Below are 144,179 nucleotides of genomic sequence, written 5' to 3'. Positions count from 1 at the left end.
CAGAACTGTACTGGAACACATTGAAACGTCCTTGAATGTACTAAAACGCACATGTCCCTAACTACATTGAATACAAAGAAAATAGAAAAAAATAAGTGGAAGGGATACAAAAATGCAATGTAAACATGTCCAAAACGCATCCAAAATGTACTGGAACACACTAAACATGCATGCCAAAAGGGCATGAAAAAAACCCATCAGGAACACATCTAGACTGTTTCTATAGTGTGAACCAGCCCTTAGGACTTGTTCACACCATTGGTGGTGCAGAAACGCATGCAAGAACACACATTTTCCAGCACAGCAAAGAAATGCAATGCCCTATGTAGATGTGCGCAGGTACCATGATGAAAACGTTGTTGCACCTACACACGTCTATTAAAAACAGCCCCATTCACAGCCACAAATACGCATGGCACCACACTATTGTGCGGTTAGGTGCGACACACTTGGAAAATAACATAAAAATAAGCCAACATGGCTAAAACATATCTTGAAAATATGGGGACTCTGATATCCGGCGACAGTCCGTTCACGAACGAGAAGCAATTCTGCACCCCTAAAACCAACATAGAGGAAAGGGATGGTCAAATTGCTGTGCTGCTTCCAAACCACCTCTGGCATGCCAGGGTCATTATGCAGGTCCTCGATGCCAGTTCTTGCCTGCGGCCACAAAATATCCACTGGCCACAAGTGAAGGTGAGTGGAGGACGTGAAGGTGGATTTCTACCAGCTTCAACCGCAAGCAGTACCACTCCTGAAAAATGAGAGCAAATAATCATTGACACGTCATCATGACAGTCAATTCTCAGTGCAGGCTATCTAGAGTGTCTTTCCTTTTTAACCATTTCAAGAGTTCAAGGAAACATTCTTGGAGCATCTACTGTGTTTGGAAAGGCCAAAGGTCCCCCCCTCCCCCAGGCACACTAATGCTTATGCAGGCCATAGACGGGGAGAAAAACGGCCGATTTTTCTTTTAAAAAATGAAAAATTGGTTGTTCAAGCGGCCGACGTTACCAGCAATGGTAAAAAAAAAATCGGCCGATTTTCATCCCGTCTACAGCCGGCAAAAAGTGTCTCTGCAGAGAGCTCCGCTATTTTTTTTACAGTTCCTTGACATTTACAGCGGTTGCAACAATGTATCTATTTGTATCCATTTAGGATACAGATGTTTTTATTCGGAAACAAATAGATACAATGTTGCAACCGCTGTAAATGTCAAGGAACTGTCAAAGAAATAGCGGAGCTCTCTGCAGGGACACTTTTTGCCATACTGGAATTCCTCTCATTTTTCATCCTTCTTCTTCTTCTTCTTCTTCTTCATCATCATCCTCTTTTTCTTCTTCATCATCATCCTCTTCTTCTTCATCATCATCCTCTTCTTCTTCATCCTCTTCTTCATCATCTTCATCCTCTTCTTCTTCATCCTCTTCTTCATCATCTTCATCCTCTTCTTCTTCATCATCTTCATCATCATCATCCTCTTCTTCTTCTTCTTCATCATCATCCTCCTCTTCTTCTTCTTCATCATCATCCTCTTATTCTTCTTCATCATCATCCTCTTATTCTTCTTCTTCATCATCTTCATCATCATCATCATCCTCTTCATCATCCTCTTCATCATCATCCTCTTCTTCATCATCTTCTTCATCATCATCATCATCCTCTTCATCATCATCTTCTTCTTCATCATCATCCTCCTCTTCATCATCATCATCCTCTTCTTCTTCATCATCATCCTCTTCTTCTTCTTCTTCATCATCCTCTTCTTCTTCATCATCATCATCCTCTTCTTCTTCATCATCTTCTTCTTCTTCATCATCTTCTTCATCATCATCATCCTCTTCATCATCATCCTCTTCTTCTTCTTCTTCATCATCATCATCCTCTTCTTCTTCTTCTTCTTCATCATCCTCTTCTTCTTCATCCTCTTCTTCATCATCTTCATCCTCTTCTTCTTCATCATCATCATCCTCTTCTTCTTCATCATCATCCTCTTCTTCATCCTCTTCTTCTTTTTCTTCTTTTTGTCTTCCTCTTGCAGGTCACTGCTCATGTGCAGATTTTTTATCAGTAAAAAATCGGCCAATTTGCCCATCATTGCCGCAAAAATCGGCCGATCGGCAAATTCGGCCGGTTTTTTTTCCAACTTTACCGAAAAAAAAAATCTGCCAAAATACCGAAAAACGGCCGAACAAATAGCCCACTAACGATCCGAAAATCGGCCGATTTTATTTTCGGCCAAAAAATCGGCCAATTTTCGACCCATCTATGGCCTGCATAAGATATGGTGTGGCCCTAGGGTCAATGTGTGTTTAGAATACTTCCAAAATGCACATACAAAAACACTACATCCAAATGCATGTTCCATGTCTATAGCATGTTAAACAGAAGAAAAATGCACTTACATAATGTTAACATGCGCAAGTAAAAGTAGACAAAATCCACATCCTTTTATTCTGGCTTCACATACATGCATTGTGGTCTAACACCGCACTCCTGGGCAAATCACATGCAATTTGTGTGCGTTGCAATTAGAGACAAACATTTTGCACACCTCAAATTGCACCGCATCCGGGCCAAAAATGTGCAGGACCCTTTTTCAGGGTATGCACATGTATTGTACTGTCCAAGGCATTGCACACTAACGCATTGCACACTAAAAATGTCAAATGCTTTAGTGTGTACAGTGCATGAGTGTAAAATGCTTTAGTGTGTACAGTGCATGAGTGTAAAATGCTTTAGTGCACACTGCAGTGTACAACGCATTGCACACTGTAATACACTGTAATACCGTGTACACCCACACATTGTAGACTGTAATGCACTGTACACTGTCATGCAGGATGGAGCAACGCATTGCACACTGTGATACCGTGTACACCCACACATTGTAGACTGTAATGCACTGTACTCTGTCATGCAGGATGGAGCAACGCATTGCACACTGTGATACCGTGTACACCCACACATTGTAGACTGTAATGCACTGTACACTGTCATACAGGATGGAGCTATGCATTGCACACTGTGATACGCTGTCCACTGTCATGCAGAATCCAGCAACGCATTGCACACTGTAATACCATGTACACCAACACATTGTAGAATGTAATGCATTATACGCAGTATACATGTCCAGATATTCAAAGATTAGCCATGAAGGCCTAGCTGGTTACCTATTTGGCGACCGCAGATAGCCGAATAACGCTACACTGCATCCAGGCAGCTCTGGGAGGGTGTCATATGACATCCTGGCAGAACGCGCTCTCCGTGATTGCTGTGTCCTAAGGACACAGCTGATCACGTGATGTGGTAAAGGCCAATCACAGCGGCTTTTTACCATGTGATCAGCCATGTCCAATGACACGCTGATCACCGGGAAATGCATTTGCCGGGTCTTGGCTGCACTTTCATCACGCTATCAGAATGTGTGGAAAGTACTGCCGAGAACCAGCAGTTATCAAAGCAGGGGTCGGCCCCGATGATCAGTGCCCACCAGTGCCACCCAACAGTTCTGCCCACCTGTGGCCAGCAGTGCCACCCACCAGTGCTGCCTCATCAACGCACATCAGTGTTGCTAAATTACCAGTTTACCAAATGTTATAATATAAACAGACTTTTATTCATTATGAGCTATTTTGTGGTTTATCGAGCAAAAAGTAAAACACACAGCAGCAAGTCAATACCACCCAAAGAAAGCTCTATTTGTCTAAAAAAACTGATATAAATTTAAGATGGGTACAATGTGGCATGACCGCACAATTGTCATTCAAAGGGTAACAGTGCAGAAAGATGAAAATTGGCCAGGACAGGAAGGGGGTATGAGTACCCAGTAGGCAAGTGGTTAATATCATTGACCCATCAATACCCAGGAGCTAATGTACAGATAAGTAGCATGTGCACCAAGTGAGATTCTGCTAGGCCCCACCCACAAAATTGCAATTACCTGTCCCTCACATGTTATAAACATGTTTGCAATGGCCACACTTACTGTACATATAAGGATCATCTCCTCAGTTGATAACTGTGCTCTCGCCATGTCCAAATGCCAATAAAGTTATCAAAATTTTCAACCAACACAAAACCTCCAACCACTTGTCATCCACTTACACTCCCCACAACCACTTCCGGGTGCGCACGCACGTGATGACGGACTTCCGGGATAGCCGTTCATGCGCCATGCGGACACCTGTTTGGTGCTTATTTGTTTGCAATCGCGCATTTTTATGTGCGGCTATGATAGCTTTCGCAAATGTGTGTTTCTTATTGATTTGTTTTTTTTAACCTTGGGTAATATTTGTTGCCAAAGGCCAAAAATCAACAAAGTGTGGACTATTTTATTACTGTAAATCGAATTGTAGAAAACCTGTAGCTGGCTGCACAGTGAATGTGACATTCATTAGTACATAATATTGTGGTGCAAGTGGGTTTTTTTGTTTGGTTTTGAAAAAGCCAGTTTGCACCCACTTGCATATTCACGCTCTTACAAGCTACATTTGAGCAGATTATATAAGTATACAAAGTAACTATTAAGGTTGTTCATATATTGAACATAAAATAAACACAAAAACATCGGTGAAACATTTATTGATCAAATATATCGTCATTTATTTGGTCAGCAGGAACAAGTAGGTACAGTCAATATCTTGGTGAGTCACAAAAATAGGATTGATGTGGCAAAAATAAAACACTCCTGCTCATAAGAGCTTACAATCTAAAGATACTTCTAATGAACTGTGTGTGCTCAGGTTATAGCAGGAAACAAAGGGGAAGATGAATCAAGTAACATTTTCATGCACATAGGATTTACTTACACAATCACTTAGTATGAAGATCCATTCACAAAAAAAAGTCTTCAGATCAAAATATTAAGAAAACAAAGCATGTGAAAAAAAACCCTCCCACCTCTACAAATCCCCTCCCACCTCTACAAATCCCCTACACATACATTTGTCAGCAGGTTTGTCAGAAAAATGCATTGGAGTCTAAATAAGCAAGCAAAATTAAAACAAGAGCAGATTTTAAACAAAACGATTGACATGTGTGAGGCTTTCAATGCAAAGAGAAAACACAATCATTGTGCAATAACACACAAACACTTTACAAGGCCAAAAATATGCAAACATTTCCAGCCCACTTCCAAACACAGCCTGGGTGGTGTCTGGGGCAATTCAGCACAAAATCTCTTCTTCCCCCCAACCACTACAAGCAAGGACTTAGTCACAAACCACCCGGCCTAGTAACAGGCCAAATCACTCCCTACTGCACATCTTTATATAAGCTAGGTTGTATTTGGAGCACGCCAAACAAGGCCCCACACCCAATGAAGCGACACCCACCACTGACCTTAATTTGGTCAGTGAAAGTGTTTTCACCTGATGAATCCGCTTCCTACCTGCATTAACCCTTGGTATACAGGCCCCACAAATCAGAAAGATATATACAGTGAAATGTACGTGTGCAGCATACAACAGAACATTGAGCAGGGATGTGAAAGGGAACCCCAATTGGAACCGTTATTGCTACTATGGTCACAATTCCCTCCAGATTCTCACATGAGTTAAGACAGTCACATGACCACATCTTGTATGCAATACTGAAAATGACAAATCGATTTGACTAGTATGGTGAATTTCCCATCAATTGGCAAAACACTCCAGAAATCAAACATCACCAAACATTACACTCTGGGCAAAGCTGATTTACAAATCCTGCGACTTACAGTAAAGTTGACCATTTTAATGCAATTTTCAAGACATCTGACACAGATCTCTATGCAAATTGCCACTAAAGTAGTACATGTACTACTATAGAAATCAGTGTTTGAAACGCACCCATGTGGTCACTCTAATAGCAGACAATAGGGTGCGACTTTGCAGACGATTTACAACTTGCATGTTGTGCAAATCACATGCCAAGTCCCACTCAATGTGCACGCTATTGGAGCGTTCATATTGTTGTGGTTCAAACTTGGTCGGAGCCGCAAGTAATAATAGAGTAATGAATACACTACTTTTCATGCAATTTGCTGAGAGATCGGTGTCGATTGTCTTGCAAATTGCACTTGAAATCACCATGTACCCTAACTTTGAAATCATGCAACTTCTATGCAAGTCACATGATGTGACTGTGGTGTCAATAACACCACTTAGAAATCTGCTTTAATGTGACCGGGTAGCCCCCAGTAACATTGTTTGCGATTGCCATGCAATTGGCATTACAGGCGACTTGCAAATCGTAGACCAAGTCAAACCCTATTGGCCACTGTAGGCTCTGTTCACATCCAATTGGATTGTGAACTCGTGCAACTTCACTGTAAGTTGGGCAATTGCCGCATCGGATTAGATGTGACAGTGGTGTTAGCCCCCAGTAACATTGGGTGCAATTTGCCATGCAAAGGGCAAGTTGCTGGCCATGCCAATCGCATGACAAGTCGCATCCAGGGTGTGCAATTTCAGGTGCGATTTGTGAATTGACATGGTACCTGATATTGGATATAATGAATGTGAATGTGAGTGTATTAACGTACGCCATTTGTTGCAGCGAGAGTTCAAAGGTATTTGAAGATTTTGGCCATTTATTAGCAATTTAACATCTAGACTCAAATAGAAATCGCAATGCTACACACAATTGAAAACACAACTAGTTAGTAATTCTCTAGAAAACACAGTAAAATTGGCAACTTAAACAGTAATTTTCATTTGCATATAGTGTGAACGAAGCAGGAGAATTAACAAAGGAAATAAATCTTTGAAGGCGTGCGGTCTGCTTTGCATTTGGTGGAAAAATCCATACCAGTATTTGTGACAAGTTTGATGTGTGGATTCACCAACCAAGTCTTTTCTCTCTCGCTCACTCTTCTTTGTCTCACTGGCTCGCTCTTCTCTCTCGCTCACTCTTCTGTATGTCTCTCTTTATCACTCTTCAGTATGTTTTTCTCGCTCACTCTTCTTCATCTCACTGGCTCGCTCTTCTCTCTCTCTGTCAGCTCTTTGCTTGCCAAATCCTTCACAAAAGTGGGTTGAGTGTAAACCATCATTATCAAATCTATTAGTGCTCCAGGCTCTTATCTTACCCCATTGTATGACATTCACATAAGGTGCAGCTTTGAAGGTGTTTCAACAGACAAGGCCTCATTCTAATTCACATTTTAGGGATCACTTAGACAGAAAGCAAAGATGTTGCCAGAACATCTATTTGAAGACAGCCACACACGGAGATCATACTACTTCCTTGCCGTGGTTGGGATTCAAACCGACAACCCTAGAGTTGTGAGGCAGTAGTGCTAACCACTAACCCACGGAGCTACATTGCTAATCCAGCCTGTATTTCTGTGCTGTGAATCAATCTTAGGTCCCTGGGCAAGTTCAGTGTAACTACCAGATATCTCCAATGTGACACAAATGTTGTGCTATGTTGCCAATTCACATGTATGATGGTTCTATGTATCCCAATACAAAGGATTGCAATACTAATACAGGCGTACCTCGGTTTACCAACGCCTCAGGGAACGTTATATTTGGGGTACAAATTCCAAACCATTTCAGTTAATTGGTCTGTTTACAAATGTTTGAATAATTTGGTATGGGCATGTGGCCTGGTATGGTTCAGGAGGGGGGGAGGCGCTCGCTTGTCCCCCCCCTTTCCTGACCTGCTGGGCTGCATGCTCAGATAAGTATCTGTTATGGATTTTGGGGGGTACCCCATGCTGTTTTTTATTTAATTTCAGCGTGGAGTTACCCCTTAACATCCATACGAGACCCGAAGGGCTTAGTATGGATGGGAGGGGGGACCCCACGCCGGGTTTTTTACAAATTGTTTATAATTCCCTGCAATACTTTTACATCAACTGTCAGTGGGGAACTCCGCCGACAGCTGAAACATGAGCGCTGCATTGGTTTTCGCTACTAAAATGCTGCATGAGTTGATAACATAACTCATGCGGGATTGTAGGAGCGACAGCCATGTGTTAATGTTTCAGCTGTCAGCGGGGTTCCCCACTGACAGCTGAATGTAAAAAAAAAAAAAAAAAGCGTGGAGTCCCCCCTCCCATCCATACCAAGCCCTTCGGATCTGGTATGGATATTAAGGGGGAACTCCACGCTGAAATAAAAAAAAACAGCTTGGGGATCCCCCCAAAATCCATACCAGACCCTTATCCGAGCATGCAGCCCGGCAGGTCAGGAAAGGGGGGGGGACGAGCGAGCGCCCCCCCTCCTGAACTATACCAGGCCACCTGCCCTCAACATGGGGGGGTGCTTTGGGGAAGGGGGGCTCCCCCCCAAAGCACCTTGTCCCCATGTTAATGGGGACAAGGGCCTCTTCCGTTATTGGGATAATTGGTCAGCCATTTTTTGGGATTTTAGCATATTTTGTTTACCAGTAAAGTTGAAAATTTTTTGTTCCAAATTTACTGATAAAAAAAATGTGCCAAAATCCCGAAAAACAGCTGACCAATTAACCCACTAACGGCCCGAAAATCGTTCGATTTTCTTTTCGGCAGAAAAATCGGCCGATTTTAGACCCATCTATGGCCTGCTTTACATGGGTCTAAAATCGTCCGCAAAAAAAATCGGCTGATTTTCAGCCCGTTAGTGGGTTAATTGGTCAGCCATTTTTGGGGATTTTGCAACTTTTTTTAATTGGTAAATTTGGATAAAAATTGGCCGATTTTGCAGATCGGCCGATATTAGCTGCAATGATCGGCAAATTGGCTGATCTTTTAACAGATAAATAATCTGCACATGAGCCATGACCTGCAAGAAAAAGAATAAAAAAAAAGAATAAGAAAAAGAAAAATGCAGGCCTTAGATGGGGCGAAAACTGACCGTTTTTAAAAAAAAAAAATCGGTTGTTCAATGGGCCGACGTTACCACCAATGGCAAAAAAATTGTTCGATTTTTGCCCCATCTACGGCCTGCAAATATAATAGCGAAGTAATTACTTCTGTCCCTGCAGAGAGCTGCGCTATTATATTTGACATTAAAAAGTATAAAGGTTGCAACATTGTATCTATTTGTATCCGAATAAAAACATCTATATCCGCTATGGATACAAATGGATACAATGTTGCAGTCTCTATACTTTTTAATGTCAAATATAATAGCGGAGCTCTCTGCAGGGACAGAAGGAATGTTTCAGCTGTCATCGGGGTTTCCCACTGACAGCTGAATTTTAAATTATTTCCGTGAATTAAATAAATAATAAAAAAAACAGCGTGGGTCCCCCCTCTCATCCTTACCAAGCCCTTCAGGTCTGGTATGGGTATTAAGGGGGAACTCCACGCTGAAATTTAAAAAAAAAACAGCGTGGGTCCCCCTCAATATCCATACCAGACCCTTATCCGAGCATGCAGCCCGGCAGGTCAGGAAAGGGGGGGGACGAGCGAGCGCCCCCCCCCTCCTGAACCATACCAGGCCACATGCCCTCAACATGGGGGGGTGCTTTGAGGCAGGGGGGGCTCCCCCCCCCAAAGCACCTTGTCCCCATGTTGATGAGGACAAGGGCCTCTTCCCCACAACCCTGGCCGGTGGTTGTGGGGGTCTGCGGGCGGGGGGCTTATCAGAATCTGGAAGCCCCCTTTAACAAGGGGGCCCCCAGATCCCGCCCCCCCCCTACGTGAACGAGTCTGCGGTACATGGTCCCGCAGACTCCTTCACAAAAAAACTAAGTGTGGTGTAAAAAAAACACAGTACAGGGTCTTTGACAAGTCCTTTATTAAAACAATGTCCCCCGAAGTAGATCCAACGTCAATCACGGCGGCGGCGACCCGAAAAAAGGAAAAAAAAAAAGGTTCCACTCCCGTCGGAGGCTCCCAGCCTTGTGAAGAAGAGGCTAGCTGACAGTTCTTATATAGGTATGGGGCGGGGCCAGCCGGGCACATCATCCCCGCCCCTTACCTATTTGAGAAATGTCACCCTGTCTCTCCACTGAGGCTAACTAGCTGAATGCAGGAGACAGTCTGACATTTCTTATATAGCTATGGGGCGGGGCCAGCCGGGAACAGCAAGCATGTGACATGGGGCGGGTCACTCGGATGATGTCCCCGGCTGGCCCCGCCCCATAGCTATATAAGAAATGTCAGACTGTCTCCTGCATTCAGCTAGTTAGCCTCAGTGGAGAGACAGGGTGACATTTCTCAAATAGGTAAGGGGCGGGGATAATGTGCCCGGCTGGCCCCGCCCCATACCTATATAAGAACTGTCAGCTAGCCTCTTCTTCACATGGCTGGAAGCCTCCGACGGGAGCGGAACCTTTTTTTTTTTTTCTTTTTTCGGGTCCCTGCCGCCGCCGCCGTGATTGACGTTGGATCTACTTCGGGGGACATTGTTTTAATAAAGGACTTGTCAAAGACCCTGTACTGTGTTTTTTTTACACCACACTTTTTTTTTTTGTGAAGGAGTCTGCGGGAGCATCTACCGCAGACTCGTTCACGTAGGGGGGGGGCCGGGATCTGGGGGCCCCCTTGTTAAAGGGGGCTTCCAGATTCTGATAAGCCCCCCGCCCGCAGACCCCCACAACCACCGGCCAGGGTTGTGGGGAAGAGGCCCTTGTCCTCATCAACATGGGGACAAGGTGCTTTGGGGGGGGGAGCCCCCCTGCCTCAAAGCACCCCCCCATGTTGAGGGCATGTGGCCTGGTATGGTTCAGGAGGGGGGGGGGCGCTCGCTCGTCCCCCCCCTTTCCTGACCTGCCGGGCTGCATGCTCGGATAAGGGTCTGGTATGGATATTGAGGGGGACCCACGCTGTTTTTTTTTTTAAATTTCAGCGTGGAGTTCCCCCTTAATATCCATACCAGACCTGAAGGGCTTGGTATGGATGAGAGGGGGGACCCACGCTGTTTTTTTTTTTTTTTTTTTATTGTGGACCTTTATTTTTACATTCAGCTGTCAAAATAAATATTATCTAGACCTTTGAAATAAGTAAAATCATTACAGAAATAATTATAAAGGATAAGAAACAAAAATAGAATCACTAGAACTAAGGAAATCTAGTTAGATTACATGAAGATATGCCGAGTGCTGTTTATTAAACACAATAGTCGCGAGCGAGTGCCGGCTCTCAGAGGAATCCACAATCAGATTCACTATTAGTCAGTGGCTAAAAAGCAAACGCCCATGGCAGAAGTCTAAAATGTGTTCTGCACATGCTCAGTTGTATCTGCCAAAGACACTGCACGGGCTTCTAGATTTTTACTGTGTCGATTTCCTTGAAAAAAACGATTTTTAACACATTTTTAATTTTTTTGGAAATAGCAGATATTGTTTAAAGTGAACTCCTGATATTTGGCAAAGCAAATTTCTAAGTGAACATGTCTCTGCAGTGATTTTTCATGGTTTTAGACTTGCTTCTTAGCAAGTCTGTTTTGTGAGTCTGATTCCGGGCGTGTGTCTTTTTGTGAATTAGATTGGGCGTCTGCTTATGGGCTCTGCTCAATAGTGAATTAGGTTGCAGGGTAAAAAATGACGGACGCCCATGAAAATTGGGCTTAAGCCCATAAATATGCGCCCACGCCCAATAGTGAATCAGGGCCAAAGTGTCACATAATTGTGAAGTGGAAGGAAAATTATAAATGTTTTTTTTTTTACAAATAAATATGTGAAAAGTGTGGCGTGAGCCCCCGGAGTCAATACTTCGTAGAACCACCTTTTGCTGCAATTACAGCTGCAAGTCTTTTTGGGTATGTCTCTACCAGCTTTGCACATCTAGAGAGTGAAGCTCTGTCAGATTGGATGGAGAGTGTCTGTGAATAGCAATTTTCAAGTCTTGCCACAGATTCTCAATTGGATTTAGGTCTGGACTTTGACTGGGCCATTCTGACACATGAATATGCTTTGATCTAAACCATTCCGTTGTAGCTCTGGCTGTATGTTTAGGGTCGTTGTCCTGCTGGAAGGTGAACCTCTGTCCCAGTCTCAAGTCTTTTGCAGACTCTAACAGGTTTTCTTCTAAGATTTCCCTGTATTTGGCTCCATCCATCTTCCTATCAAACTTGGACCAGCTTCCCTGTCCTTGCTGAAGAGAAGCATCCCCACACATGATGCTGCCGCCACCATGTTTCATGGTGGGGATGGTGTGTTCAGGGTGATGTGCAGTGTTAGTTTTCTGTCACACATTGTATTTTGCTTTTAGGCCAAAAAGTTCAATTTTGGTCTCATCTGACCAGAGCACGTTTTTCCACATATTTGCTGTGTCCCCCACATGGCTTCTCGCAAATTGCAAATGGGACTTCTTTTGACTTTCTTCTTGCCACTCTTCCATAAAGTCCAGATTTGTAGAGTGCATGACTAATAGTTGTCCTGTGGAGAGATTCTCCCACCTGAGCTGTGGATCTTTGCAGCTCCTCCAGAGTTACCATGGGCCTCTTGGCTGCTTCTCTGATTAATGTTTTCCTTGCCCGGCCTGTCAGTTCAGTTGAAACCATGTCTTGGTAGGTTTGCAGTGGTGCCATACTCTTTCCATTTTCAGATGATGGATTGAACAGTGCTCCGTGAGATATTGAAAGCTTGGGATATTTTTCTATAACCTAACCCTGCTTTAAACTTCTCCACAACTTTATCCCTGACCTGTCTGGAGTGTTCCTTGATCTTCATGATGCTGTTTGCTCACTAATGTTCTTTAACAAACCTCTGAGAGCTTCACAGAACAGCTGTATTTTTACTGAGATTAAATTACACACAGGTGGACTCTATTTACTAATAAGGTGACTTCTGAAGGCAGTTGGTTTAAATAGATTTTAGCTAGGGGCATCAGAGTAAAGGGGGCTAAATACAAATGCATGCCACACTTTTCAGATATTTATTTGTAAAAAAAATGTTGAAAACCATTTATCCTTTTACTTCCACTTCACAAATACGTGCCACTTTGTATTAGTCTATTCCATTAATATTCATTTATGTTTTTGGTTTTAACATGACAAAATGTGGAAAATTTCAAGGGGTAGGAATAAAAGCTAAAAAATGGAAGTATCCTCCTGCGCCTATTATGAATTAAATCCCTATACTAACAGCTGCTGTCACTCTGCCTTAACCATTAAGTCATATAATAACACACCTTTAAAATAGTGAAGCGCTAAAAATAATATCTCTGTATATGTATTAAAGTACCATCAAAAGTAAAAAATCCAAAGCCTTAATCTATCAGTGAAATATCATAAATAATAAATATGATAAAAAGTGACATTCATAACTCATAATAGTATAAATCCGTGATCAAAAATAATTTGTGACAAACTTATATTCCCCTAATTATTTCATCCATCAAATTAATCTGTGATAATTAATCAGAATCAGTGATTATGATATTCAATAAAAAAACTATATATCCGTGATAAATATGTGACAAACTTATATAATCATAATTGTTTCATCTATAAAAATAAAAAAACAGTGATTATTGATCAAAATCAGTGATTATTAATTTCTGTGAGAAACCATACATCCAAATATTTCATAAAAATATTTAGTCCACTGCTCCTTGTGATTTATACACATAAACCAACACTGTGCATCAAATAGTCCATGCAATAATGTAAAAAAGACACTCAGTGATCTTCACTTCTAGTGCTCAAAAGGAATCCTCCAATGGCAGCAATGCCTGCTCACCTCCCCACCTTGACCCACACAGGGCCCCAAGGCTATAGCTCTCCTCAAAGGCAATCCTTTAATCCAGGCAGCTCAGCAAGGGATCACAGGACTTCCACTCCACGTCCACCTCCACTCAAACATCATATAGGACACAAACAGAACTTCCCATAGTGTAATATTGTTTAATTAGGCACTTTGTACATCATATTGTTTCCAGTCACATTTGTTTCCTGTTACAAATCGCTTTCCACCTCATTCCATGGGTGTATTCACATGCAGGAAGGGAAACCAATATGGCCGCTGCATCTGGACATGCGTCCCAACGTGACCGGAAGTGACGTATTTCTAAACCGGAAATGGCGTACCGACGCGTTGCGCCGTGACTTCATCAAGGTAGGAATACTTTTTCAAGGCACAGTCGATGATTTTACCTAGGAGAGCAGTCATAAGCACAAGGGACACTTCTTATCTAATGTAAATACTGTCCCCTGTGCTGATTATATAAAAAAAAAACTTTAGCTTTAATATGTTTCAGTTTACCAGTCCTTAGATGTAGTGACTATTAATTTTCAATTTTCAGGCTAAGAACATGTGTATCAATCTTTCTAGAAATGCAGCTCAAAGGAAAGCACAAACAAACTTATCTTAATGGAGTAAACATCTAACCCCATCAATTTACCATGTAAAAAAAATGAACAAAGGCAGATATGTTGGAAATCTAATTTATGAGCTCTGATGGATAAGGAAAGGATCTTATGCGCTGCCTCAGAAAAAAACACAACTAAAATACAGCTGCAAACACCAAAAGTTTTCCACCTCTCAAAAGAAAATCAAAACAAATAAATGGTGTTGCGCTATAGGTCCAAGATAAAGTGCAAAGGGATCCCTGAAGAAGTCACATGATAGGTGACGCAATGCATTGGACGGAAGCGTGATGACATCATTTCTGGTGCAGCGACGGCCGCCACCATCTTTGATACTCCCTTTTTGACATGTTGTAAGAGGGTTTTGCCCTTCTCATATATGTGAGTGCAGTTTTTATGCTATAATACAATTTATTTATTTAAACTGGTTGCACTAGAAGCCCCCTTCTTCTTTCTTTCTGAGTACACCCCCAAGCTGGAGATCGGTTGGAGTGGAATTCCATCAGCCCTGACATGTGGAGGAATTTTACTCATTTGGAAACTTGGGCACTGCCCGAGGGCCCGGGGTCAATAGGGGGCCCCATGAGATGCCCCTGGTACCTTTATCATAGACTTTTTTGAGTTTGGGCAAGGACAGAGGGGCCCCATGATCCCCTATTGCCCGGGGGGCCCATGAGTTGTCAGTCTGCCCCTGCTCATAGGTCAATACCTGGAGGTGAGTGTGCATGCTGGGTGATGGTGGACTAAGGGGAAGATCATTTTGGATATTCTGTCCTTGGGACTTTTTAATTATCACTGTGGACTGCCATTTAGCATTTAATATTTATTTATTAATATTTATGATTGTATCACTGTTATGATTCACTTTTTTATTTCTATATGAAATACACTTTTTTTGTGCTATAATAATCACTTTGTACATGAATTGTACTATATGGTCGGCCAGGTGTTTACTGGCAAAATATTTTTTCATATTGTGTCACATCTCTTTTCACTACGTTTATTTTACACCTGGGTAGCTTTATTGTTTTTTTTTTGTATTGAATATGTACTTAATGTGTGGGAGTAGCACCATTTAGCACATGGTCCCTGTCGGGTGTTTACTTTATCAATTCAATAATCAATCTGAAAGATATTTATGTTAATATATATTTATTTATTGTTTATTTTGTAAAATTGTGATTTAGGTGGGTGATATTTTGCACTTTATGTTGGACCTATAGGGCAACACCATTTATTGGTTTTAATTTGTGAACTTTGCTGCCTCTCTGAACAAAAAAGTGCCTCTGCGATCTCTTTGTCAGGTAATCACTGCTCTTCTGTCAGGCGATTCTCTCCTTGTCACAGTTGTGTACTCTCTGGCAAGCAGCAGTGAGGAGTCCCTGCACTGTGATCCTGCACTCACTCCAGGATTAAAGGATAAGTTCACCTTTATGGAAAAAATAATAAACTCACATACTTTTGCAGAAAGGAAAAAATTTGCATTTATTATTTTTTCCTGCAGTAGCCTATAAAGCACTGCACCTGAGATTAGTGGATCGTGGGTGCAATTAGTGATCCTGCGACATAGTTACATAATTAGTCTGGCTGAAGAAAGACACAAGTCCATCCAGTTCAACCAATAATTGAAAAAAAAAAAAAAAAGGTTATAATCCTACACCCACAGTTGATCCTGAGGAAGGCAGACAAACCCAGTAAAGCATGATCCAATTTGCTCCTGCAGGGAAAAAATTCCTTCCTGATCCCCTGAGAGGCAATCGGATATTCCCTGGATCATCTTTACCTATAAATGTTAGTATCCAGTTATATTCTGTGTATCTAAGAAAGAATCCAGGACTTTTTTAAGGCAATCCACTGAGCTGGCCAGAACCAACTCTTGAGGGAGTCTATTCCACATTGTTAGAACAGTCTGGATAAAGGCGCACATATGTGTCCTAAAGGAAATAAGTGGTATCAGTGGTGTATTTAGGTTTCGTGCTGCCCTAGGCAACACAAAAATCGTCTCCCCCACCCATGGAGAGATCCTGACACTGACCAACCCTAGCCTCACCCTACAGAGCCTTCCACTACCACCGCCCCTTAAACACTGGCAACCCCCACCCCCCCACCCCACTTTGGTGACAGAGAATACACTCACCTTCACAGCTCTGGACTTTCCTGGGAACAAGAGTCAGGCTTTGTATACACCATCAAGCAGCCTGCAGACTCTCTCAGATCCCACTTGGTTACCATGCTGCGTGTCCTTTCTTCCATCCCTTCTTTCAGGGGGCAGTGATGCCCCCCTGAAAAGTGCTGCTGCCCCCCCTGAAAAAATGCCGCCCTAGGCAAATGCCTTGTTTGCCTTGTGGTAAATACACCCCTGAATTGTATATGTCAACTGTGATTAGTGGGGAAAAAACTCACTGCTGCCATGGCAAAAACACATTGGTTTATGGAAAGTATGAACAGGAGCCAGGCGCTGTGCAGTTTTGTGATAAAAGTAATACACCTTATATGGAGGTGTGCCTTTAATAATTCATATGGTTAAAAATAGATAACCAGCCCGTGGCTTTAAGAAGCCAGGTTCCAAGATAGACGTCCCATGGACGTCTCAGAGGGAAGCAGTGGAAAGTGGAATGCCTGCCAGTGCAGGGACCACGTGTATCTGACGTCCCAGGGTCCCGGGTGACATCACCACGATGTGGAGAGATGGAGGGGAGGAGCCAGGGGCAGACTGACCATTCGAGCACTCAGTCAGTAAGGGGCCCCATGAAATGCCCCTGGTACCGTTTTATAGGCTTTTTTGGGTGTGCCTTGAGTGTGGGCAAGGACACAGGGGCACCATGATCCTCTATTGCCTGGGGGCCCCATGAGTTGTCAGTCCGCCCCTGAGAGGAACTCTTGCTGGAGCCGCAGCTTTAGAAGGAAGATGCTGGTTGCTGGGACAACATGTTCCTCCCCTCTGTCTCTCCACATCGTGGTGATGGCACCCGGGACACTGGGACGTCAGACACACGTGGTCCCTGCACTGACAGGCATCCCACATCAGGCAGACTAGACGCAACCCTGAAGTCCAGTCTGTGTTGAAAACCCTGGCTGCCTCTATAGATACAAAGGAGAAATTAGGGTAGACATGAAGGGACAGGAAGTACTGTATGTTATTTGCAGGGTCCCTTTAAGCTGAATTCCAGGAATTTAGCTCCTTTGTAAAAAAAAAGCACACAATGAGTTAAACCCAGTGAGGTGAATGAGCCCTCCTGGGCTTGGCTCTATTTAAATATGACAGCTTTTTTAGTACTCCTAGAAGACAGCTATTGTGCTGTAACTCGGGAACAGCATAGAATCTGCCCGTTTTTGTTTTGTTTTGTCTTTGTGTGCAGTTTTTTTTTTGGGGGGGGGGTCGGGTTGTTTTTGTTCATTTATTTATTTATCAATGTATTTTCTTTGTTAACTTTTTTGTCTGAGTATAGGCCTATGCTTGTCCCAAGCATGTTTGAAGCTATTTACTGTTGAATGGCTCACTACCTCTGCTGGGAGTGTATTCCAATCATCAACTACTCTTTCAGTAAAATAATAATTTCTGAGATCAGTTTTGAATTTTCCTCCAGTTAGTTTATGGTTCTTGATTTTGGTTTTGTGTTGAAAATACTGCCCTCCTGAACCTTATTCACCCCCTTGATTTATTTAAAGATTTCAATCATGTCTCCCCTTTCCCTTCTTTCCTCCAGACTGTACATATTAAGTTCCTGAAGTCGGTCTTGATATGCTTTATCCCCCAGACCTTTCACCATTTTTATTACCTGTCTCTGGACTTGTTCTATCTTATCAATATCTTTTTGTAAGTGAGTTCTCCAGAACTGGACACAGTATTCTAAATTAGGTCTAACTAAAGATCTATATAGAGGAATCAGGACCTCCTTCCTCCTGCTGGTGACCCCTCTAGTGATGCATCCTAGAATTCTATTCGCTTTCCCCACTGCCTGGCCACACTGTTGGCTCATTTTGCAATCATTTGAAATAAGTGCCCCCAAGTCCTTTTCTTCTGTAGTGCTGGCCAGTAATGTACCCCCAATGTTGTACTTTCTCAAGGGATTATTTTTCCCTAGGTGCATTATTTTACATTTAAAAACATTGAACTGCAATTTCCACCTTTTTGCCCAATCTTCCAGCAATGCCAAATCATGTTCCAGACATATCCAGGGATATCAACCCTATTGCACACCTTTGTGTCATCAGCAAAAAGACATTCCTTACCCAACAAACCTTTAGTTATATCACTTACATATAGATTAAATAGAACAGGACCTAGTACAGAGCCTTGTGTTACACTACTAGTGACTGGTCTCTGTTTCAAGTGAACCCCGTTTACAACCACACTCTGATATCTATCTTTTAGCCAGCTGCATATCCACTGAACCACCCAAGGGCTAAGTCCTAGCTTGTACAACTTTTGTATTACAGCTTGTACAACTTTTGCATTAGAATATAAATATTTTGTATTAGCAGCACGGATCATTCTGAGATCTGCATCTTGAACAGGAGAGTCGCAGATGCTATGCCTGCTCCTCCCCACCTAATGGCCAATCACAGAAGCCTTGGTATTATATGAACATATTCACAAAATACAAAGTCTTCTGTGAATGGGCAGCAGAAAAATTGGGTAAAGTTGCTCTGTGTGCTTTTCTCTACTCCGTTCCTGGAGTGTCTCTCTGCCAGATCAGTAAACCTGTCAAATGTAAATAATGGAGATAAGCCTAGGAGATGTCAGACAGCTTCTTAGACTTAACTCGTAGTGTGCCTTCACTTTTACAAAGTATTTTCCTGGAATTGAGCTTTATAGAAAATAAGCGGAGAAAAGCTTCCATTCATTTTTTGTTTTGGGGTTTAGATATGATTAAAGTCAGCTATTCTTAAATGTCAATTCCAACCGAAACATGCATTTCATTTTGCGTGCTTCTGGCAAAACAGATCATATAATGTTTTTCTCATCCTTTTGGGAATTTTGGTGGCATGATCACAATTTTCAGTGCTTTTTAAATGCTTCTGCTATTTCAAAGAATACCTGCAGACAGGATTCCTTCTCTGGAGTCCTACTTCTCCTGCTGCAGCTAAAAGTTTATAAAATTTAATACATTTTAATAAATCTCCTATTACATTCTTTGTAAATATAAAAAAAATTACATGAATGTTTAAAAACATAAAGTGAGATACCTTTGTGGTGGCTGTTGCAATCGCATGGTAAAAAAAATCTTGACTTTGAAGTCTGATACATGTTTTAGGAGCTGATGGGCCTTTCGGGAGCTGACCAGTCCTTCAGTCCACATGCATTTTTGTTTAGGTTGACCTGGCCCCTTAGGCTGCATTCACACATAGGCATTTTGAATCGAGGGCAGAATCACCGCTATTCTGCCCACTCTGCTAAAATGACAAATCGCAAAACTGTGCATTCAGATGCCATTCAGTTTACTGATAAATTGTACTGTAATCGTGACAAACCACATTGCGCAAAGCGTGTCACCGAAAATACGTTTGGGCAGAACTGCAGTGATTCTACTCGGGATTCACAACGCCCATGTGCTAATGCATGTGAATGTGAAAAAACAAAAAAGTGAAAAAGTTGTAAGAGAAGAGAATGTATATTTACTTTTGATGGTGCCCATTCATAGAATGTTCACTCACTGTTGTACAGCAAAGCCACGCAAAGAGTCTTCATATCCAACACATCTCTGTGATCCCTCCTGCCAGCCTCTACACCACTACCGGACACAGGATGCTTTGAAGGAACCTGTAGTGTATCTATATATATATATATATATATATATATATATATAAAAATACATATTATCAATTGTTATAGAAAGTAACATACATTTCTATATCCTTTTACATGGAACTATCATGCGGTTCCCTATACTGTACATAAACTAGGCTTAGTTTACACTTGTGGCAATTCTTGTTGCCTCTCTGCTCCATGGTGGATTTCTTTTCAGAGGGATTTGACAGGAGGCTGGGAGGCGATATGTTGCCTCCACAGCACCTATTTTAACCATCTGAAGACTGCACCACCATGCCACAACTACAAGCAATGTACGCAGTTGCAGGGAGGTTGCAGGTGCGCCCTCATTCACTTGAATCTGTCACATCTGGCTGTGGTACTGCCTGCTGAACACAACTGGAAATATATGTTTTGCCATGGCCATGAAGCAAAGCATTGTGCCCGTGGCATTAGTAAAACCTCCCCCAGCTGCCTTTGAAGTTTAAAAGGAGTGTTGAAGGGCAGTAAAACTGCAACTCAATATCCCCCAACTGCAAGTATACATGAGCTTTTACTGTGTTGCATATGCTATACAAATATTTTTTATTTTTCAAATAATCAGTTAAATCTGAAAAACTGCTTAAATAGAGTCGTATATTCTAACTTGAATCTTGGTATCCCGTGGCATTGCTAGCATTAGGCACCCAAGGCACATGCCCCTCATCTCCTGTGCTCTGCCCTAGGTCCCTGAAACCATGATCCCCAGCATGAAAAAGAGGGGGGAATATTCCCTTGTGAGCTACTGTAGATCTGATGGACTCCCACCCGATACCACTCTCTTCTTTGAAGCGGCTTCCCCCTATTCATCGCCCTTCACCTCTTAGTCCGACGTTTAACGTACACGCTTCGATTTTGGGATTCTATTAAATATTCAGCTTGCCTCATTTCCACCCTTGTGCCTTTGCTGCGTTTGCTCCATAATCCATTATTTTCCCCGGGCCGTGACAATCCCGGACAGTTTGCATGGTGGCTAGTCCATGGCTTCCACGTCGTACATTCTTTGCACTCTCCCACTCGGATACTCACCTTTGAGACTCTGCGTTCTCTTTATGATATCCCATTGTGGGAGCACTTTGGCTACCTTCAACTCCGCCACTTTATCAATACATTAATACAGGTGCATTTGGGACCCTACAGGTTAACCCCCTTTGAAAGTCTGTGCAGACATAGACCCCATGCTTCGGGCTGTTATTTCTTATAGAACGCCCCCGATTCGTTCTTATCATCAGCATTTGCAGTCGGAACTCAGGGGAAGTCTGGATCATCAAGAGTGGAGGATCATGACCCAAGCATTGTCTAAATGTTCAAGCAATGTTATTTTAGAAAATACCTATAAGGTACTTTATAGATGGTATTACAGGCCTGCCCGTCTGGCTCGTTTTATCCCCGCATACTCCCCGACTTGCTTTTGGGGTTTTCAACAAACAGGCATCATGGCCCATATTTGGTGGACTTGCCCCAAGGTTTGCAGACTGTCAAATGTACATGTGCATACAGCGAGGCTCCGTGTTCTATGTTTCCTGCCTTCTGTATGCAGATTTTGTGATAATCTTTGATCTTAGTTTATTAATTCATTGGTCTCTAATTGTCTGCCATTTTTGCAACTTATTATGTTTTATTTTCCCTCTTCACATACTGCCCTTGTGTACTCAGCTTGTCTCCTTGTCTATTTATTAGTGCATTTATTGTATTATTCATCAGAAAACTTGTACATTTTATTTTTGTTGGTCAGTGCTTCTGTTTATGACTGTTTCTCTGATGTTATCTATTCTACAATAAAATTCATTGTAAAAGAAAAAGAGGGGGGGGGGGGTGGTAAGTAAGATTGGTGCTGGAGATGAGAAGATTGGTGCTATCAGGGGGAATTTAGAGAGGATCAGTGAGAGGATCAGTGCTGGAGAGGTGGAATTTAGGGGTGGGAGGATTTGTCATGGAGAGGTGGGATTTGTACTAAGATGGGGGTTTTGAGGGAGAGAAGAAGATTTGTGCTAGAAGAGTGAAGTTTTTTGGGGGGGATATTTGTGCTCGGAGGGAGGATTGAGAGGGAGGGAATAGTGCTGGCAGGGGGATTTAAAGGGGAGGATTTGTGCTATGAGGGTGAATTTTGGGGAAAAATACTTGCAAGTAGGTGAGATTTGGGGTAGGGAAAGGGATTTGGAAGCAATGACTAGTGGTGGGAAGGGGCGAGGGTTTAGTGGGTAAAGGAGTTGTACTGGGAGGGGGAGAGAAGATTTCTGTTTGGAGAAGGAAAGAGAGGATTGAAGCTAGGATAGTTGGTGCTGGAGAAGTGGAAATGGGGGGGTGGGAAATTTGACCCCTGAATTCTGCACATTATACCTGGCATTTTGTGCATTGTGATTTATGCACCCTGTACTGCGCATGTTATGTACTCCTATACCCAACACTGATTACAGCACAGTGTGTGTTTACTGTGTATGGCCAGCTTAACAGAATTCTGCACTATATAGACTATATTGTACATTAACCACTTCATGCCCATGCCAATTTTTAGCTTCCAGCACTGTCAAAATTTAAATGACAATTACGCAGTCATGCAACATTGTTCCCAGATGAAATTTTTATCATTTTTTTCACACAAATAGAGCTTTCTTTTGGTGGTGGGTGTTTTTTTTTTTGTACTATAAATGAAAAAATAGTGAAATCTTGAAAAAAAAAGGTTTTCTTTGTTTCTATTATAAGGTTTTGCAAGCAGGTAATTTTTATCATTCACTGATGTGCGTTGATGAGGCTGCACTGATATGCAGCACTGATGGGCACTGATAGGCGGCACTGATGGGCATTGATTAGGAGGGACTGATATGCGGTACTGATGGGCACTGATAGGTGGCAATGATGGGCACTGATAGGCAACACTAGGCACTGATGGGCATTGATTAGGAGGGACTGATATGCGGTACTGATGGGCACTGATAGGTGGCAATGATGGGCACTGATAGGCAACACTAAAGGACACTAATAGGTAGCACTGAAGGGCACTGACTGGTGGCACTGGCTGGCAACATTGACTGAAGGCACTGACTGGTGGCACTGATAGGCAGCACAGATTGGCAGCACTGCTGGGCCGCACTGTTGGAAACTGACGGGCAGCACTGTTGGGCACTGATGGGAATCACTGCTGGGCAGCACTGTATGGCACTGATAGGCAGCACTGTTGGGCACTTTTGGGGCTGCACTGATTATCAATGCAGATGTCTGCTTTGACAGTTGCCAGTTACTGGCATCACTTTCCTCACGCTGTGACAGCATGTGGAAAGAACTGCCAATAACCGGCAAGTGTATTTACATAGTGGTCAGCTGTGATTGCACACAGCTGATCACATGGCAAAAGCCTGCTGTGATTGGCCTTTTACCATGTCATGTGATCAGCTGTGTGCAATGGACACAGCAATCACAGACAGCGCCGGGTGCACACCTCTGGGGAAGCGTTCTGGGAGGGTGTCATATGACATCCTCCCAGAACTGGACAACTGTGCTATAGGCATCATTCCACTATAGCGTGGTAGTAAAGTGGTTAAAGACTCCTGTTCTATTTACACTACATTGTACATTACAGATTCCTGCACTAAATACACAATATTGTACATTACACATTCCTGCACTATGTACATAATATTGTACAATAAATACTTCATTGTTCCTGTTGCCCATCAGCAGTGCACCTGTCACCCATCAGTGCCCATCAGCAGTGCACCTATCACCCATCAGTGCCTATCAGCAGTGCACCTGTCACCCATCAGTGCCCACCAGCAGTGTACATGTCGGACATCGCCCATCAGTGCCACCATCAGCAGTGCACCCGTCACACAGCCGCTCATCAGCAGAGTACCGTCGGATTTCGTTTCTGCATACAAACCCATTGAAAGTAATGGGTCAGAGACCGAATCAGAAAAGAAAAAGAAAGGACCCTTCCTAAAATAGGCACTCTGAAAACCAGGCAGCCACCAGCCAACCACTCACCATTAAAATGGAGCTTACAAAAAAAAAAGAAGGATATGCTTACTGGTCCACCCACCCCATCCACCACGTGCCCATTTATTCTGCTGTAATGCCCATGTCATGCTATGAGATGATCATGCGCTGCTTCCATTTCACTGAGAATACCCAATACCCTCCCTCAGATTATCCCTTGTCCACTTAGCTGAGAATCGAACAGTACATTTCAAGCAAAAGGGCTATATAAGGAATAAACCTCTACAAGTTTTGTGAAAGAGCCATGGGATATTTGTATGCGTTCTGCATGTACAAAAATTGTCAGATGATTAGCACACACTAGGGCCTCCAATTTTCAGCTTTCAGGGCTGTCACACTTTGAATGACAATTGCATGGTCATGTAACACTGTAACCATATGAAATTTTTATCATTTTTTGAGACAAAAAGAGCTTTCTTTAAGTGGTATTTAATCACCACTGGGATTTTTATTTTTTGCTAAACAAATAAAAAAGTCTGAAATTTATGTTTCCTTCTTTTCTGTGAAATTTTGCAAATAAGTAATTTTTCTCCTTTACTGATGTGTGCTGATAGACTGCACTTTTGGGCACTGATGAGGCAACACTGATGGGCACTGATGAGGTGGCACTAATGGGCACTGATAAGGAGGCACTGATGGGCACTGACGAGGTGACAGGGGCACTGATAGGGGCACTGATGGGCAACACTGATGGGCATTGATGGGGAGCACTGATGAGCGCTGATGAGGCTGCACTGATAATGAGGGCACTGATAATCAATACCCTGATTATTTGTGCACATGCCCTGTGACACTTGCTGATTGTTGGCTCTGCTCTCCTCACATTGTGATAGCGCTTGAGGAAAGTACTGCTGATAACACAGGGCACAGCGGATCACATGGTAAAGGGGTGCTGTGATTGGCCCTTTACTGTGAAATGTGGTTAGCTGTGTCCAAAGGACACAGTGATCACAGAGCGTGCTGGAAGAGCGCCATAGGTGGCGTGCGGAAAGGGGGGCATGGTTTTGGGAGGACATCCGTGGATGCCCTCCTGTAACAACAGAGCCATGTTGTAGCTGTATTTCAGCTATAGCAAGGAAAAGAAGTGCAGCTTGGAACCATTTCTGGGATTGGGCATGCACCAATACTCGTAGACATACACAGATGCACTGATGTATAAGTGCACGCTGGATACTAGCCAAAACTCTGTACGCTGGCACATTTTCTGGAGCATTAGCTGCACAAAATGATCATTAGCTGTATTCATTTCCTCACAGCCATTCATTTGACTGCCTGAGGAATGCATTATGTGTACAACCCCCTGTGATCACTGCATTGGGTTAAGTGGTTAAGGGGAGTGGTGGGGGGTGCTAAAAGCACACCTCAATTGCTCATGGGGGCAGTGCGGGGACCAGTGCCCAAGAGGCTAATGAGAAGGGAAACATGCCTGGTCTCAAGGGCTGGGAATTAGCTTGGCTCCCAGTAAAACTGTGACCTTGATCCATTACACTGCAGGATGGCTTAGGAAGAGGTGTCTGGAATCAAGAATGATTAGGAGTAAGGTAAGTGATGCACAATATACTATTTACATTTTAAATCTGATGGGCTTTAAATCTGGTGGCTGCATTTGTTTTCCTTTTTAAGTTGTATTTCCTTTATTTTCACCTGGCAGTCCGACCAGCAATCTTCACTCTGAGTAAAGCAGCAATGGAGACACCTTTGGACAGCAGTATTGTTAGTCTGGAAAGAGAGTAGTGTTGAATAAACAAGATTTGATTGGACTGATTGGATACTGATTCTAAATGGGAGGGTCTGGTTTATTATAATCAGCCGATGTACTGTCAGTGTTCTAATGAGAAAAACTTCAGGGTCTGCACCTCTTTACACGTATTTAAAGCCAAAATTCCTATTGTAAGATGATGAATAAAATTTGAGTAGTGCAGAATTTTGGTAAAATCACTGAGTCAATTATACAAGGAGGAAATTACATTTATGGCCGTATTGCATTTAATTTTGCAGAAGATTACAAAGTTTGCAGATTGAAAGGGAAAAGCAATTTTTAATAACATTAAATCACATCATGGTTTGTGTAACAACTGTTATATTATTTATTATATTATTGTCATTGATATATTTATACATTTTTTATAACTGGTTTATTCAGTTTGTATGTGCTATATTTTATTCCATGAAAGTGGAGTTACCCTTTAAATCAAGACTTCCTGTAAAAGATTAGCTAGATTTCAGCCCCATCCAATGTCCAAGCTTATGATAATTACAGTACAGTATATATGATGGACAGCCTCAATGTCCAAATGAGAGGCTTGGAAGGTGGGAGGAGGTGAAGCCCAGATAGACTTCATAATCTGACTGCAAAATCTAGATTTCTCAACAATCATTGACTGACACAGCTCTTCTGATTGTTGACCATTGGGTTATAGCTAGTGGTGCACTGAAATTAAAATTCTGGTGCCGAAACCAAAAATTCAGGATGCACTTGGCCGAAAACCGAAACCAATATGGACAGTTTTTAAAAATTAATATATTTTTCAAACACAATTTTTTGGGGAAAAAAATACACTTTAATAACACAATAAATCACAATATATACCCCAATTTTTTGGGAAAATATGAAAGATGATGTTACACCAATTAAATAGATATCCAACATGTCCTGCTTTAGAATTGCAAGCGCTCATGGAATGGTGTCAAACTACGGTACTTAAAAATCTCCATGGGTGAAGCTTTAAAATTTCTACAGGTTACCAGTTTAAAGTTACAGAGGAGGTCTAGTGCTAGAATTATTGCTCTTGCTCTGACGTTCATGGTGATACCTGACATGTGTGGTTGGAACACCATTTACATATGTGGGCATGGCCTACGTATGCATTCACCAGTACACACGAGCACGGGGGAATGTGAGCACTTTAAACTTTTTTTTTATATATTTAATTTATTTAAAAAATTTTTTATACTATCCTTTTAAAAAAAAAAATTAATCACTTTTATTCCTATCACAAGAAATGCATGTATCCCTTGTCATAGAAATACGCAGTGACAGGTCCTCTTTATGGAAAGATATAGGGTCAATAAGACCCCACATCTCTCCTCTACAAAACAAAGCATTGATCTAGTGCTTACAAAAAAAAAAAAAAAGACCTTGTTTACAAGGCACCAGAACCGGAAGTGACACATCGACATTGCTCCAGTCCTCTAAGGGCTTAGAGATGAGTGGAGGCCATCTTTCCTTCACTTATCTCTATGCCCAGCGCTGGGATCATTTGATGGGTTCTCAGGTAAGTGGCAGCGGGTGGGCGGTGATGAGGGGCGGCTGTGGAGGGTGGCGAGGGGCGGGGTTATTTTCGGCACCTGTATCGATGCTTATTTTCATATCGGTCAAAGGCCGATAGGGGTGCTTTCGGCTGATTCATTTCGGCCACCAAAATTTCGGTGCATCCCCAGTTATAGCGCCACCTACAGTAGTAGGACACTAGGCAGAAAAAGAACACAGCGCTGCCTAATGGGCAGTCTTGCTAGGACAGTGTTTCTCAACTCCAGTCCTCATGGACCCCCAACAGGTCATGTTTTCAGGATTTCCCTCAGATGAAACAGCTGTGGTAATTACTAAGGCAGTGAAACTGATCAAATCACCTGTGCAAAATAATGGAAATCATGAAAACATGACCTGTTGGGGGTCCATGCGGACTGGAATTGAGAAACACTGTGCTAGGATAAGCTCTATCTCTGCTAAAGCTAGGTCAGTTGATGTTTTAGGAGTGAGGACCTAGTTCCCTGCTGGGACTTTAGATTCCACAAGCTTTTTTGCTTTTTCTTCTTTGTTTTTGGTTTTCCCACCTCTTCATGAAACACTGCTTTGGGATGTACCTATGTCGAAGAATCAGAGGAGTCGTGTCCCTCAATGAACGGAAGAGAAAAACTGTATTTTTTTTATTACTGTAAAATCCAATCTGAGCTCATTGACGTACACAGCTCCCTCCCTTAATTTTATTTTGGAAGTTTCTACATCTGATGCTGCTTTGTGACTAAATGACTTGCCCAAAGCAGAGAGGGGGTTTTTCCCAGCAAGGACTGCCCATAGGTGGTGCTGTGTTCCTTTTCTGCCTAGTGTTCTACCCCTGTAGGGGGTGCTGTAGCCCTATGGTCTAGAATCAGAATAGCTGTGTGTGTGTCAATGAACTCAGAGAAAGGGATTTTATGGTGAGAATAAAACTCAGTTGCCTTCATCATTTCTTCTTTAGTTGTCTAAAATATATTTCAGCCCTGCCAAAATAACCTCTGTCAAGATTAGCAGTCAATGCTAGAAAATGTGGTTGTTTAAGCATGCGCGACACAAGCCGAACTTCAGGATGACATGCCCCTTTCAGATTAGAAAGCAATGCTCCCAGAACTCGCAGTATTACAAGCTGTATTTGGTTTTGGTGTCAGTGCATTTTATGTCCGTAATTAAAAAGAATAGCACAGAGCTGTCATCATATTTTAAACAAGCCTGTAAAATTGTCTGCATGAAAATACTGCTTAAGTCGATGTAAATAATAGTCTACGAAGATATTCCTTTAGTGATGGTTCCGTCTTTTTTTCACCAGGGAGCACTGTTCCTCCACCAAACTCCTTGCAGTGCAAGTCTTCCATTCCTTAATTAACGCTTCGGATTCTGACCATTGTTCTCTGGCTTCTATAGATCTAATGCCCACAGTTAGCCATATCTATTTCCTGTTTAAAGCATCTTGATTTTAGAAATTATATAGATTGGCTCATTTCCTTGCCATATACCTTGGACAGGGCACACAACAATACCACACAAAAGAATTCAAATGGATTTTGTCGAAAGAACTCCAAGATGATATTTGCAATTTATAGCACTCCTCCAAGTTGTCTGGAAGATCATGAGAGGAATGTAAAAATAGAGATATGTCCCTGGTACTCAACAGTATATCAGAATAGACAGCTGCAGAGAAAGGGAGAGAGAAAGAGAGAGTGAGGGGGAAAAATGTAGCCGGTAGATGAAAACTAAAATGGGGACGAGGATATAGTGACATGATTTATTAACCATCACATATCTGATTAATATGTCTTTGTGTTTGGTTGGCTTGATGTGTTTTGCTTTTCCATATATATATATATATATATATATATACACACACTATCTTGCCAAAAGTATTGGGACACTGCTCCAAATCATTGGATTCAGGTGTTACAACACGGCTACGGGCATATAAAATCAAGCATCTAGGCATGCAGACTGCTTCTATAAACATTTGTGAAAGAATGGGTCACTCTCAGGAGTTCAGTGAATCCAAGCGTGGTACCATGATAGGTTGCCACCTGTGGAATAAGTCCATCCGTGAAGTTTGCTTGCTACTAAATATTCCACAGTCAACTGTTAGTGGCATTATAACAAAATGGAAGCAACTAGGAACAACAACTCAGCCACAAAGTGGTAAGCCACGTAAAATGACAGAGCGCATGCTGAAGCGCAAAGTGAGCAGAAGTCATCAACTGTCTGCAGAGTCAATAGCTAAAGACCTCCAAACATTGTGTGGCCTTCAGATTAGCACAACAACAATGTGTAGAGAGCTTCATGGAATGGGTTTCCATGGCCGAGCGACTGCATCTAAGCCTTACATCACCAAGTGCAATGCAAAGCGTCAGATACAGTGGTATAAAGCACACCACCACTGGACTCTAGAGCAGTGGAGATGTGTTCTCTGGAGTGACGAATCACACTTCTCCGTCTGGCAATCCAATGGATGTGTCTGGGTTTGGTGGTTTCCAGGAGAAGGGTACTTTCCTGACTGCATTGTTCCAAGTGTAAAGTTTGGTGGAGGGGGGATTATGGTGTGGGGTTGTTTTTCAGGGGTTGGTCTCTTAGTTCCAGTGAAGGGAACTCTTAAGGTGTCAGCATACCAAGACATTTTGGACAATTTCATACTCCAAAATTTGTGGGAACAGTTTGGGGCTGGCCCCTTCCTGTTCCAAAATGACTGTACACCAGTGCACAAAGCAAGGACCATGAAGACATGGATGAGCGAGTTTGGGGTGGAGGAACTTGACTGGCTTGTACAGAGTCTCGACCTCAACCCGACAGAAAACCTTTGGGATGAATTAGAGCGGAGACTGTGAGCCAGGCCTTCTCATACAACATTAGTGCCTGACCTCACAAACAAGCTTCTAGAAGAATGATCAAACCTTCCCATAGACACACTCCTAAACCTTGTGAACAGCCTTCCCAGAAGAGTTGAAGCTGTTATAGCTGCAAAGGGCGGGGCCAACTCAATATTGAACCCTACGGACTAAGACTGGGATGCCATTAAAAATCATGTACATGTAAAGGCAGGAGTCCCAATACTTTTGGCAATATAGTGTGTGTGTGTGTGTGTATATATATATATATATATATATATATAGTTTTGGCCATATCAAATAAAGGATGTATGAAAATCCACTCTTTTTAACCTGAACCTAATCTATACATTTTAACCTCTACCATAAAGTTGAATTCTAGGATTCACACTGCAAAGGTTAATTGGTTATTAAGTCTAGGGGTAGAGTAATAACGTATAATACTTTATTCTACGCTCTGGCAACTTCCCCTATCTGTCATTCCAGGTTGTGGGCAAGTCACATGCAATGCAAGACTATTTGCCCAGCTTTGTACTTGATGACGTCAGTGTGGGAGTACTGGCTGGAGCGTCTTAGAGAAGAAGCTCTGTGGGGGCCGGTCACACAGATGGAGGGAGCCTGCCAAATCAAGAAATAATGTATATATTACACCCTATTCCTCTACACTTAGACTTAGCCCCCATTCACATGTGAGCAAAGAATATATAAGCAATATTATGAGCAGGGGGTGGGGTATTGCATGAATTTGCATATTTTTCCCATGTGTTTTGTCACGTGAAATAAATAAATAAATAAAGCCTTGCAGTGTGGAGGAAGGGGGCCCTCACTTCAAAGCTATTTTTTATTTTTCTGCCTGGAATAGGCCCTTAAATGAACCCTGTAAATTAACACAAGATGTAAACCCGACGTTTCATATTCCTGATATGTTCCTGCTGTACCAAGTACTTGTATGAAAAAGTATCCTGTTCTTTTTGTATTGCTTTCTTTTTGTGAAATCCCAGGTGTTCCTGCCAGTCCCTCTGTTTCCTATTAAAAACTGACAACCAGGGGCGGACTGAAAACTCATGGGGCCCCCAGGCAATAGGGGATCATGGGGCCCCTGTGTCCTTGCCCACACTCAAACCACACCCAAAAACGCCTATAAAAAGGTACCAGGGGCATCTCATGGGGCCCCCTACTGACCCCAGGCCCTTGGGCAGTGCCCGAGTGCTCGAATGGTCAGTCCGCCCCTGCTGATCACACTAGGCAGTTCTCTAGCTGTGCTCTCCTCTAATGATCAGACTTGCACAGCCGGCTACTGGGAAGTTTAGTTTGCTGCTGTTTCTCCTCCCCCAGCTCTTGTGCAGCTAAGAACAGAGGGTATGTTTATAAAGCGTTTATAATGCTTTTTTAATATCTATACACAAATATTTTATACTGAACGGGTTGTTTGACAAAGTGAGGGTTTACATATACTTTAAGCAGCATGTACAGTATACTCTTATGGCTGGCATTAAACACTAATCCGTTGCATTAGTGGAGAAAAAATACTATTATTTTGTGTGATGAAAACTTTAGTGGTGGTTTTGATGATGTTCATTAGAGGAGGTAGAAGGTGCAGCAGATTTGGACATAACAGAAGTGAGTTTGAACCAGAAGATGATTTGAACCTTACCAACCAGTGGAGGTGTAGCAATATGTTATAATGTAGCTCCACCCTCTTAGGTTGCAAGATCTTATGAGCATTACCATCTTAACCCTCTTGTATTTATTGACTGTATTGTCTTCCTTTACATTGTAAAGTACTGCGCAAACTGATGGTGCTAGATAAATAATGAATAATAACAGAAGTGTCTTACTACTGTGATTCCAGGGTTGTATGTGAACTTGTTGGTTCCCTGTTTATTGTGAGCTACACACAATGTGGAGATATTCTGTACATTATAAAAACACTTAGGGGTGTTTTGGCATAGCTTATCATCTATTGAAACTGCATGTAAAACTGTCCTGTTAGAATGGGGCAAATGGGGGAAAATACCACATTATGGCCACTAGATAGTGCTGGTGAGCATATCTATTTCCAATGATAGTGCCATCTAGTGACCATAATTCAATGTTGCTTTTGCCCCATTCACACAGAACAAATGTACTATATATATATATATATATATATATATATATATATATATATATATATGTATTTATTTTTTAATAAATACTCCATGTGTGTCAGCAATCATAAGGAAGAGTAATTATTTAAACATGATTGTTTATACAGGACAATTAGGGGCTAGCTGAAATCACTGAGAGGGACAACAAAGCCTGCCATTGAAAACAATCCTGCAGTCACTGTTAAAGTGTTACTAAACCCAGGACCCTGCATTCACTCTATCTAGTCTCCCACAGTACATACAACATGGAAGTGCAATTAGTTTAGTAAATATAAACTGCTAAATACCTTTTCTCATTAGCAGTTAGAGCAGTCTTGTGACTTCAGCAGAGCACTGGTTAAAGCTTGTAGGAGGAGTTTTCTTTCTGCTCTAGGAGGATGCAGAACCCCTGACCTCTGTCTGGACAGTACTAATTGGCCCTGTGCTGATCACATGCACTCTCCCAAGTAAAAAAAACCTCTCTAGCAATACACGCCAAAGTAAGCATATGCAGAGTGTCTCCACACGATAGGCCTTATCAGTAGATAGGAGGGGGACACTGGAAGAAGAGGAGGATCATAGAAGTCAGGATCAAACAGCATTATTACACAATGCAGAGGATTAACCCCTTAGGTTCCACAGTGAGCACATCAAGCATGTTTTACTGTATATAGACTGATTTTACTGTTGTGGGTTTAGTAACACTTTAAGTAAAGTATCACTGTGCATATAAAATAGCACAGTGGACTGGAACCCCCTGGGAGACTAGATTTGACTTCTTCTAATTTGTCTCGAATGTGGAAGCACTTGAATTTTTTCTTTCCAGAAACTGGGGTGACTGTGGACAGCTATGGCACAGGTTTAAAATAGCTAGCAGCAAGCTGTGAGTTTGGAGATATCAGAGACTCCCTCATAAGAGACGGAATAGTGTGTGGAATCCAAAAGTGAGACTACTAAGTGAGGAGGATCTGGGTCTAGAGTAATATATTCAGATATGCAGAGTCTCCTAACTGACACAAGAGAGCCTATGGATACTTGAAGATTCAAATGATTACAATGTGCATACGATATCTGTTAAAGGGCACATACAACAAATGTTTTGTGCAACTTCAATACAATATACATTTTAGAGAGACAAAGAGAAATGCCAGAAATGGTCAGATATGCAGAACTTGTGGCAAGAGGGTTCACTTTGAATCTAATTGTAGACAAAAAAAAATAAAACAGCAGCAAAGACAAGCAAACAGAGTGACAGAAAAAGCTCTAAGAGTGCGGAAGAGTGCGATTTTCTGGTAAATTAAATGAACTTGTCAGTTCCTACCTTTAAAAATACCTACACCTAATTCAGGCAAGCCTTTGAAAACATTTTTAGTAACAACCCTGACACATGCAACACATTCAGGTAGTAATTACCATCACCAGTTTAAGAACTTGTCTTTATGGCTGCAACAGATTTTTAACCTGCAAAGGATGTACACTGATCATGTAGTGTTTTCTTGGCCTGGTTGCATGACCTATAGTAGAGTAGACCTTCACATTCTGATGTCAGATGTTTCTTTTTGTGTTCAAACATGAGGCATGCGGCATGGCACTGCACAAGTTAATGCATGGCCTCTGTCTGTAGTCTAAGAGTTGACATTCCTGTATTAGTCTAAAAAAATGATCCTGTGAAGAAACCACATATCCCACAACAGTGGCAAGGAAAAGGGACCCACTGTGTCCTGACACACACTGCCCACATGTATTAAAAAAAATAAATAAATCCACATCCAACTGATAAGCCCAAAGTGGGTAAGGTACTGTTTATAGGCATCAGGAGCTTTTGAACTTTTTTATCCATCTTACTCGTAGGCAGCCGCAGCAGTCAGCCACAATTGCCGATGCTATGATTATAGTTTCCGCCATCACTGCCCACAGCCACTGTCTGTAAACGGTGTGATACCTGACTTGTGAGAGCTGGAGCCAAACGAGAAGTAGCATCAGGTGGTGGCAGCCAGGGCAGGGACAACAGGGAGGGTGATGCTCGAGAGGGGATAGCCCACTGGTAATGTGGCCACTCATCTTGCTCCTCATCTTGCTCCTCACTGACAGAAGTGATTGTCACTCCTGTCACAAGGAGCAGCAGCCATTAGATGCAGCTGGAGAGAGGATTCGGCTTTCTCTACCCTCCAGCCTGCAGGTGACAATAGAGACTGAGAACTCTCCTCAGTCTCAGCACTGTGCTACTTTGGAGTGAGGGCAGACTGCCATTTTTTCTCTCCCCTTGTCAGGTGACATGTCACACGACTGGAGAGAGGAAGCAGAAGCTGCCTCACACTGTGATCTGTGAATACAAGGGGGAAGGGGGGGGGGGTGGACAACTAAGCTCCAAACCTCCTCTCTCCTCCTCAGACCCTTCTTTCTTCTCATCAGACCTCCCCTATCCTCCTCAGACCCCACCCCCCTCTCCTCAATTCTCCCAGGCCTCCCTTTCCTCCTCAGACCCCCCTCTCCTCTTCAGGTTCCCCGCCCTCCTCCTCGGGTCCCCCCAAGACCCCCTTTCCTCCTCAGACCCCCTATCCTCCTCAGGTCTTCTCTCTCCTCCTCAAACCCCTCTCTTCTTCTCAGACCGCCCCTCCTCCTCAGGTCCCCCAGACCTTCCTCTCATCCTCAGATCCCCCTCTCCTGATCAGACCCCCCCAAACTACCCCCTCTACTCTTCAGACCCCTCCTCTCTTCCTCAGACCCTCCCTCTCCTCCTCCGACCCCTCCTCTCAGACCCTCCAGAACACCTTTCTGTACTCCTCAGACCTCCCTGCCCTCTTTCCTCCTCAAGACCCCCAGGTATCACCTTTCTACTCCACAGATAGCCCCCACCCCCTCCATCTCAGACCCTCCTCTGCTCTTCAGATTCCCTCAGACTCCCCTCTCCTCCTCAGACCCTCCTATAAATCTCCTTTCTTCCTTAGACCACCTCTGGCCTTCTTAAGGCCCCTTTCCCACTGGAAGCTAATGGAGGGCATTCTGTACTTTTTAGCTTCAAGGGAGGGCATGTGAGACATCAGGGGTCTTAAAGACTCCCAATTTCTCATTAATGAGAAACTTTCATAACAACATCATATCACACGGGGGATTTTAGTGAAAAATAAAAAAGGGTCAAAACATAGTTACATGCAAGCACTTTGCAACCCCACAAAATATGTTGAACCCCCCCTCCCCACCTAAGGAAACCAAATGTAAATAAGTAAATACACACATTGGGGGCACCTACATATGGAAATGTAATTTGTATTACATATGTTACATATTGCAGCAAAGTCAGGAATATTAGCAATAATTCTAGGCCTATTATTCACAATTCACTCTAAGCTGATGGCCTATAGGGCCACACCTAATATTTAGCACCAATTAAACCACACTTACTGTTCGCTGCGATTTCCCATTTATATATAGGGCCCAACTTATGATTCTGCACACAGGCACACTGATTTCTTGTTCAAACTTTTTATTAATTTCAGTAACATAAAAAAGAAACAGGGGTAGGAGAGTCCAATAACATGTGCAGACATAAATAAATACAAAAAAAATCATGGTATCCTACAGAGAAGGAGAATTATTGCTCCTAGATTGTAAGCTCGAAAGAGCAGGGCCCTCGAACCCCTCATATACTGTTTTGTTACTGTATTGTCTCATGTACTGTCCCCCACTACTCTGTACAGCGCTGAGCAAACTTTTTGGCGCTATATAAATACTGTATAATAATAATAAAATAAAAAACTTATTCCGAGGAACCATAGGGTAACATAAAGGGGCATAGTGGTACAAGGGAAGATGGGACCTTAAGAAACAACTGAGAAGGAACACTGTTCCCAATGACCATTGGGGGATTGTGTATGAGGCATGAGGAGGGAGACAAAAGTCAGCAGAAAGAAGAAAAAGAAGAAAGAAAAAAGAGAGGAGGGGGAAAGATTAGGAGAGAATGATGAAGAGAGTGGGAGAGAGAGGGAAAGGGCGTGTGACTTCCAGAAGAGAATAGAAAATTTGGGACCAGTTCAATGCAAGATGCAGCTCTGAGGACTATCATGATGCAGGATTAGAGGACATCGAGGAAGGAGCAGCGAGTCACTGAAGTTTGGTGGGAGGAAATGATCCACCCATGGGGTCCAGGTTGACAGCAACTTAGGGACCAAATCTAAAATGGTAGCCTCAATTTTGGCGTGGATCATTGCTTGTGTGACATTGTTTTGAACTTCTTATACACAGAGACGGCGACTTCCACGGTTTGGCCATGATCTGTTTAGCTGAGGTGGTGATTTGTAGGAGAAGTTTAAATTGGGATTTGGAAATAGAAGTGGGGTGCAAATTTAACAGCGCCACAGTTGGGTCTGGGGGTAATGATTTTGCAAAAAGCTTGGATAGGCCCACTGATTTCACAAAATGCCCCTGTCCCACAATTCCTGGGTCTCTAAGTCTTGTGTTCTGTAGGTGAGAGCTGAACAATAATTAGATTTGACACAGACAAAAATAGGCAACACGATCAACAAGATACAAATAGGCAATGCAATCAACAGAGAGATCACAATGCATCACTTTAGCACTTCCATATTTCCACATTTGTGATGCAACAGAGAGGAAACCATAATGTATGCAATGGATGCTGGGAACAAGTTGCCTCTCCTTAAGGGCAAGCAAGCTGAATGAATACAAGCACATAGGGGATTCGATCAACCATGACACTACAAACTACAGCCACAAACACAAACACGTGAGCCCATCATTATGAGGTAAGGCACAAAAACAACACAGGGAATATAACTACACTAATACCTAGCTAAAACAACAAAAACACTTGAAACTGTACAATGTCTTAAAGATAGAAGTAGCAATTCAGACTTAAAATCAAATTCTCGTGACATACACGAAAAAATACTCTGAAACCTTTTGGGTACATGCAGACTGAAATTGAAAACCCTTGTAATAATGTTATAGACTTGAATTTACTATAGTAAACAGTGGCAATCATATTCCACTTGGACATGATAAAGGTCTCACAACATTTTGATGTTAACTTCTCCCAGAGAACTAAAACTAAAAAGGCAGATGGCATAGGATTTGCAAACTCTACAAGCACATTATGCAGACCTCTATGAAGGTGATTGGTGCATCGAGGGTGTACACAGATTTGAAATTGATTCAACAAGAGCCCACTAGATTCCCAAAAAGAAGAGTGCTTGTATTCTGAATGCAACCACTAAAGGATGAATGAATGGATCTACAGGCCAGATGTACAGGTGAAACTCAAAAAATTAGAATATCATGCAAAAGTTCATTTATTTCAGTAATGCAACTTAAAAGGTGAAACTAATATATGAGATAGACGCATTACATGCAAAGCAAGATAGTTCAAGCCGTGATTTGGCATAATTGTGATGATTATGGCTTACAGCTCATGAAAACCCCAAATCCACAATCTCAGAAAATTAGAATATTGTGAAAAGGTGCAATATTCTCGGCTCAAAGTGTCCCACTCTAATCAGCTAATTAAGCCATAACACCTGCAAAGGGTTCCTGAGCCTTTAAATGGTCTCTGTCTGGTTCAGTAGGAATCACAATCATGGGAAAGACTGCTGACCTGACAGTTGTGCAGAAAACCATCATTGACACCCTCCATAAGAAGGGAAAGCCTCAAAAGGTAATTACAAAAGAAGTTGGATGTTCCCAAAGTGCTGTATCAAAGCACATTAATAGAAAGTTATGTGGAAGGGAAAAGTGTGGAAGTAAAAGGTGCAGAAGCAGCAGGGATGACCGCAGCCTGGAGAGGATTGTCAGGAAAAGGCCATTCAAAAGTGTTGGGGACTTTCAAAAGGAGTGGACTGAGGCTGGAGTCAGTGCATCAAGAGCCACCACACACAGGCGGATCCTGGACATGGGCTTCAAATGTCATATTCCTCTTGTCAAGCCGCTCCTGAACAATAAACAACGTCAGAAGTGTCTTACCTGGGCTAAAGAAAAACAGACCTGGTCTGTTGCTCAGCGGTCCAAAGTCCTCTTTTCTGATGAGAGCAACTTTTGCATCACATTTGGAAACCAAGGACCCAGAGTATGGAGGAAGAATGGAGAGGCACACACTGCAAGATGCCTGAAGTCCAGTGTGAAGTTTCCACAGTCTGCGTTGATTTGGGGAGCCATGTCATCTGCTGGTGTTGGTCCACTGTGCTTCATTAAGTCCAGGGTCAATGCAGCCGTCTACCAGGAGATTTTGGAGCACTTCATGCTTCCTTCCGCAGACTAGCTTTATGGGGATGCTGACTTCATTTTCCAGCAGGACTTGGCACCTGCCCACACTGCCAAAACCACCAAAACCTGGTTCAATGACCGTGGGATTACTGTGCTTGATTGGCCAGCAAACTCGCCTGACCTGAACCCCATAGAGAATCTATGGGGTATTGCCAAGAGAAAGATGAGAGACATGAGACAGAACAATGCAGAAGAGCTGAAGGCCGCTTTTGAAGCATCCTGGTTTTCCATAACACCTCAGCAGTGCCACATGCTGATAGCTTCCATGCCATGCCACATTGAGGCAGTAATTGCTGCAAAAGGGGCCCAAACCAAGTACTGAGTACATATGCATGCTTATACTTTTCAGAGGTCTGATATTGTTCTATGTACAATCCTTGTTTTATTGTTTGCATGTAATATTCAAATTTTCTGAGATTGTGGATTTGGGGTTTTCATGAGCTGTAAGCCATAATCATCACAATTGTGACAAATCACGGCTTGAACAATCTTGCTTTGCATGTAATGAGTCTCATATATTAGTTTCACCTTTTAAGTTGCATTACTGAAATAAATGAACTTTTGCACGATATTCTAATTTTTTGAGTTTCACCTGTATTATAGCACCAGAACAAACACCAAATGCAAAGAATAGACAAGCAGTCTGGTGATAGTAAACAATAAGCAAGCTAAGAATTTGCATTGATCCCAAACCACTGAAAAAATCCCTGATAAGGAACCATTATTCTATGTCTCCAACAGAAATTGTTTTGCCATATTCATCAAAATCTAAAAATTATTTTGCCAGTTTTATCAAAAGCTAGAATCTTTTCAGTATATGATGTTAAAGATGGATTCTGTGTGTAAAACTAGATGAGCAACGAAGCGAATTGGCAACATTTTGGCCTCTATTTGGAAGATATTGAGGTGGATTTACTAAAGCTGGAGAGTGCAAAAACTAGTGCAGCTTTGCATAAAAACACAACCAAACCTGCTTCTGTTTTTTTTTCTTTATTATTGTCAAACCTTAATTGAACAAGCTGAAGTTAGAAGTAGAGATGTGCACCACAGAAACATTCATTTCATTTTGAATTTGATTGTTAAGTTGATAATTTCACTTTGATCATATTCGTTATGTTAGATTGATTCGTTTTCGGATTTCTTTTGGTATATTCGGATTTGTTTCGTACATTTGTTTTTTTCAAATTGATTTGAAATTCGAATTTGAAATTGACTACTTTATTCTTCTATTCTATTCTCTTTTTCTATTCTATTCTGTTCCTTTCTATTCTAATTGATTCTATTCTTTTCTATTCTATTCAAATCTATTCTATTCTTTTCTGTTCAATTCTATTCTATTATACTGTATTATATTCTATTATTTAATTTTATATTATACTTTGTTTTATTATATTCTATTCCTTTAGATTCTATTCTATTATATCCTGTTCTATTCTCTTCTTTTCTATTCTATTCTATTCATTTTCTATTTTATTCTGTTTTATTCTATTCTATTTTGTCTTATTCTTTTTTATGCTGTTTTATTCTGTTCTATTTTGTCTTATTCTATTCTATTCATTTTCTATTCTATTCTGTGTTATTCAATGTTTTTCTATTCTATTCTATAAAGCAGCCTAAGTAGAAATCCTTATCTTATTTCAATTTTATACCTTTCAATATTTTTTGCAGTATTTCCATTTTGAATTCAAATTCAGTTTCGAATTTGAATTTGGAAAATTTGTTTTGTTACCATTTATTTTGGATTTGTTGAAATTTGCTACTATTGTGATTTGGAAATTCGGATACATCCAAATCTCCGCATAACAAAAATGTTGTCTAAATTTCAATTCGTAATAAAATAAATCACACATGTCTAGTTAGCAACTGATTGGCTACCATGCATAGCTGCACCAGATCTTGCACGCTCCAGTTTTAGTAAATCAATTTAATTGACTTAGGCTTCCCAAGGGAGCATGCTCTGCTCCAGAAGTTTGAAAACAAAAGCTAAATCATGCCCAGGGGCGGACTGACCATTTGGAAACTCGGGCACCGCCCGAGGGCCCGGGGTCAGTAGGGGGCCCCCTGAGATGCCCCTGGTACCTTTTGCATAGGTTTTTTTGAATTTGGGCAAGGACACAGGGGCCCCATGATCCCCTATTCACCAGGGGCCCCATGAGTTGTCAGTCCGCCCCTGATAATGCCCAAGAAGGACTCCCTGGAATAAAAAGGATATACTAATCATTGGGGAAGGTGTTGATGTGGATTCTGTAACAGAAGATCATGATATAAAGATGACACAATTCATGGTCAGATTTAGGGAAAAGAAAATCAAACAAAACTTGGAAAAGTCTCAAATGAAAATGAGCCAGGATCCATACATTGGACATCTGTTAACATCAAATGGTTTGAATATAAAACCATAAAAAGTAAGAACTGTGCAAGAATGCCTACTCTTACAGATGTACAGGGAGTTATACGATTCCTGGGAATGATAATTATCTTTTAAAATTGTGTAAGCATCTGTCTGATATGTGCGAGCCTTTGAGATGGTTAACACATAAAGACGTACACTGGAAATGGACCACCACACAGTACCCAGCATTCCACACAGTTAGGCTCATATATACATTTTGCGTTCGATGCTTTCTCCAGTGCTTTTTGCAGTTTGTTTTGACAAACAAGTTTTTTGATCCACTTTTACCCCGTTTGTTCAGCTTTTTTTTTTTTTTTTTACAGAAAAAAAAATGCAAAATGTGGCAAAAACGCACTACCATGCATTTAAGCAGCTTCTTTTTTGAACTCTATTGTAGCAAAAGCACTGCTTTTTGCTTTTAAAAAAGTCCCTGACCCTTTCCAAAAATGCAGCTGCTCAAAAAAGCATAGATGTGAACATGTTGCATAGGAAACTATGTTAAGTGGACTGTAGTGCGTTTCTGCAAAAAGCACTAAAAAAACACATTGGTGTGAACGGAGCCTAAAAAAGGCGAAAGCCACACACAACTACCTTCAAATACTTTAACCCAGATGAAGCAGTAGTAGTACAATGTGAGATATGTTTACCACTGGTCAAGATAGAGAGACTCCCAATCTCCAAGCACAACGCCTTCTGTAGGTACGAGCCCAGCTCATGTGCTGCATAGAGAAATGATGTCCGATCGGCTGCCCTCCAAACATGAATGAATAAGCCCTGTCTTTAGTGCAGTGCTTTTCAAATAGTGGGGCGCGCCCCCCAGGGGGGGCGCGAGGCTCCGTCAAGGGGGGCGCGTTTGACCTCGAGGAACATACCGTATTTTCCGGCGTATAAGACGACTTTTTGACCCTTGAAAATCTTCTCAAAAGTCGGGGGTTGTCTTATACGCCGGTATACGTTAGGGTGGAACTTTTTAGGGGGGCGGCGCGTAGCCGCCGCCGCCCCCCCCTTCAGACAGAAGGGACACTAAGTACAGGGGTGGGCAGAGGGCGGCTGTCTCTTACCTGGCTCCCACGATGATCCATCCAGGAAGCGCTGCTCCTTCGGTCACTCCGGCCACTCCCTCACTCCTGCCGCTCGGCTCCGCCTACTCACCGGTGATTGGCCGCCAGAACTGTAGCTCAGGAAAGGTACACAGGCGGCCAATCACGGGCGAGGAGGCGGAGCCGAGCGGACCCGCGAAAATCGAGTGAGGGAAAAGCCGGTAAGTGTGTAGTGCAGAGGTGCTGCTGCAACCACATATGCTGGCTGCAGCAGCACCATACTGCAACAGGGATCAGCAAGTGTCATTGGTGTCAGTGGGAGGAATAGTGCCGCATCATTGGTGTCACTGATACTAATGATGGGGCATTATTCCTCCCACTGACACCAACGATGGGGCACTATTCCTCCCACTGACACAAACGATGGGGCACTATTCCTCCCCCCAACTGACAACAACGATGGGGCACTATTCCTCTCCCCACTGACAGGGTACTATTCCTCCCACTGACACCAATGTTGGGACACTATTCCTCCCACTGACACCAATGTTGGGACACTATTCCTCCCACTGACACCAATGATGGGGCGCTATTCCTCCCACTGACACCAATGATGGGGCGCTATTCCTCCCACTGACACCAATGTTGGGACACTATTCCTCCCACTGACACCAATGATGGGACGCTATTCCTCCCACTGACACCAATGTTGGGACACTATTCCTCCCACTGACACCAATAATGAAGCACTATTCCTCCCACTGACACCAATGATGGGGCGCCAATGATTAGGTCCTAAGTAAATGTTGGTGATCGGTTTGAATTCATTATTATTTATTGATTTTATGTATTTTTTCAGTATCATATGGTTTGACATGTCCAATCAAAAAATGTTTATAGTTTAATTAAGGGTTTAATTTTTTTTGAATTTCTAATGCACTTCAAATCTTTTCTGCTACAGTTAATAAAGCTATTCTTTGTTGTAAATTGATCCACATTTCTTTCTTTTTTTATTCTCTTATACGTTAATAAGGATACAGTGTTATGCAGAGGTGTACTTATAACAATTTTATAGACAAATGATACTATTTACAGTCGCGCGGGGGGCGCAAAATGTTTTCTTCTTCCTAGGGGGGGCATGACAGAAAATAATTGAGAAGCACTGCTTTAGCGTGAAACGCATTTACCTGCCAGTCCATTTACCTGCCAGTCCATTTACCTGCCAGTCCCCCACTGTATTTCCACTGTCTGTATTGGTTTTATTTTGGTTCAATAAAGTGGATTGTTTGGAGTGCAGCAGATTGGACATCCTTTGTTCTCATAGTAAAATGTGATGTTTAACCACTTGTCTACCGGGCACTTATACCCCCTTCCTGCCCAAGCCAATTTTCAGCTTTCAGCGCTGTTGCACTTTGAATGACAATTGCGCAGACATGCAACAATGTACTCATATGACATTTTTATAATTGTTTTCACACAAATAGAGCTTTCTTTTGGTGGTATTTAATGGCCACTGGGTGGTTTATTTTTTGCACTATAAACAAAAATGTTTCTATTATAAAATTTTGCAAACAGGTAATTTTTCTGCTTCACTGATGTGTGTTGATGAGGCTGCACTGATAGGCAGCACTGAAGGCAGCACTGATGGGCACTGATAGGGGCATGGATAGGCAGCACCGATGGGCACTGATAGGCTGCACTGATGAGGTGGCACTGAGGAGGCGGCACTGGTGGGCATTGATGAGGAGGCACTGATGATGCTGCACTTATAGGTGGCACTGATGGGCACTGATAGGTGGCACTGATGGGCAACACTGACGGATGGTGCTGACTGACGTCACTGACTGACAGCCCTGACTGGCAGCACTGACTGATGGCACTCACTGGAGGCACTGCTGGGCACTGATAGGCGGCACTGATGAGTGGCACTGTTGGGCTGCACTGATGGGGGGCACTGATGGGTGGCACTTGTGGGTGGCACTGCTAAGCACTGGTGGGTGGCACTGATGGGAGGCATTGCTGGGCACTGGTGGGTGGCACTGCTGGGAGGTACTGCAGGGCACTGATCATCAGGGCACTGATCATCAGTGCCCTGATGATCAGTGCATGTCTACTGTGTGACAGCTGCTGGTTATTGGCAGTACTTTCCTCACGCAGTGACAGCATGAGGACAGTGCTGCTGATAACTGGCAACTGTATTTACTCCATGATCTGCTGTGTCATTGGACACAGAAATCACGAAGATCACTGGGTGCGCGCCCCTAAGGGCGCGGGAGGGCATGTTCTGGGGAGATGTCATATGATGCCCTTCCAGAACTGTGTAACTGCGCTGTAGCCATCATTTAGGTATAGCGCAGTTACCAAGTGGTTAAGAAACAGGCCTTGGAGCAACATGAATGGAAAGTACACAGTCTATCACCTTTGCAAGCAGTTCTCTAACACCGGCAGAAGAGGGTTATGCTCAGATTTAGAACAGTACTTCCTGAATGGTGTGGATCCACAGGGCAGGTGTGAGTGATGTCAGCTCCAGGTACAGCAGCAGTAGGCATGGCGTGCGTTCGGTGCATGCATGCTCCTTCATCAGGCCATAGTTGTCACGCCTACTGCTGCTGTATCTGGAGATGACATCCATCACTCCCACCTGCCCTGTGGATCCACACCAACCAGGAAGTACTGGGAACCACCAGCACAGCCAAAGACAGTGCATTGGAGACCTGCCTGCAGCAGGACCGCCCAGGAGTTCCACAGCGGTTGACACCAGTTTGACAAGAGCTCAGGGGCGGACTGACCTTTTGGAAACTCGGGCACTGCCAAAGGGCCCGGGGTCAGTAGGGGGCCCCATGAGATGCCCATGGTACCTTTTTATAGGCTTTTTAGAGTTTGGGCAAGGACACAGGGGCCTCATGATCCCCTATTGCCCGGGGGCCCCATGAGTTGTCAGTCCGCCCCTGCAAGAGCTCATCTGACAGCCATTATTGTGAGTTGCCAATTTTGTGGAAATAAATTATTTGCTTATATTGCTGCACTTAGATGGCACTGCCGCTTTCTGTTTTATGTGCATCCAGTTTATAAACCCCTGGATAATATTATAAAAGAAGACTCCATTGAATGTATAAAATGACTGCAGTGCGTGCCTTCTTCCTTCAAATGCTATTTAGGGAAGAATTTACTTATTTAAGATGCTCTGCGTTGAGCTTACATACGCACTGGAACAGAAGGAGACACGGAGATTGAAAACCTTAATATGAGTGTATTTTGAGCTGTATTAAAGGCAGATTAAAAGAAATATAGAGCTGTATTAAAAAGAATTTTAAATGTAGCACCCTCCTAGATAGGTGCTAGGATTTGTATAGTTAGGTTAAGTATAACTGTATTTTCCTGTTTACCAGAGAGACTGTAGGAATATCTAGTTGTGCTCTTTGCTTACCAGAGTGCTGTGATAGATTCGTCAGATCTGTTCATGATGCTCTGGTGCTGCTGAGTTTGCCTTGAGTTCTGCCTGCCTTTAGGAAGCTATGAGAGCTTTCCAGAACCTGGGAGGGAACTAGGCACATGAGCAGCATGAACATGGATACAGTCCTGGCCAATAGCAAGAGAGGACAGTTCCATTGCATGATGGGAGTGGCATTTATGTTCTGTAAGCACATGCATGGGTTTAGCTTCATACGCGGGAGAGGATTAAACCAAGGCAGGCTGGAGGCAGGCTTGCCCCACCGGGCACTAGCTGCCATGCATCCTCAGGTGGGTCGACCTGAGGGCCTGAAGCTAGAGAGAATGAGCTTGGGTCTTCAGTAAGCTGACTGAGGGGGCTATCTGCCAAAACTATGTATGGTATCATTGGAGGGTTTCGCTTGGAAGATTGGAAGGAGGCAATCATTCTGTCCTTGGACCTTGAGAGTACAGACATTGATGAATTTGGGGAATTTTGTGTACTTGCTAACCCCTCCTGGTGCTTGATAGTGAGCATGGGTCTGAAAAGGAAAGGGAGCACTGGCTAGTGTCCTGAAGAGCTTGTCCAATAGCTGCTACTGCAAAGGACTTTGCTCAGTCACCTTACCTGTGGGCTGTCGCAGTCTGCCGTAAAATGGCTTATACCTGAGGAGCTCAAAAACTACTGCAAAAAGGGATTTTGATCACTCCTAAAACTACCTGCTTCTATATGTTACAATGAAGTCTGCTATCTATTGTCAGCCAGGACTTCCAAAATGCTCAACCAAAAGATCAACTACATGTCCTCAGTGTGAATAGTTCTAATTTTGGAGTATCCTACTGAATTCCACATCCCTATCACCGGTTCTACAATAAAACTCCAAAAACAAACATTCCCTAGACTAGTTATTGAAGACAACGAGTAAAATTGTTTGTATATCAGGCTATGAAAAATACTTTGTGCCTGGCTGCGGGGCGAAGAAAGGGGGAATCCTGGGTAAAATTAGAAGTGGCCCTCATGAGGGTGGCGCTGCATAAAGAATGTAAGTCGGCCGATATCCGGGCCCATTCAAATTTGTTGGATAAAGTGCAAAAATGTTATATTTATGTCCGTTTTTTCTGACATAACTGGATGTGGGCAGGTATGCTGTAGGTTGATGCAAATCCACTTACAACCAGCCACCAAAAAAAGCAGCTGCCCTCATAGGGGTCTTGCAAACCTTAGGGACGTCTGAGTGCCTGGCTTTATAGATACTGGGATGGATTTACTAAAACTGGAAAGTGCAAAATCAGGTGCATCTGTGCATGGTAGCCAATCAGCTTCTAACTTCAGCTTGTTCAATTACGCTTTGACAATGAAACCTGGAAGCTGATTGGTTTCTATGCAGAGCTACACCAGAATTTGCACTCTCCTGTTTTAGTAAATCCCCCCTACTGGGTGTTGACAGTTTTTGACAAATAACAACTACTGTTTTTGAGAATCTGGACACATGGTTAAATTCCCTAATAGAAAGAGATTTGATTTGTTATTAAATACAAGCTAGAACAGGGTTTATGCAAACCTGGAGAGGTGGAGATCTACCTAAAAACATGGAGGAGATCACAGATCAGGGTGCAGCATAGTTTTATTTAGGAGGTTACCTAGCAAGGACTCAGTAAAAAGTAAGGGAGGTTTAAAGAGTTCAGAGGTCAGTAGTATGTAACCCAGAGTTCAGAGGTCAGGCATAAGTGACACATACTTCAGAGACCAGGAGTACGTAATGCAAAGTTCAGGGGTTAGTAGTATGTTACATAGAGTTCAGAGGTCAGTAATATGTAAAGCAAAGTGCAGTGATAAAAAGCAACACAAATGTAACACAGAGTGCGGGGGCCAATAGTAGGTGAAACAGAATGCAGGGGTTAGTAGAATCTAACAGAGTTCAGGTGTCAGTATTAAAGTGTTACTAAACCCACAACAGTAAAATCAGTCTGTATATGCAGTAAAGCATGATTGTTATACTCACTGTGGAACCTAAGGGGTTAATCCTCTGCATTGTGTAAAAAGGAGGTTTGATCCTGACTTCTCTGCCTCTCCTCTTGTTGAAATGACCACCTGATACAGACTGAGCCTGTGGTCACATGCACATGTTTGGTGTGTATTGCTAGAGAGGTTTTTTCTTTTACTTGGGAGAGTGCATGTGATCAGCACAGGGCCAATCAGCACAGAGGGTCAAGGGTTTCACATCCTCCTAGAGCAGAAAGAAAACTCCTCCTACAAGCATTAACCAGTGCTCTACTGAAGTCACAAGGCTGCTGATGGGAAAAGGTATTTAGCAGTTTATATTTACTAAAATAATTGCATTTCCATGTGGTTTGTACTGTGGTAGACCAGATATAGTGAATGCAGGGTTCTGGGTTTAGTAATACTTTAATTAATGCAAAGTGCAGGGGTCAGAAAAAGGTAAAGCAGAGTGCGGGAGGCAGTAGTTTGTAATGCAGAGTGATGGGGCAAGTAAGGTAGAGTTCAGAGGTAAGTCATAAGTAACGTAGATTGCAGGGTTCAGTAGTATGTAATGCAGAGTGCAGGGATTAGTAGTAAGTAATGTAGAGTTCAGAGTAGATAAACAGAGTGCAGGGGTGAGTAGTATGTAATGGCTGAATGCATGGGTCAGTAGTGAGTAAAACAGGGTGCAGAAGTCAGGATTAAGTAACACAGGGGTCCCTAGTAAGTAACACAGAATTCAGGGGTCAGAAACTAGGAACACAGAATGCAGGGGTCAGGAGTAAGTTATGCAGAGTGCAGGGGTCAGTAGTAAACAATATAGAGTTCAGAGGTCAGTATTAAGCAATGCACAGTACAGGGGTCGGCAATATGTAATGCAGAGCTCAGGGGTCAGTAGTAAATAATGCAGAGTGTGGAGGTCAGTAGTATATAATATAGAGTACGAAGGTCAGAAATAAGGAACACAGAGTGCAGGGTCAAAAAGAGCAACAAAGAGTTTAGGGAGAAGTAGTAACGAAGAATGCAGGGGTCAGTAGTAGGTAATGTAGAGTAAGGTGGTCAGTAGTAAGTAATACAGAGTTCAGAGGTCAGTAGTAAGAAATGCAGAGTGTAGTGGTCAGTAGTAAGTAATGCAGAGTGCAGGAGTCAGTAGTATGTAATACAGAGTGCAGGGGTCAGTAGTCTGTAACACAGTGCAGATATCAGTAGTTAGTAATCCAGAGTGCAGGGTCAGTAGCAAGGAATGTAGAATTCTGGAACTGTAGTAAGTAAAATAGAGGGCATAGGCAGAAGCTAGTTATGTACCGTTCAAGGGTCAGGAGTAAGTAATTACCAGTTCAGAGTTCAGTATTAAGTAAGGTAGAGTTTAAATGTTAGTAATAATTAACCTAGAGTGTAAGTATGAAGCACCACAGATAACAGCATGTCCTCCTCTCTTCTATATATGTCATACATTGATCTCAGAACTGTTGATGGGTGCACAGGGTCTACACATACTCCTCGTCACCCCAAAACATGCACCACCCACTGAGTCACTTACAGTCACAGAGAAAACCCAACAGCCAAGAGAATTCCAGTGCTCAGAGCCACAATCGAATGCGATTTTCTTCTGAGAGCTGAAAGCCAATGCGGCGTATCTGTGGGGGGGGGGGGGGGATCTTTCCTGACAAGGGTGAAACTGTGGCCCCATTGCTAGGACTGCAGGGACTTGGCAGGCTGATCAATCAAATCATGGGTTGGTAAATTGATGCTTTAAATACCTAAATGATGCTGGAAGTGCAATGAAGCTGGTTTTGGCCAATATGAAACCCAGCCTGCTATGCAAACTCTCACCTACCTTTATGAAAACTCCCCATTTGATGCTGTCTGCCCCCAAAACAGTGACAGCAAGGCTGCTGTCAATACAGGGTGTAAGTAATATATAGTAATTTTTTTTCTGTAGACATTTTCTCTTGCTTTGTATGCCTATATAGATAATGCAAAATCACTTCACATTTTTGGGGGGTGTCATTATTGGTTCAGGCAGAAAAAAAGCTAGAATCGACCTTGGCAGTGATGAGAAAAACACAATAATAAATACAATTACTTTACCAAACTTTTGGCAGGCAAAACAGTTCCTGCATATCAGTTGTATCTTAATATTTAGCTGTTTGCATGAAGTTTCACATTAACTTCCAACTTTGTTCATTATTTCAGACTCTGCCTGCATTCCCTGGCTGTTGAACTGTTAATGTATCAACTGTTTACAGAAAGTTTATTAGGAAAAATCGCATTAGAGGTTTTATTTTTATATCATTTTATAATGCAAAATGTCATGTGGCCTCATTACCGGATGCTGAATAGTAACAACCCCTGAAAGCTGGCTATAGAATGGTAAGAAATAACTTATTTTCATTGTGCAGTGGACATTGGTAGACTTTCCATTATTATGAGACATAACTCCGCTGAACGGAGGAAAAGTGCTGACATTATCTGGAAATATTATACATTAGTGTTTGTTTATGGCTTATAACTAATTCCTCCCTGACTCACATGCAGACAGTTTTCCTATTAGGTGTTCATTAACATGCAAAAAGGAAAGTGTAAAATAATTGGTACAGCAAAGCTTGTGTACCCAGCAAACAATATTGTGCATATTTACATTCGCACCTTGTGTGTTTACAATGTTTAGATTTAGGCTGCATGAAAACAGAAATCAAATGATCAAACGCTGCCTTTATTGGTGCAAATTAGATTTTTTTTTAATACATTCGGGTTTAAATTTATATAAAAATACAGAAATCAGTACACTGAGACAGAACCAGCTTTAGATCTGTGTTGCAATGAAAATATAATGTATTACCAGGATCATTGCTGACTTAGAAAAGCATAATGATCATACAGCATGACATATTTGAAAATACATACAATCTAACAAAGGCAATCCCCCCCCCCCCCAACACATTACTGTGTTGCTGTGACACCATCATTGGGAGTGAAATGTATGTGACCAGGATCCTGATAACTTTTTCCTCTGGTGCAGGAGCTGTGCTTGTTCCTTCTACATTCAAATTTTGGTCAGGGGTGAAAGGCTCTGCAGACCAGCTCTCTGGAACTTCCCCCTGATCTAGAGACTTGGAGAAGTCTCTAGAATTCAGTGGTCTTGGAGAAGTCTCTAGAATTCAGTGGGCAGGAGTGAGGAGTGGCTGGTCTGCATTCTCAAGGGATCCTGGTCAATCCCCAAGCAGAAGGCTTGGCATGGGGTCAGGACAGCCCTTAAGTGTGACTGAGCATGCTCAGCAGCAGGAGAGTTCGAGTTGCAATGAAAATATAATGTATTACCAGGATCATTGCTGACTTAGAAAAGCAGAATGCAGAACCATCATACAGCATGACATATTTGAAAATACATACAAAATAACAATGGCAGGTCCCTACCCCCACCCCCCCAAACACATTACTGTGTCGCTGTGACATCATCATTGGGAGTGGAATATATGTGAACAGCATCCTAATACCTTCTTCCTCTGGTGCAGGAGCTGTGCTTGTTCCTCCTACATTCAAATTTTGGTCAGGGCTGAAAGGCTTGGCAGGCCAGCTCTCTGGAACTTCCCCCTGATCTAGAGACTTGGTGAAGTCTCTAGAATTCAATGGGCGGGGGTGAGGAGTGGCTGGTCTGCACTCTCAAGGGATCATGGCCAGTCCCCATTGGCATGGGGTCAGGACAACCCTTAAGTGTGACTGAGCATGCTCAGCAGCAGGAGAGTTCGGGTGGAAGATGGAGTGAGCAGGATGGGATGAAGAGCCTGGGAGGGGGTCCAGGAGAGGGGCCTACCTACAGGCAGGGGAAGTGGAAATGGAGGATCTCTCATCCTCACCATCCCCTGAGAGAGGACAGCCTGGGAGGCAGCTCCCCAGCAAAGTATAAGGCCTGAAGGCAATCACAAACCCACAAGCTTGCAGGAGAGACTGAGTAAGTAACCCCACTGTCAGGGCAGGGCTGTGGAACGGACAGGTAGGCCTAGTGGCAGGGTAACGCACTGGCTGACGACAACCACCACCAACAGACTGAAGTCCCTCAGGGCGCGGAGTCTAAGTCCCAGGCTGCCCTTCACCAGGGCCCCTGATGGTGGGGATGGACTTGACGCAACCAGGGACCAGGTCGCGGCCCCCGAGACACCCCAGCTGCGGTAATGGCCGCCGCCAATGGCGTGTAGCTGGTGAGAATGACAATAGCGTAGTCAGACAAGCCGGGTCAATAACAACGGGACAAAACAGTACAGAACAGTAGACAGAGAATCACAGGTCACGGGCCGGGTTCAGCAACGGAAGGTCAGATCAAAGGGAAACACAGAGAATGGTCTTAGTCACAAGCCGAGTCAGAATACCAGAAGAGTCACGAGCGTATACACAGAGCTGTAGCAAGACAAAGACACAAGACACAAGTGCAAAGAGCATGTGCAGATCCCAGGCTTATATGTACTCAGCCACACCCCTCTGGGGGATGGACCTCAGAGACCTGAAGGCATAAAAGATTCCCATCATGCTCAGCAGAAATCCAAGATGGATGCTAGCACATGGAGTAACATAACCTCTGGGAAAAGGTAGGACCTTGACAGTACCTCCTCCTCAAGGGCCCCTCCCCCTCCGCGGCTCAACAAAAGGTTTCTGAGGAAAGCGGGTATGAAACGCGCGGAGGAGGGCAGGAGCATGGACATCCTCGGAAGGAACCCAGGAACGCTCCTCGGGACCATAACCACGCCAATGAACCAGGAACTGTAATCGGCCGCGCACCAATCGAGAGTCCAGGATCCGGCTCACCTCATACTCCTCATGACCGTCAACCCGAATGGGACGGGGCCGAGGCAGAGAGGTAGTAAAGCGATTGCAGATCAGAGGTTTCAACAGTGATACATGAAAGATATTGGAGATCCGCATCCCAGGTGGAAGGGCAAGGGCATAGGCCACCGGATTCACCTTGCGGAGAATGCGAAAAGGACCGACAAAACGGGGAGCTAGTTTGGGTGTGGGCACCCGAAGATTGAGGTTACGAGTAGACAACCACACCCGATCGCCGACCTGGTAAGAAGGAGCGGGCAACCGTCTGCGATCAGCCTGGAACTTCTGACGCTGAGCCGAGTCCCTCAAAGCCCTCTGGATCTGCCCCCATGAAGAACGTAGGGCAGCAAGATGGTTCTCCACAGCCGGAATGTCCTGTGGTGAGAACCTCTCAGGTAATACCGCGGGTTGGTACCCATAGTTGGCCATGAAGGGGGACATCCCGGAGGAGGAGTTGACCGCTGAGTTCCTGGCAAACTCTGCCCAAGGCAGGAGATCGACCCAATCGTCCTGATGGTCCGAGATATAACACCGAAGGAATTGTTCTAAGGCCTGATTGGAACGCTCCGCAGCCCCATTGGACTGCGGGTGGTAGGCTGAAGAAAAGGAGAGACTAATGCCCAACTCGGAGCAGAAGGCGCGCCAGAATCTGGACACGAACTGACTCCCGCGGTCCGAGACAATCACCTTGGGCAACCCATGCAGGCGAAAAATCTCCCTGGAAAAGACCGTGGCCAGTTCTTGCGCTGTTGGTAATTTCCTGAGTGGAATACAATGGCACATTTTGGAAAAACGATCGACGACCATGAGGATGACCGTATGGCCCCGAGACACAGGGAGGTCTACAATAAAGTCCATGCCCAGGTGTGACCAAGGACGCTCCCCATTGGGAATGGGTTGCAGAAGACCCATTGGAAGATGCCGTGGAGATTTATTCTGGGCACAGATCGAACATGCCGCTACATAAGAGGCGATGTCGGCACGGAGAGTTGGCCACCAGAACAACCGAGAGACGACCCAAGACAACTGGTTTCTCCCCGGATGCCCGGCAGTTTTGGAGTTATGGTAGGTACGCAGCAGACGGGTGCGCAACCCCTCGGGTACAAAACATCTACCCTCCGGTCTCTCGGGAGGAGCGTCAGTTTGAGCCGCCAAAATCTGCTCCCCAAGGGGAGAAGCCAGACTGGTACGAATGGCAGCCAGGATATGATCCGGAGGTATGACCGAGGTTGGCTCAGAGTCCTCCCTGGACAACTCAGAGTATTGCCGCGATAATGCATCAGCCCTGACATTCTTGGAACCAGGCAAATAGGAGACCACATAGTTGAACCGCGACAAGAACAAGGCCCATCTGGCCTGACGGGGTGTCAATCTTTTGGCCTCCGAAAGGTAAGTCAGGTTCTTATGATCGGTAAGAATGAGGACCGGAACTGCGGAGCCCTCGAGCAGGTGCCTCCATTCCTTGAGAGCCAGAATGATTGCCAACAACTCCCTATCTCCAATCTGGTAGTTGCACTCTGCAGAGGAAAGCTTCCTGGAGTAGAACCCACAGGGAAGTAGGGGTCCATCGGGCGACCGACGTTGAGACAGGAGAGCGCCTACTCCCGTCTCGGATGCATCAACCTCAAGGACGAAGGGCAATCCAGGATTGGGATGAGACAGTATCGGAGCCGAAGTGAAGGCGGATTTCAGAGCCTCAAAAGCTACGATGGCCTCGGATGGCCACTCGTGAGGATTGCTGCCCTTCTTGGTTAGGTCTGAGAGAGGTTTTGCCAGCGTGGAGAAGTTCCTGATGAACTTCCGATAGTAGTTGGCAAAACCCAAAAAGCGCTGAATGGGCCGAAGACCATTGGGACGAGGCCACTGCAGAACTGCCGAAACCTTCTGAGGGTCCATGGAGAATCCCTCCGCAGAAATGATGTAGCCTAAAAAGGCAACTTGGGATCGATGGAATTCGCACTTCTCAAGTTTACAAAAAAGTTCGTTCTCACGTAATCGTTGCAGCACCTGCTTGACATCCTGGATATGGGACTCCATGGAGGCAGAGTAAACCAGGATGTCATCCAAGTAAACTACCACGCACTGCTGCAACAAGTCACGAAGGACATCATTTATGAATTCCTGAAACACTGCGGGCGCGTTACACAACCCGAAGGGCATCACCAGGTATTCGTAGTGCCCGGTTCTGGTGTTAAACGCGGTCTTCCACTCATCCCCCTGTTTGATCCGTACGAGGTTGTACGCCGCCCTAAGGTCAAGTTTGGTAAAGACTGTTGCCCCCTTAAGGCGGTCGAACAACTCAGTAATCAAGGGAATCGGGTATGCATTCTTAGTGGTGATTCGATTGAGACCCCTATAATCGATGCAAGGCCTCAATTCACCACCCTTCTTCTTTACAAAGAAAAAGCCCGCTCCTGCTGGGGAAGTAGACTTACGAATGTGCCCCCGGGAAAGTGCATCCGCAACGTACTCCTCCATGGCCTTATTCTCCGCAACCGAGAGAGGATACACCCTGCCACGCGGAGGAGTGGCACCGGGTTGCAAGGATATGGCGCAGTCGTAAGGACGATGAGCAGGTAAGGCACCAGCGCGTACCTTATCAAACACGTCCTGGTACTCCCCATAATCAGTGGGCAACGCAGAGTCTGAGGAGGCACACAACACCTTAACCGGCCCACGGATGCACCCGGCCCCACACTGTGGAGACCACGAGAGAATCTCGGCAGTTTGCCAATTGAAGGTTGGATTGTGCATCTGGAGCCAGGGATACCCCAAAACCACCGAATAGTGCGGAGAAGAAATCACCTGGAAACAGGCCAACTCCCTGTGAACAGCCCCAATAGCTACTTCAACTGGCATAGTCTCGTGGGTAACTTGCGGTGGTTGCAGGGGCCTGCCATCTATCGCCTCGAGAACCAATGGGGTAACTCGAGCCTGCAGGGGAATGGAGTGCTGGGCAGCAAACGAGCTGTCCATAAACAACCCGCCGGCCCCAGAATCTACCAACGCCTGGGCCGTCACCGAGCCCTCCGCCCAAGAGAGGACAACGGTGATCAGTGGCTTATCTCTGCGGAACGCCGGGGACGAGGAGACTCCACCCAAGATCTGTCCCCGACAGGATCTCAGGTGCGAGCGTTTCCCGGACGGACCGGACAGGACTGCCGTAAGTGCCCACCAAGACCACAGTACAGGCAGCGACCCTCCCGACGCCGAGCGGCCCGCTCTCCCTCGGAAAGGCGAGCAAACCCCAGCTGCATGGGCTCACCACCAGACAATCTATCCCCAGGAGGCGTGGGAGGAGAGGGAGGAATGGGTGGGATAGAAAACGCAGGTGCCAGTCGATTGGAAGGCCTCCGCAGGCGTTCCTTGAGTGAAGGCCTCTCCCTGAGCCTGGTATCAATCAGGATCAGGAAGGAAATTAGTGCTTCCAGCTCCACAGGCAATTCCTTGGCTGCTATCTCGTCCTTCAATGCATCGGAAAGACCCTGAGAAAACGCAGCCACCAGAGCCTCATTGTTCCAACCCACCTCTGCTGCCAGGGTACGAAACTCTATGGCGTACTCGGCCACGGTCCGTGAACCCTGATGCATAGACATGAGCAGCTTGGCAGCCGAGGCGGAGCGAGCCGGTACATCGAATACCCTACGGAAGGCATCGACAAAACCGGAAAACTCGTGAATCACTGGGTCATTCCTCTCCCATAAGGGATTCGCCCAGGCCAAGGCCTTGTCTGAGAGTAGTGAGATGAGGAAACCCACCTTTGACCTCTCAGTCGGAAAAGCGTAGGGGATTAATTCAAAGTAAATCCCCACCTGGTTAAGGAACCCACGACACTGACTCGGCTCACCCCCAAAGCGCTGTGGAAGAGGGGCTGAACCGGTCATACCTCTGGACACCGCGGGTGCCGCATCAGCCGCGGCGGTAGGCACAGCAAGCGGAACAGCAGCGGGAGCGACCACCGGCCTAATAACACCAGGAGTAAGGTGCGCGGTGCGTGCCAGCAGAGTTTGCAACGCCTGAGCGAACTGATCCAACAGGAGATCCTGTTGATCCAGTCTGGCGACCAACATTGGAAGTGAAGGCGTACCTGCACCGTCAGGATTCATGGCACTTGTGTAATGTCAGGGCAGGGCTGTGGAACGGACAGGTAGGCCTAGTGGCAGGGTAACGCACTGGCTGACGACAACCACCACCAACAGACTGAAGTCCCTCAGGGCGCGGAGTCTAAGTCCCAGGCTGCCCTTCACCAGGGCCCCTGATGGTGGGGATGGACTTGACGCAACCAGGGACCAGGTCGCGGCCCCCGAGACACCCCAGCTGCGGTAATGGCCGCCGCCAATGGCGTGTAGCTGGTGAGAATGACAATAGCGTAGTCAGACAAGCCGGGTCAATAACAACGGGACAAAACAGTACAGAACAGTAGACAGAGAATCACAGGTCACGGGCCGGGTTCAGCAACGGAAGGTCAGATCAAAGGGAAACACAGAGAATGGTCTTAGTCACAAGCCGAGTCAGAATACCAGAAGAGTCACGAGCGTATACACAGAGCTGTAGCAAGACAAAGACACAAGACACAAGTGCAAAGAGCATGTGCAGATCCCAGGCTTATATGTACTCAGCCACACCCCTCTGGGGGATGGACCTCAGAGACCTGAAGGCATAAAAGATTCCCATCATGCTCAGCAGAAATCCAAGATGGATGCTAGCACATGGAGTAACATAACCTCTGGGAAAAGGTAGGACCTTGACACCCACACCCCCTGAACTGGATAAGGGGAAAATGCAATTGGGTGGGAAACCTGACTAGCCCCCTTCTGGAACTGCTTTCATTTAAGGTGGCAGCATCTGTAATCTCTTGGCCAGGTATGAAAAGGAGATTTCATCTGGGGTCTGAAGAGGTTCTCAAGGAGAGGCTGGCTAGCTCTCCAAGAAGAGAAGAGAAAACCCTTCTGACTACTTGTACATAGTTCCCAGAATTTGTCCTCAGTTTTACAGTTCCTTAGGCATCCCATGTATCCCTCATCCCCATCCAAGTTATCATCCCCTAATAAAAAAAAAAAAAAAAAAGTTAAAGCACTGTTTACTGTCTCTGGAGTGCAAGTATAGAAGGAAATGCGTGTAGCCTGGCTGTGCGGGACTAGAGGGGGACTCAAATCTTTAGCAACTCCTAAGGGGGTAGTGCTACAATTAAATCAAACCAGAGCACTATATGCTCCTGTGTCTGCTTTCTGCCTCCAGGAGCTTGCGGTAGCCCAAACTCTTGTGTTCTATGATCTAAAGTAGGTCCCCTGGGGCAGTAACAGGCTTATCAACCACTGTTAGGGGTGCTACCCCTTTTGGAATAGTTGGCAGGAGCAGGTTTCCCAATTGCTGATGGTAAGGAGTATGTCAAACATGTTGAATGGGCATTCACAGTGCCATGGAGCATCTAGCTAGGATAACCATGTTTGCTAGTCTGTTAGGTGAATGGATGCTGGATTGTTTTTATTATGTTCTTGCCACCCTGGAAAAAGCCCTCGTCTTTCACCTGTGGAACTACTCTGGATACGGGACATAGATTTGTGCCAAGAAAAAGACTGGCTCTGTGAAGTCATTGGGTTAGAACATCTTCTGTGCCCATGTATCTTGCCTACAAGCAGGTTACACCAGTGATAATACCCTGGGTGTGATGTGGGCCCTGTAATAATTTCCTGGGACCTTAGCGTAACTTGTGGAGTGATGGGAGCATTTGGGTCTTTGGCCATGAAGTCCCTGGATTCCTCCAGCCCCGAGTTGCTGGAGTCTAAAGGTCTGAGGGATGATTCCCCCAAGTGGGCTGGGGTGGGTCCTCCCATGGGGAACTTGAAGATCTGAGCAGCATACTAGCAGTGAAAACATTAGGTGCCCATTGAACCTATCTGTTTTTATTTTGTTTCAGAGCACATTAGTTCATGTGCAGAGGCTTGCCATTCTTTTATAATAGTGCTAATTCACAAATATAGTGTGTTAACATGCACTGGCCAAAATAAAGTATTGTTTGTTTTATAATTTCAAATCTGTCACAAATAGACACATTATGATACAAGTGAAAAAAGAACTCAGAAATGCCTTGCGATTAAATGCCTTGCGACTAAAGTGCTTAAGTGTGAATCCAGGTATGTGGATCATAGACCTTTCTTTCTCTAACAGTTACAGTACAGATACAGACAATGGGAGGGAGGCATTTATTAATTCTGTTGCACAGCAAGCAAATGCTTAACAGTGAGACAGATTATGCCACAGATACATTTCAAGGTTATGGCTTGAGTCATAAATTCTTCCTCTGCTGCTCTAAAATTGTAATACAACAGAAGGAAACCGGTCCCTGACCATTTCTTCATTATGTATTTGTTTAGAAGAGTAAAAAGCTGTCTCATTTTTAGTAAAAAAAAAAAAGTCTCAAAACTTTGCAAATCTGCCATGCTTGGCTGACAAGGGCAGGGGGGGGGGGCAACTACCCCATAAACCTGTGGCAGAGACTTTTTTATGACTTTGTGTCACTAATTTGTTTGATAAATGTCCCCCAATAAGTTTACATTGGGTGAACCTGCAATGACAGATTTCAAAGTGTTTTTATAAATAGCAGCTTACCTGTTTTCTGATGAGGTGGCTGCATAGTTTTTTTTCTTTTTTTTCTGGCCATTTGTCCTTTATTTTCACTTGGGGACCCTGCCAGTAACACACTTGCTGTCCTACGGTGACACTGCTCACCTCTCCCTCTCCTTCTTTCCATAACATAGAATGGAAATGTTCTATTTTCTATAGAGACAGCTGGGAACCATAATAGATAATAACAGTCAGCAAAGACAGAGAGTACTGGAATTTATCAGCATATTCAATATAATAAGACCATTGTAGTACCACAACTGTAATATATACTAGTGGTGCACCGAAATGAAAATTCGGTGCCAAAACCAAAAATTCAGAATGCACTTGGCCAAAATCCAAAACCAAACTGGATAGTTTTGTACATTTAAAAAAACAATTAATGAATGTGGGTGAAGTTTTTTCGCATTGAAGTCCCTAGGGGGGGCATTTTTGCATGGAAGTCATTGGGACGCAATGTTGTACTGAAGTCTATGGGAAGCGATTTTTCATTGAAGTCACTATGGGGCGTTTTTGCATTGAAGTCTATGGGATGCCATTTTGTATTGAAATCTATGGGATGCAATTTTGCATTGGAGTCACTAGGGGGCATTTTGCATTAAAGTCTATGGGACTCAATTTTGCCTTGAAGTCACTAAGAGTTTTTTTTGCACTGAAGTTTATGGGATGTGATTTTACATCAAAGTCTATGGAACGCGATTTTGTATTGAAGTTACTAGGAGGCATTTTTGCATAAAAGTCTATGGGACGCGACTTTGTATGAAAGTCTATGGGACGCTACTTTGCATGAAAGTCTATGTGACGTGACTTTTCATGTGATTTGCCTTGACACGTTTCTTTTACGATAAAAACAGGGAAGCCATTATCAGCACCATTATCGGAAAAATGTAGATAACATAATTTTGCTGATGCGTTTCAGACGCCAATATATCGGTGCATCCCTGATGTATACAAATACTTTCTCCTTTTCAGCTCCAGGCTTGCAGGCAGGCCCCATCCCAGCAGGCCTACTGGCAGCCTTCTTACTCTAGCCTCACATCTTCCTGACTCACACTCCTCTCCCATCACCACACTCCAACTCCTGCTGCTGACTCTAACACCTCTTAAGGGAATCCAGCCCCTTGCCAAGCCTCCTGTTGGGGATTGGCTGAAGTCCCTCAAAGATGCAGCCTACCACTCCTCAGATCCACCCACTGCCTCCAAGGTCCTTCTCCGAAAGCCTCAGAACTGAGGGAAATTCCAGAGGGGCTGACCTGCAGAGTCTCTCAGTCCTGACCAGAATTTGACACCTCTGGCTGTTGCACCTGGGCTGCTATTTAGTTCCTGTCTAACCATTAGGGATCTAGCTCCATCTATTTTAACTAGGAGGGTGCTATATTGTAATTGTCAGGGATCTCCTTGATCCCCGCCGCGATGGTCCCGGCGCAGGCGCAGTGCTCCGCCCTGTGCAGGGACACGGGCACTAGGTCCGGGCTGGCCGCGGCGTTCGAGTTCGCACATGCGCAGTAGAAGCCGCGGCCGCCCGCTGGGCACCAATGGCAGCGCAGGGCGGGATATTTAAATGGCCCTGAGCTGTCATTCAGTGCCTTCTGGTCTTACCTGCATCCTGTGAACCTGTGAACCTGTACCTAGTAAGTTATTTGACCCGGATTGTTCTTGACCTGCTGATTTCTCCTGCCCAGACCCTTGCTTTGCCTGACCTCTCTTCTGAATGCCCCTCATTAGATCTGACCTGATGTTGCTGACCTGGCGTGTGACCCGACGAGTCTCTGCCCGCTCCCTTGTACCATACCGTCCTCTACGTTACCGACTCGGCCCGTCTGACTTCGCACTTGCTCAGCCATCCATCCATCCATCCCATCGGGGTCACCCGACCTCTTCATATCAGGCTCTCCCTGGTTGGAGCCCCTGGTGAACACCCCTACCACTGACGGGTGTGCTCAGTAGTTGCGACCTGGTCTCGGGGTACTCCAAGTCCATCCCCACCATCAGGGGCTCTGGTGAACAAGTACCCTGGGACTTAGACTCCGCGCTCTGGGCACGCCTGACCAGTGGAGTGCTAGTGGTGCCGCTAGGCGGTCCCTCACAGTAATGCATGTTCCTTTCTGTACCAGTGATGTCCAACCATTTTTTTTTTAGTTAATCTTTGAATTTATAAGAATACTGGATTTACAGCAAGATCAACATGTACTTTTGTGCACTTATCAAACAAAAATAACAGACAGAGGCAAAATTGCAAAACAAACAATACATAAATAATCCAATTCATAAAGTGTCCACAAAAACCTAAAAATTAAGGTGCAAGTATTTTAAATACCATGCAAAAATACATAAAAATGTACAGAAAATTCCATCCACCTCATAAAGTGTCTATTGCTATAACTTTCTATATTAAAGTGTAGTTTGCAATTAAATTTGTGTATTCAATGAAGTTCCCAGTGTATTTCAATGAGTAAACTATCCCATGTAGTTAAAAAAAAAAGTGAGGTGCAACAAAATCCATGTGCAAACAAAATTCACTGAGGAAAAGTGATGGTGTTCCAAATAGGAATCTCTCCTCCAGTCCATGTGTCCACACTGTGATCTCCCCCATCATATACAATGACTCCCTGGCGGCACAGCATGTTTTTCCCTCCCTGACAGTGACAGAGTGTGGAGTGAAGAGCTGTTACATGTTTCCCAGGAGCAGTGCTCACCCCCAACTATTTTTTGCCAACCCTTTGCCTATTAGACCAGAAAATGTGTAGCACCCCTCTAGTTAGCTTGGGGGAGCTAGTGGCTAATTCCTAGTTAGAAAGGCTGAGTAGCAGCCTGCCGAAATAGTCAGCAGGGTAAAATTTGGGTCATGGCTGAGAGGCTCTGCAGATCAGATCACTGATGTCTCCCCCTGACCTAGAGACTTGGAGAAGTCTCTAGAACTCAGTGGGTGGGGGTGTGAAGAGGATCTGATCTGCGCTGTTGAGGGATCCTGGCCAATCCCCAGGCTGGAGGCTTGGCATGGGGTCGGGACAGCCCTTAAGAGTGACTCAGAAGCAGGAGAGTTTGAGTGGAAGATGAAGTGAGAGGCTGAGATGCAGGAGCCTGGGATGGGGCTCAGTGGGAAGGGGCCTACCTGCTGACTGGGACTTGGAAAGGAGGATCACTTAGTCCCCATAGGGAGGACCACCTGTAGAGCCAGGGAAGGAGCAACTCCAGAAGAAGGCCTGAACCAGTTCACAGGAAAAGACTGAGTGAGCAATTCTGCACCCCCCCCCCCCGTGCGAGACAAGGGGAGAGGGAATTCTGGTGGGAAACCTAACTAGCTCTACATGGACTGTGACATTTAAAGTGGCAGCTTTGGATCCCCTTGCCCAGGGATTCACCCAATACAGCTGGACAAGGAGAGGATTCATCTGGGGTGGTACATCAGGAGAGGCTGGAGAGCTCTCCCTAGGAAGAAATCCCTTTTATCTGCATAGAGACTTGTACATAGTTGCTAAGGAGCTGTCCTCAGTTGCAGTTCTCCTGGGCATCCCATACACCCCTTAACCCCAGCCAAGATAAATACCCATAATAAAACATAAAAACCAAGCTCAAGGACTGTTTATTGTCCCCAGAATTCAATTTAGTGAAAAATGCATGTTGAGTGGCTGTGCAGGACTATAGTGGGACCCAAATCTTTAGCAATTCCAAAGGGGGTAGTGATACATTTGATTTGACAAATTCAGCTCCCATTATTTTAATGGGTTTTAGGTTTGGCATCCAAACATCTTGAAAGTTCACCGAACTCTGCTCAAACCAAATAAAGAGAAGTTCGGCTCATCCCTATCATAGACTAGGAGGCATACCTGGCATTCGGCTTTACATAACAGTAAGAGAAAGAATGTAAGTTTGAAACTTCACACAGCCTTTTTATCCATTTAGTTCTAAGATTTAAACATGTTGCAATTAAAGACTATGTAAACCCAACATTTCATATTCCTGATATGTACCTGCTGTACCACTTACTTGTATGAAAAAGTATCTTGTTCTCTTTGTATTGCTTCCTTTGTGTGAAATCCCTAGTGTTCCTGTCAGTACTTCTGTTTCCTATTAAAAACTGACCACACTAGGCAGGAGAGCACAGCTCAGCTCAGTGAGGAGAGCTGAGAGCTTATTGGAAGGAAGCAACACACTCCGTTCACATAGGAACACAGCTGAGGCTGTCAATCACAGGCTGTGTGCTAGAGCTCCTTCCCCTGTCACATTTTTAACTCTTGGGGTCAGGAAAACTTGTCAGAAGTGAATCATACAGATAGCAGAGGAATGAGACAACAGACAGAAATGACACTTAGCGCTCTGGATTGACACAAGCACACACTATAGAGGGATATGCTTTGTTCATATTTCATGTCTGAAGTTTACAACCACTTTAGGCTAAATATTGGTACTTACTGTACATTAGCTGCCTTTAAAAAATATGTTCAGTTATTAATTCATTAGTACAAAGCTGCATTAATGTGAGCCTTTTATATCTGCCTGTAGTTCAGCTTCAAGGCGAAGCTGATACAAAAGGGTCCGTCAGGGAGAGCAGACTACACATATTAAAATATACAGTCTACCATGTGATAAATTGTTAATTTTACAACACTTGATTGCCTTGATTTCACTGCTTTCCTGTACTTGTTCTTGCATACACACATGCATTTTACTCAGTTATAACAAGTATAATAGCTGTGTCTAATGTGACTCTGTATTTAAAGACCCATAAAATGCTTGGGATTTTTAACCGCGGGAGTCATCAGTGTCTTCTAAATGTTTCCTAAAAAGGCCAGTGACATTACATTTTCTTAATGTAACATATTCTGTTGCTGTACATTTTCCTCAGCCAATTCTACAAGGACATTTGATTAAATATTCAGTTTATCTAAAACGTCACACATTGACATGGCAAACAGGTCTTGACTGAGACACATGGAATAATAGAAGCAGACCTTGTTTTTCTAATTGCATTTGCATCAGGATGCAGCCAGGCATAAAATAATCAGTGGCTTTCTACTACTTTCAACCTGAACAAGATATTTTATATGTAGGGCAAATGAAATTGGTTCACATAGGTTGGTATGTGGCGTGCGTGGTTTAAATAATGATCCTTTGTTTTGTGCTCATACAGCAGCTATAGGGCACAATGTATAAAGTGGCGGTAACACAAGCTACGCATGTGCCAATTCAAGTATTATAATCAACTGCTGAAGTGTGTGATGTTAATGTTTGATTCATCAAGGAGAGAAACGTGTCAGGCCTGAGTAATTTTCTCTATTCATTTTTTTTTCTTTTTTTCTTAATTCTCAAAGTTGAACTGCAGGCAGTTAAAGTGGTTCTAAAGGCAGAAGGTTTTTTTATCTTAAAGGTTCACTTTTTTCTTAAAATAAAATCCAGCTCCCCTATGCAATATACCATTAACGTACCTCAGTTGCAAAAATATTCAAGCTTTCTTTGATTTGGAGAATAATGTCTTACCTTAGCCCTTGGTAAATTTCTTAGAAAGTTTTTCAATTCCTGGAATATAGACAGAGGACAGAGGAACCAGTAAGACCTGGAAGTAGATTACCATCTGTTCTCATTAGCACACACATCTTGCACTGACCTCATTAGTACACACGCTTCACCCTATTTTTCACAGAATCCCCGGGATCTCTCCTCACATGCATTTGCCTGGCTACTCCAGTGTCCCTTCAGACAGGCTCAGACTGCATGCAGCCCACAGGACACCTCTGAAGTAAAGCAAGGGCCTGTTTGATTGGATATAGAGTGATTGGATAGATGCTGTGTCCTCCTATTCAGGGGCGGACTGACCATTTGGAAACTCGGGCACTGCCCGAGGGCCTGGGGTCAGTAGGGGGCCCCATGAGATGCCCCTGGTACCTTTTTCATAGGCTTTTTTGAGTTTGGGCAAGGACACAGGGGCCCCATGATCCCCTATTGCCCAGGGGCCCCATGAGTTGTCAGTCCGCCCCTGCTCCTATTATATAGTTTTGGTAAATCTAAAGGATATTGTACAATCAGATTGTATAGTGTATGACCACATTTATACACCTAAAATAAACTAGTTGTGCCTTCAGTGTCATTAATTGTTAACGGCACACCAAATACAGAAACAAGCACACATTTTGCCATATGAAAAAACGGGTGACAAATGCAGCAAAACGCACAGTAAAAAATGTACACCTTGCATCATGCCAAAATGTCCCATGAGCTACTCTGCCACGTGTAGCGCAGCCCATTAAAATCAATGGGCTGTCCTATGTGTGTCACTGGAAAAACGAGCCAATAAACATGCGCTCCCACTACTCTAGGTGTGAATGGGACCTGAAAGTGAAATTGGTGGCTTTACACAGAACAATGAGGCTCCATTCACACCCGTGTGTTTCCGAACGCATGGAAATCTGCAGAGAAAATGTGCGCTTTGCCATGCATTTTAGAAGCACGCTGCAAATGTGCATCGAGTTTCTGTTGTCATTACTTGTTAAAGGCACCCCAAGTCTGGCAAACACACCAAAAACATCAGTAATGCACCCTGCTCCACTGAATCACCCAAGGGCTAAGTCCTAGCTTGTACAACTTTTGTATTAGATCATTATGTGGAACTGTATCAAATGTCTTGCTGAAATCAAGATATGTCCCCAGCACCACCCTGGTCCAAAACATTGGTAATATAGTCAAAAAATCCAATCAGATTAGTCTGACATGATCTGTACTCGGTAGAGCCTTGCTGCTTTGGATCCAGAAAGTTGTGTGTTTTTAGGTGATCAATGATCCTCCTTTTCAGGAGTGATTCCATTAACTTGACTACAACCGATGTTAAACTTACTGGCCTGTAATTGCCAGCTTCTACCTTACTTGTCCCCCAGTCATTATTATTATTATTATAAAGTATTTATAAAGCGCCGATAGTTCGCTCAGCGCTGTACATTACAAAGGGGGACAGAACATGTGACAGAACAATAACAATACAATGCAAAACATGAGGGGATTGAGGGCCCTGCTCTTTCGAGTTTACAATCTAGGAGGGAGGGGATGGTGGCACAGGAGGAGATAGCTGTGGGGGATGGAGTGGTAGGAAGAGTGGAGGAGGTCGGCAAGTTAGCAGGGGGTGGGGTAGGCTTCCCTGAAGAGGTGGGTTTTCAGGGTGCGCCTAAAGGAGAGGAGATTAGGTGATAATCTGATGGGTTGGGGCAGGGAGTTCCAGAGGATGGGTGACAGTCCTGGAGGCGGGCATGGGAGGAGGAGACTAGGGAACTAGAGAGAAGGAGGTCTTGTGAGGAGCGGAGTGTGCGTGCTGGGTGGTACTTGGATATTAGGTCGGTGATGTAGTTCGGGGCAGTGTGGTGTACGGCTTTGTACGTCAGTGTTAGGATTTTGAATTTGATTCGTTGCGCAATCGGAAGCCAGTGGAGGGATTGGCAGAGGGGGGTGGCGGAGATGGAGCGGTTGGAAAGGTGAATGAGTCTGGCAGCCGTATTCAGGATGGACTGAAGCGGGGATAGCCAGCGGCGAGGCAGGCCAGTAAGGAGGGAGTTGCAGTAGTCGAGTCGTGATATGATGAGGGAGTGGATGAGCTGTTTAGTGGTTTCTGGGGTTAGGAACGTGCGTATTTTGGCGATGTTGCGGAGGTGGAGTCTGCACGAGCTTGTTAAAGATTGGACTTGGGGCTGGAAGGATAGGTTGGAGTCCAGAATGACACCAAGTACTCTGGCCTGCGGGAACGTCTGTTAGAAGAGATTTATTAATGGTCAGTTAATGGTCCAACAACTATACCTCAAAGTTCTCTTAGAACTCTGGGATGAATACCATCAGGGCCCATTGCTTTATTAATCTTTAACTGAGCCAGTTCCTTTGCTACCTCTGTCTTCGGAAATCCTAAAAATGAACCATCATTACTAGAACCAATATGATTTCCCAACGGAAAATGTTAGTATAATTTATTTATGAGAAGACTGAACAAAAGTAATTGTTTAAGTGGTTTGCTACATCCAAGTATCCCTTAACATAAGTGTTGTGCCCAGTTTTCATTTTAGTGATTATATCGTATTTTTTCTTTCTATCACTAATGTACCTAAAAAAGGTTTTATCTCCTTTCTTAATAAATGTAGCAATTTCCTTCTCTTTCTGTGCTTTGGCAGTGCTGATAATCTGTTTGGCCTCCTGTTGTCTATTCTTATACTCATCTCTGTCAGCTACTCCTCCTGTTTCCCTGAATATCCTATATGCTGATTTTTTTTTCCTTTACCATCCTACTTATCTCTTTAGTGAACCATATTGGTGTTTTCTTCCGTTTATTCTTACTAACTCGCCTGACATATAATCTAGTTGTCTCCAGGATGGTAGACTTTAACAGAGACCACTGATTACTTACTTCTGTCGTTTTACTCCAACCTTTCAACTAATGTTTTTAGAAATTCACCCATTTCAAAAAAATGTGTCTTTTTGAAATCTAAAAAACTAAAAAAGTGAAAAAATAAAAATAAATAAAAACAATTTAACACTGAAAAAGCATTTACTTAAAGAAATAAATACATGTATTTAATAGAAGGCAATGTGCCAAAAGCAATTCAACATCAAGGCAATCTGTTTTTGGCACATAGCCACCTGCTGTTGAGAGGTGAATAAATATGGGTTTCCTAAAGGATCATGATAATTTGTAGATATTCTGCTCATATTCTATACTTTCAGCAGAATCCCATCTGTTGGGGGGGCGGGACGACATTTCTGCATTTTCTGTATTTAAATATTAATTGCCATTATTTGCCATACTGTACTGTGCAATATCACATTCAATCACATGAATGCATTTGTGATCTATCATCAAAACTGACATATAGATATCTATTACTAAAAACATGTAAGGGACCTCAAAGACTTATGCTGAAATTTATTATTTGGGTCAATACCATACTTTCCATAGACTCTCTTGTTAATAGTTGGGTTTCTGCTGAGTGGGATCTTGTCTCTTTGGAATTTAACAGTCATTATTTGGAGACATTTTACCTTGGATGATTGATGTGATTACATAGATTGCTGGTTGGACTTACCATTTATGATCATTCATAGATTGGTGCTGACTGCTAATAATTATATTATATAAATGATACTATATGTGATGCTAATTATAGCATTTGCAACGGTACTCATTCTTTATATATTCAATTCTTGGTAAGATATTTTGTAGCAGAATAGAAGAATCAATGCTAGCAAAGAGATTATTTTTTTTATTCAATGTTTGAATTTGTCTTTTGCTTTTAATCTGTTAATATTTAAGCTGTCGGTTTGTCTAATTACAGATTTCCCCTTTTCAAATATACAGTATATATATATATATATATATATATATATATATATATAGTATATATTATGGTTGTTGTTGATAGGATATATTTTCTGAGATATATTGAGTAAGTATCTGTTGTACTCAAATATTGAGGTTTTTGTATTTACAATACGTTGTACAATTCAGTAATTTTATTTAATATGCTGTGGGAGGTATGTGTATTTTCTTCAAGATGCACGCACAGTCTCTTCAAACCAGGATACTAAAAGACATGGAATGAAATGTTCTTTGTGTAAACTATTTCAATAGTACTTTTATCACCTTGGTCCCAGGCGCAATTTCAATACGTCAATAGCTGAAAGCATTTATAAACAATGCAATCTACTGATTTTCAGTTTACGTAAAATGGCTTTAAATGTGTTTTATTCAATCCAAGTTCAGGTAAAGGTGAACAAAGTAAAGCCAGGAAAAGCCTAAGGAAACAGTAGATGTCTTCAATATCATGCTCTCTTGACATAAAGGAACATTCCTTTCAATCCTTCCTATTCCCTGCCATATGTCTGTAAAAATTCTGGTAGCGCTAGATACATGACAAGCTACCACATTTTACAATGCTATGACTGACAGCAAATTGCCAGGACTGTCACATTGGACTAGGAGCGGAAAAGGGGGACTTGATAACGTGTGCAATTATTAACAATACTGGGTATGGTTGACAGTGGTGGATGACATTGTAAGGGTTGCAGTGGGTGTTCTGGTAAAATATAGGCTCTGGTAGCAGGTTTGTAATTTTGTTAAAGTAACAGGTTTACTTTAAAATGCCACTATGATACTATACCATTTATACAATGCCACAATCAAACCCGCCCCGCAGGCCAGAGTACTTGGTGTCATACTTGACTCCAATCTATCCTTCCAGCCCCAAGTCCAATCTTTAACAAGCTCGTGCAGACTCCACCTCCGCAACATCGCCAAAATACGCACGTTCCTAACCCCAGAAACCACTAAACAGCTCATCCACTCCCTCATCATATCACGACTCGACTACTGCAACTCCCTCCTTACTGGCCTGCCTCGCCGCTGGCTATCCCCGCTTCAGTCCATCCTGAATACGGCTGCCAGACTCATTCACCTTTCCAACCGCTCCATCTGCGCCACCCCCCTCTACCAATCCCTCCACTGGCTTCCGATTGCACAACGGATCAAATTCAAAATCCTAACACTGACGTACAAAGCTGTCCACCATACTGCCCCAAACTACATCACCGACCTAATATCCAAGTACCACCCAGCACGCACACTCCGCTCCTCACAAGACCTCCTTCTCTCTAGTTCCCTGGTCTCCTCCTCCCATGCCCGCCTCCAGGACTTCTCCAGGGTGTCACCCATCCTCTGGAACTCCCTGCCCCAACCCATCAGATTATCACCTACTCTCCTCTCCTTTAGGCGCACCCTGAAAACCCATCTCTTCAGGGAAGCCTACCCCACCCCCTGCTAACTTGCCGACCTCCTCCACTCTTCCTACCACTCCATCCCCCACAGCTATCTCCTCCTGTGCCACCATTCCCTCCCTCCTAGATTGTAAGCTCGAAAGAGCAGGGCCCTCAATCCCCTCATGTTTTGCATTGTATTGTTATTGTTCTGTCACATGTTCTGTCCCCCTTTGTAATGTACAGCGCTGAGCGAACTATCGGTGCTTTATAAATACTGTATAATAATAATAATAATGTTTTATTTGTTTATGCTATGGAATTGCCCTGCTGCACTGAAACTGTTTGCTACCTTGCCGAATAAAAGTGCAGGACAAACCTGTGGACTGTTTTTGGGTGTCCCTGTTTCATGCATGGTTGCTGCTTCCAATACCAGTGGAGTCTTTCCTCCTCACAGAAACTATATACATATGTAGGCTGGTGTGGTCTGTTTCATCCACTGTAGGTGGCGCTCAAACCGAGTGACACCTTAACCTGGAGAGGGAGTCCAAGAGAAACAACGTTTCTCTATGGTTTCCTGGGTCAAATGGAGAAGCGTTCCAGTTGACTATGCTGCACCCATGTGACCTTCAGTGGCCATCTTGGGTCAGCAAGGTCTATTTAGTCCCTGCCCCTGGTTTTTGGCATGCTTCTGGCATGCGGCTTATGTAGGGAGCAAGACCATGCTTGTTAGGGAAAGTAACTAGCGGTAGGGAAAGGATCCTGACAAGGAGGGAAAGATTAGGGACTCACTATTCTGGAAAGGAGCTTCCCTCCTGGGACAGAACCAGCCTGGCCTTACTTCACCCTCTTAAACAGATGCTGTCGGCACCTCTCCTGTACATCTGACTACATTGAACTGTGAGTTACTTCCCTAGCAGTGCTTTCCCGCCTGGGTGTTGTAATGTTGTCATTCTGTTTAATACAAGTTACAAGTTTTATTGTAACCGGACTCTGTGTATTTACTTCCCACACCACGCTGCACCTCTGTACACATACATGTAGATACATGCATATTATATATTCATATTCTATTCAAATCATTCCTTAGCTGAATTCCCAATTAAGACCTAGATAAAAGATACATATTAAATGCACTCATTCAAGTGAAGCAAATCACAGGTCATTGTTTTCAAATCCTTCTTTAAATTTCATATTTTTTGCTTCTATCTTCTTCTTTGCATGGAGAATGAATGGTGAAAATGTCACTAAATCAATTTTTGTGACCACTAAGGCATACTGATTTGAATGTCACAGTCAATCTGAAATGTGTAAGTACACCTTCTGAAATTAAAGCACAATTGCCCTTTCAAAACGATCAAAACACAACTTTGAAGACTTTAACCATATAAATACAGTATATATATATATATATATATATATATATATAGCAAATATTAAGGTTTTCCTGTGTGAAATAATTTTACACATTCATCAAAAAATGCTAAATTTTGACCTAAGTGAGAACCTTGAAAATGCACATACGGAAATCCAAAACTGATTTAGTAAATAACTGTGTATAAAAAAATATATATATTTTTTTAAATAAAATGCTTTTTTTTTTAATGTTTTCTTCATCCTTTGCTGCACATATGCACTGCTGATCTCCTGGGACTTTTTTGCAACCACTTCATGCCTAACATTCCTGGATCATTTGCCTGGAAGAGAAAAAATGAGATTTCCAAAAATCACTTGTGAATTTTTATTATTTGCTCATCTCTATTCAGACATAATTTTGAAATGGCTAAACACACATTAACTTCTTCATGGCCAGGGTCAAAACAAACCTTAATGCCCAAGCCCAATTTTGCAACTTTGATGTGTTAACATAACTGTATATATCACTGCAATTGCTTAGTGTATCCAACAATTATACCTTGTCTTTTTTCAGGACAGATTGGGCTTTAATTTGGTGGTAAATATTAATGGATAGCTCCTGATTTTGTTTTATTAATGAAGTAAAACTTGACCAAAAATAGAAAACAGATTTTTTTCAATAATTTTTAAAACTTTAGTTGTATATTTACATGCCATTACCATGTAGCACCACCAAAAAAATCTGCAAAATAAATTCTCCTACTCTTGATGATCACAACAATATCACATATATATATACAGTATATATATATATATATATATATATATGTTATTTGCTCTTCTTACTCATAGTAGGGCAATTAAACAATAATACACATTTTGTTTTTTTGTCCCACCTAAACACACTGACACTCACACTGACACTAAATATGGAACATTTTCTCTTACCTAAAGCACACTGACCCTAACACTGCCACTAACTGACACCTACACTATATTGCCAAAAGTATCGGGACATCTACCTTTACACGCACATGAACTTTAATGGCATCCCAATATTAGTCCGTAGGGTTCAATATTGAGTTGGCCCGCCCTTTGCAGCTGTAGCAGCTTTGACTCTTCTAGGAAAGCTGTCTACAAAGTTTAGGAGGGTGTCTATGGGAATGTTTGACCATTCTTTCAAAAGCGCATTTGTGAGGTCAGCACTAATGTCGGACAAGAAGGCCTGGCTCACAGTCTCCACTCCAATTCATCCCAAAGGTGTTCTATCAGGTTGAGGTCGAGACTCTGAGCAGACCAGTCAAGTTCCTTCTCACCAAAGTCTCTCATCCATGTCTTTTTGGACCTTGCTTTGTGCACTGGTGCACAGTCATGTTGATATAGGAAGGGGCCATCCCCAAACTGTTCCCATAAAGTTGGGAGTATGAAATTGTCCAAAATGTCTTGGTATGCTGACACCTTAAGAGTTCCCTTCACTGGAACTAAGGGGCCAAACCAACCCCTGAAAAACAACCCCACACCATAATCCCCCCTCCACCAAACTTTACACTTGGCACAATGCAGTTAGGCAAGTACCGTTCTCCTGGCTACTGCCAAACCCAGACATGTCCATCAGATTGCTAGACAGAGAAGCATGATTCATAATTCCAGAGAACATGTCTCCACTGCTCTAGAGACCTTACACCACTGCATCTGATGTTTTGATTTGCACTCAGTGATGTAAGGCTTGGATGCAGCTGCTCGACCATGGAAACCCATTCCATGAAGCTCTCTACGCACTGTTGTTATCCTAATCTGAAGGTTGCACAAAGTTGGAGGTCTTTAGCTATTGACTCTACAGACAGTTGACAACTTCTGCGCAATGTGCGCTTCAGCATGTGCTGACCTTGCTCTGTCATTTTACGTGGTCTACCACTTCATGGCTGAATTGCTTTTGCTCCCATTTGATTTCACTTTGTTATAATACCACTAACAGCTGACCGTGGAATATTTAATAGTAAGGAAATTTCATGGATGGACTTACAGCACAGGTGACAACCTATCACGGTACCACACTTGAATTCACTGAGCTCCTGAGAGCAATTTATTCTTTCACAAATGTTTGTAGAAGCAGTCTACATGCCTAGGTGCTTGATTTTATACACCTATGGCCATGGAGGTGATTGGAACACCTGAATCCAATGATTTGGAGGGGTGTCCCAATACTTTTGGCAATTGTACATTTACACTTACTGACACTGACATTAACTGACATGCTGAAACTAATTGACATACTGACACTAATAGGTAGTGGTTATAGTGCACTGGTATAGAGTGAGCTGATGCCCTTATTTATAAAAACTTTTGTGTATAGAGTTGAGCAGGAAAAGTGTACAGTCCTCTAACGGAAACTCTAGGATGAATTCCTGCTGATCTCCAAACACTTTGTGCTGCACCTCTAGGAGACTGAAGAACCTCTAGGAGTACAACTAAAGTTAGCAGAGGGTACAATCTGAGTGTTGTAAGTATGGTACATTTATTAATAAAAACAGCAAATCAGCAACTCACATAGCCAGTAAAGGATTGCTTATCATCAAAGTCAGATTAGAGTGGTGTGGATCCCAGCAAAGTAGAGACAGTTTCTACACAGAACTGTCAGCTGGGTATACTGTACCTACCAAGAGAATACCAAAGGGAGCCAAACTAAGTATAGCACATATAGACATGGTGAAAAGGCACACAATAGACATCTCACAGAAATTTGGAAAAATCAGTGCGTATCACATTGTCCAGGTCTGCAGCTCCATGGTATCCTTAGGAGTGTTCTGTCCCATAATTCTCAGTTTAGTGGCGATTTGCTGGTAAAATCCAGATGCTTGTGGAAACAGGAAGCAGGAAATAGCTGGTGAGGTCGGTGAGAGCATGGTAGACTTAACGTGACATTACTTTCTGACTGTGGCTATACGTTTCTAGGCCGCCCAGCCTCTTTCTCAAGTCAGCTTGGTTTGGAGGCAGCGGACATGTGCACGTGCTCATACATTTAGGCATTGATCTATGTGCACTCCATTTTCTATGCCCTTTAATGTTCATGTACATTATCCAGACAGCATGCATTTTTACGTGCTCGAACATTAGCCTGATGGCTGGCTCCATGTTCTTGACATGATCCCTTAGAGTCCCTTCACACGGGTGTTCTGTTTTGATTATCAGTTCAGTCATGTTTTTTCCATCAGTTTTCATCAGTATTTCATCAGTTTACGTCAGCTTTTTATCAGTGTACATCTGTTTTTCAAAAGTTTATATCCATTTTTTGTCCGTTTACATCCATTTTCATCAATTTACATCCATTTTTAGTCTGTTTACATCCATTTTTGTCCTTTTACATCCCTTTTCTTCATCCATTTTCGTCCATTTACATCCGTTTTTCTCCCGTTTACATCCCTTTTCATCTGTTTACATCCATTTTTGTTTGTTTACATCCTTTTCTGTCCATTTTTCATTCGTTTACATACGATTTTCATCCTTTTTGTTTTTTAACAGAAGAAAAATAGGGTTTTCTTCCGTTAAAAAAAAAAGGATGTTAACAGATGCAGACGTTAACGAATGTAAACAGATGATCATCCATTTACATCCGCTAGTCCATAGAAATACATGTCTGTCCGTTTTTCATCCGTAACAGACAGATTAAAAATGGACATATGGAACGCCCGGGTGAAAGGTGCCTTAAAATTAATCTCATCTGGGAAACCAAACCCATCTCTGCCTAGCAACTGGAATTTTAATTTACAAACAGCCCACCATCACAGTTATTTCCTTTTGTTTCACTTGCCACTCCTTTTTAGATTGTAAACTATCTTGAGCAGAAACTTCCCCATTTACTTGTCTTTAGTTGTACCATAGCCCTGCTTTCTTTATCTTGGAAAGCGCTGCACAATTTGTTGGTGTTCTATAAATCCTGTATAATAATAATAATTGTATTCTTTTCATCTCATAAATTACAAACATTCCTAAAAAGAGAGATTTAGCACCATTCACACAGGTATTTTACTGTTCTATGTGTACAAAAGCTAGGAAGCATAATTCTATATAATCTACTCTTACAAGCATTGTGGTCATGTAAAGATGCCTCTTATCGTTTCAACTGAAAATGAGCTGGATTCATAGGCTGCTGATTAACACTAAGCTTGGCCACAGAAACGTGTGATAAAGTTTATTTAAAATGTTTATGAAGAGCTGAATTATATGGTTGTGAGATAAACAGGTAAAGTAAATATAGCCTCTGGTAAGACTGAAAATGATTTTCCTTTATGCAGCTGCCAATTTAAAGTGCCTCGGTGTCTAGGCTATAGAAATGACACTTTTCACAGAAGAAAAGAACTGTAAGGGTTCGTTCATACTTGACTTTATTTCTAACTCTTCCCAAACGCCCCTATAGCGTGTGACAGGCGTTAGACAAGCATTTGGGAAGCGTTTTTAATGCTCCTCAAATGCTCCCCAAACACACTATGCGCAGTTTTTAGGACTTTGATAGGCTTTTGCCAAGCGTTAAAACCGCTCCACAAGTGCCTATAATTAAGTTAAATGGTATTAACGCCCCGCAACCGCGTTGCAAACGCGTGCCAGATGTTTGAGAAATGGCACCATAGACTTGAATTGGAGGCTTCAACTCCTCCTGACTCGACAAGAGGCGCCAGTTTTGCCGCGACACGACACTAACGGTTCAGTGTGAACAGCACTGTGTGCTGCCATGTGCATAATTTTCATAGGCATTTGAGAAGCGTTAAAAACGCTTCCCAAACGCCTGTCTGACGCCTGCTGTCAAAGCTAGTGTGAACTGAGCCTAAAGAAAAAGTGTCACTTCAATTATTTTATTCAACTGTATCTGAGAACCCCAAGATATAAACACAATTTATTAATTTGAAATAGTCAGATCAAACTCATCCATCAATCCATGCCTCTATGCTTTATTTTGTTGAGAAATCACTTTGAAAAAACACCTCTTCTAGCCATGACCATCTTGAGTAAGGGCAGATCATGTATGCAGTATTTACTTCCTGGAATCCATCTGCCCTTATCTCAGACGTGCAGGTAGGAGACTGTGCTTAGCTGAGAAAACCCTTCCTCCTCTTCTCCAAGTGAAAGAAAAAAAAATGCCCATGAAGACTTCTGGGATGTATGACATGATTTTAGCCCAGACCAGAAACCAGAAAGCAACTGAAGACATGTAAAAAAATGTTTAAACCAAGTAAATGTAATATACCTTTCTATCTATTTACTAATGTTAGCAGCATAAGGATTACAAATAGTTAATGTTGATTTAGAGACTTTATTTTCACTTTAATGTATTCTGTTTCCTGGGGACAAAGTACTTTGTCCCATCTTCATGTACCCAGCTATGTCACTGCAGTTCAGGGACATTTACAGTTGGGACTACTGTAGTCCTACAGCCAATGCATACTGTTTTCCTGAGTGCTGACTGAACTACACAGACCAAAGAGCTTGCGAACCAGAAGGATCCTGGGAGAGCACATATATTCTGTTGCGAAAAGCTGGCTGGCAAGAGACTGTGGATCTGAGGACACATGATTCTGGCCACTGGATCTGCCTTGCTGGGATGCAGATTTGTGTTGTTTTTTCTTTGTACCAGGACTGCCACTGTTCAGCCCAAGCAGCCATTGCTGTTTACCATGCTGACAGGCTGTGAAGCAGTCACTCTACACATTTCTGCAGACACTCAAGAGTCTGAGCAAGAACTTTTTCTTCCTAGGAGGCTGTGCTATCAACAGGATTGGTGAGTTTGAGGATGCCCAACCTCTTTCTGTTATCACTCTGCAGACACTGCATGCAGATGCCTTTACACCTCAGTTTTCAGGAGACCTTGGCTTTGAGCAGTACCGCAGCTTATCTGTTTCACTTCATCGAATTACCAGTATTCAATAATGTTTTTGGGCCCCACCATTGCTAGCAGAAGACAGCAGATACCACCATATTAGGAACTTTTAGCATCACAGGACTCAAGTTGCAGTTTCTACTTAAAAGGATTACTTCCTCTCTAATGCTATTGTTACTTAAACAAGGGTACTTACATATATTTATACAGGAGTATACATTTATATATGATTTTCTGCATGCCTCTTGTAATACTGGTGACCAGAGGGAGCTGAAAAACCAACAAGCCTTCTCTTCCCCCTCTTACTGCCAGCATTGCATTTAAATGGTTGAAGTTTACTTCTCATAACTTTTTAATCTCTTAAATGTTGCTAATTGACTGTTCCTAATGTACTAGTGTTTCTGTTTTCATGGTTTAACTACGGTTGTGCATACTAATGCCATTATTCCTTTGGTCTTAGCTATAAGCAAGCACTAATACAGAGGTGTTGCTAAAGAATTGTATCTCTTATTATAGTATTATTATTGCATTATTATTCTCTATTACTGAAATATGTCCTAACTCAGTCAGAGGTGTCGAGAGGCTTGCAAGGTCAGGGCAACCACTGGGAACAAGCATCATCGAGCAGCCCCTACAAGGGGTAACACTACATTCCTATGTGCTGTCTAAGGCTAGCTGTGAGTTTAAATAGGGCACCCCATCTCCTTCCATGGCTGTCCAACAACACAGCAAGGAGAGACAGACAGCATTTCTAACCACAGACATCTTGAGTAAGGGCAGATGACTCATGTAGCATTTACTTCCTTGAATCTCTCTGCCCTTAGCTTAGGTGCTCAGGCAAGAGGTTGTGTTAGCTGAGAAAGCCCCCCCACATTCCAAATGAAAAAAATGCCTGTAAAGACACTTCATTACTTTGGCCAAAGCAAATGAAGAAATGTAAAAAAAAAAAAAAGTTTAAACACAAGTAAATATAATATACCTTCCCATCTGTTTACTAAGGCTAACAACATAAGCAATTACATAGTTATTGTTGGTTGAGAGAGTTTAATTCTAGTTCATAGATTATATATAGCATAGATTATATATTTTTTTTAAACCCAAGATGTCAGGTCCACCACCACTCTCTCTCTCTCCCTCCACCACTTTCAGATTCAGATATGATTTATTTGATGGGCCGATACATTTTAGAATTATAGAAAAATTAGTAAGATTCTATTATCCTTCCTTTCTCGCTCTGCAGCTGATCCATGAAAACTGTAGAAAATGAGCAGAGAAGTGGAACATTGGTCTTAGCAGCCAATCAAATGCTTCTTAGGGGAGGAGGGTTTTTTCAGCCAAGCACAGCATCCTGCCTGCATGCCTGAGCTAAGGGCAGATGGATTCCAGGAAGTAAACATCTGTCTTTTCTCAAGACAGCCATTGATAGAAATGCTAGGGATGTGTGTTTCAAAGTAGTACTCAGATACAATTTAGTTACACTTTAAAAATATATATATATATTTTAGACTGAGTTACTGTAATTACTTTAAAATACAGGTACATATTTAGACAAAAATCCCCCAGCCCCTTTCCTAGTCACCTCAATGCAGGCATTTGCCCACCCACCAGTCCTCTTCCAACAGCTGCAGCCTCCCATGCCATCTTCAACCCAATCAGTAAAAATTTAGGCCGGGTTCACACTGATGCTGTGCGGAATTTGCAGCTTTTTTTGTGCGAATTCCGCACCGCATCGGAATCGCATCCCATTCATGCAAACCATTTTGAGTGTGTATGTTAAGTTAACAACACCCCGAAATCGGTCCGCAAAGCACGGTGCGATGTGCAGAATCTGATTGCATAGGAGTGAACAGGGGCGGACTTACAACTCATGGGGCCCTCAGGCAATAGGGGATTATGGGGCCCCTGTGTCCTTGCCCAAACTCAAAAAAGCCTATGAAAAAGGTACCAGGGGCATCTCATGGGGCCCCCTACTGACCCCGGGCCCTTCGGCGGTGCCCGAGTTTCCAAATGGTCAGTCCGCCCCAGGGTGTGAATACCCATTTGATCCGATTATAGTGCGGACCAAAAAAAGGGTCCTGCATGTTTTTGGTGTGGGTGCGGTGCGATTTGAGTCATAGATAATGGATGGCTCCAATAGCACCGCACACAAATAGCATAAGATTTGCACAGGAATGCGGTGCGGTTCCTGTGTGAATCACATGTGATATACCTCACCACATGTATGTGAACTCGGGCTTAGTGCCAGACTGCCTCAATACAGCTGATTGCATTGAGCAGGCTAAGTAAGACATGGGGTGGGGCAGATTCTTGTCTAAACATGAATGTGTACTTTAATATGAATAATACTTAAAGAGAACATTTTCAGCAAAGCACACACCTTTAAATAGGAAACTGATTATTTACCTCTCTTTCCTCTCCATCTCATTGCTGTGTGCTGCAGAGACATGGAAGTCACCAGAAGTAGGGGAACCAGTAAGAGCTCTGGGGGTACAGGAGATTGACACTGCAAGAAATGTCCATTCTCTTTATTATTTAGTCCTCATGCACACTGGCCATGTTTACAGCTGCTGTTTTGGCTGTTGGTGTTTTTTGTCTACAGCCAGTAAACTCCCCAGCATATTATCATATGTGTTCATGCACACATAGGTTGTAATCAGCATTTTTTGGCAGGGGCGTATTTTTGGCTGGAAAAAAAACCCATCTAAAGGAGTTTTTTAGCTGTAAAAACGCTCTAATCCTGAAAAACGTGGTAAAACATGGTAAAAAGCAGTAAAATGCGGCAAAACGGAGGTTTGGGGTGTTTTTTGAGCAAAATTTTTTTGGATTAAAACTTTTTAAAAAACACAAAGGTGAAAAACGTGGCTAAAAGCTAACGCAGGAATGCTAAAAACCGTTGAAAAATGTGCGTTTTTAACGTAACTTTACACAGCTAATGCTACCAGCGTTATTAAAATGCATAGTGTGCATGGAGCCTTAGAGGTACTTGCTTTGCTCAAGCTTTACTTATGTGGCAGGATCTCTCTAAAGTCCAACTCTGCTAAAGGTAAAATTACCCCTTGCAGTAGGGCTGCAGGGGTTAACTTCTCAATTAGGGGGTTATTTAGTAAAACTGAAGAGTGAAGCTCTGAAGAGAAACCAATCAGCTTCCACGTTTTATTGTCAAAGCTTAATTGAACAAGCTGAAGTTAGAAGCTGATTGGCTACCATGCACAGCTGCACCAGATTCTGAGCGCACCAGTTTTAGAAAATCTACCCCTTAGTCTAGGGGAGAAGAGAAACACTTTTACTTACCTGATCCTCTGTTCCCTCTGCAGAAGGCATTCCCCCTCATTCTGGCTGTAGACTGTCCCTTGGTGTCAGCATGTCCAATGCAGGGCTATGGACCCTGCTTTGGTCTTGATGATGTCAAAAGCCAAGACCTCTAGGCATGGGGGAGAAGAGGCTGTGGGGACCAGTCATGCAGCAGAAGAGAACGTAGGATTGAGTAAATAAATCTTTTTTTATTGTTCTCCTAGACCTAAACGAGCAATTGCCCTTGCAGAGTGAGTTCAGCCCCTGCAAGGGATACTTTTTTTAATTGCCTGGAGATTGACTTTAAAGAAAAACTCCATGTTTGTTAAAGTGACTCTGTTACTATCCCCCTGCCCCCCCCTCCAAAAAAAATCCCCCTATTAAAGAAGTTTTATATTCATCTGTCTTACAATACCGTAAAATGATGCAGCACCAGTGAATAAAACAAAAACATGAATAAATACATAAATGTAGCACTACCCCCTTAGGAGTCGCTAAAAGATTTGGGTCCCCCTATAGTCCTGCACAGCCAGGCATCACACATCTTCCATTAAGACTTGCATCAGAAGACAAAAAAACAGTGCTTGAGCTTTGTTTTAAAGTTTTTTTTTAGAGATGTAGAACTTGAATGGGGTAAGGGGTGTATGGGATGCCCAAGGGGATGGTAATTGAGGACAAACTTCCTGAACTATCTACAAGCCTTATAGTCAAAACTTCTCTTCTAAGGTCTCCAGCCTCTCCTGGTGTACCACCCCAAACTCTAGATAAATCCTCTTCTTCATCCAGCTGTCTGGAGGAATCCCTGGGCAAGGGAGACCAAAACTGCCACTTGAGCTGTAACAGTCCCGGGTGTACAGCTAGTCAGGTTCCCCACCCAATTGCTCTCTCCCCTTTCTGGCCCAGGGGGTGTAGGAGTCCTTCTCCTGTGCTGCTGTAATGGACCACCTGTCAGCACCTCTATCAGTCCCCTGATAGAGCCTCCCCAGAGTGCGGAGTCTAAGTACCGGAACACTTGTTCACCAGGGCCCCTGATGGTGGGGATGGACTTGGAGCGTTCCGGGACCAGGTCGCAGCTACCGGGTATCTCTACCAGAGGTAGAGGAGTCTGCCAGAGGCTCCTGTGGGTTAAGAGTCTGATGTGAGGGAGCCCGGGGATCCCTGAGGGATGGATGAGCAAGATCAGAGTCAAAAAGGCCGTGTCGGTAACTAGCAGGTCGGTGCGGTACAAGACGGTAGGCAAGGGATAGTCGGGTCACACGCAGGGTCAATACCAGAAGATCAGATCTATAAGGGAGCATCCAGGAGCAGAGTCAGGCAAGCCAAGGGGTCAGGACAGGAGAAGGCAACAAGGTCAGACAATCCAGATCAGAGTACTCACAACACAGGCAACAGGATACGCAAAGACCATTCGGCAACAAGTGTCTGTGCAGGGCTGGTTTAAGTAGCCCGCTCTGCACCTGACAGGTGCAGCCTAGGTCCTAGTGCCTGCCCAGTACTGTCATAGACGATGGGTACGCCTGGGTCCTAGTGCCCTGCTGCCTGCATGTCTTGACAGACACCTACGCATGTGTAGACCCATGTGTCACGATGGTCCCTGACAGCTGCTGTTGGGTAGGTAGCTTTGACCAGGCCTGGCAGCTGGGGTGCTCCTTCCCTGCCACAGGTTGGTCCTCTATCAGGGAGCCAGTGAATTCCACAGCTTTCTTCATTTCAAGGTCCCTCTGCCTAGAGGTAAGCCCCTTCCAGCCTGGGCTCCCTCCCAGGCTCCTGCATCTCAGCCTCACTTCTCCAACCTTCCGACTACTGAGCAGGCTCCAATACTTTCAAGGGTATCCCAGCCCCTTGCCAAGCCTTCTGTTGGGGATTGGCTAGGGTCCCTGAAGAGTGCAGCCAGCCACTTCTCAGATCCCCCCCACTGCCTCTAAGGCCTTTCTCCAAAGCCCTAGAGCAGGGGGAATTCCAGAGGGGCTGGCTTGCAGAGCCTCTGAGCCCTGACCATAATTTGACCCCAGTCTGGCTATTACACCTGGGCTGCTGCTCAGACTCTATCTAACTATTGGAGTCTAGCTCCCCTTAGCTACCTAGAAGAGTGCTCCATAAATAGTGTTTAATGTGCCAAAAGTGAAGTCTATTTTAAATCAAAGTCCACATATACTCAGATAAAAAACATCTTCCACCATCCAGTAGATCATTGTAGTTTAACAAAAACACAGAGTGTCACCACCTTAATCATATGCACTCTCACCAGACCATAAGCTTTAATATGTACAGCAGACACAGTCAGGGGCGGACTGACCATTCGAGCACTCGGGCACTGCCCGAGGGCCCGGGGTCAGTAGGGGGCCCCATGAGATGCCCCTGGTACCTTTTATTGGCTTTTTCATAGGCTTTTTTGGGTGTGGGCAAGGACACATAATCCCCTATTGCCTGGGGGCCCCGTGAGTTGTCAGTCCGCCTCTGTACACAGCATGCATCTCAGGCACAGATCCTCCCTAGATGTTTGTCCTTCCACTCTTGAATAACTTCTCTTAGACAGTAGCAAAAAGCAACTCCCTCTGGAAGAGATAGAGCTCACCAATGAGCCAATAGAAAGTCAGTGATAGTGTAGTAGTTTCCATAAAGGTGTATTGTACAAAAATTGTACAAAAGAGCCTGTCACCCAGTTAAAACAATGTAACAGTGAAAAAACTGTAAAAACATCCTGACTCAGAGGACCCCTTGAGAATGTCCATTTGGATCAAACTTGTCGGGGCAGAGTCTCAGTGCTGACATCATGCCGCTGTATGATTCTGAGTCGTCAGTGGCTCTCGAAGTGAGTTTTTACTGTTTTTCACTGTCGCAGTTTTAACTGGATGATTGGGTCATTTTTTACAATACACCTTTATTTAAACTTCTACACCATAAATGGCTTTCTGTTGGCTCCTTGGTGAGCTCTATCTGTCCCAATGGGAGTTGCCTTTTGCTGCTGTCTAAAAGGAGTGATTCAAGAGTGAATGTCCATTCACCTGAGGAAGATCTGTGCCTGAAAAACATGCCATGTTTGCTGTACGTATTACAGCTTATGGTCTGCATTTGATTAAGGTGGTGGAACTTAGTGTTTTCATTACACTACAAGGATCTACTGGAGGAAGATCTTTTCTATCTGAGTATGTATGGACTTAGATTTAACAGAGACTTCACTTTTGTCACATTGAACACTGTTTATTTATTTTTCTCTGTATGTTTTTGTTATATTCACTGGCTCTGCATCATTTCCAGATATTGTAAGTTTTTAGGTTTGGATATATCAAACTTTGTTTTTCAGAGGTAATATGTGTTATCACAGTGCAGATTCATTACAATGCGTTTATTAATACTCATCTGTCTGGCTGCCCGATACCTTGGATCTTAAAATCGGGCAGCGCATGACATACTTCCAGGTGTTTGGGATGTCTGGTACCCCACTGAGCTCTATGGCTCCATCAGCTAGTCCATAAGTGACTACTGTGTGCTGTAGAGATGTAAACATCAACAGACAGAACCACAGTGAACAGTGTGGGACATGGACATCTCACATACCTTGATGTTTAGGAGGATGAAGATTCTGCACGTTTTTTTTGGATAGGGAAAAAAAAAAAGCTATTTAATAATCCATTGTAATTAAAACTTGCATTTCATTTTTAGAGTTAGCTATCTATGATTTTCGAAAATGTATTAAAAAATCAAATGTTGCTTACTTACAACTGTGGAAAACTTGGGCGATTGTGTACAGAATGCCCTCAGGATTGTCATTCCCTGCACTTCTAATTGGCAAAAAATTCTCCTGTTAATACAACCCTTAGAGTGTGATTTGCTAGAGGCAAATAGACTGTTCACTTTACAAGGGAAATTGCACTTTGCAAGATAATTTTCCCCAGAGCTTAGAGAATGAGCTGAAGTTTTGCTGACTTTCATCATCCAACCTTGTGCAAACAAAAATACTGCTTTTAATGTGCAAGCAAAAAAAACTACAGTATTTATTTAAAACTGGGTATAACTGAATAACTTCATCACCACATCCCGAAGAAAGCACATCTGAACAAAAATAAATAGTATATGGGATTTTTAAGGTGCCTTCACATCCAACTTCAGGAAAGAAATAGACACCAATTTCAGTTAAAATTCATAATTTTTATTTAATGACATATGAGTTAAAAAGGAGTAAGATCCTATCAAAACAGTTAAAAGTAAACCCGTGTCTAAGATAAACACCCTATGCACTCTCCTCACAACAGATCATAATATTTTCATTAAACACAAGGACATAAAACCGTAGCCATTGGTAATCATGCATAGTAAAGGTGAGGAAAGGATACTGTGTCCCAATGCGTTTCCCCAATGTATTTCTGTGGACTAGGCCCCGTCAGGGGATCAAAAGGTGCAGCTGATGAGAAAAAGACACTGTAAGTGCAAAAATCTAAACATGCATGTTTTTACATATATAACCAGGGGTGGACTGACAACTCATGGGGCCCCCGGGCAATAGGGGATCATGGGGCCCCTTTGTCCTTGCCCAAACTCAAAAAAGCCTATGAAAATGGTACCAGGGGCATCTCATGGGGCCCCCTACTGACCCCGGGCCCTCGGGCAATGCCCGAGTTTCCAAATGGTCAGTCCGCCCCTGTATATAACATTAATACAAATACATTACTATTATAAAAGTGATATGTCACATGATACTCACATAAGAAAACCATACAAAACAGTATAATACCCCTACCAAGGGGGAAAGAGGAAAGAGACACTGGTGGAGAAATGGGGACAATTGCCCAAGGGGAGCAAATAGATCACATGCGGGCACTAACTGGCAGACCCAGTACTGCTCAAGGAGGTAACAACTGGAAGGATGTAAATGGCTCGTGGAACCACTTCAAAAGATCGTAAGTAAGCATAAATATGGATATCAAAAGCATAAACTAGTATACCCCAAATAAGTTGTCAAAGGAGAGTTGGAAAGAAGAGGCAAGACAAGATCCCGACATAAAAAGTCCTACCTCCATTATATAGGTTTCACCGCTACTTCTATAGAATTATGGTGAAGACTTGTATATCATAACTGAGTGTCACCTACAAATAAAAAGAAGATCCACATGGTAGACCAACCAGCAGAAAGAAACGGGAATGCATAACACCCCACTGCCCTGAACAGATCCAGATATACACAAAATAATCTTACCAAAAGGATGATTACCAATGGCTATGGTTTTATGTTCTAATGTTTAATAATAATTATTATGATCTGTTGTGGGGAGGGTGCGTAGGGTGCTTATCGTAGACACTGTAACTTTGTTATTAACTATTATGATAGGATCTTACTTCTTTTTAACTCTTATGTCATTAAAACAGAATTATGAATTTTAACTGAAATTGGTACGGCTTTCTTTCCTGAGGTTTAATGTAAAGGGACCTTAAAAATACCACATACTATTTATTTTTGTTCACATTTTCTTTGTTCAGGATGTGTTGCTTAGGTTATTCAGATATACTCAATTTAAATTGTCAAAACTATTGTAGTTTTTTTTTCTTGCACATCAACCGTCTTGACACGATATGATTGATTTACTAAAGGCAAATAGGCTCTTCACTTTGCAAAGGAATTTTCTCCTAGCCTTGTAGATGTGGTAACATTTTGCTATGCAAAGAATTCCAGATCATGTACAAAAAAAACAGCATTTTTGCTTGCACATGATTGGATTATGAAAGTCAACAGAGCTTCACCTTATTCAGAAAAGTTAACAGCCTATTTGCTCTTAGCAGATCAACTCCTATATGTGATCATACAGGAAGACCCTCTCATGCATCACACAGGAAGAAGAAAGTTACTGGAAAGATCTGTTCATATCTACAAAACAGAGGCTGGAAAGAATTGACAGGCTTCATCAGGGTAAGGTTTCAGTGGCTAATCACAAACCACCAGTGCTTGAGCACGAAAGGGGAGTCACATGGTCCTTCATACTTGTGCATGCACAGTGGGGAGTCGTAAGGAATCACAGATGCCTTCCCACCACTATGCCATTGTGAGCTGCACTATGAATGGTCCCCAAACCTCCTGGTACCTGTGATGAGTGCCAGGAGGTTGTGGGCAGAGGGGGGAGCTTCTGGTGGGATCACCTAGGTGTTTCCAATGGAAGTGGAAGTGGGTACCTGCTAGTAATAGGTACCCCCCAAAAAAGTCCTGAAAGTGTTAAAGGAGGGGGCAGTAGGAGCATCAGTGGAATTCTTTTAGGCTGAAATTCAGCTTTAAGACCTCATGCACATTTAGCCTCAGAGCATGAGATCTTGGGCATTTTGGTGATGGTGGAAGACACAGTTGCACCGTCCAGCCCTGCTTCCAGCAGCCTGGAAAGCTCTGTTGCTGTGTCTGAATAAGGCAGGACGGTGCATCCAGTGGTAATAATATTTAAGGCAGAGTGTAGGCAAGTGGAGTTTAGCCTAGGTCCATTTAAGGGTTGCTCTTTCCTTCTCTGGAGGGCTTCTGGGAGTCCCTTGATAAGGTAGATGGAGCTGGGGCTCTGGGTCTTGTGGAACAGGGATACTGAGGACAAGGAAGGCCTGCTGGAGGTTCTCTTACTCTCCACCATTTGGGGGAGGGGCTGCAGAAGGGTCCCCCACACTGAAAATCTAGGGGAGAAGGTGATCCTCACCTGGATATGGATCATTAGATGGATTCGATCTCAAGAAAGGGACTGTGGCCAGAAGCTGGTGCTCCCTTGTTTCTCTACTTCAGAGAGAGGTGATTGGTGAAGCTAGTGGTCTCACTAAAGATACAAATACCTCTAAAAATGAAACCACTTAATACTTTGTCCAGTAATTGGACAGTTTCATTCTATGGCATTATATGGATTGTTCTGTATCAACTACTGGTTTGAGACAATAAAGGAAGTTTATTGCAAGATCTGGCCTCCGTGTGAAAAGTGATTATTGGAGGGTGAAACGAAAGGAGTGAGTGCTGGTGCAAATCCTGGCCTCCAAGCCGATGATTGCACTTGATATTTGAGTACTCCAGGGAGAAAGGGGGTTAACCAGGGGAGTATGGAGAGTGGAGGCCTCTGGCCACCATCCATGTACGAGAGAGTGATGGATTGGACTGATTAGTATGAAGAGCCCTGGGACCTGTGTGTTAAGGGGTGACCCAGCTGCTCACGATGGCCACGTTCAAGGCAGCCTGGGTACCACCCACAATCATGCGCTCAGTGACAATTGCCTGGAACACAAGAAGCCTTTGTTCTGAGTGTTTGTCTCTGGGCACATAGTGCCTTGCTCAGTGCACCTTCGAGCAAAATACAGACTGCAGGCAGCAGGGCAGGATGGTGAGCCGGCCTGCACCAAAATTGTGCATGAAGCCTTAACGTGAACCTCTTTTTTTGCCCAGCCAGTTACAGCCATTCCATGTTAAAAACTTTTTTCACATTAGATACTTTTTGACAGCTTGCTGTCACACTTCCATTGAAAAGTCTTCCATTGAAAACAATAAGCCGCCCTTTCACCAAACAAAGAACACACCACATGAATCATAAGAAGTTATTATTTTCGCCTGCAATTATTTTTAACTTTCACTTCCATGCCAGATCCATACCTTGTAATTTTATGGCATACTGTGTACGCTACTAGCAGTCTATGAGGAAACTGTACATGTAAAGAAATGAACCCAACCCATAATAAGGGTTTAAACAGAGAGATTTTGCCTGCAGCAGTCCTTGCAGCACGCAGACACATCTTCCCAGGGTATGAGCGTCTGAGCTAATTAAAGACAGTTCAACTCTTGGTCAGGAATTCTGTCAGAAGGTAGAGAAAAGTTGGCAGACCCATCAGGACCAAAATACCTCCATTCACTTAGTTTGTCTTTGCATTTGACATTTGATGTGTCTCCGGAGGACACAGAATGGTAACAGGCTTCACGTGTGCAGGTTCAGCTCTGTTTTTAATTTTTTTCTTCTAACGTAATATAATGTGCATCAAACAGGAGCAAAAAAAAAATCTGTCTCTCCATTTCACACTGTTTCCTTCTCTCTGTTTAGTAATGTGTGTTCTAGAATAAGTTTAGACATGCTGATGAAAAGGACTGCAGTTGAAAAATATATCTAATTGGGTAAGTTGGGAAAATTGTCTGCATGGGAGGATAGGTTTTTAGGCGCTTTTGTCTCAAATACGGACTTCCAGACTTCATTTTATAAATGAGCGAGTATAAATGAATATGTTTTACTTGGAGTTTTTTTTATTCAGTTTGATATCATTTAGAACATAAAAAACTCCATTAAAGCAAAGCAAATACATTTTGAATTAACTTGAGCCTATCAGAGTCTACCTCTTACATCAGGGTCCCATCAGAGTTCCCCTACATTAGAGTCCCCATCAAAGTCCACCTTACATTAGAGTCTCCATTAGACTCCCCCCTTACATGGGAGAATCTTCCCTTACACATAGTTGCCAACATTTAAAAAACATTTTTAGGGACACTTTTTTTCCCTGTATGACCAGAAAGACAGTGTAGGCGGGGGGCAATATGTTAATTAGGGGTGGGACATTCATCCACAGGTGTGGCCTAATAAGAAAAAGATGATGGCGGCTCCAAAAATGGGTGTGGTTTAAATTACACTAAATATTGGGTGTGGCTTAAAGGGGGTGTGGTTAAACAGAGTCTGAGATTCTCTTGGGGCCCCCCCCCATGCAATTTTGCTCTCCACCCAACATCCCAAAAAAACCAAATAAACACAATCATAGACTTACAGTATCTACAAAAAAACTTGAGACTGCAGGAGTAGTAGAGGACTATGGTCAGGGACTGCAGGCGTAGAACAGGACTATGCTCAAGGACTACAGGCATAGTACAGGACTATGGTCAGGGACTGCAGGTGTAGTACAGGATTTGGTCAGGGACTGCAGGTGTAGTACAGGATTTGGTCAGAGACTGCAGGAGTAGTACAGGAGTTGGTCAAAGACTACAGGCGTAGTACAGGAGATGGTCAGAGACTACGGACACGGCGCAAAGGTTGGACAGAGACTGTGGACACAGTGCAAGGGGTGGACAGAAACTGCAGACGCGGTGCAAGGGATGGACAGAGACTGCAGACACGGCAGAAGGGATAGACAGAGACTGCAGACACGGCGCAAGGGATGGACAGAGACTGCGGACACGGCGCAAGGGATGGACAGAGACTGCGGACATGGTGCAAGGGATGGACAGACTGTGGACACGGCGCAAGGGATGGACAGAGACTGCGGACACGGTGCACGGGATGGACAGAGACTGCGGACATGGATCAAGGGATGGACAGAGACTGCGGACATGGTGCAAGGGATGGACAGAGACTGCGGACATGGTGCAGGGGATGGACAGAGACTGCGGACACGGTGCAAGAGATGGACAGAGACTGAGGACACGGTGCAAGGGATGGACAGAGACTGAGGACACGGCGCAAGGGATGGACAGAGAGTGCGTTCACGGTGCAAGGGATGGACAGAGACTGCAGTCACGGCACAAGGGATGGACAGAGACTGCGGTTACAGCTTAAGGGATGGACAGAGACTTCGGGCACGGCACAAGGGATGGACGGAGACTGCAGACACGGCAGAAGGGATAGATAGAGACTGCAGACACGGCAGAAGGGATGGACAGAGACTGCGGACACGGCGCAAGGGGTGGACAGAGACTGTGGACATGGCGCAAGGGATGGACAGAGACTGTGGACACGGCGCAAGGGATAGACAGAGACTGCGGACACGGAGCAAGGGATGGACAGAGACTGTGGACACAGCGCAAGGGATGGACAGAGACTGCGGACATGGCACAAGGGATGGACAGAGACTGCGGACATGGTGCAGGGGATGGACAAAGAGTGCGGACATGGTGCAAGGGATGGACAGAGACTGCAGACTCGACACAAGGGATGGACAGAGACTGTGGACATAGCATGAAAGAGGGACAGAGATTGTAGACAAGGCACCTGATATTTACAAACTGTCCCTAAACAAACAAACAAACAAACAGCTGACAACCCTGTATGCACACTTGCTACATTCACACATGCTACATACACACATGCTACATACACTACATACATCCCACCACCACAGCACTTACCTTCATTGCTCACACTGCCCTAGGTAAAAGGAGGGGCGGGCGAGATTATCTGTGAGGCTGGCGACACCCCCTCCCACCCACTTATGCTGCCTCACAGGGAGTCCTCAATCAGAGGGCCTGGACAGAGCTGCTGGGGGAGGAGGGAGAGGGGAGGAGGAGTGATCTGCCCTCACGTCTCTCTGCTTCACAGTCGGGTGCCCTCTGAGCATGCGCAAGAAGCGCTAAACTTTGTGAATGGCCCCGTAGTCTTCTGCGACCTGTCACGTGTCCCAGAAAACTACGGGAGGGAGAGGGGAGGTCAACTTCTGCTTCCGATCACCTTAGGAATTCGCAGCGGAAGTGGGAGCAAGTATCTGTCAAATTTGGGATATCCACTCCCCCCTCTCTCCAAAGGTGCCAATCCTTAATGGGGAGCGGGGGACAAAGACTTAAAGCGGAACATCCCCTTTTGGGTGGAGCTCCACTTTAAGTAGCATTCATGCAGACCCTGTAGATGCCCCTTTCCAACTTCCAACCTTCATGTTTGCTGTAATATGCAACTAAGCTACAGGTCTGTTATGTTTTTATGCTTGGTCATATTTTATTACAGCAAAAAGTACAGAGGATGCACTGAGAAGTGTTACTGGTCTGTGCTTGGACTATTTAGTGCATCTTCACTTTTGTGCCATCTCTGTAAAATAGTAAGTATCATATACTTGCAGGCTAGGTTAAGACAAGGAGAAAGTCAGGTGCCCAGGTTCAAGGTCTTCACCAGAGCCCCAACCCACATAGCACTGCCACAACTCCTTTACTACTGTGATTTATTAGTTGCATCTCAATCAGAATTGCCCCTCTTGTGCATTCTTTTTTTTTTTTTTAATTACTAAATTGATGTGAGTCTGCAGCACAGATATTGAAGAAGATACACAGCTAAGAAATGTGACAAGCCAAGGGTCGGAGTTCACATAATTTTTTTATAGCATTGCCCTTTACATTAATAAAGAAGGAAGGAAACTGAAGAATACGTGTCTGCAACTGAGACAAAGAAAAAACATTTTGGAGAGTAGAGTAGAGAAGGGAAGGCCAGAGGATCTGTCAGCTTTTAATTTTGTGCTCCTGTTACAGAATTTCCCTTGATTCCTGTCAGTTGAAGCCATTGTCACCAGTACAGTAAATGTGGGGAAATCTTTCCAACAGAACCCTGGATAGCAAAAAAAGCTCAACTGAGGATTCCCCACTCAAAAGTATGGGGGTCCTCTGAATCTATACAGATTTTAAAAACAAATTATGTCCATGAACGTCTCTTAGCTATCAGAAAAAATAGAATTGCCAGATTCAATTACCAATGGAAACCTTGGGTGAACTGGAATAGTAGAGATGGAGTTAAGGCTATATAGAAATGTGTTGTGAATGAGGTGCTTAACAGATTTCAAGTAGATTGAAAAAAAAGATTTGAGTATGATGATATATTTATTGTATATATTCTGTACATGTACCTGTTGATAGACCATGTAGTTCATTGGTCTGATATTAGACCCTTTCTTGTAATGTATAAAAATCCAAATAAAAATGTATTGATTAAAAAAAAAAAGCATGGGGGTCCTCCATGAGATACAGATAAAAGAGCACAAATATACACGTGCCAACAACGTTATCTGTACTGCAATGATCACCTTTTTGGATTCAACTTAAAAGATGCTGAACAGATGAAAAGAAGTCTACATGTCAGAAGAAGGAATTTTATTAGAAAGACGAAAGCTAAAATGTTTGGAAGGTCACAGCGCCTCCTTCATCAGGGCTTATGAGAAGATAGAAACTCAAAAGTGTCTGTGGGGATCACTAAAAGGCATGAAGATCAGGCCATTATATATCCCCACAGACCATTCTTGTGCTATTTATGCTTATGAATCCTGATGAAGAATGAAATATACCTTCAAAACACATTGGACATCATCATTTCAAGAAAATGTTCTCTTCTGACATTTGGACTCTTCAGGCTTATAATTTATTAATCTATCGAACACTCTGCAGTTTTTTCAGTAGTTCATGGTTCATGTGTTTTTGTAGAAATGTATTAAAGTAAAATTGTAATAAAATTGAGCAAGTCAAACTCAACATTGTCCAGTAAGTATGTCCAACATCTATAGCCAGCTAAGGAAATATGTCATTCTTGGCTTTTCCTCTAAAATTCACGCTTGGCCTTTCCCCCAATTTCATCTCAAGCCTTCATATTGATGAAGGAGCCTTTCAGTCTCATTAAGGCCTCTTCATGCCTGTTGTGTGTTTTGCAATTATGTTATTGCACTCACACGTTAACATGCATTTTATTCATGTTGTGATAAGCCAATCCAATTAGTTTGAGAGGGCTACTGTTGCACCACAATGCATACAGTATACAAATTGGACAGGAACCATTTTTTTTCAACCTGCACAGCACAATGCACACAAAATGTTTCATCTATGTGTTGTGGTGTAATAAATAATAAAACTTTCCAAACAACAGGAAGGGTGAAAGGTACAGTCACCCCTGGATGGGACTACCACATTATGTAAAGTCTTGGTGTCTGTAATCATTAAGCTGCCCATAATCCTGAGGGGTGTTTGTGCCAACCATTGTGGCTACTGTACGCTTGATAACTGCACTGCTTTCACCCTTGGAATAGACTTTTACAATATGTGACATTGTATTTTTGGTTACCAATGCAGTGTATAAAATCCCCGAGGTGGCTTAATTTGGGCAATCTCTACGGTTGTAACATGTATCTACATGACGTAAAATGTTTGAAGTCACTTCTAATGTTATCTTTTTATTTACATGCCCATGTTGATGTGCTTTTAATAATGCTTTTGGTATTCTCACCTAAAGACAGAGGCTAGAAGATAAATAAATAATGGAAGAGTAGAGAGTATGTCATTTGGTATATTTTTTTTATTTAAAAATATTAGTTGCAATATATAGCACCCAAAAAGTCCTGTTATTTCGATTGTTTTATATAGAAAAAGGTAGGCGCAAACCCATTAAATTACATAAATACCAAAGCGTAAAAACTTAAATAGTTTGTACGCTTTGGTATTTATATAGCTTAAAGGGCCTTTCATTATTATTTTGTATATAAATTTAATGTTTGTCCCCTAAAGGGACAGCATCCTTTATATGGTTTACACATTTGTGGGTCAGCACCCTCTATTTTATCAAAATTTTGGATTGTTTCAATATTTATTGAGCCTGGGGATGTGGTGCCACCGCTTCCCCGCCACCATATAGTAGAACTACTGCTACAAGGTGGCAAGGCTGCACAAATTCAAGTATATATATATATGTGATTTGCAGGAAGCACACGTGTGCGCTTCCCCCTACCCGCGCATCCATTGGTGGCTAGGCATGTCAATCACCAGGTCCCCGCTGGAGATTCCCTGCCGGCACCCAGCGATTGCTTTGCAACGCTGACAGGGGAGAGACCTTTGTGTAAACAATACAGGTCTCTCTCTTGCCAGCAAGGACATGCTGTTTCGAATTTCTCTGCACAGCAGAGAAATACAAAACAGCATGTCTCCAAGGTAAAAAAAAAGCGCACAGCACACATTAAGACACACACATATCACACAGTCAACCCTTTGATCACCCAAAAGTTAACCCCTACCTGCCCACTGTCATTAGTACAGTGTCAGTGCTTGTTATTAGCACTGATCACAGTATTAGCGTCACTGGGGATGTCAGTGGCAGTTAGTCATTTCCACCCACTGTCAAAATGCCCGCCACACTCCCGCTATAAGTCACCGATCGCCGCCATTACTAGTATATATATATATATATATATATATATATATATATATAAAAAAATTCCAGCATCTATAACGTCATTTGTAGATGATGTAACTTTCATGTAAACCAATTAATTTACACATATTGGGATTTGTTGTAGCAAAGACATGTAGCAGATTACATTTTGGACTAAATTTATGACAAAATTTTATTTTTTACATTTTTTTGGACTTGTTTAATAGCAAAAAATCTAAAAAAAATTTTTTTTTCAAAATAGTTTTTTTTGTTTATAGCGCAAAAAAAATAAAAAAACGCAGAGGTGAACAAATACCACTGAAAGAAAGCTCTATTTGTGGGAGAAAAAAAAGGACATAAAATTGCATGACTGCACAATTCTCAGTTAAAGTAATGTAGCGCCGTATGGCCAAAAATGGCCTGTTCAGGAAGCAGGGTAAATCCTCTGGAGGGCAAGTGGTTAAAATATAGGCCAGCAATCCTTCCCAGATTATATAAGCAGCACCCTCCTAGAATAGGTTGCTAGAGACGTTAATGTAAATTTGTTTTTTTAGCTCCTTTTGTAATCAGTGGAGTAGTGTGTGATTGTTTTTGGCTGTTCTGGGTTTTGCTGGCTGCAGGCTGACCTACTTTCCTTTCCTTCTAGTGGACTCTAGAATTTAGTAGCCTGGAAGAGGCAGACCCTGGTCCTGAATATTTATGTGGTCTCAGCCAATCCCTGGGGAGAACATGTCCAGTAGGTGACTGAGGAGTGTAAAAATAGTCAAGGAGGAGAAAACGCAGCCTAAAGCCCTTCTGGGCAGAATTTCTGATGTCTGCAGGAGGTAATGGACGTTCCAGCTCCGGGGAAGGTGGAGGGCTACTTTCTGAGAGGAGTTGGAGTCCATTCAAAGGGAGTTCACTGAAGATCAGGCCTGGAGGTTCTCAGGAGAGATGTCTGGCCAGAGTTGGAAGGAGGCATCTAAGTAACCGGAAAATTTTTTTGTATAGGTCATTGTGAGAGATCCTAGTGGCTGTTGCTGCATTAACCCTTTGAGCACCTGAGTTGGTGACTTGGGGCTGTCACTATGTTTGGAGTGCCAGTTAAGAGGGGAATTATCCTGAAGAGTATTGGTAAAGTTCAGAGTATCCTCTGCTACTAAATTAGTGAAAAGTATCCTGTGCACTAAATTTGCAGTATCCTAAAAGCTCATTCTGTTTCCTATCCAAGTTCAATGAGCATCTCAAAAAAGCCATTACTTTTCTGGTCCTTGGGCCATGAGACTGTTTGTACTGATGTGTGCCTGGCTACTTAGGACTCATTGTGTAAGAGAACCTGGGACAAATCCAAGGGGCCCGTCAGGGGTCTGCACTACATATGTGTTGTGGTGTGCTGACACGCATGAGCATCAGAGTGGATTGAGAAGGTGCTAAAGGATTTAAAAGGAGGCACAGGAGACCTGGATGTGGCCAAGGTTGATTTTTATTAGAACTTTAAGGTTTGAATTCCAAATTCCAGTACGAAAAACTTAGTTGCACTTTTTTGTGTTCTTTTTATATATTAACATGTAAGAAGTGCTATAAACGGGTGTTCCTAGAAGAATTAGCGCTTCTAGAAAGCATTGACGCCAACATAACAGCCAGGCAACTAAAACTTCATACAAAGGTCAGCAATAACTCCCCTTATTTCTCCAAGGAAAAGTCTACTTTTACCTTTCATCTTGACTGTTCCTTTCTTCTACCATTGGAAATAAAGAAAAAACAAATGATATAAAACAATAAACAAATCTACAACCTCAATGAACAGAAACAGAAAGACCTGCGGTACAAATGTTTTTTGTATTTATGAAGGATAACTGACAGCTTATCTCTGGAAGAAAGAACCAACTTCAGATTTATTGAGCAACGTGCATAAACAAATAAGCAAAATCAATCACTGCCTGCCAAGATATAATTATTAAATACCAACACTGTTAAAATGTAAATACGCAAGGGCCACGATCTGTGATGTGACTTCTGTGTTAGCTTCTCTGCTACATCTTCATGAATAATAATACATAAATCACAGTCGTTTCACATGATCCTTCAATCCTCAAGTATATTTATTTTATTAATGTATTTATTTACAAGCAATAAACCAGGTGGCTTTTGATCTGTGATGACCATATTGATGTATTATTTATTGGGCCGTGGCGAGAAAGCTTTGGATTTTGTTCACTTAGTTTGATGTACTTGGAGAGCCGATCTACAGGTGGGTTTGATGCGTGTGAAAGAATGCTCACCAGGTGAGCCTCTGCCATTGTAATTACACGCATCTCCCAGCTAGCTTTACTGAAATGCATGCATAAACTTGTGATCATAAAGAATTTATACTGAGGTGTTAGAGATGATTTGAGAATTCCATTAAGTGAAACAACTCTAATCATCCACAATAACATTGCATACATTATTAATAAATCTAATCAGTAGTCTGAAATTGCTCACATAAAGTATTCATCACTTGGCCATCTTGGTGCAAATTTTTTTGCATGCAACATGACTACCTCCAGAATCAATGGATTATACGAGGAGTAATGGAAGAAGGGGGGTAAGTACAAAGGAGAAGAGGGATCTATAATACAAATATCAGTCATGCATAACAAATAACATTTGCTTGACAACATTGTTTGTTTTAGATTTTATTTTTTTTTTTACATTTTTTTAGATCACAATATTTTACAAACACTTTTAACTGTAATTGCTAAATTTATTATTAATGTTAAATTGCTGTATATGTTCACACTGTATGTTTTTTATATTAACATTAAATATGTAATATAAAACTGTATATGATGATATAATAAATTCATACCATACAATAATCCATAGTGCATACATTCATTAATCATGTTTATTAAATATGTATAATAACATTATTAATAATATTTATAATAATAGCAAATGAAATAAAACATGATAATATTGTTTTATTGGTGGTGGTACTAATCAGAATAGTCCTATTAAGCTTAAATGTTTTTAAATTATGTAATAAAAATTATATTATACAATAAAATGTATTACTTAACTGCTTAACATTTATTATGTTATTATTATTATTATAATAAAACATTGCATTTTTTATTATTAAACTTGTAGTGAAGCACAATATATTAGATAAAATATATTAAGTTTAATTTATTTCAACACATTTTTAAGCAGATTTTATTAATATTTCTAAGAAGTTCTTAGTTTTTAGACACCCCTTTTTTCCATGGAAAATTAATGCTTATCAGGTACAGGTGGATGTGTTCAGGACTCATATGGTGATAATTGTTGGAATTAGGTGAGAAAGCTTAGGAACATTAGATCACCATCAATCATTAATGACACCAAAAATATGTTCAGAAAGCAGGAGATGAAAATAACTTCATTTAGGGTTATTTAATTTTTAATATGAATATTTTGGGGGCAGTTGAAAAAAATGAAGTTTAATCTGCTTTTTCCTTTTTTTTTTGCTGTTCTGTGCTCCTCATCGACATGTTAATGGGATCATTAAATAAAACCTTTATATTTTCGTTACATAAAAACTGAGTCTCTGTGCTACTCTGTGAAATGCAGGCATGCATGACTAGTAGGAGGGGCTTGTAGGATGCTGTACATAGCTTCTTGAAAAAAAATCATAACATCCTGATTCAGTACTCCTTTTAAGAGCTCCCAACCATGAAAGACGTGGACTGGTTCTTAGGACTAGAGTTGCCACCTCATTCCTGTAAAACTGAACACATATTAGTAACACAGGTTCTGTGGCTGATTAAACCGGTAATTAAACTCACTTAGTGTCTTATCTGAATTAAATTAGCCTTAGAACCTGTGTAATTCATATGTGTTCAGGTTTAAAGGAATGAGATGGGACTAGTTATGAAAATATCAAAATGCTTTGACAGATGGGTATCAGCCCATTTCCAAAGATACTTTGTAAAAACCGTTGCGGTAAAAACAGTATAGATCCTTTATATATTTATGCTTGGAGATCACATTGTACCTTAAAGTGGAGCTCCATCCAAAAGGGGAAGTTCCGCTTTAAAGGCCTGGTCCCCCCCTCCCTGTTAAGAATAGGCACCTTTGGGGAGTGGGTACCTGATTTTGGCAGGTACCCCCTCCCAAGTCTACTCCAACCACCTAGACAATCAGAAGCAGAAGCTCTACACCCCCCACCCTCCCACAGTCTTCTGAGACACATGACAGGTCCCAGTGGGCACTGGGCTGTGAACAGGGCTGCTGTTAGAAACCATGGGGCCCCATACAGCCAACCTGACAGGCACCCTCTTCCAAAAAAAACACAGTTTACTTTGCTTCAGTTATGAATAAACACAGAAAGTGATCGGTACCGACCACTCATTGTGTTCATTCAGAAAAGGAATGAGCTGGAGGATCTTATTGTGTGCTTGCAGCTGCCGCTAGGAGAGGAGGGAGCACACGGGGGGCCTGGACAGCAGGGGAAACTGTATGGTGCCCAGGGAGCATGATGGGCAGGAGGTGGTTTAGGGCAATAACTGAAACCGATCCCCTGCATGGCTCTCTCTGCAGTAGCTGAAAGCAAGCGGGAGGGAGCAGAGAAGAAGCCAGCTTTCAACTGTTGCAGAGAGAGCCATACAGGGGATCGGTTCCGGTATTTGCCCCTCTGCTGTGCCGATTCACCCAGCTGCCTGGGCCCCCCTGCTGACCTGAGCCACATACAGGAGGACTGGAGGTACCCCCTTATCCACGGCCTTGGCTGTAAAGCCTCAAACTATCACAGACAGGTGCCCACACTCAAGATGCCGGCACCAGGAACAGAGGATAGCCAGTGAATCCGGCTGGGGTGAACACACCAGGACAGGTGAGTGATTGTTTTTTAAAAGTCAGCAGCTACAGTTTTTGCAGCTGCTGACTTTTATTTTTTTCAGAGGAGACTGGAGCTTCGCTTTAATAACTTTTTTTCTCAAAGATAAATAAATTCAGTTCTGTTAGGGCTCCTTCACACCATATCTGCTGAGATATGTTGATGTGCATAGATCAATTGCAGGCTTAATGCAAGGACACCTAGAAAATGATTGTTTCCTGTTCACACATACAGTATGCAATGTAAAAATGCAGTTCAACTCACCTAATGTGCTGAGATTTATAGAGTTGAATGAAGTGTCATTTTCAACAATTCCATTAATTAAAAAAGGAAACAGTGCAATACTCTGCAACAATGCACTCATGTTTTAGCCATGTACACTGGTGTGGATGAGTCCAAAGTCCTTCCTCAAACCTGGGGTGCTTAATAATGTTACCTATCTGTTTTTCTTTGCATCTTTTAAGGTTCTTTGCGGTAAAAGCAAGGAAGCATAAAAACCTCTGTAATGTATTAACATGCTTTACTAAACAGAAATGCTGCACCTACAAGTATAAGAAAAAACAATTGAAGACATACAACATGCTTGCACACGCCTCACCTATCCTTTTTAGCAAATGAGCATGAATAATGGTCTGTATACAATAAGAATATGCTAAAACGTTTTTGTGGTTATAGAGGATTCATGATCTCTGTAGGTGTAGTTTTCTTTGGCACAGACCTTCAGTGTTATTATGCCATAATAGAGTACTCCTGTCAGCTTATGCTGCTGGCCTTTATTTGAAAACTTTAGATATACAGTCTCACATGGGTGTGGCCCTTTTCTTGGTACATTACATTCATTTTCTATGGGTGAATCATTTTCCAATTCAAGTACTAGATGGCACTTCTCAACCAGGGTTCCTACAGGGAGAGCTAGGGATTGCTTGAGTCTTGGCTAACTGACCTTTCATCTGATGGTGCCTGCATAGTTCCAGATCCAACGCCACTTGGCAGAGCCAGAGATATAACTGCAAGGTTGTCATTCTGGCCACCCCTGTTAGGGAGACATTCTTCACACTTACCACCACCAATGTAAGGGGCATTTTCCCAATGACTCTCGAAAACTAAACTTACCAGGGGTTCCCTGAGACATGAAAATAATTTTTAGGGTCCTCTGGGTTAAAAAGGTTGAGAAAGGCTGTATATACTACTGTAGCATACATGCCATAGGTCATATATTTCAAAAGGTCAAGCTGTTGTTGAAATTGGTTTCTGTAGGGGTCCCTCAAGGTTCTGTCCTTGGACCCCTACTCTTCTCCATCTACACCTCCTCCCTTGGTCACTTGATAAACTCTCATGGCTTTAAGTACCATCTCTGTGCTGATGACACACAAATCTATCTTTCTACTCTTCACCTCTCCCCTTCAGTCTCATCTAACATTACTAACCTACTAAGCGACATATCGGCATGGATGTCACTCCACTTCCTCAAACTCAATCTTTCCAAAACTGAGCTCATACTATTCCCTCCAGCCCGTGCCCCCTCCCCTGACTTCTCCATCAAGATCAATAACACAATCATCATTCCCTCCCCTCATGCCAGGGTACTAGGTGTAATCCTAGACTCCCATCTGTCCTTTCAGCCCCAAATTCAATTGCTGTCCAAATCTTGTAGACTTCACCTCCGCAACATCTCCAAGATACGCCCGTTCTTAACCTCGGAAACTACTAAGCAATTTATTCTCTCCCTGGTTATCTCTCGCATTGACTATTGTAACTCTCTCCTCATTGGCCTACCTCATCGCAGGCTATCCCCTTTTCAGTCTATCATGAATGCTACTGCCAGACTCATCCACCTTACTAACAGTTCTGTATCTGCCACCCCTCTCTGCCAATCCCTCCACTGGCTTCCCATTGCCCAACGGATAAAATTCAAAACATTAACAATAACATATAAAGCCATTTATAACTCTGCCCCAAATTACATCACCAATCTTGTCTCCAAATATCACCCAAACCTTCCTCTCCGCTCCTCACACGACCTCCTACGCTCTAGCTTCCTTGTCTCCTCCTCCCATATTCGTCTCCAGGACTTCTCCAGAGCTTCCCCCATCCTCTGGAACTCTCTACCCAAATTTATCAGAGTATCGCCTACTCTGCTAACTTTTAGCGATCTCTGAAAACCTCTTCAGGGAAGCCTATCCTGCCCTCAGCTAATAATGGACTCCTCTACTCCTCCTATCAGTCCATCCCCCACAGTTACTACTTTTTGTACCACTAGCCCCTCCCTCCTAGATTGTAAGCTCCAAGGAGCAGGGCCCTCCTAACCCTCTTGTATAGAACTGTACTGTTGCTGTATTGTCTCCCGGTATATTGTAAAGCGCTGAGTAAACTGTTGGCGCTATATAAATCCTGTAAAATAATAATAACAAAAAACAAAATAGAATGGAAGCATCTAACTGCCAACTACCCAACATACAATAGTATCTATGTTACTATTTTATTAGAGGACATCTTGTGCAAATGTTTCCAATGGCAATGTTTGAAAACTGATGTTACTTCTAGAACAAACTAACAAATTGTATATGTAGAGTAAATCTAAGAAAATCAAAAACCTATATTAAATTTTATATACAATTATATATAATTATAATACAGGATTTATATAGTGCCAACAGTTTGCGCAGCGCTTTACAATATAAGGGACATATATATATATATCTCAAACACAACACACCATCTCTGGACTATCATCTTCCACAACAGCCTTCTTTCTGGTGGACAAAACTGGTGAAGTGGCTATGACGCTATTTGCCCCATCCATGTCACAGTAGAAGGAAAGAAGTGGGGTCACTCAGAATGGATGCAGCTTCCTGTCACCCCCAGCTCCTTTACAAATGAAGGCAAAGCGTAAGTAAGATAAACTTTAAATTTAATTTATAACATATATTAAAATGGATATATCATGTTTTATAATATTTGTACGATATGAGGCTTGAAAGCAGCATTATTATAATAATCAGTAATTATCAGCCAAATCTCAAATTATTACTACCATGTGCAGTCTTACGTTTTTGTTTACTGGTACTTTCATATTAAATCATTTAATTTACTTTTTTGTTTGCTTATCACAACTTAACAGCAATTATGAGATATTAAATCCCTAATTATGAAGTAAACATAATATAGATGTTGCAATTAAGAACAGAAAGAAGAGCAAACATAGATTTGCAGTGACAGATTAATATACATAATAATAACTTGCTGATAATTTGTGGAATGTTCACAGCAAACAATAAAAAAGAAAGCAATATTGTGGTAATTTAAAGAAAATTGAAACGGCGTACATTTCATTTTAAGGATGACTTAACTGGCAGGAGATTTACAAGGTGTGACAGATACATGTGAAAATTAATGTTTGATATGTTAGTAAGTGTAAGCCTGTGATTTCTATTTATTAACTATGTTATACATGTAAATGTCAGTGACTGTGCACATCACAACTAATCTACAGACTGCAAGAAAAATAAAAAAGATTCCTGGTGGTATAACTAATTCTGGCTACAAATTAAACTAGATCTAAACACAATCAATCCTACAGTTTGTTTTCTTTAAGGCTAGATAACACGGAAGTCCTCTGAAGTGTTATCTATGTGGGGTTGCTTTTCAGAGGGCTTTTGACAGGCATTGGGGAGTTTTTATGTCACCACATGAAGAGGTTTCATGAGAATGTTTAAGACTGTAGTGCAGTGAGCAGGGGTGGACTGACAACTCAAGGGGCCCCCGGGCAATAGGGGATCATGGGGCCCCTGTGTCCTTGCCCAAACTCAAAAAAGCCTAAGAAAAAGGTAGCAGGGGCATATCATGGGGCCCCCTACTGACCCCAGGCCCTCGGGCAGTGCCCGAGTTTCCAAATGGTCAGTCCGCCCCTGGCAGTGAGGAATCTTGAGGACCAAGAAATAAGGTAAGCAATAATCTCTACTAAATATAATCACCCAACTCAGCCCTACAGACATACAATACCCAGAGGTGGACTGACAACTCATGGGGCCCCCGGGCAATAGGGGATCATGGGGCCCCTGTGTCCTTGCCCAAACTCAAAAAAGCCTATGAAAAAGGTACCAGGGGCATCTCATGGGGCCACAGTGAACAAAAACAAACAAGGGCGCACTCCCATCGTGCATTAACGTGGTACACCACATATTTATTGAAAAATTGTAGATATATACTCACAAACCAAAAGGGATATAAACAGAACAGGTGACCCGTAAGGACAGTCCAATGAAGTCAAACACCCTATAAGGGATAGGCTAATGCGTTTCGGGAGACAACTCTCTTCCTCAGAGCTAAAATGTAGACCTGCTAGTCCAACTTATGTAGGCCAATAAGCGATGAAAAGAAATGGACACCCCCCCTTCCCACACACACAACTGACCACCCAATCAAGGAACAGCCAATCAAAACAAAACAAAAAAAAATATATATAAAAATAAATATATCAATAATAAATGAATAGTACAAATAGAAAAAAAAAATACCACCCCCTACTGACCTGAGTTTCCAAATGGTCAGTTCGCCCCTGACAATACCCCAAAAATATTAATACAATGTGCAGTCTCGCTGCAGCCTTCAATTCAATATACCTGGTGAGCCCTAGTCTGCTAGAGAGAGGTGCACTGGAGCACTTTCTATTCACAGTAGAGAGATTGAACTTTCTGGAGTAATTTATTTAAACTGTTGCAAGATGGACTAATCTATAGTCCATCTGGAGCACTTTTTATTCATGGTGTAAAGACTGAACTTTTGAGTTTCTTTAGAACTGTGGCAGGATGGACCAATCTTTATTTGTCATACACCTGGTTACTTTGGTTTTTATAGTGGTGCTTATTTGATATAACGCACATTTTATGTTTGCATTTTATGTTTTTCTTTTTGCTATTTTGTGTTACAGTAGTCTCTATAACATGCTTGCTAGACTAAATGAACATTAGACTTTAATATGGGGGGGGGGGGGTCCTAATGTAATCCTGGTAGGTAGACTGGAGTCCAGCTTTAAGGCAAACACTGCAATTGTAACTCAACATTTGCACTATTGCTATACGTTTATATTTTAAATTACCTAACAGGTTGAAAGTATGCCAACATATGTGTCAGAAAAGGCTGAATATTGTACACGAATAGTATATTTATTTTGTAAACCATCTGCTATCATAGCAGGAAGGGGAAATTCTTATTCATTTCTAAGATGCTCGGCTTCTTCTGATTGCCACTTTGACAAAATCCAGTATCACACTCGGTTTCTGTGCATTGTAATGGAAAACATAATATTAATAATAACAATTATAAACCTGAAATTGAGATATTGAGGTCCTAAAGGCTTCGTAATTTGCAGCTGTAAATAGAATATTCACACAGCTGGAAGCTGACAAAGTATTATTTAAAGCAGTAGATATTTATACCCAATAAGCCACAAAGGTGCTTTAATTACTTTAAAGCAGAACTATATGCAAAACGTTTTTTTTTCACTTTGAGTAGAGAAAGGGAAACCCTGTCAGATATATTTTTTTTTTGCACGCTCTGTCTTCTTGGGGGGATTTACCTTCACCTCCTGTCCCATAGCCAAAACAGGAAGTGAGAAGAAGTCTCTGCAAATTAAGTAAACCCCTTGAAACCCCCCCCCCCCCCCATTCAGGTTTCCAGAACCAGTGTCCCCATTGGAAGATTTACCCTCTTTTACTTTTTTGGGGAAAAAACCCACATTTTAGATTTTCTTTTACTTTTACTTTCAATGAAAATGGTAAACAGGACAAATAGAGAGAGTGAATCTCCCTAGTGGGGACACAGAGAGCAATAAAACATTAATCTCTACTCTATCCAAATCTAAAATAAAGTCTTGCCTTTAGTTATTCTTCAATTATTAAAAATCATCACACACTGAGATCTACGTATAAAACATTTGTTGTGTGGATTTGACAAATATTCGCACATTTACCCACAAGCCTACAGGGCACTTATACCCCTTCCTGCCCAGGCCAATTTCCAGCTTTCAGCGCTGTTGCAATTTGAATGACAATTGCACGGTCATGCAACACTGTACCCATATGAAATTTTTATAATTTTTTTGTGACAGATAGAGCTTTATTTTGGTGGTATTTAACCAACTCTGGGTTTTGTTTTTTTTAAACCAAAAACCACTGAAAATTTTGAAAAAAAAAGTTTTTTCTTAGTTTTTGTTATAAAATTTTGTAAATAAGTGATTTTTCTCCTTCACTGATATGCGCCAATGAGGCTGCAGTGATGGCCACTGATAGGTTGCATTGATGGACACTGATAGGTGGCACTGATGGGCACTGATGAGGAGGCACTGGTAGGTGGCACTGATGGGCATTGATAGGCATCACTGATGGGCACTGAAAGGCAGCACTGATATATTGCACTGATAAGCGGCACTTATAGGCGGCACTGACTGGCACTGTTAGGTGGCACTGGTTGGCACTGTTAGGCGGCACTGACTGGCACTGATAGGCGGCACTGACTGGCACTGTTAGGTGGCACTGGCTGGCACTGTTAGGCGGCACTGACTGGCACTGATAGGCGGCACTGACGGGCACTGATAGGTGGCACTGGCGGCCACTGATAGGTGGCACTGATAGGTGGCACTGATTGGCAGCACTGATAGGTGGCACTGATTGGCATTGATGGGTGACACTGAAAGGCAGCTCAGATGGACACGGATATGTGGCATTGATATGGCACTGATGGGCACTGCCACTGATGAGCACTGACAGCTGGCACTGATGGACACTGACAGGTGGCACTGCTGGGGCTACACTGATCATCACGGCACACTGATAATCAGTGCTCTGATGATCAGTGTACATATCCCCTCCGCGAAATGCCGATTACCGGCTCTCCTCTCCTTTCAAGCCGCCATGTGACAGCTCGAGAGGAGAAAAATGCAGATAACCAGCATTTCCCTGTTTACATGTGATCAGCTGTGATTGGACATAGCTGATCACATGACCAAGCCGACATCTTCTGCTCTTTCCATGGATTGGTGATCCGCTGTGTCCGAGGGACACAGCGCACTGCCGATCGCTGCTCTGCGCGCTTTGGGAGCCTCAGATGCACGGTTAGAATGGGAGGACGTCATATGACGTCCTCCCAGAACGAGAGAACCACCTTGGGTCCATCATATTACTATATGGTGGGCGGGAGGTGGTTAAAATGAAAAATCACCATTTTTTCTCTAATATATGTAGTTCCTATAACACCTTTCCCATCTAGTGGCCATAATTCATTTCCTGATTGAGATATTTATAGAGAAAAATGCATTATGGCCGCTAGGTAGCACTGATGATTTAGGAACTACATATATTAGAGAATATTTGGTAAATGTTCATTCTAAATGTACAGATGTTTGCACAGCTCAGTGTACAGTGTGGACAGGCAGGTAAGTAATGCAAACTTAGAGGGAGATTTACTAAACTTGGTGCACTCAGAATCTGTTGCAGCTGCTCATAGTAGCCAATCAGCTTCTAACTTCAGCTTGTTAAATTATGCTATGACAATAAAACATGGGAGCTGATTGGTTTCTATATAAAGTTGCACCAGATTTTGCACTCTCAGTTTTAGTAAATAACCCCCTGTGAGTTTAGTATCACTTTAAAATTCAACTCTGCTCCACAGTGTATGCTCTCCTCACTGATCTGAATTGTAAGCTTCCCTATATGGATCAATGGGAATGGGACCTGAATGTCAATTATGACCTATGTGATTGGCAAGATATTGCCCTTGCATTATCTAAAGTTTCCATCAACACTACTCTAATTGAAGCAAACTATAAAACATTATTAAGATGGTACTTGGTCCCTACTCGGACTATGAGGATGCATCCATCTGCTTCACCATTGTGCTTTCGACGTTGTGACCAGGTGGGTTCTATGTATCATATCTGGTGACAACATCTGATAGCAACCAGATTTTGGATCCGCATGTTTAATTTTATCTATTCGGTGATGGGGGTGAATATTTGCAGATCCCCGGAGATGGCCCTCTTTCATAAATTCTTGGATAACGTTCCCAGAAAGTCCATTAAATTGATCACCTATATGCTGTTGGCAGCGAGAATTACTATAGCTAGACATTGAAAGTAATCGGTCATCCCACTTGACTATGTTAAGAATAAACTGGATTGGTTTATGATTAACGACAGACTCATCTGTATTCTACACAACAATACTAGAACATTTGACAAAACATGTGATTCATGGATTTAATATATTTCCGTGCCCTAATGTCCCCAAACTTGACCCACTTGACTCTCTCTTTCTCTTTTTCTATTCCCTTTTCTTTATTCTTTTTCATTATCTTTTTCTATCCTCTGGGGTGGGTTATGCCTAATCCCTATATGTTTTACAACATTTGTCATGCCCCAAACGACGCTTACTCTGTGTGTAATCTCAGGTCCACAAACAGTGGTTCTTCCGCTTCCCCTCCCACTATGCCGCCCTCCAGTCTCCCTTCCGGTTTCCCTTCCTCCTCCCTTCTTTCACCACTGTGTCCTAGATAAGTGAATTGGACCTTTGTATGGATTATCCAATAGCTACTCTACAGAGTCCCTGGTCTCATGTTGCATGTCTTATATCCAATAAACCATGTTCTTTGCATTGTGTTGAAATCTACTCATTGTGACATGACTATCGTTCATTTGTTCTATCTGTTATTTGAAAACTGTTCAATAAAAACTATTGGAATGTAAAATTCAGCTCTGGAGATTACCAAAAATAATCCCTCACTACAACAGTTCATTGCTTGTTACCTCTAGGGGGTGGCTAGAGTTGAGTTCCTATCTCTGTGCAACTGGTGTCCCAAAGCCTCTTCTGAAAGATGCTCTGTCCATCAGTTGTACAATGATGTAACCAAGTATGATGCAGAGCCAATACCTATGAGGACAATGAAGGACCACCACAAGCCAAAGCGGAGGAGAATGCTGGAGCCTGCCAGAGTGATGAGTAAGATAACTATTACACCTTAGTCCTTATCCCCTGGAAAAGCATTTAACCTTTGCAATGGGAGGGGGGGAGTGGCACTGCAAGGGTAGTTATTTTATATTTCCAGGAGTTTGGTTTAAACCCTATCCCACCCAACCCGATGTCCCTTTAAAAAGTTCTAAATAGGGGGGCTGGAAGGATCAGAGATCATGTGACCATTGTGATTGGTTGTCACAGTGGTCACATGATCCTGAAGCAGTTCCACAAACTACCAGTTGTTAGTTCAGACAGAGGGCTGTCTTTGACTGCTAGGTCCATGTGCTTGGAGCATGCAGTGAGTGCTCTCTCAGCAAAGAAACTTTGGCCACCCAGGGACGCATATGTTGCTGCACTGTGTTAAATGGGTGGCAACATTTTAAACAAAAAAATATAAAAACCTTCAGTTATGCCTTCTGGGAGTCACAAGGAATGTCACTGTGCCTTCCCGCTACATAATCAATAGTTGGGCACTTACAATTCACTGAGAATGCATCCCAACTCATTTCAACAGTGCATTGTTAGGAGATTTCAAGTGGTCAGGAGGTAGCAGTGAGGGACTGGGCAAAACACCTCGTCCCTCTGGGTGGACACCATATGGCGTCCTTTCAGGTATGCGCAGTTTGCCTGGTGTAAGCCACGTACCGGGGTGGGCTCCCCAGGATACAGTGAAGTGACAAACGAGGAAAGCAACCCCAACACCAGCTTTTGCCACAACAGAATTTTACTTAGATGTGGCAAATAAACACAACCACAAATGCTGGAAACATACAATAAATGTTACATACACCCAGCCCAAAGGCTGAGACCCTTGTGCTGCACAGCATGGCACCTTCTGATGGATGAAGGTAGAAAGTGAAGTAATTTACCTACTGGCGGGCACAAATAAGCTGCCACACCTTACCTGTTATTACCCTAAAAGAGCAGGAATCAGTGTATGGGTGTACGGTATGGGCTAGCACAACAGCTTACAATCTTACACAAATCTACAGTATTCCCTCTCCCATAACTGGTCCTGTAGCACATGCCTGAGCATTCCTTCTGAGCAAAATGCCAGTCTGGCTTGAGTTTGTAGGATTTTATCAGCTCTCCAATGTGAAATGTCACTTTAAGTTGTGGAGTCCTTCCAATAATCAGTAACAACACTTGTGGCCTGACACAAACAGAGACCTTAACTAACTATAGGCCTGGCCTCAGTCTCTAGGCGCCAACACTGAAATGAGGTGCGTGCACGATCTTACCGACCCGGGTCTGCTTTGCATCCGCTGGTGACTCTGAACAGAACAAATGTCTCTCCAACAAACATGCGGTCTCGCCGTATATGTTGCTTAGTTCCTCTGCTCTCATCAGCCTTCCTGGCAGCAATCTCATCAGCATTCTTGGCAGCAATCTCATCAGCTTCCTGGCAGCAATCTCATCAGCATTCCTGGCAGCAATCTCATCAGCTTCCTGGCAGCAATATCATCAGTTTCACTCAGCTGCAGCTCTGGTTACTGAGGGACGCATTCACACCTGGATGTCATCGGATTCTCAGCTCACATGGCCCCTTCATTCAGCATCATCCAAAACATGGCTGCAGTCTCCTCTTCCTGTTCACTAAACTTCAACTCTGAGTGCAAAACCCCACCTCTTCATGAATATAAAAATATCTATGCAGTCTGAGCCTGTGTTAGAAAAACAGTGACATCTTGGGGCTAAACCGCAGAATGTCAGTCAAAACATTAATTTACTTCCACACAAACAGTGTTCAAACAATGAGAGCTGTTTTCCCATCTCACAGTGGCGCTATCTGTCACCAGCCGTGTACCTCGGACACGGCTGATGACAGATCTGTGTACCTGCCCCGTTGCCGGTACCATGTGACCTGCTGTGACCAATAACAGCAGGTCACATGACAGTTGAATACAATGGATGGCTGTGAATGGTCACAGCGATCACATGCACAAGCTGGGCCAATCACAGCCCAGCTGTGTCACAAGATTAGCTGTGGCCAAATCACAGTTAAGAAAAAAAAATCCTAAATGAATCGATTTCATTCAGATAAATACTTGCTTATAGCAAAGTAATTCTTTGCTATATGCAAATTGTGTAAAAAAAAAAAATACTGATCACTTCCCCAAAGTAGTACAATGTTACTATGGTAACATTGTACTACTTTGGTCATAGTGAAATATGAAAAACAAATCTTAAAAAAAGAGAAAAAAATGTAATAAAAAATAAAAAAATTAAAAAAATTATAATTTTTTTTTGTACTGTCACCAGTCAGTGTACCTGATCACCGCCATGACAGTTATGTGATGATACTGTACTGCACTGGTGACAGTATGTAAAAAAAAAATAGTGAAAATCATTTTTTTTTATTTCTTCATTTCTGAAAAATTATGAGAAAAAAATTACAACTTCAAAAAACTCGCCATGCCTGTTATGAAATACATCGGACTGTCTACTTTTCAAAAAGGGGTCATTTGGGGGATATCTGTACTGTTCTGACATTCTTGGACCTCAAGAAATTAGATTGGCCGACAGTACTTCAGGATTGATCAATATTCAGATATATCCCATAGTTTGTGAACTCTATAACTTTCCTACAAACTAAATAATAAATACTAATTTGGGTTATTTTCACCAAAGACATGTAGTAGAATACATTTTGGCCTAAATTTATGAAGAACAATTATTTATTTGCAAACTTTTATACCAGAAACAAAGAAAAACGTGCTTTTTTTTCAAAATTTTTGGTCTTTTTTTGTTACTTTAGCAAAAAATAAAAACCCCAATGGTGATTAAATACCACTAAAAGAAAGCTCTAGATGTGTGAAGAAAAGGATACAATTTTAGTTTGGGTACAGTGTTGCATGACCGCGCAAATGTCATTCAAAGTGTGAGAGTGCTGAAACCAGAAAAATGGTCTGGGCAGGATGGGGGTAAAAGTGCCCTGTATGGAAGCTGTTAAATTACAGAAATGATAGTCTATCCAGATGTGTGCACAGGGGAAGGGGCATATAAAATTGTTTTTGAAATTTTTTAACTTAACTTTTTTAACGTCACAAGGTTATAGTAATCTTTTAGAGTCAGCTCCTCTTCACAGAGACATTGGGCATCAGGAGACCCCTGATGCCACCTCTGCAACCCCCCCCCCCCCAACTTGAGTAAGTGATTAGTCATTCCATTCTCCTGGTAGATTACTCACTTTCTTTACCTCAGCCCCATCATACCCAGTCATTGACTTTTGAAAGCTCTCAGGGGGGTGAGGTTACTGGTTTACAAATGAAAGATAACATTGTTTTTGCTTCCAGTTCATCTCAAAGGAAGTGATAAGGACACTGCATGTCCAGCAACATCAACACATGCTGTACTTGCTGAAAATGTTCTTAGCCCGAAAGAAAAAAAGTCATACAGCCACCCAGGGGCGGACTGACAACTCATGGGACCCCCGGGCAATAGGGGATCATGGGGCCCCTGTGTCCTTGCCCAAACTCAAAAAGCCTATGAAAAAGGTACCAGGGGCATCTCATGGGGCCCCCTACTGACTCGGGCCCTCATGCAGTGTCCGAGTTTCCAAATGGTTAGTCTGTCCCTGCAGCCACCTCATCTAAGAACTGGTATGCTGCAATAATATTACATTTTTGTTCTTAGGTTGGGTTATTATGTAAGGGGAGCATTTATAAAGCGGTGAATCTGACATTCACCAAAACATTTACTGCAGGTAAACCTTCACAGTGCATGTGTTTTATAGTGGAAATAAATTGTATCTGAGCACCGCAAAATGAAAACACTACTTAATTCATATTTAATGTACAAGGCAAACTCACCCATTCATCCATGTTTTTATGTTTTAGTTTGTTAAGAAATCAATTTGAAACACCCCCCCCCCCCCCTAGCATTGCTAGTCATAGCCATCTTGAGTAAGGACAGAGGATTCATGTAGCCTTTACTTGCTGGAATTCATCTGCCCTTAGCTCAGGTATGCATGCAAAAGGGGGGGGGGGTATTAAATGAGAAAAAAATGCTCATAAAGACTCCTGGGATGTATGACATTATTTTTGCCTAGACCAGATACCAGGAAGTAACTGAAAAAAAGAGTTTAAAGCAATATAATATATCTCCCTATCTATTTACCAATGCTCGCAGCAGAAGGATTAAAAGTAGTTATATTGAGAGAGTTCAGTTCAGCTTTAAATGACAGTGTTGGTTTCACCAATAGTGAATGTTTGGTCACATTCACCGCTTTATAAATATGCCCTTTTGGGTGTAATGATTTTTAATAGTTAAGTTAACGTGAACACCTATGCAGCTTATCTTATATAATTTTCCACCATTTAAAATGAATATCCTTTCAGTCTCCGACTGTGTAAATTCTCTGTAGCTGCAAATTACAAAGCCCTCAAGACCTCTGTCTCATTCTTGGTAAATTAAAAGCTTTATTTATTAATTTTAATTGGGGGGATAAATCACTAAGGATTAAATATGAGGTTCTATGTCATCCTAACACCTCAGTGGGATAGTTATCTCAAATGCAGAAAGAGAAACAAAGGAAGAGTGACTGCCTTAGTGCAGTATAATAAAAACCAGGGAAGATATCCATGAAGAATTGCACTCATATTTATTAGAAGGATAAAACCGTGTATATAGACACCCGCTGGAGGACTGCAGAGCTTGTGCTGGTCACGGCTGGGTCGGACCAGAGGCACTTCGGAGATGGCCTGTAGACCCTGCTTGTAATGGCGCTGATGGCATCCGATGATCCAAACAGGTACACCCGGGATGAGCCGCGCCTTCCTCGGGCGGTGTGGAGCTAGCTGTCATCGAACCTGGAAGCAGACCTGAGATGCAGAGGACTTCCAGTGGATGACATGAGGAGCGTGGTGGTGTGGTTAAGGGTTTTGAGGCAACAAGGATGTTTTGCCTCAAAACGCGTAGCCACACTTTCCACACTCATCGCTCTGTCGACCCAGCTGCGACCCTGCCGGGCTCTGCAGTCCTCCAGCGGGTTTCGGGCGGTGTGGAGCTAGCTGTCATTGAACCTGGAGGCAGACCTGAGATGCAGAGGACTTCCAGTGGATGACAGGAGGAGCGTGGGGGTGTGGTTAAGGGTTTTGAGGCAACAAGGTTGTTTTGCCTCAAAACGCATAGCCACACTTTCCACACTCATCGCTCTGTTGACCCAGCAGCAACCCTGCCGGGCTCTGCAGTCCTCCAGCGGGTTTCGGTATACACATGTTTTTATCTTTCTAATAAATGTGAGTGCAATTCTTAATTCATACCTTGCCTGGATTTCTATTATGCTACACTTAGGCGGTGGCGTTTCCTGTTTCTCTTTTTGCTACAGATGCGTTTGCATCCAACTTTTAGGACTGATATTGTTATCATTCATTTTTCATTGGCTACCTACAGGACTCCACCCCCATAGGCCTATAAATATACTGTGCCATCCATATTGCCCCTTCCTTTGGTGCACGAGTAACCTTACCTATAATGCTCTTGCACCATTGTTTTATTTTAATCTAAATAGTTTGTTCCAGATCTCTTTTATATGTTATTTATGCTATAATTACATATAGAGGTGGTTACATAAAATGTGGGTGACTAGAATGGCTACTATTACATTTATTACTTTTTTGATTATGTCATTAAATGATCTGTAATGTACAGCGCTGAGGGAACTGTTGGCGCTATATAAATACTGTATAATAATAATAATGTTCTTACTTATATTGAGATGTCAGTAAAGCCATTCCCTTTCTCACATTTTTTTTACCCAGGGTAGGTTAATTGGCCCTTCCTGTGGGAGGGGATGTGCTGATCTGACTAGTAGTGTATAAATGGTTGCCCTGCCGGTTAATATGTCAGGATTTGACAAAGGGATGTATCCCAAAGCATGTTATCCTGGTAACCGGATGTACTCATTCTCTCTGGTGCGTTCCTTGCTGCGTGGCTGATGACTTCAGTTTTCGGGGTTCCAGGTTCCTGTCAGGGATCGCTCTCTTGCCGCCACGCATCTATGCGCCGGCGCTGGATCCCTGTCAGCCGCGGCAGTGCGAGTGCACATGCACGGGAGCGTGCAGTTGCGCGCATGCGCACAAAAGTTCACGTCACCGCAAGGCGGGCTATTTATTATTATTACATCGAGTTTATATAGCGCCAAAGGGTTTGCTCAGCGATGTACAATAGAGGGGGGGGGGACAATACATGAAACAGTACAGCAACAACAAACAGCACACGAGGGGTTAGAGGGCCCTACTCTTTCGAGCTTACAATCTAGGAGGGAGGGGGTAGTGGTACAGGAGGAAGTGGCTGTGGGGGATGGAGTGTTGGGAGGAATGAAGGGGATCGGCTGTTAGGTGAGGGTGGGGTAGGCTTCCCTGAAGAGGTGGGTTTTGAGGGAGCGCCTGAAGGTGAGGAGGGAAGGTGACAGTCTGATGGATTGTGGTAGTGAGTTCCAGAGGATGGGGGATGAGCTGGAGAAGTCTTGCAGTCGTGCGTGGGAGGAGGAGACCAGGGAGCAAGATAGAAGGAGGTCCTGTGAAGAGCGAAGGGTACGGGTAGGGTGGTACCTGGGAATCAGGTTGGTGAGGTAGTTAGGGGCAGTGTTGTGAATGGTTTTGTAGGTCAGAGTTAGTAGTTTAAATCGGATGCGTTGGGCAACCGGGAGCCAGTGAAGGGATAGGCAGAGGGGGGTGGCAGAGGTGGAGTGGTTGGTGAGGTGGATGAGTCTAGCCGCTGAGTTCAGGATGGTCTGAAGTGGGGACAGCCTGTGCTGGGGTAGGCTGGTTAGAAGGGAGTTGCAGTAGTCAAGGTGTGAGATAATCAGGGAGTGTACGAGTAGCTTAGTGGTGTCTGGGGTAAGGAAGGTACGTATCTTGGTGATGTTGCGGAGGTGGAGCCTGCATGTGTTTGTGAGTGATTTGACATGAGGTTGGAAGGAAAGGTTTGAGTCCAGAATAACGCCAAGGACTTTGGCTTGCGGGGCAGGATTGATAGTGGTGTTGTTGGTAGTGATGGATAGGATGGGAGGGGGGCGCGGGCAGGGGTAAAGACGAGGAGCTCAATTTTGGAGAGGTTAAGCTTGAGGAAATGGAGCGACATCCATTCTGAGATGTCGTTTAGGAGGTGAGTGATGTGGGCGGAGACTGTGGGGGTGAGGTGAGGGGTGGAGAGGTAGATTTGAGTGTCATCAGCGTAGAGGTGATAGTTAAATCACTAACACAGTTTAGCCTATGCCTTCTGGTCTATAACGTCCTGTACTCCATAACCTGATTTTGTTGCCTGTATCTGATCTGACCCTGACTAAGAAAGAACTCTGCCTGCACCGACCCGGCTTATCCCTGACTATCCGCTTGCCTTCTCCCTTGTACCTGATCTCCTCAATTGATCCTGACCCGGCTTGTCTGACACATATGTTCCTGTATCTGCACCTGGCCTGTATCCTGGTTGCTGCCATACCTACCTGCTGCTGCACATACGTTCCTGCACCCACACCTGGCCTGCACCCTGGTTACCACCATACCTATCCTGCTGCTGCACCCACGTTTCTGCATCCGCACCTGGTCTGTATCCTGGTTGCCACCATACCTGCCTGCTGCTGCACCCATGTTCCTGCATCCACACTGACCTGCATTCGGATCTTCTGGGTCATCACCTGCCTACCGTCATCTCCAGACCCACCCGGCACTCGTGCCACTCCTGGCTCTACACCCTCTGTCCCCACTAATAGGGGCTCCGAGCGGGAGTAGTAAGAGGATGCCTCCTCTCCACATCAGGCTCCCCAACTAGGTTCCAGTGACGTCACTTTCATGCAGTTCCACCTTGCCAAAGCTGGTGGTCTCCTGTAATGGATCGCATCTGCCCGCTCAGTCCAACTGGCACATCCCATCTGCCTTCAGCCTGGATTTGATAAACAGCTGGTGTGCTGTGTAGCGCCATGTGAGATGTTTTTCCCACTCACAGTGAATGTAAATAAAAGTATGTTGGCAATGAGCAAGCAGTTTCTCCCCCCAAACCATACCAGACCACATGCCCTCAACATAGGGGGTACTTTAGGTTAGGGGAGCTCCACCCCCAAAGCACCTTGTCCCCTTGTTGATGGCCCGGGGCTGTGGTTGTGGGTGTCTGTGGGCACGGGGTATATTGGAATCTGGAAGCCCCCTTCAACAAGGGGGCCACCAGATCCTTGCCCCCCTCCCCATGTGAATGAGTATGGGGTACATAGCACCCTACTCATTCACCCAAAAAGTGAGTAAAAACAACCCCCCCCCCCAAAAAAAAAATGTCCTAACAAAGGAGCTCCACGTCTGACACAGACTCCCATTGTCTGACAGTTCTTAAATAACTAGTAGGCGGGGGCAACCCGATGATGTCACAGGGTAACCCTGCCCCCTTATGACATCATCGACTGGGGGCATGCTGGGTTGATGACTTCATAAGGGGGCAGTATCACCTGGGGCACTCGAGTGTCCTCTGTCCCTTAGTTATTGAAGAAATGCCAAACAGCAGGAGCTTTTGTTGGCTGTGAAGCTCTTTTTTTCTTTACTCTGTTGTTCATCATGATTGATGTTGGATCTACTTCGGGGGACATTTATTTATTGTTTTTTTTTAATTCTCCCCATATAAGGAAATGACAGGCGGGCGGCGGCTCTCTCAATCTAGGAGGACGTCATATGACGTCCTCCCACTCTAACTGCGCATGCACGCTCCCGGGGGGCACGTGGTGCAGCGATCGGCAGTGTGCTATGCACACAGCAGATCACCGATCACACTAAAGAGACGATGATGTCAGCTCTGTCATGTGATAAGCTGTGTCCAATCATAGCTGATCACATGTAAACAAGGCAGTCCTCTCCTCAGGCAGACAGCACTTGAGGAGAGGAGAGTTGGTAATTGGCATTCCTCAGATGGGACATCTACACTGATGATCAGAGCACAGATGATAAGTGTAGCCCCATCAGTGCCACCTGTCAGTGCCCATCAAGGCCACCTATCACTGCCCATCAATTCCACATACAAGTGACCATCAGTGCACATCAAAACCACATATCAGTGGGTACCAGTGCACATCTATGCCATATATCAGTTCCCATCAGAGCTGCCTTTCAGTGCCAACTATCAATGCCAGTCAGTGCTGCCTATCAGTGCCGCTAATCAATGTCACCTATCAGTGCCAGTCAGTGCTGCCTATCAGTGCCTATCAGCACCGCCTATCAGTGCTGGTCAGTGCCACCTAATTTCCAGTCAGTGCCACCTATCAGTGCCAGTCAGTGCCGCCTATCAGTGCCACCTATCAGTGTCCACAAGTGCCACCTATCAGTGCCATAAAGTATATGAGTGTTGTCTTTCAGTGCTCATCAGTGATGCATGTCAATGCCCATCAGTGATGCCTGTCAATGCCCATCAGTGCCACCTATCAGTGCCTCCTCATCAGTGACACCTATCAGTGCCCATCACTGCAGCCTCATTAGCGCACATCAGTGAAGGAGGAAAATTACTAATTTAAAACATTTTATAACAGAAACTAAGAAAAAACTTTTTTTTTCAAAATTTTCAGTCTTTTTTAGTTTGTAAAAAAATAAAAAAAACCCAGAGGTGATCAAATACACCCAAACCAAAGCTCTATATGTCTCAAAAAAAGATAAAAATGTTCTTTGGGTGCAGTGTTGCATGACCGCACAATTGTCATTTAAAGTGCGACAGCGCTGAAAGCTGAAAATTGGCCTGGGCAGGAAGGGGGTAAAAGCACTCGGCAGGCAAATGGTTAATAAAGAAACTGTTAAAAACTGTTGTGTTTTTACTCATTTTTTACACTTTTTTAGTGAATGAGTATACTCATTCACATGGGGGGTGGGATCTGTGGGCCTCCTTGTGAAAGGGGGTTTCCAGATTCTGATAAGCCCCCCGCCTGCAGACCCACACAACCACAGTGCAGGGCTGTGGTGAAGAGGCCCTTGTCCCCATCAACATGGAGACAAGGTGCTCTGGGGGGAGCCCTTCAAACCCAAAGGACCACCCTCCATGTTGAGGGCCTGTAACCTGGTATGGTCCTGTGGGAGCTGTGCTCGTTCATCCAGTTCTTTTCCTGACCTGTCAGGTCACATGCTCAGTTAAGGGTCTGGTATGGAACTTGGGGTGGACCACACACCGTTTTTAAATAACATATTTGCATAGATCCATACCGGGACACGAAGGGCCCAGTATGGATAGGGAGGGGGATTTCACGCTGTTTTCTTTCTTTTATTTTTCATTGCCGACACTCTTTTGTTTACATTCAGCTGACAACTGATGAGTCATCGGTTGTTAAGGACAACGCGGCCGCCATTCTGGCCAGCTCCTTGACAACCAGCTATTCTTCATACAGAATTTATTGGTCGATACATTTTCTACTCATTCAAATTTGAATCCTTCTGAAAAATTGAAATTAGAAAACGAATAAACGAAATGAAACTAAACAAATTCTGAAATGAATCCAATGAATGAAATAAGTAAAATAAGGAATATATCCAAAACAAAACGAAACCAATGTTTCTATTCTGTGCATGTCTGTAAAGGAATCTGCGATGTCTAGCTAATAACGACACACTTTTGTCCCACACCACTGTTTTTACATATATTGCCTGCAGTATCTGAGAATAGGAGGATTGTTGGGAGGGTTTTGGGGTAGCAGAAGCTCTGTACTGTGCTCTTTGCTGACTGTTCTAAGGAATGCTGCTGTCACTGCTCTTGATCAGCTGAATGCAGGGCTTGAATTTGAAGCAGCTGACACAGAGCTACAGTAATCACACTAATTAGCTGGATCCTCAAACCAAAAGCTTGAAGGTTTCCAGATATGCCCATCACCCCCATCTCATAGAGATGAAGTCATGTTTGAAGTCCAACTTTGGTGGCTACCAATACCATGGCTCCCTCCCTAGGCAGAGTGGAGGAGTGAGGGATAGGAAGTATGTTATTAACTGGATTACTAGGTGACAATAAAGAAAAAGAAGCCTGAAAACGGAAACTAATGCTGTCGCCACATCAAAGTACTGGCAATATATTATGTTTTTGCTATTGGGTTTGGATATTACTGAGTCACTGCACACTGAGCAATTCTACCATATTGTGTTTGAAACAGCTCTTAATCATAACAGGAAACAGCACTTGCACATAACCTGGCATTATTTAAGTTTACTGATCTCAAGTTTGACATTATTATAATGTCATTGTACATGATTCATACACATCAGATATATGGGATATGCATTTATACAGGAATGATTTACAATGTAGTATAATGCTTAGAGATCTTCCACATGTCTGTTTTCATGCCCTTTCTCTGACAAAGAGCCATGCACCAGGTTAAGGCCGATTCACAGAAAATGTGGAAATAACAAATCTTAATATATTTACTTTTTTCTGTCTTTTTATCCCAAAACCTTAGATTTAAAAAATATCAGTAAGTATTTTGTTTAGTTTGTTTCACTGCCAGCAAAATTGTGTCTCCAGTTACTTTTTTCCATCCAGTTATTTTAACATAGCCAAATACATTTTGGATTAGATGATAAAGAGTTCTAGGAGTTGTCTTTTTCCAGTAAAACCATCAGATTTTTTCATCTCTAAGGCAAAATAACAAGTGTACCTTATTAAATGGGACATATGCTACATTACATGGATTTCCCTTTTGCTTGCTCCTCCACAGCTCTGTTCTGCCTGTAAGTAGGTGCAACTTGGTTTGGCCGCAGCAAACACACTGAGTCTGGTTACAATTAACATAACTTGTATTGAAAGGACTGCGCAAAGATACAAACCAGGTTCTGGTACACCAACAGCGTCTGTCATCGAGAGTGAAATGCGACCTGGCCAGTCTGAGCCCAATGGGGAGAATTACAATGCAGGGTGGCTTGTCCATAGACTGTCCCTACTCATTTGGAACCTCCCCTACCGCTATTCACTGCCCCTGATAGACGAATGAACTGTCCCTATGCTATCCACTTGCAAGGCAGTGAGCCAAAGCCTAGGAGACGGCACATAAAAAGCTCTACTGACTCAAGATGGCCACCTGGGTCAGCTGGATGCAGCATATCCAACAGGAATGTTGCCAAGGGACCAAAGAAACAATAGAAAAATCACATTTCTCTTGACCTCCTCTACCACCCTAGCCGAGTGCCACCTACAGTGGAGAACAGAGAATTCACCTGCCTGCATGGTACCGGCATGACCCTGGAAATATAAGAGTGAACTACTTCTGGGTATGCATATAACCTTATGTCCACTTTAAAGGCTATGGACTTTCAAGTATTTGAATATTCTTAAAGTGCACATTTTTTATTTTATACTGATAAAGAGCTGAGAAGAGTTAGAACCCTAAAAAACTTTTTTTAGTAGAAAAGGGAAAAACTAGAAATCCATCATCTTTCTGCCATTGCTTGGGTTCCAGATGCAAGTTTTCTCTATTTTCATGCATTGTAAAACCATGGAAACTTCAACAGAAAGTAAAACAATCTTTATAATACAAATCCAGATACCATTTAACCCAGGTTAAAATGTGACAAGGGTTCTGCCCTCTTCTACAAAAAACATTTTGTTGTCTATTTTACATACCTGGATGGTCTAATTTATTTGAGCATTGAGGTCCATAGACCATGAATGGGCTGTGAGTTTACATAGCTTGAGCCACCAGTGGCAGCATGTAGGCAGTGCATGTACTGTAAGTGTATAGAGGAACAGTGGCTTCACAGGCACAGCAGCTTCTCCGAATTTCACAGGTGAGCAACTCTGAATGAACAAGGTTTGCATTCAGGACACTGTTTGCATTTAGGGCCACTAACCCAGAGCCTGCATGTCTGTCAAATTCTGATGAGCAACTTCAGGTATGTCTGTGCAGCCACTGCGTTGCCAAGTGGACATGGACTAAAAAAATGATGGTTTGCTTTGCTAAAGGGAACACCTAAAAATATAAATTGAATTTGTCCTGAAAAATAGCAGCGCCACTACTGGTATGTGAGGATGCCTAGGCAGACCTGTATTGACAGTCTCATAGCTACAATATATGTATGCAGTATCAGATCTAAGTCACTGCTGCCTGACTGCTAGTTTCATGAGATTTGGAGAGAGATTTAGAAATTTTGAGGCTCTGTCATGAGAAACAAATACCTGCCTCTAACAAGACTGCTGCCTCCATGCAGAGACACAATACAGAACAAAGAATGTCAATAAAGGGACAATATCAGTTCAGAAGAGTTCAGTTCTTTTTAAGCCCACGTGTCTTCTATATGGTCAAGTGACAGATGAGATCCATCTTGTTCTTTTCTTTTTAAAATTACTTCTGTGCTTTTTTTGAGAATTTGAGGATGAATTGTTCCACTGTGCCTACAGTAGCAAAGATCAGTGGGGACTCATTTACTGTTTGTTGGGAATATGGATATAATTGAATGTTCATAGCCTGGCTACACATTTGATCTACAGTTGGTAAGGTTTCAATTCCGTTACCCTGTTTAATTTAGTCTTTTTATACATTGTTGTGTGGAATTACTGTGCCCTGAGGCTTTCTCTCTGTTACAGTATAATATGTTCCAACCTGATTTACTGCAGGAGGCTCATAAGTATAGCAGTGGGGTTTTTATGCTTATTCAGCAAGTTTCTAATCACTGAAGAGTTAAAGAAATATAAGCCTTTGGAAGCATCCTACCTATTATACCTGTTTCTGGCCTTAGGGACTAAACATGAGAAGCTAAGCAAATTTTGGCAATCTGAGGCCTAGCACATGGTGCCAGTAAATCATGGACAAATTAATGGGAGCACTAAAGGAACATCACTTAAAATTTCATCTTGGCATATAGTGCTGCAGTGCCCTACTCCTCTGTAGTTCTATTTTTATCCTTTTTTTTTAAAGAAACAAGTAAATATGGAGGGCAGACTACTGGCCCTCTACCCAGAAAATACTAGTTCCATGGCTGCCATGCTGATCCAGTGGCTTAAGTACAAAGTCCCTAATTACAGACAAGTATGCAGAAAAAAGTAGTTCTGATTTTGCTCTCACTTTCCTGATATGTTTAAAATATTAAAACCTGTCAATGATTTTTTTAAACCCGCTCCCACTTTACTGTTTATTTAGAGAGGTTGTTTGGGTGAAGGGAGGTAGGATTGGTATGAATTAAGGAAAAGGGTTATGACAAAGCTGCAGGGGACTAGAGGAAACAAATTTTTGGGGTGATGGAATAGGCAGAACTCTATGGGAGCGACAATTGATGGGGCACAGATGGATCAGGACTGTATGCAGTCACACTTGACCAACTTGACATTTTTGCTGCAGTAAGAAGGCAGAGGGCATCTTTTGAAATTATCATGCTGATAATAAGATCTCTGAATGATTGGTAACTTAAGCAACATTCCCTCTAATTTTGACAAGTGAGTGACTGCTGGGTGCAGGATTATCTAAGCTTGCACATCATAAACAAGATGGGGGGTTGCAGTTTGGCATCTTTGACCTGGGCACTGGATGACCTTGTCCCAGCACTGCTCATTACAGACTTCAGTTTCTATGCTCATCTAGAGGTCTGATGTTTCATGAAATATACACCAATCAGTCAGAACTTCATGACCACTGACAGATTAAGTGAATAACGTTTGATTATCTTGTTGCAGTGGCATCTGAAAGTCCATGGGATATATTAGACAGCAAGTAAACATGTTGTTCCTGAAGTTGATGTGTTGAAAACAGAAAAAATGGGCAACATAGTTTGTTGTGTATGGGGCTGCGTAGCCCCATACTGGTCAAGATGCCAATGCTGACCCGTGTCCATGGCCAAAAGAACCTACAATGAGCCTGTGAGCATCAGAACTGGACCACGTAACAATGGAAGAAGGTGATTTGGTCTGATGATTCATATTTTTTTTACATCATGTGGATGGCCAGGTGTATGTGTGTGTGTGCCACTTACCTGGGGAAGAGATGACACCGAGATGAAGTATGGGAAGAAGACAAGCAAAAAAGAGGCAGTGAGATGCTTTGGGCAGTGCTGGTCGGAAACCCTTGATCCTGCCGTCATGATGTTACTTTGACATGTACCACCTATCTAAACATTGTAACTGAACAAATATACCCCTTCATGGAAACAGTATACCCTGTTGGCAGTGGCTTCTTTCAACAGGATAGTGCACCTTGCCACACTGCAAAAATGGCTCAAGAATGGTTTAAGAAACACAAGTTTGAGGTGTTGATTAGGCCTTCAATTTCTCCAGATCTCAATCCAATTAAGCATCTGTGGGATGTGCTGGAACAAAAAGTCTGATCCATGGAGGCCCCACCTCACAACTTATAGGATCTTCTACTGACGGCTTTGTGCCAGATACCATAGCATACCTTCAGAGGTCTAGTGGCTTTCCTAAATAACATAAAAGGATGTAATGCTACAACGCATCAATTGCATTCTGCTAGAAAAAGAGTTCCACATGTGCCAGTCCTGGTAATTGTTGAGAAGAAAATCAAATAAAACAGGTCGGCAACCCAGTGGAATATGCTCTTAACAATTTCATTTATTGCAAATCCATAAGAACTACAAAAGAATCCCAATACAGAGAAAGTTGACGCTTTTCAGCCCTGGTGGGCTATAGTCATATGGCGTTCATGTCTGAAGGACCAGGGCTGTTTTGGTGGCAAAAGTGGGACCTACACAATATTAGGAAGGTGGCCATAAAGTTATGGATGATTGGTGTATATAGGTAAGTATAAGTCCTTGTACTGCTTATTTGTTGGCCACATAAGAATTGTTTGTTCATTACCCACATGTTATAAGCAATTTCCTGATGTAGGCCACTTATTTCCCTGAATGTCAGTTTTTGCTTATTTGCTGTGAAGTCAGTGGTTTTGTTTAGAGGGCCATAATATCATAATGTAATGGCTTCACTTCCTCCCCTGGAATCACAAACTTCTAAAATTTCCCAGGTATGATGATGCAACTTGTATCACAAGGAGATCACATCTACCATATACACTTTCTGAGTTTTGAGTTCCATTCACCCTGGAACTAGCAATAACAAGAACACACAGGAAACAATCATTTTCAAATATCATAGCCTGGAGAAAGAAAAAACTACATACAAAATACAAGTGTAAATCATCAGATAGCATGCATGTTAGAAAAGTACATCCAGCTAAGTTAATGTGCAAATGGGAACTATAATATATCAGAGTGTTCAAATACTAAATTAAAGCTTATGCCATTGAAAACAAACCCCTGGGGACGACAGATCAATGATCTATTCATAGCTCTTTATAGAAAAAAGTAAACAGCAGATGTTCATTATGAATTAATCACATTTAAAAGGACTCCCTAGCGATTACAAACTTCATGAATAAAATGATGTACAGTGTGAATGATCGCCATCCCTGTGATAACTATCAAACAAAACAGATTGAACAGTTGACATTCTATCCATTCCGGTCAGCCATAATTATAACTCATCCTCTGTGTGTACATAATAATTCAGGTTTTCCTTCATCCCCCCCCAGATTTACCATGCCAAGGAGAAGATCCATTGCACTGTAGATTTTGTTTATGTGAACCCTTTCATTTACTGGGAAATGGTATGTTTAAAGGGTACCTTAAAGGAATGTAAATGCTTCCACTGCTGACTTGTTTATAAAGATCTTGGGCTTGGACTATAATCCTTATCTTGATTTTCTAAGTCACCCACCTGGAATAAGCAAGTATCCAGTTAAGTTAGATGTGTTAGCCTTGTGCCAGGTCAGTAAGACACAACATGTTTAATCATTGTTCTGGGCAGCACAGTGGCTAAATCGTTAGCACTTTTGCCTGGCAGTAAGAGGGTCGTTGGTTCGACTCCCAGCCACAGCACCACCTGCCTGGAATTTGCATGTTCTCCCTGTGCCTGTGTGGGTTTCCTCCAGGTACTCTGGCTTCCTCCCACACTCCAAAGACATGCTGGTAGGTTAATTGTATCCTGTCTAAATTGGCCCTAGTACAGTTGTGTTCAAAATAATAGCAGTGTGTTGAAAAAAGTGAATAAAGCTCAAAATCCTTCTAATAGCTTTTATTTTCATACACACAAATGCATTGGGAACACTACACATTCTATTCCAAATCAAAACATGAAGAAAACTATATCAAATTTGTGTTGTTCCTCTAAAAAATTGAAGAAAAGTGAATATTAGACTGTTCAAAATAATAGCAGTGTTTGTATTCTTCTTTACAAACTCAAACATTCACTATATAAACTGAAAAATGTTTGAAGATTTTGCTTTCCTTTGAATCACTTAATGAATATTTAGTTGTATAAGCACTGTTTCTGAGAACTGCTGTACATCTGTGTTGCATGGAGTCAACCAACCTCTGGCACCTGTGAACAGGTATTCCAGCCCAGGATGATTGGACTACATTCCACAGTTCTTCTCTATTTCTTGGTTTTGCCTCAGAAACTGCATTTTTGATGTCACCCCACAAGTTTTCTATTGGATTAAGATCCGGGGATTGGGCTGGCCACTCCATAACGTCAATCTTGTTGGTCTGGAACCAAGATGTTGAATGTTTACTGGTGTGTTTGGGGTCATTGTCTTGTTGGAACACCCATTTCAAGGGCAAGCCCACAAAATGTTGGGCCATTTCTCTTTAGGCCAGTCAATGTGCTCTTTGGCAAATTGTAACCTCTTCAGCACATCTTTTTTTCAACAGTGGGACTTTGCGGGGGCTTCTTGCAGATAGCTTGGCTTCACATAGGCGTCTTCTAATTGTAACAGTACTCACAGGTAACTTTAGACCGTCTTTCATCTTCCTGGAGTTGATTGTTGGCTGAGTCCTTGCCATTTTGGCTATTCTTCTATCCATTCGAATGGTAGTTTTTCACTTTCTTCCACGTCTTTCAGGTTTTGGTTGCCAATTTAAAGCATTTGCGATTATTTTAGCTGAGCAGCCTATCATTTTCTGCACTTCTTTATATGTTTTCTCCCCTCCAATCAACTTTTTAATCAAGGTACGCTGTTCTTCTGAACAATGTCTGGAACAAACTATTTTTCTCAGAATTTCAGAGAGAAATGCACTGTAACCAGCATGTACAACATTTGCTGCCTTCCTTCCTTAAATAAGGGCAATATTTGCCACCTGTTTTTCAAAGAATGAATGACCTCACTAATAGAACTCCACACTGCTATTATTTTGAACATACCCCTTTCAATTAGTTATTCAATTACACAGAATCAGCAGCATGCATGTCATGACTGTTGGGTCTGTTGGATTTCTATTACTTTACTACACCTGTTAGTAAATTATTTGCCATGTAGAAATATAATTTCTACCAAAAACAGTGATTGATCAGGTTAGTGATGTCTGACTGCTATTATTTTGAACATGACTGTATGTGTATGTATGAATGTGAGTTAGGGACCTTAGATTGTACGCCCCTTGAGGGTTAGGGACTGATGTGAATGTACAATATATATATGTGTAAAGTGTTGCGTAAATTGATGGCGCTATATAAGTACCTGAAATAAATAAATAATATTCTGTGAATTAAAAATATAGACTATTTTTCGAATGTCTCCCACCTTCTTTATTCTACTATTGGCCAGTGAGGTTACCCATCATTGTGATAGGCCAGAAGGACAATAAGAAACAGGAGCAGAAAGGGTGGGTCTGGACTCTTAACCCCTTGGTGCCGGCGCCTCCCGGCCCTTTAAGGGTTTCAGAAGCCTGGAGGCGGGGTTTTATTGTCATGTGAACGCTGTGATTCACCGGCACGTTGGTCACATGATCAGGAAAGGTCCCAATCGAAAGAGAGATCGGGACCTTTCCATGAGTACCAGACATGTGTGCTGGGAGCATGCAGGGCATGCGCTCTCAGCACATATGTTTTTCTTAATTGCACACAAATGTGAGTCCGCTCAGCGTCTAAGCCCAGGCGCCGGGAGGCCGCACATTTGTGTGGCTTGAAGAGGTTAATCATGGAAACTCTCGAAAATTTGCATACCATAATTGCTGTATAGCAAATTTAGCCTGACACACAGGTACCCGGAGGTACCAATTGCTACAGTATATATTAGTATTAATCTGCCATGTTTGATTGGGACATCCAGGTTGCCACTTGCGGACTAGCAACGTACCCGTACATCACTGGCTTTCAGTGATTACACTAGAATGATGCCTGCAGCTGCAGCTATTATCCTGGTATTGTTTTTTTCAGCTGGTGGGCGACTTTCTTGTAAAAGCAATTCTAGCTGCTAATTAGCTACTGGATTGCTTCTAAAAGCATCGGGAGAGGACGTCCCTCCCTCCCGCCACCTTCCGTGGCTTTCTAGGGCTCTCCTGTCCCACTGAAGAACCCAAGAGTGCAGCTAGTGATTCTGTCAGCTGACCATATAGCTGATCAGGGACTGAAACATTCCAGATCATCTCTATGGTCTAAGAAACCAGAAATTCAACACTTCCGATTTCACAATTGTAAACAAACCCTTAGTGGTTTGAAAAAAGCTTTAGATCATACCAATCTTGGTATGAGCCAAGGCTTTTAAGGGCAGTAGAGAAATTTGGGGTCCCCAGATTTCTCCATAAATAGGACCTGTCACTGCCTATTGCTGTCACAGGGGATATTTACATTACTTGTAATACCAATAAAAGTGATTAAAAAATAAAGGGACAGTGTAAAATTAGAAAAAAAAAGTTAAAGCACCCTGTCCCCGTTCACCCCAAAGACAAACTCATGTGTCGGTCCTGTACACGTAAACAGCGATCGCATCACACATGTGAGGTATTACTGTGAACGTCAGATCGAGGGCAGTATATCTAGCACCAGACCTCCTGTGTAAACCTAAAGTGGTAACCTGCAAAGGCTTTTAAACCTTCTCCAGGCATGCACAATTTTAAAGCATGACATGTTTGGTATTTATTTACTCAGCGTGGTATCATATTTTACATCTTAGCAAACAATTGGGTATTACATTATGTTTTTGTGCATTAAAATAAAAAAATATATATTTTTTCCAAAACAAATTGTGTTTGAAAGGCATTACAAATTGCAACACCTGCCTTTTAATTCTCTAGGACCTCTGCTTTAAACAATATATAACGTTTTGGGGTTGTAAGTAATTGTCTAGCAAAAAATACTGATTTTATATGTAAACAAAAAGTGTCAGAAAAGGCCTGGTCTTCAAGTGGTTAAAGTGTATGTAAACCCTAGCAATGAACTTCTCTTATTTGCTATCATTTGGACTGTTAAATATTCCACTGAACACTTTCTTTTTATATGTCCAGTAATCACAAAAATACCTATTGACCTTGTCATCACTTCATCACTGTCCTGTGTCCTGTGTATACTTCCTGCGCCATCTTGAGGAGTCTATATAGCCCTCTCAGTTCCATTTTGATTAACTACAGCCAGATTAATTGTTAAATGGATTAATTATGTACATTCATTAAAGGGATTGATTAATGTCTATGTTAAGGAAAATGAGATAGGGGAAGGTTTGAGTAGTTAAGCACAATAAAACAGAGCAGGGCTGACACAGCTCAGCCCACAACAGGACTTAATAGATCAGAATCTTTAAAATATAAAACATGGAGTGATTTGCATGTATTGAAGAGATATAGAGCACATTTGCTTGCCTTGAACTAAAGTTCAAGCAGGAATTCTGAAATAGAGTCTTCAGAACAGCCCAAGGCTGAAGAGACATGCCTTAATGCATAGGCCTAGTGACCATGGTTCCCACTACAAACATATTGTATATAAACAAATACATGCAAACTAAATTAACTGGCTTCTGAGTTTGGTCAGAAGCATTGGAACCAACCAGAATATTTTAGACTTGTGGGAGGAAACTAGACAACCTACAAGAAGCCCACATGGGCAAAACCCAAACCCTTAAGTTGACATAGTCATAGCCATTTGCACCTGGCTGCCCATAGAGCAGAGCAGGCTATAAACTGTATACTACAACTAATTGTAGCTATATAAACTGAGCGGACACAGATATGTCATCTGCCTGTTCTGCTCCAAACAGCGGGAGATCAGCAGACAGATCCCCTGCTGATCAAATCAGATTCTGCCTAGTACGAAAGGGACCTAAGGTATGTTAAACAGATTATATATTATGATAGAAGCGTTCAAGTCAAACTGGGTCTGTTGAGCTTATATAATAAAAGAACAAATTTCAAGGAGTAGAAACTACATTTATTTTTCATCATACTCTCCTGCTACATTTATACAGTTATTCCACTGTTTAACTAATGCCTAGAAAGCTTTGGAATAGAAAGATTGTTCAGTACACCTAAACCATCCTAGGACATCCTGCTTCACTTCGTCATCATTTTGTTCACAGTTCCCACAGAAATATTTGTCTCTTGTACAATTACACGACAGGTTATGCGTCGATCATCCAGGATTAGGTGTTCCAGGTGCTGATTGTTCACAGGAATGACTGCTGTGGGCTGGGAACCACCACGGCAAGGATTGAAATCTTTGCACCACTCAGATATCTTACTGTGGCTGAGCATCTCATCACTGCACTGTGCTTGAAGTCTTTTGTAGATATCCACGGGTTTTACGCCTTCATTCACAAAAAACTTCAAAACCACAGGTTGTTCCATGCACACACTAACACTGTTGTCTGCCATTTTGATTAATGGTCTCTGGACTGGCCCACCTATCAGTAATAGGACACATTTGCCACTTACTACTGCGTGTAGCACTGCCACACTAGCATCCCTTTTAATACCTGTGTGACCGGTGTCACTGTGGGTGGGGGGCCCATGGATCCCAGCTCACTTTGGAGAGGTGGGGAGACCCCTGTCTCAGCTCCCCATATCCCTCTTATGTGTAAATCACCCTGTGCCTGTTAGGGGTACAGGGTGATCTGTCCTAATATTGTGTGGGCTTTGTCTCAGACTGTGTAGACATGTTTAGGAGATAGGTGGGGTGGGGGTTGTTGATTGTTTACTGTTATGTGGCTGCATCCCATTGTTCTATTGTTTGTCTGGCTTGGGAGCAAACTATTATGGGATGTATGTGTTTATGTGTATTAGCTTAGGGGGGGGGGGGTGTCTCCAGTAGCCCTCCCTCCTGATGGAACTGTCTGCTGGTGTGAAGTTTGAATACCTGTGTGTCTCTTGTTACTAAATGTAGATTGCCCCACCCTGTGTCATTATGCAGGGAGGGGGGATTGTCCTCTGAGTGTATATATTTTGTATCTGTATTCAAATAAAGTGTCTATCTCTGGTTTACTTCAAGGCTGGTGTTGTCTAGTCTTGTATGGTCGGCTGTGGTGTCTGTTGTCGGTGTTCAGACAGGGAAGCAGTATTCTAACGGAAGTACTCAAGCACAGTCTGGGTCAGTTCCGTTACAACCTCTAAAATAAAAGTCCCGGTTTGACTTGAACACTCTTTGTATATTGATGGTACAATATAAGGCTGTATTCTTAAATCTTACTAGGGCAATGCCTACCTCAACTTCAGCTAAAAAGACTAAAATATGTTTATGGGATCCATTTGCAGCACATGGCAGACTTCCAATACTAAATGAACCAAGTTTGCATTACTCTTAGCCTATCTGCTGAATCCTAACCCCAGGACCAATCAAGGTTATATTATATGCTGCAAAATCTCTGGTATAGGTCTCCTGTGAAAGGTAGAAATGGAACCTACTACTACATAATAATTACCGGAACTTGCTAGAGTACTCACAGAGGGGGAAAATGGACAACATGAATTGTGTTGTGTATTCCTGTATAATTCTCTCGAACCCTTGTGAAAAAAAAAGGTTGGCTCATTTTCCTTTCCTTTATAATGACACATGTAGAAACCTTTCTACATTACATTACTGCTTTCCTTTACTAATGGAGACCGTCTGCTTTTAGCCCAATACACCCATTGCTGCATTAGTGTTATTTCTGAAATGAAGTCAGGGCACCCTTGTTTAGAGTATAGTTAAGTAGGCTTTACAGATCTCTGTTGGAAATGTGTTCAAGAAGCTATTCAGGAAAACTGTAGTCAAAATCATTAGTGTACCTTGATTCAAGATTATATAATAATAGCACAGTCTATAGAAAGGCCTGTCTTGCAGTGTGTGCTAATTTAATTTCATATTCTCTCCGTCTTACATGTGTCAGAGAATGAAGTGCAGAACCGGAATATTAATTCCATGTCTATTCTGTGTATTGAAAAACAGTGATGAATTGTCCTGACCTTTTCAAACTGACTGGCACGGAAAGCAAAATATTTTCACTGCATTTTTTTGTTATAAATAATATTCCCCCTTACAGCAGCCTCTGTGTAGCAGATGAAGTTATCACTGATAAATCACGTTCATGTTTTCCAACAAATGTTTTCGGTGAGATGCAAATAATGTGTTATATTTGCGGTGTCATGGTGTCGTAATGGAGAGATGAACGGTAAACTGTGGAAAAGCGTTGGAGAGAACACTTCGCCTATGATGGCATTTTCTTTTATGGATTTCTGGTGTGCCTAATTAAACACTTCCTCGTACTGGGTAATAATGGAGATGAAACATTTGAGCAACAACTTCATATCAATCTTTCAATGTTGAGCAGACTCGTAATATATTCTGTATTCACCGCAGATCTCCTGTTGTCTGTCTTATGGGATTGGTTTTCTCACACCCACACAACTGTTGCTGTTTAGTAATTATTTTAGAAAGGGGATTCATTTGGTTTGTACAGAAAAAAATCAACAGCTCATTAAGATTTTAAGCTTTAAAACCTCTACACTACAGTAAAAAAAGATTGGACCATTTGATTTGGGTGGGACACTGAAAGTCCTCAAAAATATAGAATTTCTTGGGAAGAGATAGAAACCAACATTTCAAAAATAAAACAATCATGGGGTATATTAACCTTTTCCCACCGCCACCTTCTGGCCCTTTAGTGCCAGGAGATGGAGGAGGGTATTCCAATCATGTTAGTGCTGTGATTGGCAGTCACAACGGTCACAAAATTGGAAAGCTCTTGATTGTAAGTATGCAGTGGGAGCTTTCCAGCACCCATTCATTACTGTGCCTGGAGCACTCAAGGAATGTGCTCTCAGCACAGTAAAGTGTTACCTAGGGCCACATATAAGTATGTGATCGCTCGGTTGTTAATGCCCAACCGCCAAGAGGCCACAAATATGCGCCAGTTTGGCGAGAAGTGGTTAATCATTGCTTCCTCCAGGATTCACAAAACTTTCACCCAAAACTTACCCATTTTTCTTTATTTATACAAAACAATCATACAGCAGGTACAGTTACTTAGTCCAGAGTGTATGCTGGTTTAGGATACATAGATGCTAGTATAATCTATATAATACATACAACTTTTATGCTACTTCCTCTAGCACTCCGGATCAAAAGACCATGGACTTAGATGTGATTTGTGAAACCATGGTCACTGCTGCATCAAGTCATTTAAAAATTATGCACAGAAAGGTGAGTGTCAAAATTAGCACAGGAAATTCATAAAGGAATAAGAAAAAAAAATCAACTGTTAAGGAAAGACGTTTCCTAACCCCCCACCTGATCATATTTCCCCCATCCAGGAATATTTTATGATCATTATCAGAAGTACCAATATGAATATTGGTCTTTGTACTCATGTGTAGTTGAGAACCCATGATCCCCTATTGCCCGGGGGCCCCATGAGTTGTCAGTCCAACCCTGCCCCTATCCAATGTGATAAGGTCCTCCATGCATCTGATTCAGGAGCGGACTGACCATTTGGAAACTCGGGCACTGTCCGAGGGCCCGAGGTCAGTAGGGGGCCCCTTGAGATGCCCCTGATACCTTTTTCATAGGCTTTTTTGAGTTTGGGCAAGGACACAGGGGCCCCATGATCCCCTATTGCCCGGGGACCCCATGAGTTGTCAGTCCGCCCCTGCCCCTATCCAATGTGATAAGGTCCTCCATGCATCTGATTCAGGAGCGGACTGACCATTTGGAAACTCGGGCACTGTCCGAGGGCCCGAGGTCAGTAGGGGGCCCCATGAGATGCCCCTGGTACCTTTTTCATAGGCTTTTTTGAGTTTGGGTAAGGACACAAGGGCCCCATGATCCCCTATTGCCCAGGGGCCCCATGAGTTGTCAGTCCGCCCCTGATCTGATTTCATTGATTTTGGAAGGTGCCTGGGTTCTTTGACCAAGAATGCAGCACCTGGCAGCATTAATCAAGTGGGGGAGAATAGATTTCTTATAAGACTTCCTAGGACAGCTGACATGGTGTAACAAAAAGAAGGCAGGCCAAGTTGCAATGTGAAGTCAGTAAATTTTTGGAAAATATGATGTACTTTGGTACAAAAAGGCTGTAAGTCTCCATGCACACTGCCTTAAAAAAATGCTACTCCTAGAGGAGTTATAATTTTAGCTGTAGAAGCAACTAATGTTATCCTAAGTGTGCATGCACATTAAAGCGGTAGTAAAGTCACTTAAATTTAAAAAAAAACTGAATATCTCCTAAACGTTCACCATTTAGGAGATATGTTATGGAGCAGCAACCCATGACAATACCAGCGCATGCGCTCTGAAGGAACAGCATACCCACGCTATTCCTTCAGAGCTGTGTGCCATGGCCGAAACTCCTGCATGCATGCGTGGGAGCGATGTCAGCTGGACCATTCAAGCTGCTGCAGCATGAAGACCCGTAAAAGGAAGACCAGGTGAAGAGGAAGGCCTCCTGCAGCAGTGACAGTGTGCTTCATTCCAAGGTAAGTCTTTCATGATGTGCTGATATGCAATGCATACTAGCACATTATGATATTACCATGCAGCAGGAAACTTTTTTTTTAAATGAGTTTACTACAACTTTAAGTAGTTTAGAGGCATTTTTTAAGCTCAGTGTTTGGAGGCAGAAAAAAAACCCTTCTGTTTTTCTTTTTTTTTTAGAGAGTTTTTCTGATAGAAAAAAAATGCTAAACGCTTCCACATGCTACTACAAAAAACACTGAAAATCTGTGTTTTTTTTCTGCCAAAAGCACAGGCGTTTTTTAAGCCAGTGTGCATGGACCCTTAAGATTAATACGTTTTTTTTAACTGAATTGAAAAAAAAGCATAAAAGATGTGTTAATCTTAAGTGAAACCATTGATAAACAAATCTCCATATATCTAGTGCCACCAAGAGTTTAGAGTGTATGTAAACCCTAAATCTATTTTTAGTATATTGACATGAGAAGGTTACAAAGGTCACAAACTAAGGAAGTATACTTTCCAATATTATAACGCATTTTGCTCATGCGTAACGTGCAAGCATGATACAAAATAATTATTCCTTCCAAAGGTATGTTCCTTTAAACATAGCAGACCACACAGTGTAAACGTACTTTTACTGGAGTCACAGTATCCTTGTTTTTTGTTTGCAGAGTAGCAAACATCTGCCTGTAACTGACTTAGTTTTATTGTAACCCTACTGTTGTCCTTTTTAAATAGAATTGGACCCAACACCAAATCTTGCTCTATACCACTGACAATGGCTGGTGAGATTTGAATATATTACTCACCACCAGGTCTGTCTGTAGTTTCCAGGTTGTAGATTTTTTTTTTATCCCTTTGCTAAGAAGCTACTTCTGAAAATGTAAGCTGCTTTTGCTGAACCATTGGTTTCAATACTTTCTGGCTTACTTGGAAACAAGAGGATCAGCATGATGGCCAGGCAACGAACGATTACAGACTGATATGCCAGCAGTATCTGATTCACCAAGTTGCATTACCATTTAAGGCATGTGTAACAGCATTTCGGGCATACTAAACTGAAACACAGGTATACTGACCAAGAAGTCACTTTGGCATGCCTTAAAGAGGAACTGTAGTGACATCACTGAATCCCACTGCAATTCATCTAAGACTAGTAATCAGGAAGATATATGTAGCGTTTCTCTAGTTAGCCTAGTTGTTTAGGCAGCGGCTGAATAGAAGCCTGGGATGAGTCAGGCAGGTTATTCCAGGTCAGGGCTGATACCGCCCCCTGCTCTAGAAGCTTGAGAAGTTTCTAGAAGACAGTGGGTGGGGGTGAGGAGGGGCTTATCTGCATGTCTGAGGGATCTAGACCTATCTGTCAAGGTCCTACCTTTCCTCAGAGACTGTGTTGCTCCATGTGCTGGCATCCATCTTAAGTTCCTGCAAAGCATGGTGGGAGTCTTTATGCTTTCAGGCCTCTGCGGCTCCTCCTCCAGAAGGGTGTGGCTGATCACATTTAAGCCTGCTGTCTGCAATTGCTCTTTGCATTCGTGTCCTGTATGTTCCTTTGCAGCAAGCTCTTGTTCTGTTCTCGTTGCTCTCCTGGTAACCGATTTGGCTTGGAAAAGACTATTCTCTGCTTTATCCTATTACCTGACCTCCCATTGCTGAACCCGGCCCGTGACCTGAGTATTCTTGTCTACCGTCTTGTACTGTTTGCTCCGTTGTTATCGACTCGGCCTGTCTGACCACGCTATACGTTTTCCATCTGGCTCCCACCAGCTGTACGCCATTGGCGGCAGTGGTTACCGCAGCTGGGGTTACTCGGGGGCTGCGACCTGGTCTCAGGCTGCGTCAAGTCCATCCCCACCATCAGGGGCTTTGGTGAAGGGCAGCCTGGGGCTTAGACTCCGCGCCTTGAGGGACTCTGGTCTGTGGGTAGCAGCTGTCGTCAGTCGCTGCGTGACCCTACCATTAGGCCTGCCTGCCCATTCCACCGCTCCTGCCCTGACACTATCCCCAAGCAGAATGCTTGGCATGAGGTCAAGACAGCCCACAGATATTATAGAGCCTTTTCAGCAGGAAGTGGTCAGTGAATCGGGTGGAAGATGGAGTAGGAGGCTGGATTGTGGAGTCTGGGAGGGGGTCCAGGGAAAGGCCTTCCTACAGGCATGTGCTGGAAGAGGGGACCTCCAGTGTGCCACCGTCTATTAAGAGGGAAAGCCTGAGCAGCAGGGAAGGAGTCAGTCCAGAAGAAGGCCTGAAGGCAACCACCAACCCATAAAACTATCAGGAAAGACAGTGTGAGTAACCGTACACTCCCTGTTGAGTCCATTGGAGTTGATTTACTAAAGACAGATAGACTGTTCATTTTGCAAGGGAGGATACCAGGTCCAAAAATTTTGATTTTTTTTTTTTAGATACCTGTATACCCATAGGATGAGGAATGGAGCTGTAAACGATTCAACATCAATGGGGACTAAGATAGCCTGTTCGGGTACAACCAAATCTTCAATCACCTGAAGTAATTAAGCGTATCTTTATTATAAGAAGTGTTGAAAAAACAATTCCACAAATTTACTGGCATTTTCCATGAGACTTTGATTGCCTGCAATAATAGCCCTACATCAGATGGTCAGCTTTAATAAATTCCCATATACTGTATCTTTAGAAATAACTCATGCACAAAATGCCTCATTTACAAAATCAGAATATGCATAATTGAACTGGTTCACCACATGTACTTAAATAGGACATTGTATGTTAAGCACTTATTGTGTAATACATTTATGATTTTTGTTTTCATATACTGTATGTACTTATATTACAAACCTACTACCCATCTTTTTCTGATAAAGATTATCTTGAAATTGAAATGCGTTGGCAGGGGCGGACTGACAACTCATGGGGCCCCCGGGCAATTGGGGATCATGGGGCCCCTGTGTCCTTGCCCACACTCAAAACACATCCATAAAAGCCTATAAAAGGTATATTTATGGGGCCCCCTACTGACCCCGGCCCCTCAGGCAGTGCCCGAGTGCTCGAATGGTCAGTCCGCCCCTGTGCGTTGGACTCACATGTACCAACTGATCAAAATCTGACTGGTTGTAAAGAACTCCTAAACATGCTTACGTAACATGTGTGTTGATCAGTGGTTTTATAAACATTGTCCAGCGTTCTAATCAGCTTTTATACAGTTATACACTATTGTAAGTCACTTTTCAAGGGAAGTTGCACTTTTTAATGGAATTTTCCCCAGAGTTTGGGAAATATGGTGAAATTTCAATTTGGAAAGATTACCCAGTGATATTCACTGAAATAAAATGTGTTTTTGCTTGCACATTATTGGATGCTGGGAGTCAGCAGAGCTTCAACTCATTCAATTAGCTCTGGCGAAAACACCTTTGTGTAGTGCAACTTTCCTTGCAAAGTGAATAGTCTATTTGCCTTTAAAAAATCAATGCACATTGCCTCTAATGGTGTCCTGTATTGCACAAAAAAAAAAAAAATCCAAAAGCGTTTTCACTTTGCAAAGATGACCTAATGACGTTCAGAGAACAAAAAACAGCAATTTTGCTTGCGCATTATTTGATGATGGAAGTCAGTAGAGCTTCACTTCATTCAATTAGCTCTGGGGAAAATTCTCTTGCATAGTGCAACTTCCCTTGCAAAGTAAATAGTCTATTTGCCTTTAAAACAAATCATTCTTCATGGTTTCTAATGGAGTCCCAGCTTGCAATAAAAATCCAAAAGGGGATCTCACTCTTCTAAGAAATGCCCCCAAAAAACAGGTTTGATTGGATATTCACTTTAAAATGTTACTTTAAGTATCATTGAAAGTGAATGTCCAACCAATCCTCTTTTTTGGGGGGATTGCTAAATGAAGCAGGGCTTATGCTTCTCTCAGAAGAGGATTTGTGCAACATAAGCTCTCTGCAACGTTTGTGGAGGTAGCCCAGTTATGGTCTGTGCAAGTATGGAGATTGTTAAATACATATTATTGATAGTTCTTTGTATTGTACATTAAGTTTACTGGAACTTTTAATGCTGGATTACAACATCTTGCCTTGAAACATTATGCTTGCCTGTAATGGTGCACAAAACAGTATGAAATGTAAAACCCATACAGTTTAATGTGTTTTCTGCTTTCTTTTTTTCGAAACATAACTTTTGATCTAATTGAAGAATAAAAGGAACATTCTTTCTAGTCTATTGCTTACTCTTCCTTAATTAAAAAATGGATGGTTGATTTTTCATTATTTATCTTTCTAAGCCAACTCTAAACATCTATTTATACGTATGGGAAACAGAGTCAATTATACAGAGCAGACGGATAAAGTAAGAACAGAAAGCCACCACTTAATCCCCCAAGCAGAGCATAGCTTTTTAAAGACTAGTGAAATGGAGTTTGATCAAAGTAGAAAATGCACAACAATGCATTGTAATCCTTTGTCACGCTGGTTCTGGTTGTCTTTCATTCTTGTACAATATGTTTTAATGGTTTTACAGATCTCTTTCTTGGTAATTGTCTGAAACCTTGATTTCACAGAATCAGTCAGAAAACGTTCACTTTTCCCTTTGTATTCTTGCATCTGTGCTTTATGGTAAACAGTAAGCCCATATAGAACACACATATTTTTAGCCATAAACTATTATGTGCTTCATTGCTCCTGGCCCGATGTGAAAGTGAATGAATAGGGTTAATTTAGCAAACATTATTGAGAATGTAGTTACTTTTTTAGCTGTGGAGAGAAAAAAAATCATGGAAAACTAGCACAACCACTTTTAAAAATGTAATAATCATGAATAAATAAGGCTGAAAAAGAGCAAATAAACATGAAATCAACATAAAGGAAATTATGGTTCTGGACATCACACAAAACAAGACAACATTGTATCAAATGTATTTAACCTACGGGGCACTTATACCCCCTTCCTGCCCAGGCCAATTTCCAGCTTTCAGCGCTGTCACAATTTGAATGACAATTGCGCGGTCATGCAGCACTGTACCCATATAACATTTTTATAATTTTTTTGAGACAGATAGAGCTTTCTTTTGGTGGTATTTAATCACCTCTGGGATTTTAATTTTTTCTTAAACAAACCAAAAACCACTGAAAATTTTGAAAAAAAACCATTTTTTCTTAGTTTTTGTTATACAATTTTGTAAATAAGTGATTTTTCTCCTTCACTGATGTGCGCTAATGAGGCTGCAGTGATGGGCACTGATAGGCTGCACTGATGGACACTGATAGTTGGCACTGATGGGCACTGATGAGGAGGCACTGGTAGGTTGCACTGATGGGCATTGACAGGCATCACTGATGGGCACTGAAAGGCAGCACTGATACATGACACTGATATATGGCACTGATAGGCGGCACTGATAGGCAGCACTGACTGGCACTGATAGACGGCACTGACTGGCACTGTTAAGCAGCACTGACTGGCACTGTTAGGTGGCACTGACTGGCACTGATAGGTGGCACTGACTGGCACTGATAGGCGGCACTGATGCGCACTGATAGGCAACACTGACTGGAACTGATAGGTGGCACTGATTGTCATCACTGATAGGTGGCACTGATTGGCATTGCTAGGTGGCACTGACTGGCACTGATGGGTGACATTGAAAGGCAGCTCAGATGGGCACTGATATGTGGCATATATGTGATATGTCAGCGTGACAGCTCGAGAGGAGAAAAATAACCAGCATTTCCGTGTTTACATGTGATCAGCTGTGATTGGATAAAGCTGATCACATGACCGAGCCGACATCTTCGGCTCTTTCCGTGATCCCCTGTGTCCGAGGGACACAGTGCACCGGCGATCGCCGCGCTGCGCGCTCCCTGAGCCGCGCATGTGCGGTGAGAATGGAAGGACGTCATATGTTGACCAATCAGAACGAGAGAACCACCTTGCGCCCGTCATTGTACTATATGGTGGGTTAAAGTGGTTGTAAATCTCATGAATAAAACATATCCCTCTATAGGAGGGGTGTAAAACCCAATTTCATTGTGGGCCGAATCAGCCTTATGGTTGCCTCAAAGGGTGGTTGTATCTTTAAAACTAAATGTCTGGAGCACCCCACCCCCCTTTCATCAGATGCCAAGAGCCCCCCCCCCCCCCCACCATCAGAAATCAGGATTCCACCACCCTCCCCTACATCACAGTGCACCCCCCTTACCTTGTGCTGCTGCAGGGAAGAAGATAGGGGAGGAGCTGGGAAGCAGAATGTGCAGGGTCTGAAGGAGGTCAGGAAGAGGGCTGGAGTCAGCTGCTGGAATCTGCTTAATGCTGAGACCAGGGGAGGTGGAGACGAGGGGGTGTTGTACAGGGAGGCAAGAAATCTGGAGGAGATCTGCTGAGAAAGGGGGTTGCAGAGATCTGATGGAGGAGTTCTGTCCTCCTCTATGTTGCTGACTGCTGAGACAAGTTAGAGGCGGAGACAAGGGGGGTGCTGCAGGTACAGGAGAGGTGTGAGAGCCACATGAAATGGCCTGGAGGTTCGGATTTGGCCTACAAGCCTTGTGCTTAACACATGTGCTCTATAGTGTGTACTTGTTTCTATCCAGAGCACTAAGTGTCATTTCTGTCTACTGCCTCATTCCTCTGCTATCAGCATGAGTCACTTCTGACAAGTTTTCCTGGCACCAAGGGAAAAAAGGTTGACGGGAGTACACAGCCTGTGATCGACAGCCTCAGCTCTGTTCTTCTGTGCTGTGTGAAGGGGGGTGTCCCTTCTCTCCAATCAGTTCTCCTTACTGAAATCTGCAGTGTATAATTTCAGCTCTCCGCAACCCCTGTTTTCTGTTGGTGTTCGAGAAAGGAGAATCATGCAGGAGTTCTGGTGACATATTGGGCAGGGAAGGAAACATAGGTGATAGGGGAGAACAGACCATCTATGGTGCCCCTCCTACAAACATCGACTACTGTGCTTAGGTGATATTGGAGAACAGACCATCTATGGTGCCCCTCCTACAAACATCGACTACTGTGCTTAGTAATACAAAGTTCAGTCATCAAAGTATATACTTTGGTACCTTCATAATCTGCTCCATCAGCTGCCTCAAACACAAAAGCCAACTGTTGAGCCTTCTTCTCCTTCTTGTCCCACCACACCCAGCCACTGATGTATGGTGGCTGTAATTGACAGCAAAATGACAGCACCGAGTAAGGAGAAAACTGGGTCTCTTTGGGACGGATGAGAGCACAGGTTTCGTTCTTGCACTGGTGAGTTGTTTATAGGAATTGATCATATTTGGCAATGGTTTCTGTAAGCATTGACAAAAGAAAGAGTTGTTTTAACCACTTGAGCTCCCTAAAGGTTTTACCCCCTTCATGACCAGGCTATTTTTTGCTGTTTGGCTACTTTTACTGGCAATTGCACTGTCATGAAACACTGTATCTAAATGAAGTTTTGATCATTTTTTTTCACACTAATATAGCTTTCTTTTGTTGGTATTTGATCACCTCTGGGTTTTTTATTTTTTATTATATAAATAAAAAGAGACTGAACATTTTGAAAAAACAAAAAACAAAACAATATTGTCTGCTTTCTGTTCTAAAACATGTCCAATAAAATCAATTTCTTTTTATAAATTTAGGCCAAAATGTATTCTGTTTTGTCTTTGGTAAAAAAAAATCCCAGTAAGTGTATATTAAGTGTATATTAAATGGTTTGTGGGAAAGTTGTAGCGTCTACAAACTATGGTATATATATTTGAAAATGTATCAATCCTGATTTGCTGACTGCCTGTCTCAGTTCATGAAGCTCTAAAACACCAGGACAGTACAATTACCACCCAAATGACCCCTTTTTGGAAAGTAGACAGTCTGAGGTGTTTAGTAAGAGGCATGGCAGTACAGCATCACTGTACGATTGGTGTGGCAGTGATTATTCAACTTTTTACTATTTTTTTAAATTCCATCATCAGAGTAACTCAGCATCACCATAGTGACACTACTACTCTAGGGGGGGGGGGGTGATTGGGGATTTTATTTGTACCCGTTACCCATTTTTTACCCGTTATTGCTTATAAGTGAAGATTTAGCTGTCATGAATGGGTTTCTCATTTCCATTCATGAACAGCTTGCTTTTGATTTTGATCTGTGATTGGCTAAGCTAATCACATGGTACAGGTAGCCAGGTACCATATGATTGTTGTGGACCAATCACAGATCACAACAGTAAGCAAGCTGTTTATGAATGGGAAACCATTCATGACCAATCATAACGATTACATGATACCCTGTTCATGGATACTGGTAACAGTGATCTGCTGTGTCTACCGGAGGGGTGTGCTGCATGCTCCTAAACAGGTTCAGGCTCAATCACACACACATATATATATATATATATGAACTACATGTGGTTCGACAATAATTACTTCTTGCAGGTTAGAGGTGTTGCTATGGGGGCAAAATTTGCCCCCATGTCAGGGATCACCGCGACGCACGAGTCTGCACATGCGTAGGTGTCCGACAAGACATGCAGGTAGGCGGGCACTAGGACCCAGGCGCGCCTGTCACCTATGACGGCGCTGGCAGGCACTAGGACCCAGGCGCACCTGTCAGTGCCGGGCGGGCTATTTAAACCAGCCCTGCACAGACACAAGTTGCCGTTTGGTCTTATTGTCCTGTTCCTGTATTCTGATCCTGAGAAGCTTCCTGTTGCCGACCTCTGCATTTGATCCTGACCCTGCTGATTGTCTCCTGCTTGACCCCTGGCTTGACCCGACCATTCTTCTGCCTGATCCTCTGTACCACGCTGCCCGGTAATTGCTGAACCCGGCTCGTGACCCTGACCATTCTCTGCCTGCTCCTCTGGTACCTCGCTGCCCGCACATTGCTGACCTGGCCTACCTGACTACTCCTTACGCTACCCTGACGATCCATCCCGCACGGATCTGTCCCTGTTACCAGGCCTGCCAGCCTCTTCACGTCAGGCTCTATTTCCCACACACCCCTGACGGTGCTCTCTACCACTGCCGGACGTACTCGGGGGTCGCGACCTGGTCTCAGTCTGCTCCAAGTCCATCCCCACCATCAGGGGCCCTGGTGAATAAGCAGATTGGGACTTAGACCCCGCGCCCTGAGGAACCCCGCGCTGTGGGTTTCTAGAGACTCCGCCAGGCGGTGCAAGACACCCCAGTTTAGCAAACCTCTTTATGTCCTATTGGGAGGAGGACAATATTTATGCGATGGAGTGGCCAGAATGGTCATTTTATAAACGCTATATAGATGATGTGCTTTTACTTTGAAATGGTACTGAACAATCTCTTTTAAACTTTTTTAATACACTCGATAATAATAAAATGAATATTAAATTGCCCTTTAACTATAGTATTACTGAGACTGACTTCCTAGACCTTACTTTGTTGAATTCAAATGGGCATATAATCACTAAATCCTTTTTCAAATCAACGGACCGTAACAGCTATATCCCCCTGGGAAGTTGTCATCATCCTAATTGTCTCGCCAACATTCCCAAAGGACAGTTGCTTAGGCTCAGGAGGAACTGTACAGAGGTTAACACCTATTATTCACAGGCTGTTATATTAAAAGACAGATTTCTTTAAAAAGGTTATAATAACGAGATTTTAACCGATACTCTTGAGACTGTAGCAAATATGAATAGGGAAGACCTACTCAGCACTAAAACTAAACCTCCAAAAAATTTGGTATGTCCCTTTATCACCATCTATTCAGTCAACATAGGTCGATCAGACACATTGTCAAAAAGAACTGGGGTATTTTAAAGGCCGATACCTCACCAGCAAAAATACTGCCTGATATACCAGAACTCATCTTCCGGAGGTCTGCTACCCTAAGAGATAAGATAGCACCTAATATTGTCACATCACCTATCCAATCACCATCATTATTTAACTTTACTGGTTTCTTCCCGTGCAACAAATGCATTGCCTGCAAATGTAATGGTATAAGAAAAAAGAAAATCAATACCTTTGCATCTAATCAAACTAGTAGATCCTATAAGATAGATAAGTTTATTTGCTGTAATAGCAAATACGTAGTATATCTACTAGAATGTCCGTGTTCCAAACAGTACGTGGGAAGGACAACCAGGAGACTTAGGGATCGTCTCCGAGAACACATCAATACCATAAAGAAAGGATACAAAGAACATTCGCTATCCTTACATTACAGGCGACACCACAATAGGGATCCAACTAGTTTGAAATGTATTGGCATAGACACGGTTATTTCCCATTGGAGAGGGACATTTAAAACGAGGGCAGTCTCTCAATTAGAGACCAGACTCATAAATGAATTGGATACTTTACATCCAGCGGGACTCAACATTGAAATCAATGTAAACTGTTTTATCGACAATAGTTAAGTTCTCTTGTCCCATGCCTTTCCCTTTAATAACTTTTTATATCTTATTTTTACATCTAATTTTATTTTATTTATGCCCCCCCTCTCTTCCCCCCTTTTTTATCCTTCCATTATGGTTGGCCTATGTATTCATAATTATTTTAGTGATGATCCTTTCAGATTTAAGTATTTATGAACATTCGTGTTATTTTATCCTGACCTTGGTACACTCGTTTTTATATTTGTCCTTTATATCAGTTATGGCATCACATATCTGTTACATTTTAGGTTGATTTTTTATTGTATTTATCTCAGCCTGTTTGCCTTTTACCATGTGGTTATTAATTTCTACCCAGTTAGTGGTTCTTATTTGTCTATTCTATATTATATTATAATATACATTTACTTTGCCAATTAACTTCTTTATTTAAAACTGGGTGCTTTAATAT

The sequence above is a fragment of the Staurois parvus genome, unplaced genomic scaffold (assembly GCF_062004578.1).
Source record: "Staurois parvus isolate SC_StPar_1 unplaced genomic scaffold, SC_StPar_1.0 ptg000047l, whole genome shotgun sequence".
NCBI classification, from domain to species: Eukaryota; Metazoa; Chordata; class Amphibia; order Anura; family Ranidae; genus Staurois; species Staurois parvus.
This window is presented reverse-complemented; position numbering follows the sequence as displayed.